We start from the raw sequence: 122,707 nt of genomic DNA on the forward strand, positions 1-122,707 counted from the left end.
GTTTTTGGGACTCCAACTCTAGTGTCCCGAAATGTCCCACATGCTCCAAACCCCAGATCATAAAGGTGGTGAAAAAGTGCTGGGCTTGTATAAAAGTTATCACAATAAATGTGATATCCTGTTCCCAGGTAGTTTTTGTTTATAAGTGCCATCACAGCATCAAATGACAGCCCCTTCCCAGTTACCAGAGTTGACCTCCCTGTATAAATGTTAAAATCCACTGTGTAGCCTGTGTTGTCAGATAGCACAAAAAGTTTTATCCCCCACTTTGTTGGCTTGCTTTTTATGTATTGCTTCAGGAAAACTCTGGCTTTAGTGGAAACCATGCGCTCATCCACAGAGAGGTTTTGCTGTGGGTGGTATACAGCTTTGCAGGATACACGTAAACTGTCATACAGGGGACGTAGTCTGTGCAGGCAGTCATAATCTGTAGTTCCTTTTTTTCTGTCATTGAGAGTGTCTTCCGCAGGGTCACTCATATGAATATTCCAAGTGATGGTGAGGAACCGGTCTCTGGTCATGACCTCAGAGGGATATTGCACATGAAAAATCGAATTCACGCGCCAAAAATCTCTCATTTTAGGCAGCTTTAGAACCCCCAGGTAGAGTGTTATGCCAATGTAATGGTACAGTTCAGCCTCTGTGAGATCAGTCCATGTGATTTTTTTGCCTGCAGCAATATTTTTAGCTGCATTTTTGTTTGTGTTGACACACAGTGTTCTTATAGCAGCATGGTCAAAGTATATCTTGAATAGTTCAGATGGCGATGGAAGGTCCACACATTCTGAAAATGGCAGCTGCACACCTGGCTTTCTTTTTGGACAGAAATTCGGTAGAGAATGAGGCAAGCTGTCAGGGTCCTTTTCACTCATCCAGGCAGCTGCATCACCGGGAAGTGACCTGGAGCGCTTGCCTCTTTTTGCCGGAGGACAAGTCATCCGACTCCTTCCCCTCCCTCTGCTTCCCTCCGGAGTAGGGGCTGCTTCAGTTGAGCAGGAGACTTCAGTTCCCTCCTCTTCAACATTATCAACACTATACACAAAAGAAATTATACCATCTGTTCAATTTGTAAAGCACGAGAGTTATATAACGGTGCGTAATTTGGGCAAAATTGTGTCGTGGTGCGAAATTCCTCTTTTGCACTGCAAACGTAATTTTTCCTACGTTTCTCTTCCATAAAAAACATTATTTTATTTCAAACAATATACATACTTGTCTTGGCAAGGGTCAATCCCTTCAACGAAGTCGGCCTCATCCTCACTGTCGGCAGAATCAGGATCCGACAAATGGCCAGAAGCTCCGTATTCAGGAGGGGCGGTAATCAGATCCAAAGCTTCGCGCAATGTGAAGTATTTGGTGTGTCTGGATTGTTGCTGCATAATAATGTAATGGGTGGATGTGTTTGAGTGTGTAAAAAGTGTGTGTTCTGTGTTTTGTACGTGTATGTTTCTAGAAAAAGCGACAATATACACGAGCGAGAGAAAAAACTAAATTTCCCGGGTGAAATGACGTCACTTCCTGTTGTTGTTGTACAGGTCCACGTGATAGGTCACGGTGACAACGTGACGAGGCATAATCAAAGTAGGAAGTGATGTGTACGGCTGATCAGATCGATAAAGAGTCTGGCTGAGGATTATGTTTTTTTTTTATTTGTTCGCTTTTTACATGATTTCTGCAAACATATTAGAGGAAGGAAACATCTCTCTGGGAAAAGCTGCATGTGCGATATGTAAGTACAAGTTCTCCAGTTTCATATGCAAAAAAAATTATTGTGCTAGCTTACGTGGTTGCAGTTCTACTGGGATTTAAAAATAGTTAGGCAAATCGGAGCGGGACCGCTCTGCTCGGTTCTAAAGGGTTAATGTCTAATTCACACCCATCCTCTCACACAAAATTGCTTAGTTTGGACCTTAGGAACTAAACACAGGAGTGTGCCATTGTTTTGTGGGATTTTGCTTGCTTGGTGGCCCTAGCAGATGATTTCATTTGTAGGCTTTTGGGTTTAATCCCACTCTGTCTGCATCTGACCATGAATATCAGCTGTTTCCTATAGGCTCTCTTCTTATGTGTTGTGTGTTCATACTCAAGTAACTGGTTTAGGTAGTCCTTTGATGATACATACTGAGCAATCAAGCCCAATAATTATTTCCCAGTTTGCTGAAATCAGTACACATTGCCATTATGACTTATGCACATGTAAATATCAACGGCCAGAAAAATTATCATATGACTCATTATTTTGCAATATCCCCCAAGGCAACTGTAGCGCAATTGTACTGTTTATATAGTATTACCAAAACAAAACAAAACAAATTTCAAATTAATGGGGTGCCTTCTTTCCCATCATGTTCTTCTTTGTATTCTTCTCTGGTTTCAGTAAAATTATATAACATTTTGGAATGAAGATGCAAAATAGCAGTCCAAAACTGGAAGCAAGTATAGCAAATATTTCTACAGCAACACTAAACTTCCCTGGGGAGCTGACATATGCTGGGATAAATGTAATCCATACTGCACAGAATATCAGCATGCTGAAAGTAATAAACTTGGCTTCGTTGAAATTATCGGGTAGTTTCCGAGCCAGAAAAGCAAAAATGAAACATAAAATGGCCAAGATTCCTATATATCCAAGCACAGCCCAGTACCCTACAGCTGATCCCAGAGCACACTCTAAGATGATTTTATCTTTGAATTCCTTAAAATTCTTAAATGGAAATGGAGGAGAACTTGTTAACCAAATGATACAAATGACAACTTGTATAAGAGTGAATCCCAAAACACACAGCCTTTGTTGTGTGTGTCCAAACAATTTCATATTGCTATCTGGACGTGTAGCTCTGAAGGCCATTAAAACAAGTATTGTTTTTCCCAAAACACAAGAGATACAGAGGACAAAGGTGATGCCAAATGCTACATGTCGGAGCATACAGGACCAATCAGAGGGCTGACCAATGAAGGTCAGAGAACACAGGAAGCACAGAATTAAGGAGAAGAGCAGCAGGAAGCTCAGTTCAGAGTTGTTTGCCCTGACAATAGGAGTTTTTCTGTGTTTGAAGAAAATTAGCGCCACACCAGCAGTTGTGCATGTTCCAAATACAGATGCTGCAGTGAGCAGTGCTCCCATAATTTCTTCATATGATAGATACACTGCTTCCTTTTTTATACAAGCATCTCTTCTCTCATTTGACCAATATTCAGGGAGACATCTCACACAGGTGACAGAATCTGCCAAAAAATAAAATGAAATTTATATATATATATATATATATATATATATATATATATATATATATATATATATATATATATATATAGCTCGACCTGAATAACAGATAATTGATGGACAGTGCCACAAAGATATCACAACAGTATGACAACTACATGATCATTCAACAGTACTATGATTCAGTCATAATTTAGTTTGGTTAACTATTAAATAAACTCATAAGAATACCATTGAGCACATGACAAATGTTCTTGAAAGCATTATGTCAGGACATTAATGTTGATTAAAATTTCTATCGATATGCAAATTATTAAGGTTATGTCTGGTTGCATATACTTTTAATTTAATTACTTATATTTAATCAAGAAGAAAAACAAAGATTTAACATGGCCAAATGTCAAACCATGACATTTATGTTTTGTGGCAAAGCTAGTAACAAAAATGCAAAAGATTACATTAAATATATCAGTAAACCTGTAATGTTGCTGATCTCTCCTTCTGCACATCTTATACAGTCATAGCAACAAACAGGCCTTCCTTTCTGGAGAACTTTACGTGTTCCTGGAGGACATTTTTCACTGCAAATTGACACAGGCACCTGCATGAACAGAAGCATTATGAGAGAAAAAAATGTATGTATAATATTGCCCTTGCAACCATAAATTGTTAATTTTGATGAATTATGGAACATTAAAGCTCATATAGATTTTGCTGGGATTAAATAATTTTCAGTGCCTCAATAATCAATAAATAAGGGTTATCAAGTTATATAGTGTAGTATTAAGTGGACACAGCCCTGAAAAATAAAGGCATTAGACCATGTGTCCTTGGGGAGTAGAAAGCTGTAGACTCGCTCACGCTTGCCTGGGAAAATGTAGATAAGAGGGGACCATCTCTAGTGGAAAGTTACTGAGACACTGTTGTTTAGACTAGAATGAGAGAGCTTCTTTAATAAACCTGTTAGGGGCACACCACCATTTTGAGATCCACGGCAACGTGTCATGCAGGACGCATCTCCCATCTAGAAGTAATAAAGTGTTAAATGGTCTACTGAGCAGTGTTTTGTCTTCCATTGGATGCCTCTGAGGAATCGAAAGAACTCGGTGAAGTGTTGATATTTACAGTTTAAAAGCCTTGTGCCAAATTATTTTATTAAAATGGAATTAATGATTATTAAAATTAGTTACACTGATATCTTACCTGCTTTGAGTTTCTTGCCCAAATTAAAGACTTGTTTTGCAGATGCAGCTGTTTTTCTGGAGCTAAAGATGCATCATAAAGACCAACTGTTACAAATTCCACAACGCCGTTTTCTCTTGGCTGCCAGTTTATAATTTCATATTTTGCTGCTGGATCTCCATTCTCATCAAAGTAAACCTCATCGCCTTCTTTTGTTTTAAAGTAAATGTTTTTTATGTGCTGTAAAATCTATAAAAAGGCATTAATTTATTTAATTACCCATCAGTAATTTGGCAAAAAGATGAGATGTAACTGGCAAAAGAACAAAAAATATCAATTTAATGTACTTTAAAAATATATATAAAAACATTTTTTTTATTGATTGTTATTGTGTAATGTTAAAACTATACTTTAAGTTATTAAAAAGCTCACCGTGAATGGGTCTAGCGGAACAGCTTTGTTACATGTTTTATTACATTTGAGGATATTGTGAAGGGCATGGGCCACAGTATACACTCCTTTATAGACGTTGTTAAAGATAGGCATGAGAGACATATCAGTGTAGCTGTTTTGTACTCCTGTCAGGTCTTCATCTCCAGTACACTCTCTCTGAATGTTTGCTGATGATGCTGACTGCCTAAATTTACAGTTAAATAATGCCTCCCAGAACTCGGGAAACAGTCCATTATTAGATGAATTGAGTGGCTTCACATCCAGCATGAACTCTCTCAGGCCGCTGACATGTGCTTTTGGAATAGAAAGGCCTATGGCACCATCCAGTATGTGATGTATATCCATTGCAGCTATTTGAGAATCAACTATCCAGCCCTCACTACCTACCCACTGGTATTCAGTCAAATTATGCTGGGATAATACATGTATTAGCACATCCATATCCATGTGTGACATAAAGGCAACAATCACCTTGGAAGTTGAAGTTTTGACAATGTCAATTATCTCTTGTATTTTGTCTGATGGATCTGTCCTGAAAAAAGATACAGAATACTCCAGACAGATGCCCAGCTGCTGTGCAGTTTCTGTGAATGTAGCCATGCCATTATTTCCATAATCATCATTATTTCTAATAGCTCCAACCCAAGTCCATCCAAAATACTTGACCAAATGGGCCAGGGCTCTGCTCTGGTAGTAGTCACTGGGTATTGTTCTGAGGAAGGATGGGTACTTGGTTTTGTCACTGAGACAAGCACATGTCGCAAAGTGGCTGATCTAAAAGAAAAAGTCCCAAGTAGAACATTCACACTTGCATTTTTTGCCACAAATATTTATTATTAGCTATCTCACCCACCATTGGTATATAAAATGGTCCAAGGACAGTAGCTATTGCCATGCAAGGAGAGGAAGATGTCTCTCCAATTATGGCCTGCACTTGTGAAGGTCTGGTACATGCCGTCTTGGATAGTGCAGCAACAACTGTATTATCGGTAGTCAATGCCAATGCAACTTTTACACTTCTTGCAATGGAGCCACATTCATCATAGATTTTGTAACCTAAAGAGACTCCTGGCAGTAGGTCTGTACTATTATTAATCTCTTCAATGGCAAAAAGCATAGCCTGAGCAAACTGGAAGCCTCTGAAATTCAAACTTGATTCAATTTGAAATATGGAATTAAAACCAAATGACGTTTAAACCAGAAACAGTGGAATGACAAAAGCATATACGATTATCTTAATACTCAGTACTTCACATACCTGGTACATTGCAGTGGTAGTGGTTTATGCAAGTAGGTGTCCATTCTGTCTTTCCAACTGCTGTAAAATGAGAAGATCCCCCCTAATACCATATTACCATCCTGAGATAGTTGGGGGTTTTCAGGATCCCCCATTTGCCTGCATACTTGTTCATCAGCCTGAGAGAAAGACACCACCAATAACACTTGTAAAATTGCCCAACCCTGCTGTGGCCAGCTATGCATTGATGTCATGCTGTTGGTGAGAAATAAAACACTGGATTGCATCACATGTGCCTTTAGATACATTTGAATCTTAAACTGGTATTTATGCATTTTGGAGTAACATGAGAAATAATGATACAGTAGTGGTGACTCATTTCTGTCAACCTGTAGGTGGAGCAAAAAGAGAGACATACCCAAATGAAAAAAAAAGCAAACAAAAAAGGGTTTTTTCATTTGTAGCCTGCTTTGCAAACCTCTAATATATATACATAGTTTATCTCACTGAAACATCATGTTGTCTTGGACATTTTGTTTTTAAACATGTATTTAAACATAGAATTGTAACAGTGGAAAACAGTGAAAGCCAAATGAAGGTTAATGTACCGTATTTTCACGACCATAAGACGCACTGTACTAAAAGGCGCAGTCTCAGTTATGTGTGCCATTACTGTATTTAACACACACATAAGGCGCACTGGATTATAGGGCGCATACAAGTACCGTATGCGTATTTACAAATAAAGCGGGAGCAAACCTGAGTTCGGTACCTTACTCACATTTCTATTACCGGTAATCGTCATCATCAACAACACACAAGCATACAAGTGTGCATATTTAAAAATAAAGCAGGAGCAAAACAAAGTTTGGTACTCACATTTTTATCATCAATCAAACCCATCGAAGTCCTCATCCTCTGTGTCTGAATTGAACAGCTGTGCTAAATCTCCATCAAACATGCCAGGTTCACTTTCTTCACTGTCAGAGTCACTTTCCGTGCCGTGCGGCTCCTCGGAAATGATGCCGGCTTTTGCGAAAGCTCGAACAACAGTGCCAGCAGACATGTTAGCCCAAGCATCTATAATCCATTGGCAAATTGTGGCGTAACTCGCCCGGCGCTGCCTTCCACTCTTGGTGAAACTGTGGTCTCCATCGGTCATCAATCGCTCCCAGGCCGCTCGCAGCCTTACTTTGAACGGGCGGTTCACACCGATGCCCAGCGGTTGGAGTTCCTTTGTCAGGCCTCCCGGAATGACAGCAAGCTCACAGTTCATTTGTTTCACTAGTTTTTTCACATCGGCTGTGAGATGGGCACGCATAGAGTCACAGATTAAGAGCGATGGTGATGCGTGGAAAAAACCACCTGGTCTCCTTACATACACCTCCCTCAGCCACTCTTTCATCATTTCCTCATCCATCCAGCCCTTTTCATTTGCCTTAATGATGATTCCTGCTGGAAACTTCTCTTTAGGCAAAGTCTTTCGCTTAAAAATCACCATAGGCGGCAGTTTCTGTCCATTAGCATGGCAGCCAAGCACAACAGTAAAAGAAGACTTTTCATACCCCGTTGTGCGTATCGCTACCGTGCTGGTCCCCTTCTTCTCCACAGTGTGACTCACCGGGATGTCAAAAGTGAGCGGGACCTCGTCCATGTTTGTGATGTGGCTGGGCTGGATGTTTTTGTCGCCGATGTGTTTGCTGCAGTAGGAGCGGAAGATGGCCAGCTTTTTCTTATAATCCGCTGGAAGTTGCTGCGCTACCGTAGTCCTGGTCCGGATGGAAAAATGGCACCGTTTCATAAAACGAAAGCACCAAGACGGACCTCCTTGGAAATGTTCAATGTTCATCTCTTCAGCTAGTGAAACTGCTTTTAGCCGAATGGTGACCGTCGAAACGCTTCTCCCGCTCGTTCTTTGCTCGATGATCCACCGCTCGAGTCTTTCCTCCAACTCGGGCCACCTCGCCTTATGTCCGCAGAAACTCAGCTGCGTTTTCTTGACCTGCCGGAGCTTGTTTTCTAGCTTCCTCCATTTGCGAACCATCGATTCGTTAATCTTAAATTCTCTCGTGGCTGCTCGATTTCCATGTTCCTCCGCATAGCTGATGGCCTTCAGTTTAAACTGTGCTTCATAAGCGTGTCTCTTTGCCATTTTCAGGGTTGTTAAAACAACGATGTTCCACATAACGCACATACCTGTATAAAAGGACAGGTATGTGCGATTGTCCGGTATATACGATCAACGCCCACACTTCACCCTTTAGCGTTCTCATGGTGTTCTCTATTACGTCCTCCTTACAACACACAGGGCGCACTGCGCTATAGGGTGCGCCGTACTTTTTGAAGAAAATCTAAGACTTTTTAGTGCGCCTTATGGTCGTGAAAATACAGTATGAAAAGATACGAATACTGGATTTCAGGAAAGCAAACTGATTTTGTTAGGAATTGATGGTTTATTTCCTGAGTCAATCGATTTAGACCTCCATTAGCATTCCTTTGAATTTATTACAAAGAAGTACAAAACTGTCCTTTCTTTCGTTTCATTTTGTATTTTACAAACTCCTGAAGGCATTCTCACTATTTCTACAATTTTAAATAACTTACATATGTCATTTAACCTCCTAAGTCCCGAACTCTTCCATGGCATGCATTTTTAATTTCTCTTTGATATTTGGGCTGATTGGGACCCGATGAATGTAAAACCAAGATTCACCAGATTTTTTTTTTTTTTTTTACCCGATTTTTGTTTCTAAGAAAAATGAGAGCCACATATGAAGACATTTGTTTTAAATTTTGATAAAACAGAGGCAGTATAATGTCCTCATAAGTGGATATCAGGCCCTTGTGGAGCTAAACTTAGTATTTTGGTCTAGACAACCCAAAATGTGATGTCCACATATGTGGACGCCAGGTCATAGGAGGTTAAAACACGAATATTAAATTGCACTGGGTTATTTTACATTTCAAATTTCCAATGAAAATGATAAAATATATTTGCAAACGTCGAAATGAAAGTAAACGTGGAGTTATTGGAATTTCATTGCACTCATACTGTCTTGGAGTTTTGTATTTTTTTTTTTCATTTCAATTTTCTGTCTGAGTCTTGTTTTTGTTTTTTTGTAGTTTTGGCAATCTTGAGTTTTTAACCTTTTTGGGGATATTTCTCTGTTGGTTTCTTTATGTTTATGTTCTTTGGTCTTTTACTCATAGTTTTTTGGGTTTCATTCATGATTATATTTTGTATGTACTCAGTTGCTTATTTCAACACCTACAATTAAATTGTAGGTGCTCCACACCAACTGTGCCAGATTAAAATATAAATATTAGACAGGAGAAATATATACAATCAATAAATACAACCAAGAGGGATATATACAAAATAAGAGAAATATATACAAGAAAAAGGCACACATTGGAGAACAAAATGGTTGCAAATTGCTCAGAGGTAATGCAAACAAGACACTTAGTCTGAATAGGGTTCGTGTGGGAGTGGCCTGAGCAGAGATGGGCAGTAACGCATTACTTGTGACGCGTTACTGTAATCCAATTACTTTTTTTCAAGTAACGAGTATAGTAAGGGATTGCTATTGCAAAAACGGTAATTAGATTACCGTTACTTTCCCGTAAGCACGCTGCATTACTGCGTTACTAAAACCGTTATTTTTTTGCGAGAATGTCTCATGACAGTGACATAAGCGAGTGCGATGTTTGTGACAACAGCTGTGTGCAGATCAACAATGGATAATATATCAAGTGCGGGAGAGTATGAGTGTACAGCGTTTAAAGCGTGGAAGTACCGACCTTATTTTGAATTTGATTCCATAAAAAGTGACAAAAACATTAGTGTCTGTTGTGTGTGGGAAGAAAACTTCTTTTTACAGCAAAAAAAAAAAAAAACCCTAAACTTCCAAGCAAGCACCGAGTGCGCTACGACGTAATGGGAAATTCACAGAGAAACTCGTGGATTCTTCAACTGATCGCTGCGACACACCTGCACCAGGGCAAACCTCCGTCTACCCCAGTCCTGCTTTACAGGTGAAAATAGAGCAACAGGACCGCTAGTCTTTGATTTTATTTATTTTCTGCTGTGTTTTACTTGCATCTATTTGAAAGAGTGAGTGTAAACACACACACACACACACAAAAAAAAAATGTGCTGGAATGTGCAGAAAATAGGTTTAAATGTTAAACAAATTTCTTCCAGTCAGAGAATGTTACATATAATTTAATTTTTGCTTGATGCATAAAGTTAAAAGATTTACACTAATAAAACAAGTTTTAAAAAGAGACTTTTCCATTTGATTACATTTTGTATGATGGATTATGCAGAAAAAGTAGAATTGGGCTGAAAGATCTATCGCTTTATCACCTATTAAGGTTGCAAATCATGTTTTTAAAAAGTAACTAAGTAATTAATTACTTTTGAAAAGAAGTAATCAGTTAAGTAACAGGATTACTTTTTTGGGGAAGTAAAGTTACTGATTACTTTTTTCAAGTAACTTGACCAACACTGGGCCTGAGTGATGAAAGTTACTCAGACCATGGCTCATGGCTAAAGTCTTGTGTGCATTATCTTTTCCTTCCTTCATCTTGTTAGTTTTCCCCAGGTGTTTCCCCTCTCCCTAATTACCTTGGTGTTTGTATTTAAAGTTTTCTTCAGTTTTTCTCTGTATGTTTTCAGTAATTAGGGTCATGTTAGTCTAAGGAGTTTGGATTGAATGCAGCCAGACTTTTTTAAGTTTCTTTTTTAAGCTTCTTCAGAATGATGAGTGGTGAAACATTTTCAAATGTTTTCAACTTAAGGAAGTTTAGTAGTTTTTTCCAAGCTTTTTAGACCTTTCCTCGTTTTTTTGTTGTTTTATACTGCTGTCTTTTTTACCTGCAAACTGGGTTTTCTGTTTCTATGATAAAGGTTAGTTTTATTATACCCACTCCAGCCTACATTATCCATTATGCACTCCACATGAGAGAATGACATGACCAGTAATGGAACAAGCAGCCTTAAACTCCTTCTAGGTCAGTGATTCCCAAACTTTTTTTGCTGGGCCCCCCTTTGTTTTACAAGAAAAATGTTCGCGCCACCCCCCCCCCCCCCCCCCGCATGCACGCACGCACGCACACATCCTCCAACCACACACACCCATATTTGGCTCCATTGCGGTTTATTTCACACCTCAAACATTTAGTAAACAATTAAGCAAATACAAGTAATCTGCAATAAATTACAGGTAGTAAGAAAATAAACTACTAACTCTTTTACGCTATGTCCACACCTACATGGGTATTTTTGAAAACACAGCTGTTTCGTTAACACGTAAGCGGCGTTTCGAATCACCGAAAACTGAAATTTTTTTTAAACTCCTTTTTTGCGTTTACGTGTGGACGAGGAATACAGAGTTAGTCACGCAACGTCAAAGGTGTGTGCCTTTTTTCACGTCACGCTGTGTGCCACGTTATTGTTTACATGAGATGAATTGCAGAATGGCAGATAGACAAGATACTGTTAATCTGACTATCTGCAGGTTTTACACACTTACATACACACGCAGTTAATGTCCCTCCATTTACAAAGGCGTCACGGTGTGATTATTTTACGTGTAGTTGTTTTTTTTTTCCTGTGTAATAATATTCAACATTGCTATCAATACATTTTTCAAAAAATGCCTCTCTGCAAAATGGGTTTAAAAACATAAACAGCTGTGGGATACTGTTTGTCCGTGATTTGAACCGAGGGAACAAATCGTGGCAGGATCAGCCTGATATTATTTGTATCCCGCTGTAACTTTACTGTATAAAGTATAGTATAGTATGTATATCTCCAAAATGTCAGGATTGATTGAAGCCACAGCAGAAAAGCCTACCTCGCATAAGTAGGATGTGGCAAAAGGAAGAAGTATTGCCAAGGCTCTCTTTGTCCACTCCAATCCAAAATGCAACCAGGGTCTTTGAATTAAACTGCAGCCTCTTAGTTGAATCAGAGGTAAGATCAATGAACTGTTCCTCCTCGGATGTGTGTCAGCAGGGGGTGTTGCACTGAAGGGGTCACGGATCCAGTCATATTCTTTGGAATCTTGCACCAGGAAATATCTCTGGAAATGTTTCTGAAGGGCAGACATGTGTTCTTTCATGCATGGGATCACTGTATTCTGCAGCTTGTTGTCTTCAATGAATGATTTCAAATTCTCAAATGAGTCCACATTTCCATCTTTCACTCGCTGCTTCCACATTTCAAGTTTTCTGACAAATGATGTGACTTTATCTGTCAGATGTGGGAGGTGAGTGTTTGTGCCCTGCATCTGCAAATTTAGTTCATTGAGTTTCAGGAACATGTCACTGAGGTATGCCAGTTTCACGAGAAAGTTGTTACAGTTAAATTTGTTGGTAAGATCACTGCCCTCTTCCTTCAAAAAGATGCGGATCTCATCTCGCAGTTCAAAGACCCTGGATAGCACCTTCCCACGTGACAGCCATCAGGACTCGCTGTGATACAAAACGGCTGTGTGGTCGGAGCCCATTTCTTCACACAGTGCCGAAAAAATCCGGGCTTTCACAGGTCGTGTTTTGATGTAGTTGACTGTGGTGATGACATCAGTCATTACGTTACTCAGCTCAGGACTGAGCTGTTTAGACGCCAGTGCTTCGCGGTGTATCATACAGTGCGTCCACTGCACATTGGGGGAGACGCGCTTGATCAGCGCTTGCAGTGCAAATCCCCACACAGTCCTCCCATTTCAGCTCGACCTCTTTTAAGTAAGAGTCTATGATTTTAAACAGTTCTTTTGCAGTGGCTCTGGTAGGAACTTGTTTGCAGAAAAGTAATTCCTCCCTCATCCATCAATGAATCTGACATACGTTATCAGTAAGCAGTCTTTGTTACTATCAGTGGCTTCATCCATCTGCAGAGAAAAGCGGCTGTCACGCACCTTATCATTAAGTTGCTCCTCTATGTCCTTTGACATATCATAAATGCGCCTGCCGATGGTATTATTGGACAGAGGAATATCCCATAGTTTGCTGGCTGCTGCGTCATCAATCATAGTTGAAACCATATCCATAGCACAGGGAAGTATTAATTCCTCTGCAATTGTGTGCGGCTTTTTACACCGAGCCATTCGGTAGGCAACTTTATAGGAGCTGAGGAGAGCATTTGCCGAAACAGATGCAGCTTTGGTAAAGTGACATTGTTGACCACGACGACCAGTTTTTGTCTGAAAAAGTCTACTGATTTGTCTTTGTGCTCTGGATGTTTTGTCTCCAAGTGGCGTCTTAGCTTGCTAGGCTTCAAACTGTCACAAGCTAGCACTTTAAGACAGACAACACACTGCGGCCTCTCCTCATTACCCACCGTTGCGCAACTGAAGCCAAGCGCAAGATATGATTTGGAAGGAAGTGGGTCTGTATGCATATTTGGTGATGCTTCATCTTCTGTTTCTCGTTTGTGTGCGAGCCCCGTTAAAAACCTGTCCATTATGCTAGCTAGCAGAGTTCTTTGCAAAAATCAGTGTTTACACTGCAAGTGTATGAGATTTTAACTTATGAACCAACAATCTTTGTCTAATGTCCACTGAGCAAACCACATAGTCCTTATGAACATTTTATAACTTCCAATTTTGAACTTTAAAAGGTAAACACAAATTTGTATTGTAGAAATATGGAAAAATATCTGGCTTCCCTGAATGTGAAACCTCTGCCGATCCAGCTTCATGATAATCTTTTGCAAGACTTCAAAAGTCCATTTGAGCTCCGGTGGGTAGCTTAGGTTCAGACAGTATATCAGTCCAAATAACAGAGCACAAGCAATTGCAATGCTCCTCAAACCAGTGAGAATCTCCACACCTTCAATCAGGACACCGATGTTCTCTGGGTCATCTCCCTCATGCTGTAGGACATACACTCCCATCACAGTTTGTTCTATGGCTTCAGCGTTGGCCTCAATGTTCGGTGATGTGAAATATAATAATACATTTGTTTGGGTCTAGATATGCAAAAAAGAAAAAAAAGAAAAGAAAAGGAATTCAGCAATCAGCGTGGATATGCTGATATATTTACCAAATTCTAAAGTCTATGTCTCTGGTTTCACACCTCAGAAATTTGGCATTAAACAAAACAAGGAAAAATTACAATATGTTTTAGTTGTACAGGGTGTCACATTTTGCTGTTTCATATATCAAAATTACCACTGCATTAAGTTACATAACACAGAACACCTTGTGAATATAACTCACTGTATATTCCTTCACAAGTTTCTCACGGTCTCGTAGTCACAGAAGGACTTCGGGATGGATGCTCGTCTTTTATGTATTGTGTCATCCTAGGGAAAAAGGGAATCCATAATGACAATATTTAGCTTTCAGGCAGCAGTTTGAAAAAGGAATACTTGGTTTGGAAGGACCAAAAGGCAAGTGCTCATCTATCTCAACCAAATCAGACACAAAATGAGGCAACCAAACACGCTTGTTTTTTCATTTTGATCAAGATTAACCATATGACTTTATCAATTACTAATATAAGACTGACGCTTATATAATTTGTATAACAATATGAAAACAACTTGGGACTTTTGCCTACCATATGTATAGCTACTTTTGCTCATAAAATTGTCATGTTATGGGCATAAAAAGTTCGTAAACACAGGTTTAACCATTTTAGCACACACCTTGGAGATGGTCCCCATGATGCGTCTCATTTTTCTTCCAGCCCTCCACCTTTGCTTCTAAAGATCTCCATCATGCATGGAGTGTACAAGTCTAGCTCAGAAAAGAATGTAGATAGCAGAGGTACTGTCGATATGCGCAGGAATTCCTTGTCAATCTGAAAAACAGATTAATAATAACAACAACAACAATACTACTACTACTACTACTACTACTAATAATAATAATAATAATAATATGTCAAACATATGAAACTTACCATGTATTGTTGAGGAGGTATAAGAATCTCAGAACACGGGAATGTGGCTTTATTTTTCGACGTATTTCTGGGGAGAGAAATTATTTAATTAAAATAAAATTATTACTCTTGATGAATTTGTGTTAATATCTACATACTGTGAAATGTGAAGACTGTTAGTCAGCCTTAATGCAGAGAGCAGAGAAACTATGACCCGAACAATGATCCACCTAAATCATTCTGAATTCAAAAACTAAGTGAAGATATTACAAAAAACAGAAAATACACATGCAATTATTGTGACAGATTTTCTCTTTCTCCTTGTTATTAATTCCGCAAAACACTGGTTTAGTTGAATTCAACCCTTCATCTATCCAGTTAATGCGGTTGTTCCCTTACTAAACTCCACTGACAAAAACAGCAATTTTAAGTACAGCATCATAAAAATCACCAAAACTATTTCAGTCAGTCTTACCACTGCTACCAACAATCACCAACTCCGGTTAAGGAGAAAGTAACCCTTCATTCAAGGATTTATATGCGAAGACATTACTCTACGCGGCTTTCCCGCCGACATGACACTCTTCAAAGTTAGCTAACTTCAGAGAAAAAACAGTCCTAACCATGCAGATAACCATGAAACACACCTCATTCAAAGTCAACAGACACAAAAACCGAACTTACCAAAATAGCCTCGTCAGTTTTTGCTCTGTTGCAACAATTAGCCACTCCGGTTAAGTTGGAAAGAAAATTCAAATTCACGACTTACATGTGAAAAGTGTTTGGCTCCACACACTCCCTGATATATAAAGCTCCTCTAAGTTACCACTTAGAGGTAAAACATTTAACAAATAGTATTTATCTCTCACACTCCTAACCTAAATAAATATATAAAGAGATATGTGAATAACTTACCTTACTGTCAAGTATACCAAAGGAGTAACTCCACATGCGCTCGTCAACTCTCAACGGACTCTTCCGCATCCGGTGGGCGTAGAGCATGCGCAATGCATGACGCTATCTGAGTCGTTGGTTTGATGGACCTCATTCTCATTGGATTGCCATGAATGAATTTAACTCATCAGAATTTTCTTTGACTCATATTCAACAAAAAAGAATGAATCATTTAATACCCATAAAAATGATTTCTTCGTGTAATGTAAACATATTACTGCTTTGCTAATCAAACACATGCCCTAGTTGATTTTTTTGAGTGTGGTTTAAATCTTATCTCTCAGACAGATCGTTCTCCGTTGCTATAGGGGAACACACCTTGACCTCTGCCCCAATTTACAGTGGTGTGCCTCAAGGGTCTGTGCTCGGTCCAGTTTTTTTTCTCCTTGTACATGCTGCCGTTGGGATTAATAAAATATATATATATATATATATATATATATAACATCTCCTTCCACTGTTATGCCATTGATATCCAAATTTATTCGCCTTTAATTAATTCTGATGTCTCTGCTTCTTTGCAACTTCTGTTCAGCTGTCTTCATGAGGTACGTCCTCTTAGGTCCTCTTGCTAGCCATCTCTTGCTCACTGTAAGAAACCTCAGAGTGTTCCTGATTAGCTCTTTTAATCTAGAGAACCAGGTCTCCACAGTGGTAAAAAGCAGCTTTTACCAGTTGCGCCAGATATCTCAAGCAAAACCGTTCCTTCCTTTAAAGGACCTTGAAAAGCTTATCCACGCATTTATCACGTCCAGACTGGACTACTGTAACTCCCTCTGCTTGGGCCTCCAACACTCTTCTCTTTACCAATTAGTTCAAAATGTAGCTGCATGTCTCTTAACAGGTACTAGAACCTATGATCACATCTCTCCAGTTTTAGCCAACTTACATTGGCTCCCTTTTAAAATTCTAAACAATTTAGCGCCCAGCTAACTATCCAAACTCCTGTATTTGTACAATCCCAATAGAACACTAAGATCTTCCAATCAGATGCTCCTAAGGCAACTGAGGTCTTGTCTGAAGTCCAGAGGTGACCGGGCCTTTGCTACCGTAGCACCTAGACTCTGGAATAACCTCCCTGCTCATATTCGTACCTCCAAGTCTATCCAGTTTTTTAAATTGCATCTCAAAACTTATCTCTTTACTTTGGCTTTTGATTCAAACTAGCAGACTATTATCTGGCTTGTTGTGTTGTCACCTATATTGTTTTTTGCCCTGTTCTTTCTTAACTGTTTTGTTTTAATTGTCTCATTCTATTGCTCTGTCTGACTGTGAAGCACTTTGGTTTTTAATATGTGCTACTATAGAAATAAATTTTGATTGATTGATTGATTGATTGACCTGAATAGAATTAGTAGGTCGTTAGCAAGAGTATAGGACTTTACTCCCTGCGAAAGTGGCCACCCATAACTCTACCCAATTAAATTTAAGTAAATGTAAGTGTTTGTAAAAATGTACTTTTATTGAACCATGTTCATTCACTCATGAGCTGCTGTAAAATGAATCAAATGGTTGAATTGCCACCTCAGCATGCAGTCAAGTTCTATAGAGTCTTGCTAATGACCTACTAATTGTTTTCAGGTGTGTTGCAACAGGGACTCATGGAAAATTCTCAGGACAGCGGCCCTCAAGCACCGGAGTTCGAGACGCCTGGTCTACACTGTGCACTAAAGCATTAAAAAAAATGTCACTCAACACACAACACTGCGTGCCATGGGTAGTACTTCAGTTAGCCAAACCTAAAATAATACTTGATAATAATTTAAGCCTAAGACAAGCTATTTTCATGTATTTTCATTTTCAATGTAATCTTAACTTCTGCACTCTGATGGCTACAAATGATTAGCTTAATTAGGTTGATTAGATTAAACCAAATCAAAAACTGTAGACCTCACTTTTAGAATCAGTGATCTATGACATTATTGATTTCATTTGTTTTACTTCAGGAGACACCACTTCAAGGCATGCTTTGACACTAAGCAATGCTAAATACATTTAAAAAAAAAAAATCAAAATTAAAGCATTTACTGTCAAATGTGAAGAAATGATTAGTTGAGTGACTGACAGGGGATTTCTAAGAAACGCCCCACAGTTCTTCAGCTAAGACACCTGAGTTAGAAAACACAAACACTCCAGTCGTCTTTACTCGCGAGGGCAGTCACAGAGCGCTCGTCCTTGCAGGAGGGCACTCGCGCTCTGTCACTGTCTGCGTTCTTTATTTATACAAGCTGGTCACATGTGTGTACAAAGATAACAAAGTTATTCCAAGAACTTAGAGCTGAGGTTCCCCTTTTCTAAGTCTGTATGTTCTTAGAAAAGAGGAAGCTGTTAGTTGCTAAATAAGTTTATCACACAAGAGTTCATGTGAAAAGTCACGTAGACATGTGGATTGCTTAGTGATCAATAAAAAAAACATGTACAATTTTCTTCTGACAGTGACTTTATTTAATTACAGTTATTTAAGCTATTTATTGTTATTCACTGTTATGCAAAGTCCTGCCATGCAAGTGTAATGCAAATATACTTTTTATATAGCATGCCAAAAAAACATTTTTTATATTTCTCAAAATAAATGTGGTGACTTCTTCCCCATCATGTTCTTCTTGGTATTCTTTTCTGGTTTCAGTAAGATGATATAACATTTGGGTATAAAGATGCAAATTAGCAGTCCAAAACTAGATGAAAGTATAGCAAATATTTCTACAGCAACACTGAATTTCCCAGGGGAGCTGACATATGCTGGGATAAATGTAATCCATACTGCACAGAATATCAGCATGCTGAAAGTGATCAATTTGGCTTCATTAAAATTATCAGGCAGTTTCCGAGCTAGAAATGCAAAAATGAAACACAAAATGGCCAGTATTCCAATGTATCCTATCACAGCCCAATACCCTACAGCTGAGCCAAGGGCACACTCTAAGATGATTTTATCTTTGAATTCCTTAAAATTCTGAGATGGGAAAGGAGGTGAAGTTGTTAACCAAATGATGCATATGATAACTTGTATCAGAGTGAAACCCAGAACACAGAGTCTTTGCTGTACATGTCCAAACCACTTTTTAACATTACTACCTGGACCTGTAGCTCTGAAGGCCATTAACACAACCATTGTTTTTCCCAGAAGACAAGAGATACAGAGGACAAAGGTGATGCCAAATGCTGTGTGTCGCAGCATACAAGACCAGTCAGATGGCTTACCAATGAAGGTCAGAGAACACAGGAAGCACAGAATTAACGAGAAGAGCAGCAGGAAACTCAGCTCAGAATTGTTTGCTCTGACAATGGAAGTTTTCCTATATTTGAAGAAAATGAGTATCACACTAGCAGTCATGCATGTCCCAAATAAAGATGCTGCAGTGAGCAGTGCTCCCATAATTTCTTCATATGACAAAAACACTGCTTCCTTCTTTATACAGGCATCTCGTCTTTCATTTGACCAAAACTCAGGGAGACATCTCACACAGGTGGCAGAATCTGAAAATTTTATATTGAAGCAGATTTTACAGTTGTTGAGTAAAGTTATTTCTGTAACTGCTCCAAGGAAGAAATGTGTATACAAAGATTTCTGAAGACATGCACATGCTTTCTCTCTTACAAGCAGTATTTACTGTGAAAAAGGTTTGACATTCAAGCTGATGGTAAAAGGCATACTGCACTTATCACAACAGCAAAATTTTGGCATGAAGAAACCAGTCCCGAACTGGCCTTTCTGCAGGCCATAACTTTCAATATTTTTAAAGAATTTGGCACATAATTAAAATAAAAACTTGACAAAGAACCCATATGGAAAATATATATATAAATCTTATAAAGTTTGTATCTGTCTTGTGTGAAACTTGTATGAAAAGCATATAAGAGTGAAAACAGATATATGATCCCTTGAAAAATTATATAATGAAACTTGTATGTTTTGGATACTTACTAAAACAATGTATGAAAGTAATGAGAAAGTGGCCACTTTCATGAGTAAATCATGTAAGCCTTATATGATTTACTCATGAAAGTGGCCACTTTCATGAGTAATCACATATAAGTTTTTACTATTTCTTTTCCATATGGGAAGACCCACTCTGATGAGCAGCTAGAATCCTGTATCAGACAAGAATGGGACAATATTCTTCTTTCAGACATTTACACAGAAAAATGGGCAAACAAACAACGACAACAGCAAAAACAAAAAACAAAAAAAACAAACTGGAAATAATAATCAAAATATTGCTTTATGAGATTTGCAAATCAATGCATTCTGCTTTTCTGTATATTTTAGGCCGGGGTGGCCAGGGTACGGCTCTTTGCCTGGTTTCATGCACTCCGATCGGCTCTAAAGGGTTAAAAGAGAGAAACCATAGATGTGAAAGAAACCATGATGGCTGCATTTGAAAAATCGAATCTGCCCATAACGAAACTAACTGCAATAACCACGGATGGAGCACCAGCCATGATGGGATCTGTGAACGTGCTCATGGGGTTGTGCAAGCTGACCAAACATTTCCTGAGTTTTGGAAGCAACTCGTGTCTAAATCATTGAATTTAGATAACGTCATGAAGCCTTTGATGGAAATCGCCAACTACATCCGCACACATGCGCTTAACCACAGGCAATTCAACAATGTCATCGCTGAGCTGGACCAAGGGCTTCCAGGTGACCTGCCACTCCACTGCACTGTGAGGTAGCTGTCAAAAGGCCAGGTACTGTGGAGACTCTCTCACTTCTTTGAGCTTTTGGAATCCGTGAAACTGTTTATGGAAGAGAAGGACAAGGACTATCCCGAGCTCTCGGACATCAAGTGGATTATGGATCTGGCATTTTTGGTCGACAAGCTGTGTCACTTGGACAGACTGAACCTGACCCTGCAGGGTAAGTTAAAAAATGCTGCCTGACCTGGTGGAAAGTGTGTTTGTGTTTGTCAACAAACTGAAGCTGTTAAAGGCACATATTCAACAGGTAGATTTATCGCATTTTCCCACTCTGCTAAAAGCCAGCGGTTAAGTCGCCAGCACTGCCCTGAGTAAGGAAAGAGACAGATATGCAATGCTGGTTGAAAACTTGCACAAAAGCTTTGTGACCCTGTTCCATGATCTACAATTGAAAAGGCCACAGATTGCATTCCTTGTCGATCCATTTAATGCAGAGACAGACTGTTTGAAAGTCCCGCTAGTCACAGATGAAGCTGTGGCTGAGTTGGAGATGATCGATCTTTGTAAGGAGGACCAATTGAAACCTGCTTTAAGGGAAGGGACCATTGAGTTCTGGAAAGGTGTGCCAATGGAAAAATACCGCAATGTCAAACGGGCTGCGCTTAAGATACTGTCAATGTTTGGGTCATCATACATCTGCAAGTCTGTGTTTTCTACCCTAAAACATGTGAAGTCAAAGCATCGATCTGTTCTGACTGACACTCATTGCTTCGAGTGGTAACAACGGAATACAAGCCAGATTTGAAGAGGATTGTTCAAGGCAAGGAATGCCAGAAGTCCCACAAAACAACATGCATTGTAAAAGAAAAATGCTATTGTAGATTATTATATTTTTGTTTGTGGACTTAGAGTTTGTATGTGAGAGACAGTGCACACAATATTCATTGTTGAAAATGACTGGCCTGTGGTTTTAGTACTGTAGGAGTCCATTCCTGTCATTATCATGTTGGTGTGTGACATTTACAATAAATCTGGCTGAGCAGAGGTGTGTGAGTGTGTGTGTGAGAGAGAGGGAGGAATCTCTCATCTCCTCCACACATCACTCACTCACTTGGACACTAGAAGGGGGAATTATGTTAAAATGCTCTTCATAGACTACAGCTCTGCATTTAACACCATAATTCCCTCCACACTCACCACCAAGCTGGAGCATCTGGGACTCAGCTCATCTATGTGTCTGTGGATCTCCAACTTCCTAACTGGCAGACCACAGGCAGTAAGGATGGGCGGACATGTCTCAGCCTCCACCACTCTCAGCACTGGAGCCCCCCAGGGGTGTGTTCTGAGCCCCCTGCTGTACTCTTTGTACACATATGACTGTGTGGCCACTACCAGCTCCACCACCATCATCAAGTTTGCTGACGACACCGTCGTGGTGGGCCTGATCTCTGATAACAACGAGACGGCCTACCTGAAGGAGATTAGGAATCTGGAGAACTGGTGCCAGAGGAACAACCTCCTTCTAAACGTCAGTAAGACAAAGGAGCTGATAGTGGACTTCAGCACTAAGCAGGAGAGGAACTACCAGACCCCCGTCATCAACGAGTGCCCAGTGGAGAGAGTGGACAGCTTCAAATACCTCGGAGTTCACATCACGCAGGACCTGTCATGGTCCTGTCACATCAACACCGTGGTGAAAAAGGCCCGTCAGCGTCTCTACCACCTCAGACGCTTGAGAGACTTCCAACTGCCCTCCAAGGTGCTCAGGAACTTTTACTCCTGCACCATAGAGAGCATCCTGACGGGAAACATCTTAACCTGGTTCGGGAACAGCACCATGCAGGACAGACGAGCTCTACAGAGGGTTGTGCGGTCAGCTGAGCGCACCATCCGCTCCGAGCTCCCTGACCTGCACTCAATCTACAGCAGGCGGTGCAGGACCAAGGCCAGGAAGATCGTGAAGGACCTCAGCCATCCCAACAACAGACTGTTCTCTCTGTTGAGGTCAGGAAAGCGATTCCGCTCCCTGAAGACCAACACAGAGAGACTGAGGAGGAGCTTCTTCCCGCAGGCGATACGGTCTCTCAATCACACCACCACACAGTACTGACCCACACATACAGTTCTTACACACACACTGGACATTCTGGACATTGTTTTCACTTCATTACTTAAATCACGCTGCTGTTATTGTGTATATGCTGCTGTTATTGTGTACATATTTATTTATATTTCTTCATACATTCTTATATAGTTCTATATTGTGTATTTTGTTGTACAGTTATTTTATTTTCAACTTTAATTTATATATTTTATCTTATTCTCCCAGTTAAATTTACCCTTCATTCTAATTTGTGTTGTACAGTTATTTCATTTTTAACCTTAATTTATATTTTATTCCTTCCTAGTTAAATTTACCCTTTTTAGTTTTTCATATTTATTTCCTATCTTATTCATAGCCTTTTCCTTTTTTGTTTTCTTTAGGTCACGAGCAATTGTCCAAGCATTTCACTACATATCGTACTGTGTATGACTGTGTACGTGACAAATAAAATTTGAATTTGAATTTGAATTTGAATTTGAGGAAGGGATGGGTGATGTTCATGTGTGCCCATGTGTATGATGTGGCTCTTTGCGGTAACACAATAAAAAAAAGAGTGGCTCTTGGTCTCTGACTGGTTGGCCACCCCTGCTTTAGACAATGTTTTGGATTTATAAATTTTGTAGGAAACAATTCATCAAAATTATTAAATAATTCTTCAGAGGAATTAGTCCATATTTTTGGATGGCATGTGAAATTTTTGCTATGTGTGAAACTTAAAAAAAAAAGAGATCTAACCTGTAACGTTGCTGATTTCTCCCTCTGCACATTGTATACAGTCATAGCAGCAAACAGGCCTTCCTTTCTGGAGAACCTTGCGTGTTCCTGGCGGACATTTCTCGCTGCAAACTGACACAGGGACCTGCATGAATAATTACATAAAACTTTATATAAAATATGAAAAACACTGCATGGTGTCATCTTTCCAACATGTAGCAATAAGCAAAAAAACATAGCGTGAAACTATATAAAAATATGTATGAAATATGTACAGGTATAATATAATTTTTAAATATTTTATAGCTTACCAGCTTTGAGTTTCTTGCCCAAATTAAAGACTTGTTTTGGAAATTTAGCTGTTTTTCTGGAGCTAATGATATATCATAAAGACCAACTGTCACAAACTCCACAACGCCGTTTTCTTTTGGCTGCCAGTTTATAATTTCATACTTTGCTGCTGGATCTCCATTCTCATCAAAGTAAACCTCATCCCCTTCCTTAGTTGTGAAGTGACTCTTTCGTATGTGTTGTAAAATCTAAGAAATATGTCATAACTCAGTATATTGCATGACTGAGATCTTGCACACCCATTGACTTACGAATATAAGACATTAGCTTTTTTCTTAAAAACGTTTTTCTTTCTAATTGAACTTAATGTGTTAACAATAGTATTAGTTGGTTTTAAGCTCACCGTGAATGGATCTAGCTGCACATTGTTGCTACATGCTTTATTACAGCTGACAATGTTGTGAAGGGCATGGGCCACAGCATACACTCCTTTATAGACATTGTTAAAGATAGGCATGAGAGACATATCAGTGAAGCTGTTTTGAACTCCGTTCAGATCTTCATCTCCAGTACACTCTCTCTGAATGTTTGCTGATGATGTTGACTGCCTAAACTTACAGTTAAATAATGCCTCCCAGAACTCAGTAAATAGTTCATTGTTAGATGAATTGAGTGACTTCACATCCAGTATGAACTCTCTCAGGCCAGTGACATGCGCTTTGGGAATGGAAAGGCCTATGGCACCATTCAGTATGTGATGTATGTCCATTTTTGCTGTTTGCGAATCAAATATCCAAGACTCACTACCTATCCACTGATACCCAGACAAGTTATGGTATGAAAACTCATGTATCAGAACATCCATCTCCTTGTGTGACAGAAAGGCAATGATCACCTTGGAGGTTGAAGCCTTTATAGTGCGAATTATTTCTCTTATTTTGTCAGATGGATCTGTTCTAAAAAAAGATACAGAATACTCCAGACAGATGCCCAGGCGCTGTGCAGTTTCTGTAAATGTGGCCATGCCATTATTTCCATAATCATTATTAGTTCTGATAGCTCCAACCCAAGTCCATCCAAAATGCTTGACCAAATGGGCCAGGGCTCTGCTCTGGTAGTAGTCACTGGGTATTGTTCTGAGGAAGGATGGGTACTTGGTTTTGTCACTGAGACAAGCACATGTGGCAAAGTGGCTGATCTAGAATTAAACATAAAGAACTTATATTTGAAAAAGACACAGAATGAGAGAAGATTAAGATGTTAAAAATAAGACAAACACTTAATTAAATTTGCTCAGAGGAGTTGGGAAAATGATTTAGTTACATTATTTCATTTTATAAAATATCAGTTCTACTCACTACTGGTACATGAAATGGTCCAATAACAGTGGCTATTGCTATGGTTGGAGAGGAAGAGGTCTCTCCCATTATGGCCTGTACGTGCGCAGGTCTGGTACATGATGCCTTGGAGGGTACAGACACAATTTCATTACCATTAGCCAAAGCCAGTGTAAGTCCTACACTTCGGGCAACATTGCCACAAGTATTAAAGATTTTATAGCCCAGAGTGACTCCCGGCAGTAGGTCTGTACTGTTATTAATCTCCTCAATGGCAAAAAGCATAGCTTGGGCAAACTGCAAATCTCTGAAATTTAAACTTAATTGAGACAATTATTAATAATTCATAAAATAGAGAGAAAAAGTATTTCAAACAAAACCATTTAATGTCAATGATTTATATAACTGAAACCAAACATACATAATACAAAATATTTATCAAGTTTTATTTGTATCAAATGACTTCTAGGAGATTCCTTTAATCTAAATGCATTTCGTTGATGAGACTTACCTGGTGCATTGAAGTGGCAGTGGTTTGTGCGTGTAGGTATCCTTTCTGTCTTTCCAGCTGGTGTGAAACGAAAACATACCCCCCAATATAATATCCCCATCCTTACATAGCAGTGGGTTCCCAGGATCTCCTCTCTGCCTGCACACTGGCTCCTCAGCATGAGAGACAGATGCCACTAACAGCAGTTGCAGCAGTGCCCATCCCTGCTCAGGCCATACCTGCGTTGATGTCATTTTTCAGCTAAACCAATTAGTGGCACTAAAAATGAAATTTACAGTGGTATTTATACCTTTTGGTGAAACATAAGAAATGATAGAAGAGTGGCAGTTCATTCTCAGTAGACCTACAAGGTTGGGCAAAAGGAGGGACATGCCCTAATTTTCAATTTAATGTAGGTTAAAGTGTGTAAAATAAATAGATAAATAAGATAAGATAAGAACTTTATTTATCCCGAGGGAAATTATTTTGTCATACACATGCTGAATGCAGCAAGAGAGACAGAGGAACAGTAATAAGATATACAATATGTACAATAGAATACAAGTAAATACATATACAATACAATAAATACATACATACACTTTAGCCATGCCCATTTAAATATGAAGTCACAGTGTAAAATAGAACTCCCTACAAATACATATGCTTTGCAAATTATTTTTCCCATGGGAAATTTGCAGTGATTTCTTCTTCTATGGCAATAAAGGTCATATATTTACCATAAATTCCAGACTACAGAGTGCACCTGATTAAAAGCCACATGCTCTCATTTTAGAAAGGAAATCTAATTTGTACTTATCGGTAACACACAAGTTATGTTGCTTATGTTTTTTTACTGAACAGTGAATGAACAACATTCCAATATCTTCTAACGACCGGTAAAAATATATACCGTATACATATGACAGCCTACCAGGAAAAGTAATTAATCGCCTTCTTCATCTTCCTCCTGAGCACTAAAACCATCAAAGTCCTCTTCTTCAGTGTCCAAATTGAACAGCCTTAGGCTCTCGCCACACACTTCAGTCTCTTTGTTGTCGCTCTCACTTGAGCACAGGTGGTCCTCTTCATCACGCAGCAGTCCAGCCTTTTGAAATCTGTTGGTGATGGTGGATGTTTTGACACAGCTCCACACATTTAGGATCCATTGGCAGACTTTAGTTAAAGATGCTCTTTGCATGCGGCCTGTTTTGGTAAATGATTTCTCGCCGCTTGTCATCCAAGCCTCCCACTCAAGGCGCAGTGCCACTTTAAATGCCTGGTTCACGCTGATGTCCAGTGGCTTCAAATACTTAGTGCTGCCCCAAGGAATCACAGCTGGAATTGAGTTTGTACTCTTGTTAGCAGTTTTTGCTGAATCTGTTATATGGGCCGTCATGCTGTCCATAACAGCAATGCTTTTTTTCTGTGAAAAAATCCCCCAGCCGCGAAAAAATCACCATCGGTGGAAGCTTTAGCCTGGATGCTGTGTAGCTCAGAACACAAGTAAAATGTGTTCTCTCATGGTCACTTGTTTTCTGTGTGATGGACAAGTCACCTTTTTTATTAACAATCTGAGTGAGAGGCAGGTCAAACATCAAATGTATTTCATCCACATTTATAATATCGTCTGGCTCGATGGAATTCTCCACTATCTTTGTTTGAGTGACTGTGCAGAAGTTAGCAAGTTTTTTCTCGTAGTCGGGAGGGAGCTGCTGACACAAAATTGTGCCCTGATGAGCAGGCCTTTTCGTCTCACAAATCGAAATCACCGCAATGGTCCACTTCTAAAATCTTCAATTTTCATTTCGGTAGCGATTGCTTTAGCCTTCAGTCTGATCTGCACGGTGGAAACACCGCAGCCGCCTTCTCTCTGAGTGTTAATCCAGTTTTCAAGAAAGTTTTCAAGTTCGGGCCATCTGTTATGATTACCTCTGAAAGCTTTTGTCGTCTTTTTGCATTGACTCAGTTTTTCACACTGGCATCTCCACTGTCTCATCATCGATTCATTTATGCCAAGATTACATGCAGCGGGTTGTTTTCCTTCTTCAACCGCCAGATTGATTGCCTTTAACTTTAATGCATACATAATGTTAAAATTTGGGCTGCATCATATGCTTTTCTTCGAGTGTTTTCCATGTTGATGAGGATGATTTACAATAATTTAATTGTGAAAGTATGCTAATGTATCACACAATTTCATTGGACCTCTGTGAACTACTTATCAACTTTATTGGTCTACTGTTATGAGGCAAAATGTTTTTGGTAGCATTGAAAAAAAAAAAATGCATTAGCTGCACCTTAGTATAGGCCGCAGTGTTCAAAGTCTGGGGAAAAAAGTAACGGCTTATAGTCTGGAATTTACGGTACTTTCTTAGTAATTCAATATCTTATTAAATACGTGGATGCACTGAAAATTTTATTTATATTTTTTTGTAGAGTATTGTGGGCTACTCTTAGAGCTTTACACAATATATCACAGTCACCATTCATGTTGAGATTCACATCTGTGCATCACTGATGTGAATGACAGTTGGTGAATCTACCGGTGCTCTGAACGGATAATTGGAGGTGAGCTTCCCTCCCTCCAAGACATCTACAGGAAGCGGTGCCTGAGGAAAGCAGGAAGGATCATCAAGGACTCCAGTCACCCCAGCCATAAACTGTTCAGACTACTTCCATCAGGAAGGAGGTTCTGCAGCATCTGGTCCCGTACCAGCAGACTGAGAGACAGCTTTTTCCACCAGGCCATCAGACTGCTGAACACTTCATAGACACCTCACCTTCATTACTGGAACTTCAACATTATGCCACTTGTTTTGCACATGTCCAACTACCAACCTCTGTATATTTTATATATTTTATTTTATTGTTTACTCTTACTACTTATTTAATTTGTAAAATATGTAACACACACACACACATACACACACACACACACGTAGAAAAACATATTTAGTATACACATCCAGTAATGCATACACTCTTATATTGTACATATATTTATTACTGTCAGATTTAGCCATTCTTATATTTTGCTTGTTTTATGTTATTGTATTTTTGCACACCTCTGTTGCTTGTGAAGCTCGCACACAAGAATTTCACTCGCATGTCCTGTACCAGTGTGCCTGCACATGTGATGTGACAATAAAAGTGATTTGATTTGATTTGGGTAGACTGATGGTATTCTTTCTCATTTAACATCAGCAGCAATGTACCGGTGGCTGTACCAGTAACACAGCATAGAAGAAGGTAACAGTAAATAGTCTTTACAGCTTTGAAGCAGCAATGGCGCCTGTGTTTGGCTTTGCCGCCGCTGCTACAGCTCGTTGGAGGTGACAGTGTAGTTTTTCACTGTCGTCGCTTGTCGTTTGCAATATACTTTTTGCTCTTTTGTATTCTGACTTTGCTTCTGCTGCTTTAATTTATGATTGGGATACACTGTTAAACTTCAAAGACTCAATGGAGATCTACTGTGACAGCTGGGACAGCTACAGAAAAACTTTTCCTCCTCCTCTGGTGTGTTCCTCACCTGAGTGCGTGCTACTGTGCACAACCCGCGGCATTTCCACCCTCAAGAGATGAAAAAGGGGAACGAGGGCCGGCGTCCAGGTGAAACGGAGAAGGTACCGGAGGCTAGCTGCTTGGCTGTGGGGTGCCTGCAACCAGTTCCTCTCCTGTCGTTTGCTGGGGATGTTACGCCGCCGCCTGGGACCCGAGCCCCATGGCTCGAAAGCAGTTTGCTCACTCTGTGTCCATCATCCATTTTCCGTTTTGCTGGTGACAGCTACGTCTGCTCATCGATCAAGGTTTGTCCCAACTCTGGAGTCGCCGCCCTGCCCGGCAGGTACCGCAGGTTTGCACATACGGTGGCCCCTAGAGACAAAGCACGTACAAACTCCAAAACACACGCAAACTCCAAAACACTTGCAAACTCCAAAACACATGCAAACTCCAAAACACATGCAAACTCCAAAACACAACGGAAGTGCTCCAGGACGCTAGGGGCAGTGTTGAGCTTTTGTTACCTAGTAACTACACAAGCCAGGAAATACCAATGACCGGATTTGGGCTGTATCCCAATTCAGGGTCTGCAGCCTTAAAGGCCGCATTTTAAGGCCAATTACGTCACAGCGACACGACAAAGGCTGTCCCAATTCAAAGGCTGCTCGAAATGCGGCCCTCAAATGCGTCCTTAATTTCCCTGAATTTTAAGGATGGGTCGGTGTAGCCTTCATGGCCCAACATATCCCAGATTTCATAGTGCGGCGGTGGTGTGGATAATTTTGTCGGAAAAAAAACGGCGGAAGCGGAGCCTCCGAAGAGTAAACTTTCTGAAGTAAGTACTGAATATGATGTCACTTATTTATGCGCAAATGTTTTTATAATGAAGAACATTAAAACATTACTGTTGGCCACATGTCGGGAAAGTTATGTGACATTAGCGATGTTTGTACTAACTTGGTTTTAAAGCCTTTACTTCAAAATATATGCCGTTCAATAGTTGACTTTAATCTTACAGAGAATGTGATGATTTTATGGATAATTAAAGTCAGTCATATATCCACAAACACAACAAGCTGAAAGTCAGTGATGCTGCTCGGTTTGCAGTCCTGAAAATCACGGCACAAGCAGGATTCACTGCACTGTTAATGTTGGCTATGTTATATTACTGCCTCTGTTCGGTGGTGTCGAGCCAAACGGACTTTAACGTGTGTTTGAACAAGCTGACGGTTCACTCGTTAAGCTGAAAGAAAGATGCTTTAATCACAGCAGTCACACATGTGTCCACTGTACCATCTGGGAACTCTTCTTGTTTCGTAATAACACAATCCTCCTTCTTTTGTGCTGTTTTGTAGCAGTGTATACACCTGAGACTGTCACCTGTCTGTCTGTCCTGCACTCTCTCTCTTTTTCTTTCTCTCTGATTGTGTAATAAAAGTATGAACATGTGTTTATAAGTTACACTTGTGTTTGAACCCTGCAGCTTATCACAGATTTGATTTCCATGTGTGACAACTGCAAGTGTCCAGAGTGAGGACAGAGTGAGGACAGACTGAGGGACTCACTGCTGCACATCATCTGTGAGGCTTTGCACCCCTGATGATCCACCAGGACAAACTCAGCAGTGTGTGAGGAAGAGGAGGAGGAAGAGCCAGCAGCAGCTGACAGATGGAGAGAATAGACAGACTGTTCCCTGTTTGTGAAGGACTGCTAGGAAAGTTTAACATAACTAATTGTCTGTCCTGAATCAGTCTTATTAGGTAATGTTCAAATAATTGTATCATTCCAGTGTTTTCAGTGTGGGAGAAAGTACTCAGGGCCTTCAAGTTACACACTATGAAAGGCAGTAACAAGTTTAATATTCAGAAACCTAAAGTATATATCAGCAGCAGAATGGAGCTAAAAAAAATGTTTGTTTCAGTTCTATGAAGCTTTGAGTATTTTGGATTAGTAGCACTGCTGTGTTTGTTGCATCATATTGCTGTAATTGTTTATATGCTTTATATATTCTGAGGTAAGTTGATCTATAGTGTTACATCATATTCTATAAGGATGTTATGTGTTTGTATACTTTCTGCCCCGTTTGACCCATTTAGCAGAAGTCAGCCTGTTTAAGGCTCTGATATTTATTCTGTATGACTTAAAGCAGTTATGACATGGTCTGATTTTCTCACCCAATAAAGGAATATTCAATATATCAGTCTACTCTTCATTTTATCAAAAACAGTTATCACAGCTTGTACATTTTCTTTTTATAAATATATGTAAGCAATGAGCCAAATTTAGTAATGCCAACATACTGAAGGAACAACATTTGTCTCTTATATATGATAGACCTATATATGCACTGTCAAAGATACTTGTCTTTGAGTGAAGATTTAAGGTGATAAGACATATAAATAACTGCAACTTGAATCTGTACTGAGGCTCAGTATTTGACACAGAGTTCATGTTCACTGCTGTAATAGCTAATAATGATTAATATAATAACTATAATATTGGCCATATTATATTTACATTACCAAAGTGATATGACTTTAGTCTCATGAACAACATTAGCTAATTGTTATTTACTAACTAATCTTAAATGACTGTTCAGTACAGAAATGAAGCCCAAAATTCATGTTTTACTGTCCTGTGGTCTCAGCCTCAGATACTTATCAAATCACACAAAGCTCTTGTAGAAACAAACAAACAAATGAACAAAATATGTTCTCCTTCATTTCTGTCAAACAAAGTTGTATGACACGTTTCCAGCGGTTAGTATCATGGTTGCTAGGCAACTTGGGAAGCGCGACGGAGACTAGACCGTCCCGTCCCATACAGACAAACTTGCAGTTTATTTTGCAAATCGAGCTCAACACTGCCCCTAGCGTCCTGGAGCACTTCCATTGTGTTTTGGAGTTTGCAAGTGTTTTGGAATTTGCAAGTGTTTTGGGGTTTGCAAGTGTTTTGGAGTTTGCATGTGTTTTGGATTATGCAAGTGTTTTGGAGTTTGCAAGTGTTTTGGAGTTTGCAAGTGTTTTGGATTTTGCAAGTGTTTTGGAGTTTGCAAGTGTTTTGGAGTTTGCATGTGTTTTGGATTATGCAAGTGTTTTGGATTTTGCAAGTGTTTTGGAGTTTGCATGTGTTTTGGAGTTTGCAAGTGTTTTGGAGTTTGCAAGTGTTTTGGAGTTTGTACGTGCTTTGTCTCTAGGGGCCACCGTATGCACAGGTGTTTAATTCAAGTACCGCTGCAGTCAGCTGTAGATTCCGCAGATAAACCGTCATCAATTCGCTTCGCCCTGCTTAACGTTCGCTCTATAACGAACAAATCGTTTATTCTAAATGATCTTTTAATTAAAGAGTCTCTAGATTTTATGTGTCTGACTGAGACGTGGCAGCAAAATAAGGATTATATCCACTTGAATGAAATCTGCCCGTCTGGCTGTTCTGTCATTGGAACTCCGCGTGTCACGGTCCCCGTGTCTCTCTGGTTGGCCCACGCTGGCTACAGGTTTTGTTGTTGTTAGTTTTAGTTTTTTGTCTCTCCTCCTCCTCTCTGCCTGGGTGGAGCTGATTACGGGCTCTCACTCTTGGCCCACGCACCCCTGTGGATGGTGTCCACCTGCGGCTGATCTGGCTGATTTCCCCAGCTGCTATTTAAGGCAGTGGCACAGAGCAGCTCACCGCTGGAACGTCGAACCACCTGAGTTCGTGCTCGCGGCATATTCAAAGAAGAATCGCTTACACGTGTTTTATGTTGTGGAACTAACCTTGACCCTCTGTCTGTAGATTCTGGACCGAATCGCCGGACCTGTCCAAGTGGGGCAGTGTGTGGAGTGTTGGAGCGAGTGCGGCTGAAGAGGAGTGCGTGTGTGCGGAGGAGCGGTGGCGGTGACTGAGTGGAAGAGGAAGCGTGTGTGTGGATTCCCCCCCCCCTTCTCTCCCTGGAGCCCTGGACCCCCTCCCAACTCACTGTACATATATTTTGCACTAAGGTGATCCCTATTGTAAATAAATCCCCTTTTTTGTTTCCTTGAAAGAACTGTCTGCGCGTGGGTCCGTTCAGTAGCCATGACACCGCGTCTTTTAGGACATGGTGGAGGACTTGCTGCTGTTTACCAGGACAGACTCATATGCAAACTGATGACCACGGACTTCTTTTCTTCATTTGAGTCACAGATGATGAAGGTCGGTTCTTTGAAAACCTTTTACTGTATTTTAATCTCAAATTCAAATTCAAATTCAAATTTTATTTGTCACGTACACAGTCATACACAGTACGATATGTAGTGAAATGCTTGGACAACTGCTCGTGACCTAAAGAAAACAAAAAAGGAAAAGGCTATGAATAAGATAGGAAATAAATATGAAAAATTAAAAAGGGTAAATTTAACTAGGAAGGAATAAAATATAAATTAAGGTTAAAAATGAAATAACTGTACAACACAAATTAGAATGAAGGGTAAATTTAACTGGGAGAATAAGATAAAATATATAAATTAAAGTTGAAAATAAAATAACTGTACAACAAAATACACAATATAGAACTATATAAGAATGTATGAAGAAATATAAATAAATATATACACAATAACAGCAGCATATACACAATAACAGCAGCGTGATTTAAGTAATGAAGTGAAAACAATGTCCAGAATGTCCAGTGTGTGTAAGAACTATATGTGTGGGTCAGTACTGTGTGGTGGTGTGATTGAGAGACCGTATCGCCTGCGGGAAGAAGCTCCTAATCTAATCTAATCTATCGACCTCCTGGACTTGCTGGGGTCTTTCTAACTGAATTTAACGACCTTCTGATATCGATCATTAAACTGGAGAAAGTTGTAATATTGGGAGACTTAAACCTTCATATTGATGACGCTTCCTGTAACACTGCTGCTGAGCTCATCACTATCACTGAGTCTTTTAACTTTAAGCAGCATGTTTTTGGCCCCGCACATACAAAGGGCCACACTCTTGATCTTGTTTTCTCCCTGAGTATAAATATACATGATGTATGTGTGGAAGATGTCCATGTGAGTGACCATAGTTGTATATTCTTTAATTTGTCATTTTACGTGGATCCTTCCCCTCCTAAATTGATGATCCAAAGGCGGATTATAAACCAGGATGCTGCTAGAAGGTTTTCTGCCATGTTTGTCCCTCGCATGGCTCAAAATGATATGGATTCACTTATTTTGTCTTTTAACAATCAATGTAAATCTATTTTAGATAAGGTGGCACCTCTGAAACTAAATGTTGTCCATTCTTCAAATTTTTGTCCTTGGATAAATGAAAATATTCAAAATTTTAGGAGATATTGTCACAAATTAGAACGTTTATGGAAGGCTTCCAAGCTTGAGGTCCATAGGGTACATCTCAAGGAATCAATTTTCTCACTTAACGACATGATAAAAAATGCCAGAACTGAATATTTTGCTAATCTAATAGCTTCAAAAAAGAAAAAATCCCAGAGTATTGTTTGATACAATTAAAAACATTGTCTCTCCTGATGTTCCTCATGTACCAGTCTATACTAAATCTGATTGTAATGACTTTTTAAACTATTTTGTTAATAAGGTCGCTGCTGTCAGGTCTAATATTTCTCCATCATCCTCAGTATCACACTGACACGTTGCTTACCTCTGATACCTGGTCCTCTTTTACTCCTGTTACCTTACAGGACATCAGTGCTCTGCTTGATCGAATGAAACTGACTTCAAGCCACCTTGATGTACTTCCTCCATCATTTTTCATTAGTGTGTTTGACTCTATTGGCCCCTGTATTCTGGAAATAATTAATACTTCTCTTTATACTGGCTCAGTTCCCAGCTATTTTAAACAAGCTATTGTTGAACCTATATTAAAGAAACCAAATTTGGACCCATCTCTTCCAAGCAGTTACAGGCCAATATCAAAATTACCATTGGTGTCAAAGATCTTGGAAAAAACAGTTGCAGAAAAACTTAACAACTTTTTGGAGAAGAACAATTTTCTGGACATTTTCCAGTCTGGTTTCCGCAAATTGCACTCTACTGAAACCGTTTTGCTTAAAGTGTCTAGTGACATTCTGATGGCAGCAGACACTGGAGAGTACACCGTTCTGGTTATGTTGGATCTCAGCTCTGCTTTTGATACTGTTGATCACAGCATCATGATAAATAGGCTGAAGGACTTGTTTGGGATTACTGGTGTTGTTTTAAAATGGTTTGTGTCGTATATATCTGAGAGATCCTTTACTGTCTGTATAAATCATGTGCTGTCGGAAACATCAGTTCTGCCTTCTGGGGTACCTCAAGGATCTCTCCCACCCCCCAGGTTCCATTAACCCCCCCTCCAGTTGCCCCCCCTCCTCCCCCTCCGGGTGCAATGCCATTGTCACCTGAGCTCTCCTCTCACCACAACCCTGCTTCATCCCTATCCACACATCTACCCACAACAAAGCCAGCCCCACCCCCCACTCCAGCTCAGCCTCACATCTACTTCACAGCTGATCAGGTGAAAAATCAGCTCAAGAGGACGAAGGCAAGGAAGGCTGCAGGTCCGGATGGAATCTGCTCCAGACTGCTCAGGGACTGTGCAGACCAGCTCTGTCAGGTGGCCCTGTACATCTTCAACCTGAGCCTGAGCCTGGAGAGAGTTCCTGAACTGTGGAAGACTTCCTGTGTGGTTCCGGTGCCAAAAATCGCACACCCCAAGTAGTCCAACCACTTCAGGCCTGTTGCCTTGACTTCTCATCTGATGAAGACCATGGAATGGCTCATCCTGCACCACCTTCGGCCACTGGTGAGCTCATTGATGGACCCCCTGCAGTTCGCCTACCGTTCTGGAATTGGGGTGGATGACGCTGTCATCTACCTGGTACACCGATCCCTCTCTCATCTAGAGCAGGCGGGGAGCACTGTGAGGATCATGTTTTTTGACTTCTCCAGTGCTTTCAACACCATCCAACCTGCACTACTGAGAGGGAAGCTGGAGAGAGCCGGAGTAGGCAAACAGCTGACTGCATGGACCATCGACTACCTTACCAACAGACCACAGTATGTGAGGCTCCATGACTGTGTGTCCGAGGTGGCAATCTGCAGCACAGGAGCACCACAGGGCACGGTTCTCTCACCTTTCCTGTTCAGCCTTTACACTTCAGACTTCTGTTATAATTCGGACGATTGCCATCTACAGAAGTTCTCAGATGATACAGCCATCACTGGATGCGTATCAGACGGGAATGATCAGGAATACAGGGGGGTCATCAGTGACTTTGTTGGCTGGTGTGAGACCAATGTACTCCAAATCAACGCCGGCAAGACAAAGGAGATGATCATAGACTTCAGGAGGAAGTCACCCACTTCCTCCTGAAGTGGGTGACCGGTGAACATCCAAGGGAAAGACATTGAGATAGTGGACTCTTATAAGTACCTGGGTGTTCACCTCAACAATAAACTGGACTGGACTACAATAATCAGCTTGTCCTAGGTCACGGTTTCCTTCCACATAAAGCTTTGCAAAAACTGCATAAAAAGCACTTGCAGCAACAAAAACATAATATTCCAGAAAGACGCTTTGCCGATCCGATCAGCTGTTCATAACACTTCCTACGTTAGAATAGACATCAGCGTGAACTATCGCATATCCGCCATTACCTGCCCGAAACCGGAAGTGACGTCATTTTCACGGAAATGTAGTTTTTTTTTTTACCATCAGGGCCTCATGAGCCTATACTGGTGTTTTTAAAAGTTATGTTTGACTTTATGACTTTCTGTGTCGTTTCTGGGATGCTTGGAACTAAAATTGCACTGCTGGAAATAGTTTATTTTGATGCATATGCTCCTTTTTTGAACAAAAAAGCAGCATATGCTTTTTTGTATATTTTTTATGCACCAAAAAAAATATAGTGCAAATTTGCACTATAATATTTATTTTCGTTTTTCCTGCAGTATATAAAAATTGCTGTTTTTCAAAAATAAAACTATGAAGACACTCAAAATAAATTTCCTGTGGTGGGAAACTATTTTGTACAACTTTTTTGTATTTACAGTTTTGAGGGATAAGCCTCTTAAATTTCTCTAACTAGAAATATATGTTAAAAAAAAACAAAAACGATTTTCAATTTTTTTGTAGTTTATTGCACTTTCTTGCAATTTTTGTAATTTCTATGAACTTAATGCATACATATTATTAAAATTTGGGCTATAATGGTTGTATTGCAACTTGAAATGCTCCCAAAAATGGCACTACAGCATGTAAAAATATAATATAAGCTCTGGCTGACTTGGTTCTATGGTAGGTCTTAAAGGGTTAAGGACATTCTATGACACTGTGGTAGCATCTGCCCTTTTCTATGCAGTGGCCTGCTGGGGGAGTGGAAGCACGGACAGGGACAGGAGCAGGATTGACAAACTGGTGTGGAGGTCTGGCTCCGTGCTGGGATGTCCCCTGGAGTCTGTGGAGGTGGTTGGCGAGAGGGGGATGTTAGTAAAGCTGACATCCATCAGGAACAACCCACATCACCCACTGCATGAGTATGTGAGTGGGCTGAGCAGCTCTTTTAGTCAGAGACTGAAACACCCTCGCTGCAGGAAGGAGTGCTTTCGCAGATCTTTCTTGTTTGAATAAGTAATTAAAATGCATCAAAAAAGGAGATGTAGTTTCTATAAAGACAGTATCAATTGGAGTGTATCCTGCTGACAGCTTCTTTCTATTCTGACAGGATGGTGACCAACTAATTATGTACAAATGATCAAATTAAAATCCCATTTTACCGCATTCATTTTTCAGAGTGAATTTGGTGCCTTCTTCCCCATCATGTATTTCTTTGTATTCTTCTCTGGTTTCATTAAGATTATATAACATTTGGGTATGAAGATGCAAAATAGCAGTCCAAAACTGGAAGCAAGTATAGCAAAAATTTCTACAGCAACACTGAACTTCCCAGGGGAGCTGACATATGCTGGGACAAATGTAATCCATACTGCACAGAATATCAGCATGCTGAAAGTGATAAATTTGGCTTCGTTGAAATTATCGGGTAGCTTTCGAGCTAAAAATGCAAAAATAAAACATAAAATAGCCAGAAGTCCTATATAACCAAGCACAGCCCAAAAGCCCACAACTGAGCCAAGGGCACACTCCAATGTGATCTTGTCTTTGATTTCCTTAAAATTCTTAAATGGAAAAGGAGGAGAAGTTGTTAACCAGATGATACATATGTTAATTTGTATAAGAGTAAATGCTGTAACACAGAGTCTCTGCTGTGTCTGCCCAAACCATTTTTTAACATTACTACCTGGACGTGTAGCTCTGAAGGCCATTAAAACAACCATAGTTTTTCCCAGAAGACAAGAGATACAGAGGACAAAGGTGATGCCAAATGCTACATGTCGGAGCATACAGGACCAATCAGAGGGCTGACCAATGAAGGTCAGAGAACACAGGAAACACAGAATTAAGGAGAAGAGCAGCAGGAAGCTCAGTTCAGAGTTGTTTGCCCTGACAATAGGAGTTTTCCTGTACCTGAAGAAAATTAGTATCACACCAATTGTCATGTGGGCCCCAAATACAGATGCTGCAGTGAGCAGTGCTCCCATAATGTCTTCATATGATAGAAACACTGCTTCCTTCTTTATACAGGCATCTCTTTTTTCATTTGACCAAAACTCAGGTAGACATCTCACACAGGTGACTGAATCTGGAAATTAATATTAAAGCAGACGTTACTTTTACCCAGTACAGTTGTGTATGCCTCTGCCATGATATATTCTACTGGTGCTTTAGAATTAGAAGTTGAAAAACAACATTATTATTGAATGACTGCTACACTGTTTTGTGATTAAGTGACGATTGACACAGCATTCATCAGAGATTATGAATGTGGTATACTTTCCCGTAGAATTTTAAAGGAATATGCATATAATTTAAAAAAAAAATCATGAGAGTACACAGACAGAAAGATACATAATTCTCCTGTTAGAAAATCAAACATGTCCCTTTTATCCTAACAATATCTATATCTATATATCTATATCTATTTATATCTATTTATATATATATATGTATATATATATATATATATATATATATATATATACATATCCATGTACAGCCACCTCCTGTACATGGATGACATCAAGCTGTATGCCAAGAGTGAATGAGACATCGATTCACTGATCCACACTACCAGGCTATACAGCAATGACATTGGAATGTCGTTCGGACTGGAGAAGTGTAGTCGGATGGTAACAAAGAGAGGGAAGGTAATCAGAACTGAGGGGATTGAACTACCAGAAGGCAACATTGCAGACATAGAGGACAGTTACAAGTACCTGGGGATCTCGCAGGCGAATGGGAACCATGAAGAGGCCGCTAGAAAAGCTGCAACCACCAAGTACCTGCAGAGGGTCAGGCAAGTCCTGAGGAGTCAGCTGAATGGTAAGAACAAGATCCGGGCCATCAACACCTACGCCCTGCCCGTGATCAGGTACCCTGCTGGGGTAATAGGCTGGCCAAAGAAGGAGATAGAAGCCACTGACATAAAGACAAGAAAGCTCCTTACCATGCATGGAGGGTTTCACCCCAAGTCCAGCACCCTGAGGCTGTACGCTAAGCGGAAGGAAGGGGGCCGGGGACTGGTGAGTGTCAGCACCACAGTCCAGGATGAGACAACAAACATCCAAGAATACATTGGGAAGATGGCCCCAACTGACCGAGTGCTCAGTGAATACCTCAGGCAGCAGAAACCCAAGAAAGAGGAGGGAGACGAGGAACCATCATGGAAGGACAGGCCCCTGCACGGTATGTATGCTGGCAGACAGAGGAAGTGGCTGACATCCAGAAATCCCACCAGTGCCTCGAAAAAGCTGAAAGACAGTACAGAGGCACTAATCATGACAGCAGAGGAACAAGCTCTGAGCACAGGATCCATAGAAGCTGGGGTCTGTCACACCAGACAAGACCCCAGGAGCAAGCTGGGTAAAGATGCCCCTGAGACAATCCAGCACATAACTGCAGGATGCATGTTGCTAGCTGGCAGGGCATACATGGAACGCAATAACCAAGTGGCTGGCATAATATACAGAATCATCTGTGCCGAGTATGGTCTGCAAGTCCCAAGGTCAAATTGGGAGAAACCCCCTCGAGAATGATCGAGTTAAGATCCTGTGTGGCTTTTTGGTAGGACTTGACAAAGAAGTGCAGGAGACAGATGCTGTCCAGTGTAGCAAGTGATTTATTCACCATTTTGTGACCAACCAATATTTACAAAAATAAATAAAAAACTCAACTCCAAAATTAACTCAGTTCAAATAAACATAACTAAACTTAAATCAACGGAAATTAAGGTCAAACTGCACACAGCTACACTGCCCTGGTCCTTCCTTCCTGAACACCTGCTTTCATCTGCTTAAATAGTCCATTCACCCCTGGACTATTCCATTAGGGTAGGTATGGCAAACATTTCTATACTCAAACCTGTACTACTACTCTTCCTAGCAATAAAACTCTAAGGTATAGTCAATACATCCATCTATCCATTCGCTTCCGCTTATCCTTTTCAGGGTCGCGGGGGGCGCTGGAGCCTATCCCAGCTGTCATAGGGCGAGAGGCGGGGTACACTCTGGACAGGTCGCCAGTCTGTCGCAGGGCCAACACACAGGGACAGACAACCATTCGCACTCACATTCACACCTAGTGGCAATTTGGATTATCCTATTAACCTATCCCCACAAGTTGCATGTCTTTGGATGGTGGGAGGAAGCCGGAGTACCACGGGGAGAACATGCAAACTCCACACAGAATGACCCCGGCTTGATGGTAGAATTGACCTTCTTGCTGTGCAGCATAGTCAATACATATTAAAACAAATCCATTTCTCTACTAACACTCTAAAAATCAGCTTTATTTACAAAGAGTCTCCTCCTTCTTCACCTGGTCTCTTCCTGTGACCTCAGATTAACCAGGAAACTAAGCTACATTTCCTCCTTTTGTTCCTGGAACACAGGTAGGTAAGGTGGGTTCAAACAAAACCAATTAACAGTTGAAATAAATAACATGTTAACTTAACAAACTTGTCAGAATTGAGTTAAACCAAGATGTTACATAATCTGTAAAAAGTGCAAAACATAAACAAACCCAGGATAGTAGATGTTTGCCTATTGCAGACTACATATGAGATATGGCTAAATCAAAACAAGAATGTTAACTAAAAATATGGACAAATGGTGTTCTCACCCACTTTGTCACAGGCTTTCAGATACAGATGGACAAAATGGAGATGGCTAACCAACCGGACATAGTGGTGGTATAGCGGTTCCCAATGACAGCAACATCAGAAATAAGGAACACAAGAAGCTTGAGAAATACCAAGGGCTCAGAAAAGAGCTCAAGAAGACGTGAAGGGTGAAGGTAACAGTGGTCCCAGTGGTAATCGGAGTGCTAGGTGCAATGACTCCCAAGCTAGGTGAGTGGCTCCAGCAGATACCAGGAACAACATCCGAGATCTCTGTCCAGAAGAGCGCAGTCCTAGGAACAGCAAAGATACTGCACAGGACCCACAAGTTCCCAAACCTCTGGCAAAGGACCCGAACTTGAAGGATAGACCACCCGCAGGGGCAAGAGGGAGTTTGTTGAAATATATATGTATACTTTTCTAAGGTAGCACGTTTTATTATAGCTCAGTACTTAAATAGTAATTGTAGGGTAACAAGGCAGAAACAATGTAGTAATGCAGTTGTTATTAGTTAAGTTATTACCATGCTATTACCAAAGTAATAACCACTTAATAACCAAGTAATATTATGGTAGCAACATTTGTAACAGGAAAATAATATTATGCTGACATTTATGTTAATGCATAATAAGCGCCCAAAAACTAAGTGTAATACTGTAGAAATACAGCTCGGTAAAAGAGTGGTAATATTAGGGTAAAAATGCAGTTTTCAAGTAATAACTACTGAATTACCACTGGTGGTTTCTGTGTAATAAGCAGGAAACAGAACTGCAAAATGCAAATCTGCCTCTCTATTTAATAACATATTAATCAACTATTAAAGCAGACGTAAGAACGTTGTGATTACCTGGAAACACCTGTGGTAGTTTTTCTGTTATAAGCATAAATAGAAACAGCCTACAAAGAGCTGGCTGCCAGTAGGTGGCAGACTGCTGTCTACTGGGAGTCTGTCATTTGTATTTTAGCCCTGGATAAAAACAAAGAAGAAGTAGTGCATCTTTTTGGCTTGCTTCTTGGAGCGATGCTTGCACAAAACAATGGATTATAACAGTATATTGGACAAACGGGAGAAAATAGATGGCATCTTATTTTTGTGTACTGGACAATTTAAAAATTAGTTCCACTTCCTTTCCTATCTGAAATATTTTTACGATACTATGCATTGTCATCCATATATAAACTATGCTGTGAAAGAGGGTCCTTTACACTTCTATGCACACCTAATGTATTCATATGTATTATTCTTTTAAGCTTAATTATTAGTATTTTACCTAAGTGTTTTCACTTCATTACAGACTTCCTGGTTCTTGTTTCATTCAGTTATAATGATCATGGAATTCAATTCCTGCTTATTAAGCAGAAAATGCCAAAGGTGTTTCCTGGTGGTCATCACTACTTTTTAAGTTTGGTTATTAATTTGTTATTAAACAAAAATGGGCAGTTTTACATTTTGCAGCGCTGCTTCCTGCTTATTACACAGACTCTTTGACAAGTGATTGAGTGGTAATAACTTAGAAATTACCACATTATTACATATTTGTTTCTGCTTTGTTTCCCTAGTCCAATAACATTAATGTTAGTTTAATATTTCTTAACTATAACCACTGTTGCTACCATGATATTACTTTGATGTTGAAAGCTTATCACTTTATAAACAAGCTGTAATAGAATGTGCAGGCATACAGACTAACCTGAGGCAGTGAGTTAAATATTTTCAAATATTTTAATCAGGCATTCTAGATGGAGATTATCTCTGCATAAAAGCATTAATCAAAATGATTAAATAGTTCTCATATGGCCTTCCTACATATATAACATTGCTTTGCAACACACCAAAGTTAAATGAAATATTACCACACCTGTAACGTTGCTGATCTCTCCTTCTGCACATCTTATACAGTCATAGCAGCAAACAGGCCTTCCTTTCTGGAGAACCTTACGTGTTCCTGGGGGACATTTCTCACTGCAAACTGACACAGGCACCTGCATGATCAAGAACGTTTAACTGTCTATAGACTTTGAGAAAAAAAATGTCTCTGTGATGTTCTTTGTTAAAAAACAAATAAATAAAACTCTTAATGTTGAAGCATTAAAACCAAAATGAACAAAGTATGTACATATGTATAAAATTAAAAAATAGAACAAAAACATGAAAACAATGAAATTGTACGATAGCTTACCTGCTTTGAGTTTCTTGCCCAAATTAAAGACTTGTTTTGCAGATTTAGCTGTTTTTCTGGAGCTAAAGATGGATTATAAAGACCAACTGTTACAAACTCCACAACGCCGTTTTCTCTTGACTGCCAGTTTATAATGTCATACTTTGCTGCTGGATCTCCATTCTCATCAAAGTGAACCTCATCTCCTTCCTTTGTTGTGAAATGGATCTTTCGTATGTGTTGCAGAACCTAAGAAATATGTTATGACTCAATTTATTGCGTGACAAAGATTTTGCACACCTATTGACTGAAAAATATACAGAAGAACTGCAAAATGAAGTTCTTGTAAATATTTTTAACTAAAAGATCTTTTTAATAATGTATCTTAATGTGAAAATTGTAATGTAAATTAGTAAAAAGCTCACCGTGAATGGGTCTAGCTGCACATTTTTGTTACATGTTTTATTACAGCTGAGGATATTGTGAAGTGCATGGGCCACTGCATACACTCCTTTGTAGACATTGTTAAAGAGAGGCATGAGAGACATGTCAATGAAGCTATTTTGAACTCCAGTCACATCTTCATGCCCAGTACACTCTTTCTGAATGTCTGCTGATGACGCTGACTGCCTAAACCTACAGTTAAATAATGTCTCCCAGAACTCAATAAACAGTTCATTGTTTGATGAATTCAGTGGCTTCTCATTCAGTATGAACTCTCTCAGGCCAGTGACATGTACTTTAGGAATGGAAAGACCTATTGCACCATCCAGTATGTGATGTGTGTCCATTTCTGCAGTTCGTGAATCAAATATCCAAGTCTCACTGCCTATCCACTGATACCCAGACAAGTTATGGTATGAAAACTCAGGTAGCAGCACATGAAAATCTGCACGAGTAAGGAATGTAACAATCACCTTGGAGGTTGAAGCCTTTATAATGTCAATTATCCTTTGTATCTTGGCAGATGGATCTGTCCTAAAAAAAGATACAGAATACTCCAGACAGATGCCCAGCTGCTGTGCAGTTTCAGTGAATGTGGCCATGCCTTTATTTCCATAATCATCATTGGATCTGATAGCTCCAACCCAAGTCCATCCAAAATACTTGACCAAATGGGCCAGGGCTCTGCTCTGGTAGTAGTCACTGGGTATTGTTCTGAGGAAGGATGGGTACTTGGTTTTGTCACTGAGACAAGCACATGTAGCAAAGTAGCTGATCTAGAATAAAAAAATGAAAAACTTATAAATGAAAAAGACACATGATGAAAAAAATGAAGCTGTTAAAAATAAAATATTTGAATTTTTTTTTTTTAACAGCTGTGATGCATATGCATAGATACAAAAATAGCAATTCTACTCAGTACTGGTACATAAAATGTACCAGGCAAAGCTTTGATCTAAGAAAATAAAATATTTTTAAAAGTATTCAAAGATTTAAAAAAAAAAAATAGATATGTAAAATACCCACCACTGGTATAAAAAAGGGTCCGATGACAGTAGCTACTGCTATGCTTTTAGAAGAAGAGGTCGCTCCTATAATGGCCTGCACATGTGCAGGTCTGGTACACGGTATCTTTGACGGTACAGACACAATTTCATTACCATTAGCTAAAGCCAGTGTAGCTCCAATGCTTCTGGTATCAGGTCCACAAATGTCATAGATTTTATAGCCCACAGAGATTCCTGGCAGTAGGTCTGCACTATTATTAATTTCCTCAATGGCAAAAAGCATAGCCTGGGCAAACTGCAAATCTCTGAAATTTAAACTTAATTGAGACAAACAATTATGAATAATTTGCATTGCATTGTGTTCCTTAAAACAGACACAAATATTTATGGATAAATGTTTAAATAGAAACAAAAGCATTTCTCATGAAAACATTTAAGATAAGATACGATACGATAAGATAACATTTATTAGTCCCACACATGGGAAATTTGTATTGTAGTAGCAGAAAGTGGACAGTGAAAAGTTACATAGAAAAATTAGAAAAAACACTAATGAATGGAATTTAAACGACTGAAAACATCAAAATAAATTTTATTCTTCTTTTGATTCCCAACAGATTCCGTAAATGTAAATGGATTTGTATCTTGTCATTTACCTGGTACATTGTAGTGGCAGAGGTTTGATCATGTAGGTATCTTTTCTGTCTTTCCAGCCTGTGTGGAAAGAAAACACCCCACCCAATATAATTTCTCCATTCTTTAGATAGCAGCAGGTTCTCAGGATCTCCTCTACGCCTGCACACTGGCTCCTCAGCATAAGAGGCAGATGCCACTAACAGCAGTTGCAGAAGTGCCCATCCCTTTTCTGGCCATCTTTGTGTTGATGTCATTTCTTGAGCTAAACCCTTAGTAGCATTAAAGTACTGTAATGACGATGAAATACTTAGACTGGTATTTATACCTTTTGGTGCAGCATAAATAAAAATTGAATAGAGACAGTTCATTCCCAGTAGATGTACAAATTCAGCAAAATGAGGGACACGCCCAACTTTGCCATTTAATGTAGGTTCATATCTGTAAACTAAGGATATACACAGGTTCATTTAAATATGAATTAACAATGCAAATCACAATTCATTACAAATGAATATGTAGAAAATTTTATTTTTTTTTTTCCAAAACAGTACTTTTATGGAGTATATTTTTACAGCACTCTTAGAGTTTTATGAAACAAGTTACAGTCATCCATTCACTTCCACTTTCACATCTGTGATGCATAGCTGTGATATTAAGATCTGTCATCAGTCTGATACTAATTTCATTCTGAAGTTTACATGACATGCTGAAGAAAATTTACACCATTGAACCCTCCTCTCAGAAACTGTCATGGATTTAACAATGTCTTTGAAGTGTGGTTTAAGAAAAAGTGTATAATGATTTTACATCATGTGTAGCGCCATCTTGTATCAGTACAGAACCTGATTGTTTGGTGTTACATCTTTTGCTAGATGCACTGAAATGGGGTAATCCACCTGTGGGCCCTAATGTTTGGGTTTGTAGATCACTTTGCAAATGACAGTTGTGTGGATAAGTACTTGCTTGAGTCAGTTGCATCGGTGGTTCACCAGACCCACAAGTTGAAGCTGACACTGTCCCCTCTGTGTTGTTGAGTCATGATGTGGAAAAACCAAGCGTTGCAATCAGCTGGCAGTGCAATATCCTTTTTCAATGAGTACCAAGCACTTCCAACCAGTTTACACTGGTTTGCAACCAGTGTGGGGGTCAGTACTCAAGAACAATAATGTATTACACATTATGTGTTACATTTAAGTAAAACAGTATGTTACATACTCTTAGCCTAAAGTTATTTGTTATGTTACTCAATACTTTCTGGTAACTTTGTAAAATGACCAGTTATGTTGTTTGGATGAGCTGCATTTTATCACATAAAATATTGCTGATTGCATCCAACGGGCATCTGCTCTGCCAGCTTGTTCTGTATACTGACCCAGCGAAGAGAAATCAAATCTGGCTTTAGCCTGTTGGTCCAGTGAACCACTGGTTCTACTTAGATGACAGATTCCATTCAGCATCAGCAACAATGTACCAGATGTGAGGTGAAGAGCAAACACAGCACAAAGGCAAGAGTACATGATCAGCAGTTTAGAGGTATTTTAGACATTCAACACCAACAGATTTTTTTTTTATTAACTGTAATTTTTGTTTACACTAAAAACTCATGTTCTAAAATACCATATATTATATTTTGTTGTAATTCTATACGAAAGAAGAGCTTGACTGTTATTGCTGTTACCAATATATTAAGAGAATAAAGGTAAACTTTCCTGATTTCATTTGCTCTGTATCTGTGTCTAGCCCATCTTTGAGAATCATGCATGAAACGCATACCATATTTTTCGGACTACGAGGCGCGCTTAAAATCCTTCTCCTAAAAATCAACAGTGCGCCTTATAATCCAGTGCGCATTATGTATGAATTCTGGTTGCGCTTACTGACCTTGCACAGATTTTATGTGGTAGACGGCGCTCAAAGATCTGTCAAAAAATGTTTTAGTACGACTTTGATAAGCTACAAAGGCGCACCGCTTGATGGATTGTCTGAGCATTACGGCTACTATAGTCACGAACATCGCGGAGTAATCCGCGTCCAAACTGCGCTTCAGGTCCCAAAGTCAAACGAACAATGTGGCATCACTGAGAGTTAAAAACTGTCTAAATTCTTTCATCTTTAATCAAATGATCAGTGTTGCTGCTTTACCAGGTGTAACAATTAAGATTAACAGCCAGGCATCCATGAAAACAGAATTTATTAATGTTCTGATATCAAAAGTTTTTAAGGTAGACTGTTTTCTTGGATTTGGTAAATGTTTAAATATGCAATTGTAACTCTCTGGTGCCACCTTAAAACATGTAGTCGGTAATAGGACATGATGTCGTTGGAAAACAGGAAGTAAGTCTGTGAATTAAGGAGAAGGCATGTGCAGCATCGTGGCCTTAGCCAGATAAATCCAGTGGCATCCACATACATCCTATGCCTTTGGTAGCATTGTGGGTATGTATGGACTTGTTTTATATTTTATGTGCATGTATAGACCACTTTCTTTTAAGTAAGTTAATTTTTCTGTAAGTTTAATGATAAAACCAATCTTATGCAGTTTACGCTAGCAATCGCTCATGGAGCTAGTTAAAGGGGAACGACAAACGAATTGGAGGCATTCATTATAGCAAGACTTGTTAAAATCATAATTTGATGTTTGTATTTGAGTTAAAAAGGGAAGTAATTCATATGAACGTTGCATGTTGACATATTAAAAAAAACTGGGTTAATATATTTTCATCATTATATATGTACATGGTGAATAAGTACAGTGATTATGCCTTGTACTGTTTGTTACAGTTTCACCTTTCCCTGTGTCAATAAACCTGTGAACCGGGAATCGTGTCATCAGAGTCTTGATGTGGGGAAGGAGTTTAGCTGACTGCCCAACCATAGCAGAGGCAGTACAATTAAACTTACCAGAGTTAGAAGTTAGAAGGAAGTTAGCTCGCTAGTTTCCATCTAAACATGATATATCATGTTTTGAAATTTGTGAAAAAATGTAAACATACAGCGCTGCTATGACTTCCAACATAAATGAAGACAGAAAAATAAACAGCAGTGAAGTTTGTAGGGTTAATGAAGTTGGACTAGCTGGTATATAATGATGTGCTAAGTGATCGCTAGCACTTAGCACATCATTATATACCAGCTAGTCCAACTTCGAGACAGTTATGTTAGCATAACATTAGAACAGTTAAGCTGGATGATGAATGCTAACTTTTTTCCACTTGATAAAAATTAATGTGAGGGCTTCCGAAGGTGAGGGACAAATGCAATCGCATGGCAGGATGCTGTAAACAGACCAAACTTCTGTCAGGAGAACACCTCATATAATCCATCCACAATATGAGGCTAGTCATTAATATACTGTAATAACATGGGAATAGAGCAGCTGCGAGAGAATTCAACATTAATGAATCAATGGTACGGAAGTGGAGGAAGCAAGAAGAATGACTTGAGTAAAGTTTGACCTATCTGACTGTTTTGCTTAATGCCCCTTATAATTTGGTGCACGTTACGTATGAAAACAGACCCGTTCATCGACAGTGTGCCTTATAGTCAGAAAAATTCTGTCATGGTGAATTGGGTTAAAGGACTCAGGTGCGAGACTCCTTGCAGAGTGACAGTGAATTTATTCACAGTGAAAAAATAAGGCAACAGTTCGAGTCTGTAATCCAAAAAGGGCAGTGCAGTGATACGGTGGCTTCTCCCCGTGGTGACAGTGCAGTGACAACCCAAAACAACTCCTTGTGCCCGCTCCTCCTCCGATCCCTGGATCCTGGAGGCAGATGAGAAAAACACACGCACGGTAACGAAAAATTTCTCTCTCCTTCACAAACTAGGTATGCTAATCGCGACTACGCTACCCGGTTTAGCTCAACGTTCCAGCGTTGGTTGTGACTCGACCGCACCGTTAAATAGGTCTGCTTCGGATTAGTAGTAGCCGGCGAAGTGATTAAGCACAGGTGCGACGATTCCAGCTCAGGATACTCCCCCCGGGTCAGCTGCCGTTCCGTGCCACGGCTTCCGGAAGTACACGTTCCAGCATACAAACACACATGCACAGGATGGAGAGGAGAGCACCACAAAGTACACACAAACACAACAAAAATTGGCAAGGCGACCGGTGAGGACCGTCTAGCCGTGACAAATACGGTACATGGAAAACGCAAACCAGCGATTGTCATCTTTCAGACTGTGCTGCACACTAAATTTCAACAATGGATACACATAGAGGCTTCTTGAAAATGAAAACAAACAAGATAGAGAATTATAGATACTCTTACTGATTTTACCTTCATTTGCATATTATTCAAATCAAAACCTTCCCGAGTTTTACAGAACAATATAAAAGCATGTCATGATGAATGTGTGAATGACTCAATAACCTTTAGCTATCACTAACTTGGTATGGTTTCTTGTTTGAATAAGTGATTAAAATGCATCACAAAGGAGAAGTAGTTTCTATAAAGACAGTATCAATTGGAGTGTATCCTGCTGACAGCTTCTTTCTATTCTGACAGGATGGTGACCAACTAATTATGTACAAATGATCAAATTAAAATCCCATTTTACCGCATTCATTTTTCAGAGTGAATTTGGTGCCTTCTTCCCCATCATGTATTTCTTTGTATTCTTCTCAGGTTTCATTAAGATTATATAACATTTGGGTATGAAGATGCAAATTAGCAGTCCAAAACTGGAAGCAAGTATAGCAAAAATTTCTACAGCAACACTGAACTTCCCAGGGGAGCTGACATATGCTGGGACAAATGTAATCCATACTGCACAGAATATCAGCATGCTGAAAGTGATAAACTTGGCCTCATTGAAATTATCGGGTAGCTTTCGAGCTAAAAATGCAAAAATAAAACATAAAATAGCCAGAAGTCCTATATAACCAAGCACAGCCCAAAAGCCCACAACTGAGCCAAGGGCACACTCCAATGTGATCTTGTCTTTGATTTCCTTAAAATTCTTAAATGGAAAAGGAGGAGAAGTTGTTAACCAAATGATACATATGTTAACTTGTATAAGAGTAAATGCTGTAACACAGAGTCTCTGCTGTGTCTGCCCAAACCATTTTTTAACATTACTGCCTGGACGTGTAGCTCTGAAGGCCATTAAAACAACCATAGTTTTTCCCAGAAGACAAGAGATACAGAGGACAAAGGTGATGCCAAATGCTACATGGCGGAACATGCAGGACCAATCAGAGGGCTGACCAATGAAGGTCAGAGAACACAGGAAGCACAGAATTAAGGAGAAGAGCAGCAGGAAGCTCAGTTCAGAGTTGTTTGCCCTGACAATAGGAGTTTTCCTATACTTGAAGAAAATGAGTATCACACCTATTGTCATACATGCCCCAAATACAGATGCTGCAGTCAGCAGTGCCCCCATAATGTCTTCATATGATAGAAACACCACTTCCTTCTTTATACAGGCATCTCTTCTTTCATTTGACCAAAACTCAGGGAGACATCTCACACAGGTGACTGAATCTGGAAATTAATATTGAAGCAGATGTTACATTTACTCAGTACAGTTGTGTATGCCTCTGCCATGATATATTCTACTGGTGCTTTAGAATTAGAAGTTGAAAAACAACATTATTATTGAATGACTGCTACAGTGTTTTGTGATCATCAGAGAATATGAATGTGGTACTCTTTTCCCCAGCATTATAAAGGAGTATGCATATTATGTATGTTATATATTAGTATATATATATATATATATATATATATATATATATATATATATATATATACATACATACATACATACATACATACATACATACATACAGAGAGAGAGAGATATCCAAGAAAGAGGAGGAAGAGGAGGAACCATCGTAGGCCCCTACACGGTATGTATGATGGGGCAAGACATAGGAAATGGCTGACATCCAGAAATCCTACATAGTGCCCTGGAAAAAAGCTGGACTGGAAAGACAGTACAGAGGGCACTAATCATGTCAGCAGATGAAACAAGCTCTGAGCACAAGATCCATAGAGGCTGGGGTCTTATCACACGCAGGCAAGACCCCAGGTGCAAGTTGTAAAGATGTTTCTGAAAACAATCCAGCACATGTGAACAGCATGAATGCAATGTTGCTAGCTGGCAGATGCATACGTGGAACGCAGTACCAGAGTGGGCTGGCAAATAATAGAACAGAAACATCTGTGTCGAGTATGGCCTGCAAGTCCCAAGGTCAAATTGGGAGAAACCCCCTCGAGAATGACCGAGTTAAGATTCTGTGGGGCTTTCACATACAGACGGACAAAATGGAGATGGCTAACCAACCTGACATTGTAGTGGTAGACAAGCAGAAGAAGACAGCTGTAGTTATAGACATAGCGTCCTGATAGCACTACATGTTATACACCCCCCTTGGTTGATGATGTTGTTAATTCTGTTGTCACCTGCTCCTCTATTCTGGACACAGTGGCCCCAGTAAAGTTGAAAAGTCCCAGATCTTCATCTTAACCTTGGTTAAATGACTCTATACAAGCCTTACGACGTGTCTTTCGTCCATCTGAGAGGAATTGTAAAAAAGACAATCTTCAAGTATCCCTTGACACTCTACGTAGGAATCGTTCTATATACCAGGACTCTGTTAAGACAGCTAAAGCATTTTTCCTGTCGGATATTATTATAACTAATAGCCATAACCCCCGAATCCTGTTCAAGATCTTTAACTCTGTGATCGATCCTTGTCCTGGAATGTTGGATTTGGCCTCCCCAGCTCTCTGTGAGCAATTTTTAAATAATTTTACAAGAAATATTGTATTGTTAAGGGCCTCACTTTTACACCCTTCTGTGGTGAATCCTCTTCCTACTTCAAGATGTCTGTCGACTTTTTATCAGTTTGAGCCAATCCCACTCTCCACCCTCAAGAGATTAATTGAACAGCTGAGAAGTTCAAATTCTGTACATGACATTCTCCCCTCCTGCATTATTAAGGTAGGTTTTGATGTAATGGGGCCTTACATTCTATCTTTGATGGACCTATCAGTACTGGTGGGCTGTCTCCCAACTGCTTTTAAACACACAATAGTGCAACCTGTTCTAAAAAAACCCCCCAGCCTTGACCACAATGAGCTTGCAAACTATAGATCGATCTCCAAACTCCCGTTCTTATTTAAAGTATTAGAGAAAATTGTCTTTTTGCAACTACAGGCCTACTTAAACACAAATATTAGTGACAAATTTCAGTCTGGTTTTAAACTACGCTGCAGTACTGAAACAGCTCTGCTGAGGGTCTTCTACAATCTTCTTTTAATTACTGACTCAGGTTGCCCTGCTATTTTAATTTTATTGGACTTGTCTTTAGCTTTTGACATGGTGGACCATAATATTCTTTTAAAGAAGCTAGAATATGCTTTAGGCATTAAGGGTTCTGCCCTTAACTGGTTTAAGGTCTTTTTCTGTGAAGATGGGATGTTATTCATCCACCATGGCTCCTCTTTGTTGTGGTGTGCCCCAGGGGTCTGTGCTGGGCTCTTTGTTGTTTTCTTTGTACCTGCTATCTCTAGACTCTATTTTTGATATAAAATCGCTTACCACTGTTATGCTGACGACATTCAAATTTATTTTCAATTGACTGATGATTTGTCATTTTCACTGGACTGCTTGTTAGATTGCATGAAAGAGGTCAAAGATTGGCTGTCAGCCAATTTTCTTATTTTGAATGAAAGGAAAACTGAGATTGTGGTGTTTGATAGTCATATCCCTCGGGACCAGTTAGCCTTTCTATTTGGGCCCCTTGCCATCTTCCTCTCTGACACTGTAAGCAATCTAGGTGTTTTCCTGGACAGTTCATTTAAGCTCGATAAACAAGTGTCCCCAGTAGTCAAATCTGGCTTTTATCAATTGCGCCAAATCGCTAAGGCCAAACATTTTATACTGTGCAACGATCTTGAAAAACTTATCCACGCTTTTGTGACTTCCAGATTAGACTACTGCAATTCCCTTTACTTTGGTCTTCAATCCGTACACCTTCATAGACTTCAGCTTGTTCAAAATGCTGCGGCTCGTCTCCAACCTGAACCCGAAAATTTGCTTCCATTGCTCCAGTTCTTGCTGACTTACATTGGCTACCCATCAAATATCGTATTGATTTTAAAATCTTGTTGCTTACCTTTAAAATTTAAATAATGTTGCTCCTAGCAATCTTGCCGACCTTCTTAGCTTGTATACTCAAGCATTAAGATCATCTGGTCAACTACTCCTGGTCCAACCTAGGTCCTGCCTAAAGACCAGGGGCGATCGTGCTTTTGTCTCAGCTGCCTCTGGAATAGTCTTCCTGTTACTATTCGTGCCTTGGACTCTATTCAATCTTTCAAAACATGGTTGAAAACGTACCTATTTAATTTTGCATTCCCCACTAGCTAGTGCTCTTATCTAATCTATTTTAACCTTTTACTGCATTATTCCTGATTCTCCTACATAATATTTTATATTTTGAATTGACCCTATCTCTGAACTGAGGCCCGATATCTATTTTATTTAGCCCACACTCCTGGTTTAATTAGTGCTTCCTGTCTGTTAGTATTAGTACTGGTGCTTGTTTTGTACTTTGTTAATGTTTTATATCAATGACTTATTGCATTATTGTGAAGCACTTTGGTCTACCTTTGGTTTTAAATGTGCTATATAAATAAAATTGTATTGTATTGCATTGTAAGGAACATGAGAAACTGGACCAAGGTATCAGAGAAGAGCTCAAGAAGATGTGGAGGGTGAAGGTAACAGTGGTCCCAGTGGTAATCGGAGTGCTAGGTGCAGTGACTCCCAAGCTAAGTGAGTGGCTCCAGCAGATGCCAGGAACAACATCCGAGATCTCTGTCCAGAAGAGCGCAGTCCTAAGAACAGCAAAGATACTGCGCAGGACTCTCAAGCCCCACACGTCCTGTAGAGGACCCAAACTTGAAGCATAGACCACCCACAGGGGAAGGAGGTAGCACGAAGTTGGACTAGCTGGTATATAAGGTAGCACGTTTTATTACAGCTCAGTACTAAAGTGGTAATAGTAGGGTAGTAATTCAGTAGTAATTCAGCAGTTATTACTTGGAAACTGCCCTGTTAACCTACTATTACCACTCTATTACTGAGCTGTATTTCTGCAGTATTACACCTAATTTTTGAGCCCTTATGATTCAATAACATAAATTCCAGCATAATATTACTTTACTGTAATCAATGTTGCTACAATGATAATACTTTGATGTTATGTGGTTATCAATTTATAACCAAGCTGTAATAGAAAGTGCAAGGAGATATACTAATCTGTGGCAATGAGTTAAATATTTTCAAATATTTTAATCAGGCATTCTAGATGGAGGTTATCTCTGCATGAAAACATTAATCAAAATGATTAAATAGTTCTTGTATGGCCTTCCTACATATGTAGCATTGCTTTGCAACACACCAAAGTTAAAATGAAATATAACCACACCTGTAACGTTGCTGATTTCTCCCTCTGCACATCTTATACAGTCATAGCAGCAAACAGGCCTTCCTTTCTGGAGAACCTTACGTGTTCCTGGGGGACATTTCTCACTGCAAACTGACACAGGCACCTGCATGATCAATAAATTTTAAATGTGTATAGACTTTGAGAAAAAAATGTCTCTTTGATGTTCTCAGTCAAAAAAGCCCCTCTTAATCTTGATGCATCAAAACCAAAATAAACAAAGTATGTACATATGTATAAAATGAAAAACAGAACAAAAACATAAAAACAATGAAATTGTACGATAGCTTACCTGCTTTGAGTTTCTTGCCCAAATTAAAGACTTGTTTTGCAGATTTAGCTGTTTTTCTGGAACTAATGATGGATTATAAAGACCAACTGTTACAAACTCCACAACGCCGTTTTCTCTTGACTGCCAGTTTATAATGTCATACTTTGCTGCTGGATCTCCATTCTCATCAAAGTGAACCTCATCTCCTTCCTTTGTTGTGAAATGGATCTTTCGTATGTGTTGCAGAACCTAAGAAACATGTTATGACTCAATTCATTGCATGAAAAAGATTTTGCACACCTACTGACTGAAAAATATACAGAAGAACTGCAAAATGAAGTTCTTGTAAATATTTTTAACTAAAAGATCTTTTTAATAATGATTCTTAATGTGAAAATTGTAATGTAAATTACTAAAAAGCTCACCATGAATGGATCTAGCGGCACATTTCTGTTACATGTTTTATTACAGCTGAGGATATTGTGAAGTGCATGGGCCACTGCATACACTCCTTTGTAGACATTGTTAAAGAGAGGCATGAGAGACATGTCAATGAAGCTATTTTGAACTCCAGTCATATCTTCATGTCCAGTACACTCTCTCTGAATGTCTGATGATGACTTCAACTCCTTAAACTTACAACTAAATAATGTCTCCCAGAACTCAGTAAACAGTTCATTGTTTGATGAATTCAGCGGCTTCTCATTCAGTACGAACTCTCTCAGGCCAGTGACATGTGCTTTAGGAATGGAAAGACCTATTGCACCATCCAGTATGTGATGTGTGTCCATTTCTGCAGTTCGTGAATCAAATATCCAAGTCTCACTGCCTATCCACTGATACCCAGACAAGTTATAATATGAAAACTCTCGTAGCAGCACATGAAAATCTGCACGGGCAAGGAATGTAACAATCACCTTGGAGGTTGAAGCCTTTATAATGTCAATTATCCTTTGTATCTTGGCAGATGGATCTGTTCTAAAGAAAGATACTGAATACTCCAGACAGATGCCCAGCTGCTGTGCAGTTTCAGTGAATGTGGCCATGCCATTATTTCCATAATCACTGTTGGTTCTGATAGCTCCAACCCAAGTCCATCCAAAATACTTGACCAAATGGGCCAGGGCTCTGCTCTGGTAGTAGTCACTGGGTATTGTTCTGAGGAAGGATGGGTACTTGGTTTTGTCACTGAGACAAGCACATGTGGCAAAGTAGCTGATCTAGAATAAAAAATGAAAAAGTTATAAATGAAAAAGACACATGATGAAAAAAAAAATGAAACGGTTAAAAATAAAAGATTCAGTATTACTGTAAAAATACAAAAATAACAATTCCACTCAGTACTGGTACATAAAATGTACCAGGCAAAGCTTTGATCTAAGAAAATAAAATATTTTTAAAAGTATTCAAAGATTTTTAAAAAAGATTAAATATATAAAATACCCACCACTGGTATAAAAAAAGGTCCGATGACAGTAGATACTGCTCTGGTTGTAGAAGAAGAGGTCGCTCCTATAATGGCCTGCACATGTGCAGGTCTGGTACACGGTGTCTTTGACGGTACAGACACAATTTCATTACCATTAGCTAAAGCCAGGGTAACTCCTGCACTTCTGGCATCAGATCCACAATCATCATAGATTTTATAGCCCACAGAGATTCCTGGCAGTAGGTCTGTGCTGTTATTAATTTCCTCAATGGCAAAAAGCATAGCCTGGGCAAACTGCAAATCTCTGAAATTTAAACTTAATTGAGACAAACAATTATGCATAATTTGCATTGCATTGTGTTCCTTAAAACAGACACAAATATTTATGGATAAATGTTTAAATAGAAACAAAAGCATTTCTCATGAAAAGGACTTTAAACAACTGAGAAAATCAAAATACATTTTACTCTTCTTTTGATTCCCAACAGATTCCTTAAATGTAAATGGATTTGTTGTGTGTCATTTACCTGGTACATTGTAGTGCCAGAGGTTTGATCATGTAGGAATCTTTTCTGTCTTTCCAGCTTGCGTGAAAAGAGAACACCCCACCCAGTATAATATCTCCATTCTTAGATAGCAGTGGGTTCTCAGGATCTCCTCTACGCCTGCACACTGGCTCCTCAGCAGAAGAGGCAGATGCCACTAACAGCAGTTGCAGAAGTGCCCATCCCTTTTCTGGCCATCTCTGTGTTGATGTCATTTCTTGAGCTAAACCAGTTAGTGGCATTAGAGTACTGTAATGAAGATGAAATAGTTATTCTGGTATTTATACCTTTTGGTGCAGCATAAGAAATAACTGAATAGAGAGAGTTCATTCCCAGTTTCAGCAAAATGAGGGACATGCCCAACTTTGCCATTTATTCAATTCAATTTCTTTATTGTCCCACAAGGGGAAATTAGTTTAGCAGCAGGAGGATAAAAATAAACAGAACAATACTATAAAATACTAATAACAATAATAATGATAGAAAGTTCAAGGACAATTATTTGCCATTAAGGAGACAAGACGCAGTAGGGATAAAAGAGACCTGGAATCTTTTAGTCCTCCTCGGAGGTACTCTAAAACGGCGGCCGGAAGGCAACAACTCAAACTCACTGTGAAGTGGATGGTTCACACAATTAATAATAGAATGAGCCTTTCTAAGCACATTTCTATTGTAAATGGCCAAAAGTCCATCTTGCCAGCGCCCTGAAATTTTGCTAGCAGTTTTTACCAGAAGTCCCAACCGATTCTTATTCTTCACCGTCAGGTTACCAAACCAGGCAGCAATACAAAAACACATCACAGATTCGATAAAACTTCTATAAAACAAGGACAACATCTCAGATGAGACATTAAAAGATCTCATTTTCCTTAAAAAGAACAGTCTTTGTTGAACTTTTTTAGTAGTGGCATCAGCATGAGATTCAAAACACAGTTTATGGTCAAGTACCACACCTAGATATTTATAACTCTCAATGATCCCAATATTGGCAGTTTTAATGATAGTGGGTGATGAGCTATAAGAGGACTTCCTAAAATCAATAATCATGTCTTTAGTTTTTGACACATTAAGCGAAAGGAAGGACTCATCACACCAATTCACAAAATCATCTACAACCTGTCCATGGCCTGACTCATCCCCCACTAGGAGACTGACGATTACTGTGTCGTCAGCAAACTTCAGGATGTGTCTGTTTGTGAAATTGCTGCAACACTCATCCGTGTACAGAATGAACAGAAGGGGAGAGAGGCAACAACCCTGGGGTGATCCAGTAGAGGAGGAAAGCACATCAGAAAATACATGATTCACCCTCACACATTGTGACCTATTGATCAGAAAATCTGTCACCCAGCCGACCAGACTAGTGTCAAGCTTGAAATGATTGTAAAGCCTGTCAGCGAGTAAGAGGGGTTGAATTGTATTAAATTCAGATGAAAAGTCAGCAAATAATAATCTTGCATGGGTGTGGGGGGCCTCAAGATGCTTATACAAGAGATGCAGGAGTGTTACAACAGCGTCCTCCACACCTCTCCCTGCTCTATAGGCGAACTGGAAGGGGTCAAGATGGTGTTCAACCTGCATTAAAATCTCCTTCTTAATTATCTTCTCAAATGTCTTCATCACTAAAGAAGTCAGAGCCACAGGCCTAAAATCATTCAGTGCCTTAGGAGAACTGCCCTTATCAACAGGAACAATAATAGCATGTTTCCAAATCTTAGGTACTGTCTGTAGCTCTAAAGAAAGTGAGAAGATATAGTGAAAAATCCCACTCAGCTGATCAGCACAAGTTCTCAGTACCTGTCCACAGATGTTGTCAGGTTCAGGACTCTTGCTTTTGGTGTGTCTAAGGAGATTAGCTACCCCCCTTTCATCAATACAAATAGATGGGGGAGTGATAGTCTTTTCCCTCAGTGTGTTGGTCTGCCTAGAACAGTCATAGTTCTCAAAACGAAGGTAAAAACTGTTAAGACTGTCTGCCAGATGTTTGTCAGAGGTAAACCCCTCTAAGGTAATGCTACTTTTACCTTTCGTGTGTAGCCCTGCCATTGTTTTCATACCAAGCCAAGATCTTTTGAGGTTGTTACTGCTGAGTTCTGCCTCAATCTTATTTCTGTACCACATCTTGGCAATCTTTATTGCAGCCCTCACCTCCTTCCTCAATGTTCTCATAGTGGGAATGTCTCCCTCGTTAAAAGCAATTTTCCTTTTAAGAATCAGATCCTTAGTATCTTTAGAGAGCCACGGTTTGTTATTAGGGAAAGTCTTAAATTCTCTGACTGGAACCACAGAGTCTTTGCAAAAAGAGATGTAGCTACACACCACATCAGTGAGTTCATCCAAATCAGAAGTGCTCTCTTGAAACAAGGACCAGTCAGTGCAATCAAAACACCCCTGAAGGGCAACACAACTGTCTTTTGTCCAGACATTAGTCCGGTTCACACAGGCCTTCTCCCTCCTAATCACAAATCTGTAAGCAGGGAGGAGGTGAATAACATTGTGATCCGAAGAATCTAGCGCAGGTCCAGCCACAGACTTATATGCCCCCTTAATTGGTCCATAACACAAATCCAGCATTTTGTTATTCCTTGTAGGACAAGTGACATATTGAAAGAAATTGTTCAGTGATTTCTTAAGATTACAATTGTTAAAATCACCAAGAATAAAATTAGGAGCATCCGGTGAGAGAGTCTGCAGATTGTGTACCACTTTAAAAATGGCATCGGCAGCAACTTTAACGTCAGCCTCAGGATGAATGTAAACAACAGTGACAAAAATTTGAGGGAACTCCCTCGGTAAGTAAAAAGGCCTGACAGATACTGAAAGGAGCTCGATGTCAGGAAGACACAACCGCTCCCGCACAGTAAAATTATTACACCAGCCCTGGTTGATATACAAACAAACCCCTCCTCCGTGAGATTTGCGTGTTACTCCACAGTTCCGATCCAATCAGACAGGGGTCTGACAAGCCGCTGATTCACAGTGAAGTGTCACTGTCCATATCGGTCAGCCATGTCTCGGTGCGCGCCATCAGACAAGCCTCCCTGTATTCCCGTAGATGAAGCACATTTCCTTGTAATTCATCCGTTTTGTTCCTAAGAGGTTGGACATTGGCCAGAATCATAGAAGGCAGAGGAACACGATTCTTCCTCCGAAGTTTTCTTACACGCTGACGCACGCCGCCTTTCTTTCCGCGTTTTCTCAAGCGGCGGGGCTTTCCAAAATGAGTCTTTGACCGGGAAAATAAATCCTCACCAAGAATCACATCTGTCCGAGCATTAGAAGAGTCGTACATAGACAAACAGGACCACCGTAATCCAAGTAGTTCCTCGCGTGTATAAGTGATTGTCAGTGAGAGTGAATGACTCCAGGTGAATATCGCCAACAACAATAAAACTAAGGTGTAGAAGATCTCCATCTCGGCAAAAAGTTAAAACCACGATTAAGAACAGAGTTAAAACAAAGTTAAAAACAAAAAGAAAAAGAGAAAGAGAAAAAGAGAAAGAAAACGCCAATAAACACCTGCTGCAGGTCGCCACAAGAGCAGCGCCCTCACATGCACAGAGCCCTCACATGCACATTTAATGTAGGTTCATATCTGTAAAATAAGGATATACACAGGTTCATTTAAATATGAATTAACAATGTAAATCACAATTCCTTACAAATGAATATGTAGAAAAAATATTTTTCCAATACATACTTTTATAGAGTACGTTTATACAGTACTCTTAGAGTAAGTTACAGTCATCCATTCACTTCCACTTTCACATCTGTGATGCATAGCTGTGATATTAAGATCTGTCATCAGTCTGATAGTAATTTCATTCTGAAGTTTACATGACATGCTAAGGAAAATTTACACCATTGAACCCTACTCTAAGAAACTGTCGTGGATTTAACAATGTCTTTGAAGTGTGGTTTAAGATAAAGTGTATAATGATTTTACATCATGTGTAGCACCATCTTGTATCAGTACAGAACCTGATGTCACTGGGTTGGTTGTTTGGTGTTAAAATCTTTTGCTAGATGCACTGAAATGGGGTAATCCACCTGTGAGCCGTAATGTTTGGGTTTGTAGATCACTTTGCAAATGACAGTTGTGTGGATAAGTACTTGCTTGAGTCAGTTACATCGGTGGTTCACCAGACCCACAAGTTGAAGTTGACACTGTCTGTTCTGTGTTTGCCATTGAGTCATGTGGAAAAACCAAGCGTCACATCAGCTGGCAGTGCAGATGTCCTTAACGTTCAATGAGTAACCTAGGCTAAAGTTATTTGTTACACTACTCGATACTTTCTCATTAGTCTGTAAAATGACCAGTTATGTTGTTTGGATGAGCTGCATTTTATCGCATAAAATATTGCTGATTGCATCCAATGGACATCTGCTCTGCCAGCTTGGTTTGTATACTGACCCAGCATGGAAAAATCAGATCTGGCTTTAGCCTGTTGGTCCAGTGAACCACTGGTTCACCCACGCAAACAGCCTCTCCTCTACAAAGTCCTCATATATAAAGTACTATACAACACTCAGCATTACAGTTAACAAGTGGATTCTCCCATTTCAGTGCAGCAAGCCATCAAGAAAAAAGAAACACCTATTGCTTAAAACATGGAAGGTGAAAGTGGACAGCAGCCTTGTTTTTTTTTAAACATAAAACTCATTTCCGCTGCTAGGAGCAGTATGACTCTTTTTAGAGCAGTGCTCCATGGGGTAAGTTACCCTTAATACATGTAGAGTTTAATGTCCACCTTCAGTAACTAGACTTTGTGTCACTGACAATGGGCCAATCTACCTGGGAGACAGATTCCATTCAGCATCAGCAACAATGTACCAGATGTGAGATGAAGAGCTAACACAGCGCAAAGGCAAGAGTACATGATCAGCAGTTAAGAGGTATTTTAGACATTCAACACCAACACATTTTTTTTATTAACTGTAATTTTTGTTTACACTAACAACTCATGTTCTAAAGTACCATGTATTGTATTTCGTTCTGATCTTACACCAATGAAGAGCTTGACTGTTATTGCTGTTACCAATATATTAAGAGAAAAAAAGTTAATCTTTCCTGATTTCATTTGCTATGTATCTGTGTCTACCTGCTCTTTGAGAATCATGAATAAAACATATCCATGCAAAGCAACTACTGTCATCAAGTTAGACTGTGCTGCAGTCAGCAATGGTTATACATGGAAGCCTGTTGATAATGAGAACGAACAAGATAGAGAATAATAGATACTCTTACTGTTTTTATCAGCATTTTATTGAATGTTATTCAAATCAAAACCTTCCCGAGTTTGACAGAACAAAATAAAAGCATGTCATGATGAATGTGTAAATGACTCAATAACCTTTAGCTATCAGTCACTTGGTATGGTTTTCTTTTTTGTTGTTTTTCTTGTTGCTGTTGTTTAGGTAAGTTGCAAAGTAAGTAATAAAAACACATCACAAAGGAGAAGTAGTTTCTATAAAGACAGTATCAATTGGAGTGTATCCTGCTGACAGCTTCTTTCTATTCTGACAGGATGGTGACCAACTAATTATGTACAAATGATCAAATTAAAATCCCATTTTACCGCATTCATTTTTCAGAGTGAATTTGGTGCCTTCTTCCCCATCATGTATTTCTTTGTATTCTTCTCAGGTTTCATTAAGATTATATAACATTTGGGTATGAAGATGCAAATTAGCAGTCCAAAACTGGAAGCAAGTATAGCAAAAATTTCTACAGCAACACTGAACTTCCCAGGGGAGCTGACATATGCTGGGACAAATGTAATCCATACTGCACAGAATATCAGCATGCTGAAAGTGATAAACTTGGCCTCATTGAAATTATCGGGTAGCTTTCGAGCTAAAAATGCAAAAATAAAACATAAAATAGCCAGAAGTCCTATATAACCAAGCACAGCCCAAAAGCCCACAACTGAGCCAAGGGCACACTCCAATGTGATCTTGTCTTTGATTTCCTTAAAATTCTTAAATGGAAAAGGAGGAGAAGTTGTTAGCCAGATGATACATATGTTAATTTGAATAAGAGTAAATGCTGTAACACAGAGTCTCTGCTGTGTCTGCCCAAACCATTTTTTAACATTACTACCTGGACGTGTAGCTCTGAAGGCCATTAAAACAACCATAGTTTTTCCCAGAAGACAAGAGATACAGAGGACAAAGGTGATGCCAAATGCTACATGTCGGAACATACAGGACCAATCAGAGGGCTGACCAATGAAGGTCAGAGAACACAGAAAACACAGAATTAAGGAGAAGAGCAGCAGGAAGCTCAGTTCAGAGTTGTTTGCCCTGACAATAGGAGTTTTCCTGTACTTGAAGAAAATAAGTATCACACCAATCGTCATGCATGCTCCGATTAAAGATGCTGCAGTAAGCAGTGCCCCCATAATGTCTTCATATGATAGAAACACTGCTTCCTTCTTTATACAGGCATCTCTTTTTTCATTTGACCAAAACTCAGGGAGACATCTCACACAGGTGACTGAATCTGGAAATTAATATTAAAACACACGTTACTTTTACTAGTACAGTTGTTTATGCCTCTGCCATGATATATTCTACTGGTGCTTTAGAATTAGAAGTTGAAAAACAACATTATTATGGATGACTGCTACACTGTTTTGTGATTAAGTGACGATTGACACAGCATTCATTAGAGATTATGAATGTGGTATACTTTCCCCTAGAATTTTAAAGGAATATGCATATAATTAAAAAAAAATCATGAGAGTACACAGACAGAAAGATACATAATTCTCCTGTTAGAAAATCAAACATGTCCCTTTTATCCTAACGATATCTATATCTATCTATCTATCTATCTCTCTCTCTCTCTCTCTCTCTCTCTCTCTCTCTATCTCTATATATATATATATATACATATATATATATATATATATATATATATATACATATATCCCCAAGAAAGAGGAGGAACCATCATGAAGAATAGGCCTCTGCACAGTATGTATGCTGGCAGACAGAGGAAGTGGAACTGGTAGAAATCCCACCAGTTCCTCGAAAAAGCTGAAAGACAGTACAGAGGCACTAATCATGACAGCAGAGGAACAAGCTCTGAGCACAGGATCCATAGAAGCTGGGGTCTGTCACACCAGACAAGACCCCAGGAGCAAGCTGTGTAAAGATGCCCCTGAAACAATCCAGCACATAACAGCATGATGCATGTTGCTAGCTGGCAGGGCATACATGGAACGCAATAACCAAGTGGCTGGCATAATATACAGAATCATCTGTGCCGAGTATGGTCTGCAAGTCCCAAGGTCAAATTGGGAGAAACCCCCTCGAGAATGATCGAGTTAAGATCCTTGTCACGGATTGCCGGGGCAAGCCGTGTGGAATGTAGAAAAGGACCCAAAAGGCAGCAGCTCTGGTGCAGGTGAGTGTTTATTTACAGGGGTGTAAGTACAAACAGCGGTGGCGACAAAACATGAAACCGGAAACCTAAACTGGGTAAACTAATAAGACAAACCAGAATGAGGATGCAGGGAGGTCCGGAGAAATACATACGGGGAGACGCAGGGAGACCGAGGGGAAACAACACAGACGAACCAGCAACTACCATAACAGAAGACACAACTTAAATACACTCAGAGAACAGGGAGATTACACACAGGTGGGGAACACAGGTGACACTGATAAACATAACGAGACAGGGCAGGAGTGAACACAACATGACGCATACTGACGAGAGACTGTCAAAGTAAAACAGGAAGTACACAGAGGTTCAGACAGGAGGAGAGAGAGCACGGGGAGAACACAGACATAACAGGCTGGGGGAAACATGGAATAAACACAAAGAGAGACGAGAGCTCATAAATACACAAAGGGGCACAAAGGGGGTAAGAGTCACAAAGGGAAAACACTTAGGGAACACCACAACAGGACACCTCAGAAAACATGGCCTAAATAAGGAGCGAAAATACAAGGAACCAAGAATACTGGGCCAACATGGCCCAGGACCATGACAATCCTGTGTGGCTTTTTGGTAGGACTTGACAAAGAAGTGCAGGAGACAGATGCTGTCCAGTGTAGCAAGTGATTTATTCACCATTTTGTGACCAACCAATATTTACAAAAATAAATAAAAAACTCAACTCCAAAATTAACTCAGTTCAAATAAACATAACTAAACTTAAATCAACGGAAATTAAGGTCAAACTGCACACAGCTACACTGCCCTGGTCCTTCCTTCCTGAACACCTGCTTTCATCTGCTTAAATAGTCCATTCACCCCTGGACTATTCCATTAGGGTAGGTATGGCAAACATTTCTATACTCAAACCTGTACTACTACTCTTCCTAGCAATAAAACTCTAAGGTATAGTCAATACATCCATCCATCCATTCGCTTCCGCTTATCCTTTTCAGGGTCCTTTTCAGGGTCGCGGGGGGCGCTGGAGCCTATCCCAGCTGTCATAGGGCGAGAGGCGGGGTACACCCTGGACAGGTCGCCAGTCTGTCGCAGGGCCAACACACAGGGACAGACAACCATTCGCACTCACATTCACACCTAGTGGCAATTTGGATTATCCTATTAACCTATCCCCACAAGTTGCATGTCTTTGGATGGTGCGAGTAAGCCGGAGTACCCGGAGGGAACCCACGCAAACACGGGAGAGAACATGCAAACTCCACACAGAATGACCCCGGCTTGATGGTAGAATTGACCTTCTTGCTGTGCGGCATAGTCAATACATATTAAAACAAATCCATTTCTCTACTAACACTCTAAAAATCAGCTTTATTTACAAAGAGTCTCCTTCTTCACCTGGTCTCTTCCTGTGACCTCAGATTAACCAGGAAACTAAGCTACATTTCCTCCTTTTGTTCCTGGAACACAGGTAGGTAAGGTGGGTTCAAACAAAACCAATTAACAGTTGAAATAAATAACATGTTAACTTAACAAACTTGTTAGAATTGATTTAAACCAAGATGTTACACAATCTGTAAAAAGTGCAAAACATAAACAAACCCAGGATAGTAGATGTTTGCCTATTGCAGACTACATATGAGATATGGCTAAATCAAAACAAGAATGTTAACTAAAAATATGGACAAATGGTGTTCTCACCCACTTTGTCACAGGCTTTCAGATACAGATGGACAAAATGGAGATGGCTAACCAACCGGACATAGTGGTGGTAGACAAACAGAAGACAACAGCCGTAGTGATAGATGTAGCAGTTCCCAATGACAGCAACATCAGAAATAAGGAACACAAGAAGCTTGAGAAATACCAAGGGCTCAGAAAAGAGCTCAAGAAGACGTGAAGGGTGAAGGTAACAGTGGTCCCAGTGGTAATCGGAGTGCTAGGTGCAATGACTCCCAAGCTAGGTGAGTGGCTCCAGCAGATACCAGGAACAACATCCGAGATCTCTGTCCAGAAGAGCGCAGTCCTAGGAACAGCAAAGATACTGCACAGGACCCACAAGTTCCCAAACCTCTGGTAAACGACCCGAACTTGAAGGATAGACCACCCGCAGGGGCAAGAGGGAGTTTGTTGAAATATATATGTATACTTTTCTAAGGTAGCACGTTTTATTACAGCTCAGTACTTAAATAGTAATTGTAGGGTAACAAGGCAGAAACAATGTAGTAATGCAGTAATTATTAGTTAAGTTATTACCATGCTATTACCAAAGTAATAACCACTTAATAACCAAGTAATATTATGGTAGCAACATTTGTAACAGGAAAATAATATTATGCTGACATTTATGTTAATGCATAAAAATTAAGTGTAATACTGTAGAAATACAGCTCGGTAAAAGAGTGGTAATATTAGGGTAAAAATGCAGTTTCCAAGTAATAACTACTGAATTACCACCATAGCTGGACTGGCCATCGGGCATACCGGGCATCTGCCCGGTGGGCCGCTGGCGATTTTTTGTTTTTATGGGCCAATGGATTTTTTTTTTTTTTTTTTAGGAAGGATATATATAATGAAAGGTGTTGGATTGGCCAATTGGTCATGATCGACTCTGGGCTGGACCAATTACAGCCGAGGAGGCCGGATGCACCCTCCCCCTTGTTTAGCAATTACGTGATTTTCGCGCATTGCATGCCGGGAACTCGTGGCAAAACAATCCAAGTACCGCATCAAATGCAAGAATTTTCAGCACCGCAAAACGTTCATTCTCCGGTTCCAATACCTTCTTGTTTTTCTTTGCCGCACAAAAAAGGAATGTACAAAACAAAAGGAGAATAATGCCGGTCCGTACAAAGACAGACTCGACGAAAAGACAAAGAAAAGATACGAGGAAAAAATCAAAGGAGTGAAAGGGTCAGACCCTTATGAGCACACAGAGGGACAAAAGACGTTAGCGTGCTGCCCAACTTTCACCACGCTCAGATTTATAATTATACGGTTCTTGGAGTGAGTGCATACACTCATGAAGTTTTTAGTAACTTCAGGTCACTGCAACAAGCCCAGGTACAGTTTACCGACGGATGGGTACAGGACCTTGAAATGCACCGTGTAGAACGAAAGACTATCGTACGAACAAAGGTAAGTTTACCAGTCTCAAAAAATCGTCGTCATAAATACACATTCGTTAACCGTTTATTTTGAGCTCAGCAGTAATTAATTAGTAGTGGAAACAATTTCTGGTAGCATTACAGAAATGTAGCAGTGACAATAATATTGTATGTTGTAATCGCACTGGACAATTAGTGATACAAAACAACTGTTTTATCCTGTGAATAAAAGTATATGTTTTTGTCAATGTACCATGGTAATAACAGAAGCGAAACGCAATATTGTGTCAGGACAATTCACTATTTATGCACAATAAATAAAGGAGCATAGCGGTGACAATTTCTGTTCAGCGCCAGACTTGCTTGTAACCTATATCACCAATTATGTTAAGAAAAATGACGTATTAACTACTACAAAACCCTGACCTTTGTGGGAATGCTTGGAGCAGACTAACATGTGAGCTGGAGTGTTCTGAGACGTTATATTTGGTATATCCAGACCATCCGTCGGCTCTTACTTCGGAAACATGGCTTAAAAATTTTCTCTTCAACGACGTAATCCGATAAAAAAAAAAAAACAATCTCTTTACCCGTCGGCTTCCCGTGGCTGTCATGCGACGGTTGATCTGATATCCTCGTGTTGGTGTTGTTCCCAGATCATCATACTAAATGTTGTTCCAGGATCAACATTGCAAGTGACCAATCAGAATGTTGTGACGTCATACTTTTGCGACTTCGGGAAAAACCGGCGTAAAACAAAAAACTGTACTTAAGCTGCGTGAAACCGCCTCTGTCCGCCGATCAACAGACCCTGACCCTAACCCTAACCGTAACCCTTTAATAAACAGTAAGCAGAATTGATATTGTCCTTGCAACATTGGAATTTCATAAATGCACGAATGGCTTGGCGCGCAAAAGAATAACGTCACAAACAATGTGATTGGTCACTTGCAATGTTGAACCTGGAACAACATTTTCATGATGGTCTGGGAACAACACCAACACGAGGATATCAGATCATCCGTCATGCGACCGGCTATTGCAGTTAATAATACAACAGCTTCTTGCCATTTTTTTGGGTTTCTTTTTATCGCTGTGTAACAGTTCAATTGAAAGCCTGCGTGCGCTAGTACCTCTTGCCACAAGTTCCCAGAATCCTTTGCGGTTTTACCCCTGAATGACGTCACATTTTCAATCTTTATCCTGGTGGGCTGGTCTCTGGTCAAAACGCCCGGGCCGATTTTTTGTCCCAGTCCAGCCTTGATTACCACTGGTGGTTTCTGTGTAATAAGCAGGAAACAGAACTGCAAAATGCAAATCTGCCTCTCTATTTAATAACATATTAATCAACTATTAAAGCAGACGTAAGAACGTTGTGATTACCTGGAAACACCTGTGGTAGTTTTTCTGTTATAAGCATAAATAGAAACAGCCTACAAAGAGCTGGCTGCCAGTAGGTGGCAGACTGCTGTCTACTGGGAGTCTGTCATTTGTATTTTAGCCCTGGATAAAAACAAAGAAGAAGTAGTGCATCTTTTTGGCTTGCTTCTTGGAGCGATGCTTGCACAAAACAATGGATTATAACAGTATATTGGACAAACGGGAGAAAATAGATGGCATCTCTTTTTTGTGTACTGGACATTTTAAAAATTAGTTCCACTTCCTTTCCTACCTGAAATATTTTTACGATACTATGCATTGTCATCCATATATAAACTATGCTGTGAAAGAGGGTCCTTTACACTTCTATGCACACCTAATGTATTCATATGTATTATTCTTTTAAGCTTAATTATTAGTATTTTACCTAAGTGTTTTCACTTCATTACAGACTTCCTGGTTCTTGTTTCATTCAGTTATAATGATCATGGAATTCAATTCCTGCTTATTAAGCAGAAAATGCCAAAGGTGTTTCCTGGTGGTCATCACTACTTTTTAAGTTTGGTTATTAATTTGTTATTAAACAAAAATGGGCAGTTTTACATTTTGCAGCGCTGCTTCCTGCTTATTACACAGACTCTTTGACAAGTGATTGAGTGGTAATAACTTAGAAATTACCACATTATTACATATTTGTTTCTGCTTTGTTTCCCTAGTCCAATAACATTAATGTTAGTTTAATATTTCTTAACTATAACCACTGTTGCTACCATGATATTACTTTGATGTTGAAAGCTTATCACTTTATAAACAAGCTGTAATAGAATGTGCAGGCATACAGACTAACCTGAGGCAGTGAGTTAAATATTTTCAAATATTTTAATCAGGCATTCTAGATGGAGATTATCTCTGCATAAAAGCATTAATCAAAATGATTAAATAGTTCTCATATGGCCTTCCTACATATATAACATTGCTTTGCAACACACCAAAATTAAAATGAAATATCACCACACCTGTAACGTTGCTGATTTCTCCCTCTGCACATCTTATACAGTCATAGCAGCAAACAGGCCTTCCTTTCTGGAGAACCTTACGTGTTCCTGGGGGACATTTCTCACTGCAAACTGACACAGGCACCTGCATGATCAAGAACGTTTAACTGTCTATAGACTTTGAGAAAAAAAATGTCTCTGTGATGTTCTTTGTCAAAAAACAAATAAATAAAACTCTTAATGTTGAAGCATTAAAACCAAAATGAACAAAGTATGTACATATGTATAAAATTAAAAAATAGAACAAAAACATAAAAACAATGAAATTGTACGATAGCTTACCTGCTTTGAGTTTCTTGCCCAAATTAAAGACTTGCTTTGCAGATTTAGCTGTTTTTCTGGAACTAATGATGGATTATAAAGACCAACTGTTACAAACTCCACAACGCCGTTTTTTTTTGACTGCCAGTTTATAATGTCATACTTTGCTGCTGGATCTCCATTCTCATCAAAGTGAACCTCATCTCCTTCCTTTGTTGTGAAATGGATCTTTCGTATGTGTTGCAGAACCTAAGAAATATGTTATGACTCAATTTATTGCGTGACAAAGATTTTGCACACCTATTGACTGAAAAATATACAGAAGAACTGCAAAATGAAGTTCTTGTAAATATTTTTAACTAAAAGATCTTTTTAATAATGTATCTTAATGTGAAAATTGTAATGTAAATTAGTAAAAAGCTCACCATGAATGGATCTAGCGGCACATTTTTGTTACATGTTTTATTACAGCTGAGGATATTGTGAAGTGCATGGGCCACTGCATACACTCCTTTGTAGACATTGTTAAAGAGAGGCATGAGAGACATGTCAATGAAGCTATTTTGAACTCCAGTTACATCTTCATGCCCAGTACACTCTCTCTGAATGTCTGCTGATGACGCTGACTGCCTAAACCTACAGTTAAATAATGTCTCCCAGAACTCAATAAACAGTTCGTTATTAGATGAATTCAGTGGCTTCTCATTCAGTATGAACTCTCTCAGGCCAGTGACATGTACTTTAGGAATGGAAAGACCTATTGCACCATCCAGTATGTGATGTGTGTCCATTTCTGCAGTTCGTGAATCAAATATCCAAGTCTCACTGCCTATCCACTGATACCCAGACAAGTTATAATATGAAAACTCTCGTAGCAGCACATGAAAATCTGCACGAGTAATGAATGCAACAATCACCTTGGAGGTTGAAGCCTTTATAATGTCAATTATCCTTTGTATCTTGGCAGATGGATCTGTTCTAAAGAGAGGTACAGAATACTCCAGACAGATGCCCAGCTGCTGTGCAGTTTCAGTGAATGTGGCCATGCCATTATTTCCATAATCATCATTGGATCTGATAGCTCCAACCCAAGTCCATCCAAAATACTTGACCAAATGGGCCAGGGCTCTGCTCTGGTAGTAGTCACTGGGTATTGTTCTGAGGAAGGATGGGTACTTGGTTTTGTCACTGAGACAAGCACATGTGGCAAAGTGGCTGATCTAGAATAAAAAAATGAAAAACTTATAAATGAAAAAGACACATGATGAAAAAAAATGAAGCTGTTAAAAATAAAATATTTGAATTTTTTTTTTTTTAACAGCTGTGATGCATATGCATAGATACAAAAATAGCAATTCTACTCAGTACTGGTACATAAAATGTACCAGGCAAAGCTTTGATCTAAGAAAATAAAATATTTTTAAAAGTATTCAAAGATTTAAAAAAAAAAATAGATATGTAAAATACCCACCACTGGTATAAAAAAAGGTCCGATGACAGTAGCTACTGCTATGCTTTTAGAAGAAGAGGTCGCTCCTATAATGGCCTGCACATGTGCAGGTCTGGTACACGGTGTCTTTGACGGTACAGACACAATTTCATTACCATTAGCTAAAGCCAGTGTAGCTCCAATGCTTCTGGTATCAGGTCCACAATCATCATAGATTTTATAGCCCACAGAGATTCCTGGCAGTAGGTCTGTGCTGTTATTAATTTCCTCAATGGCAAAAAGCATAGCCTGGGCAAACTGCAAATCTCTGAAATTTAAACTTAATTGAGACAAACAATTGTGAATAATTTGCATTGCATTGTGTTCCATAAAACAGACACAAATATTTATGGATAAATGTTTAAATAGAAACAAAAGCATTTCTCATGAAAAGGACTTTAAACAACTGAGAAAATCAAAATACATTTTACTCTTCTTTTGATTCCCAACAGATTCCTTAAATGTAAATGGATTTTTTGTGTGTCATTTACCTGGTACATTGTAGTGGCAGAGGTTTGTTCATGTAGGAATCTTTTCTGTCTTTCCAGCTTGCGTGAAAAGAGAAGATAGCACCCAGTATAATATCTCCATTCTTAGATAGCAGTGGGTTCTCAGGATCTCCTCTATGCCTGCACACTGGCTCCTCAGCAGAAGAGGCAGATGCCACTAACAGCAGTTGCAGAAGTGCCCATCCCTTTTCTGGCCATCTCTGTGTTGATGTCATTTCTTGAGCTAAACCAGTTAGTGGCATTAGAGTACTGTAATGAAGATGAAATAGTTATTCTGGTATTTATACCTTTTGGTGCAGCATAAGAAATAACTGAATAGAGAGAGTTCATTCCCAGTTTCAGCAAAATGAGGGACACGCCCAACTTTGCCATTTAATGTAGCTTCATATCTATAAAATAAGGATATACACAGGTTCATTTAAATATGAATTAAAAATTTAAATCACAATTCATTACAAATGAATATGTAGAAAAAACATTTTTCCAATACATACTTTTATAGAGTACGTTTATACAGTACTCTTAGAGTAAGTTACAGTCATCCATTCACTTCCACTTTCACATCTGTGATGCATAGCTGTGATATTAAGATCTGTCATCAGTCTGATAGTAATTTCATTCTGAAGTTTACATGACATGCTGAAGAAAATTTACACCATTGAACCCTACTCTAAGAAACTGTCGTGGATTTAACAATGTCTTTGAAGTGTGGTTTAAGATAAAGTGTATAATGATTTTACATCATGTGTAGCACCATCTTGTATCAGTACAGAACCTGATGTCACTGGGTTGGTTGTTTGGTGTTAAAATTTTTTGCTAGATGCACTGAAATGGGGTAATCCACCTGTGAGCCGTAATGTTTGGGTTTGTAGATCACTTTGCAAATGACAGTTGTGTGGATAAGTACTTGCTTGAGTCAGTTACATCGGTGGTTCACCAGACCCACAAGTTGAAGTTGACACTGTCTGTTCTGTGTTTGCCATTGAGTCATGTGGAAAAACCAAGCGTCACATCAGCTGGCAGTGCAGATGTCCTTAACGTTCAATGAGTAACCTAGGCTAAAGTTATTTGTTACACTACTCGATACTTTCTCATTAGTCTGTAAAATGACCAGTTATGTTGTTTGGATGAGCTGCATTTTATCGCATAAAATATTGCTGATTGCATCCAATGGACATCTGCTCTGCCAGCTTGGTTTGTATACTGACCCAGCATGGAAAAATCAGATCTGGCTTTAGCCTGTTGGTCCAGTGAACCACTGGTTCACCCATGCAAACAGCCTCTCCTCTACAAAGTCCTCATATATAAAGTACTATACAACACTCAGCATTACAGTTAACAAGTGGATTCTCCCATTTCAGTGCAGCAAGCCATCAAGAAAAAAGAAACACCTATTGCTTAAAACATGGAAGGTGAACGTGGACAGCAGCCTTGTTTTTTTTTAAAGATAAAACTCATTTCCGCTGCTAGGAGCAGTATGACTCTTTTTAGAGCAGTGCTCCATGGGGTAAGTTACCCTTAATACATGTAGAGTTTAATGTCCACCTTCAGTAGCTAGACTTTGTGTCACTGACAATGGGCCAATCTACCTGGGAGACAGATTCCATTCAGCATCAGCAACAATGTACCAGATGTGAGATGAAGAGCTAACACAGCGCAAAGGCAAGAGTACATGATCAGCAGTTAAGAGGTATTTTAGACATTCAACACCAACACATTTTTTTTATTAACTGTAATTTTTGTTTACACTAACAACTCATGTTCTAAAGTACCATGTATTGTATTTCGTTCTGATCTTACACCAATGAAGAGCTTGACTGTTATTGCTGTTACCAATATATTAAGAGAAAAAAAGTTAATCTTTCCTGATTTCATTTGCTATGTATCTGTGTCTACCTGCTCTTTGAGAATCATGAATAAAACACATCCATGCAAAGCAAGTACTGTCATCAAGTTAGACTGTGCTGCAGTCAGCAATGGTTATACATGGAAGCCTGTTGATAATGAGAACGAACAAGATAGAGAATAATAGATACTCTTACTGTTTTTATCAGCATTTTATTGAATGTTATTCAAATCAAAACCTTCCCGAGTTTGACAGGACAAAATAAAAGCATGTCATGATGAATGTGTAAATGACTCAATAACCTTTAGCTATCAGTCACTTGGTATGGTTTTTTTTTTGTTGTTTTTGTTGTTGCTGTTGTTTAGGTAAGTTGCAAAGTAAGTAATAAAAACACATCACAAAGGAGAAGTAGTTTCTATAAAGACAGTATCAATTGGAGTGTATCCTGCTGACAGCTTCTTTCTATTCTGACAGGATGGTGACCAACTAATTATGTACAAATGATCAAATTAAAATCCCATTTTACCGCATTCATTTTTCAGAGTGAATTTGGTGCCTTCTTCCCCATCATGTATTTCTTTGTATTCTTCTCTGGTTTCGTTAGGATTATATAACATTTGGGTATGAAGATGCAAATTAGCAGTCCAAAACTGGAAGCAAGTATAGCAAATATTTCTACAGCAACACTGAACTTCCCAGGAGAGCTGACATATGCTGGGACAAATGTAATCCATACTGCACAGAATATCAGCATGCTGAAAGTGATAAACTTGGCTTCGTTGAAATTATCGGGTAGTTTTCGAGCTAAAAATGCAAAAATAAAACATAAAATAGCCAGAAGTCCTATATAACCAAGCACAGCCCAAAAGCCTATAGCTGAGCCTAGAGCACACTCCAATGTGATCTTGTCTTTAATTTCCTTAAAATTCTTAAATGGAAAAGGAGGAGAAGTTGTTAGCCAGATGATACATATGTTAATTTGAATAAGAGTAAATGCTGTAACACAGAGTCTCTGCTGTGTCTGCCCAAACCATTTTTTAACATTACTACCTGGACGTGTAGCTCTGAAGGCCATTAAAACAACCATAGTTTTTCCCAGAAGACAAGAGATACAGAGGACAAAGGTGATGCCAAATGCTACATGGCGGAACATGCAGGACCAATCAGAGGGCTGACCAATGAAGGTCAGAGAACACAGAAAACACAAAATTAAGGAGAAGAGCAGCAGGAAGCTCAGTTCAGAGTTGTTTGCCCTGACAATAGGAGTTTTCCTGTACTTGAAGAAAATAAGTATCACACCAATCGTCATGCATGCTCCGAATAAAGATGCTGCAATGAGCAGTGCCCCCATAATGTCTTCATATGATAGAAACACTGCTTCCTTCTTTATACAGGCATCTCTTCTGTCATTTGACCAAAACTCAGGTAGACATCTCAAACAGGTGACAGAATCTGGAAATGAATATTGAAGTAAATGTTACTCTTACTGAGTATAATTGTTTATGCCTGCATTTGCATCTACAACAGCATCCATGTAATATTCTACTGGTATTGTACAGTCAGAAGATGATAACCAACAAATATACTCAGTGACTGCTACACTGTTTTGTGGTTAGGTGAGGATGGATAAATGAGACATTTAAAGTGTTCAATAGCTCTTGTGATTATGGCATATTTTTTGTTTACATTTTAAAGCAAAGTGCATAATGTTATAATTTCTTTCCAAGGAGCACAGAAGTAGAAATGTTCATATACAAATTCATAAAGCTCTGCATACACCTCTGTTTTTTGGATATAAAAATTGGCAATGAAAAACCTCAAATACTATTTTGGGACCTCATTTCTGTTATTGAGAGGAGAAAAAAATGAACTCAATAATTTTTTCCATCAACAACAAACACCATCTACGATTGAGAGGCCTAAACAAGAATTATTATGTCACAGTAAGAAAGTGGACTACTGTATGTATAAATATGATTTTGTAAGCCGCCAAAATAAATACAGAAAATAAAGTGAACTTATGCAATTTAGCACAGACTACTTTTTGATTTCTTCTCGTAGTTCATCTTTCTGAACTACTCCACTTATACAATCCCAACAGAGCACTTAGATCGTCCAATCACATGCTCAACCTAGGTCTCAACTTAAGTCAAGAAGTGATCGGGCCTTTGCAACCGTGGCACCTAGACTCTGGAATAACCTCCCTGTTCATATTTGTACTGCCGAGTCTATCCAGTCTTTTAAATCTCATCTTAAAACCCATCTTTTTACTTTGGCTTTTGATTCTAAGTAGTTGGCTGTTCTAGCTTGTTGTGTTGTTACCTATTGTTTGTTGTCCTGTTTTATTGTTTTGTCTTAATTTTCTCATGCTTTTACCGACTGTGAAGCACTATGGTCAACATTGTTGTTTTTAATATGTGCTATATAAATAAATTTTAATTTGATTTGATTTGATGTGAGAAATTTTTATCTCATTTATTTTTCAATTCTAATTCATGACTGAGACCTGGATGAGCACCAGAAAATGGATGGATGATTTCCACTTCACCATATACCATATTCATATTGATAGCTAAAGAGGTTTTTACTGTATAACCATGTCCACACTGTACACTGAACTCAAGATTACTCTAAACAGAAGACTGTGTTTTTATTATGAATGTCGATTATGTGTAATATTTATAATTTTCACTTTGTTGTTGTTACTCCTTTATATGTTGTTTTATTATTTTGGTTGTATTGGATTATTATAAGGCATCAGTCCTTATTTTGACAGTGCAGCATCATTTATAAAATGACAAGTATTTCTTGTTATTTTATATTGGTTACTGGTATGAAGTGTGTTAAAATACCAGAAATGGTCTGAAAACCACGCAAACATTTCTTATTGTGTTCATATAGAGCTACAAACTGGAACAATGTTCTTGATCATGTCTTTATCTTTCTACAAATGAAAATAAACATAATAAAAATTCAACATGAAATATATGGTAAAGATGGGATTTAATTTACATTTCTATATGTGGCTTTACTGTTCATAGTTTAAGAAGGCAATCTGGATGCTGATGTTATCTGCAGTAATTATAAACAAATTATTTAATTTTAAAAACATAGTTAAAAATGATTCAGAAATTCTCCAATGAGCTTCTAACATGTGTTGGAAGTATTTATAACTGACAATAACTTGCCAATGAAATGCAAAAAGCCTTAAAAAAATATCACCACACCTGTAACGTTGCTGATTTCTCCCTCTGCACATCTTATACAGTCATAGCAGCAAACAGGCCTTCCTTTCTGGAGAACCTTACGTGTTCCTGGGGGACATTGCTCACTGCAAACTGACAAAGGCACCTGGATGAATTTTAAGTAATTTATTAAAATTTAAGCATTAAAATAATGGCAATAATAATGCAAAATAATTTAAATACAAACTGATATGTTAAAAGTAAAATAGAAGGGAAAATGTATCGCAGCGTACCTGCTTTGAGTTTCTTGCCCAAATTAAAGCTTTGCTTTGCAGATGTAGCTGTTTTTCTACAGCTAATGATGTATCATACAGACCAACTGTTACAAACTCCACAATTCCGTTTTCTCTTGGCTGCCAGTTTATAATGTCATACTTTGCTGCTGGATCTCCATTCTCATTAAAGTAAACCTCATCTCCTTCCTTTGTTGTGAAGTGACTCTTTCGTATGTGTTGTAGAATCTAAGACATATGACATAGCTAAATTAGTTTTGACAGATATGCTGAAAACGGACTGGCTGAAGAATATGAAAGAAACCATTTCTCTAAATTAAAACTATTTTCTTGCCAATGTGACTTAATATGAAAAATATAATTTAAGCTATTAAAAAGCTCACCATGAATTGATCTAGCTGCACATTTTTGTTACATGTTTTGTTACAACTCAGGGTATTGTGAAGTGCATGGGCCACTGCATACACTCCTTTGTAGACATTGTTAAAGATAGGCATGAGAGACATATCAATGAAGCTGTTTTGAACTCCAGTCATGTCTTCATGTCCAGTACACTCTCTCTGAATGTCTGATGATGACTTCAAGTCCTTGAACTTACAACTAAATAGCGTCTCCCAGAACTCGGTAAACAGTTGGTTATTAGACGAATTCAGTGGCTTCTCAGTCAGTATGAAATTTCTTAGGCCACTGACATGTGCTATGGGAATGGAAAGACCTATGGCACCATCCAGTATGTGATGTATGTCCATTTCTGCAGTTTGTGAATCAAATATCCAAGACTCAGTGCCTACCCACTGATACCCAGACAAGTTATGGTACAAGAACTCATGTAGAAGCACATTCAAATCTGGACGGGAAAGGAAAGTAACAATCACCTTGGAGGTTGAAGCCTTTATAATTTCAATTATCCTTTGTATTTTGGCATATGGATCTGTTCTAAAGAAAGATACTGAATACTCCAAACAGATGCCCAGCTGCTGTGCAGTTTCAGTGAATGTGGCCATGCCATTATTTCCATAATCACTGTTGGTTCTGATAGCTCCAACCCAAGTCCATCCAAAATACTTGACCAAATGGGCCAGGGCTCTGCTCTGGTAGTAGTCACTGGGTATTGTTCTGAGGAAGGATGGGTACTTGGTTTTGTCACTGAGACAAGCACATGTGGCCAAATGGCTGATCTAAGAGAGTACAACATTAAAAAAAAAAAATAAATAAATATATATATATATATATAAAGAAATGACAAAAAAATCTATCTATCTGTCTTTAGATATAAAGAAAGAAGTCTACACACCACTGGTAGAAAAAAAGGTCCGGTGACAGTAGCTAACGCTATTGTTGTAGAAGAAGAGGTTGCTCCTATTATGGCCTGTACATGTGCAGATGTGGTACATGGTGTCTTTGACGGTACAGACACATTACTATTAGCCAAAGCTAGTGTAACTCCTACACTTCTTGCAACATTGTCACAAGTATCATAGATTTCATAACCCAGAGAGATTCCTGGCAGTAGGTCTGTACTTTTATTAATCTCCTCAATGGCAAAAAGCATAGCCTGGGCAAACTGCAAATCTCTGAAATTTAAACTTAATTGAGACGATAATAGACACTTATGAATAATTTGCTTTGCATCATGTTCTTTAAAACAGAGACTAATAATTATGTATAAATCATTAAACAGCAACATAAGCATTTCAAACAACAATATTTGATGCAAACAATTTATAAAACTGAGAACATTAAAATATTTATCAAGTCTTATTAGCATCTACATATTTCAAGCAGATTCTTTTAAACTAAATTAATTTCTGCGGTGTCATTTACCTGGCGCATTGTAGTGGCAGAGGTTTATTCATGTAGGTATCCTTTCTCTCTTTCCAGCTTGTGTGAAAAGAGAACATCCCCCCCAGTATAATATCCCCATTCTTAGATAGCAGTGGGTTCTCAGGATCTCCTCTCTGTCTGCACACTGGCTCCTCAGCATGAGAGACAGATGCCACCAACAACAGTTGTAGAAATGCCCATCCCTGCTCTGGCCATTTCTGTGTTGATGTCATTTCTTGAGCTAAGCCACTTAGTGGCATTAAAAGTATCTTGATGAAAATGAAAGTGTACTGGTATTTATACCTTTCAGTGCAACATTAGAAATAATATAATAGTAACAGTGTATTCTCTATAGACCTACAGGGTTGGGCACAAGGAGGGACCTGCCCTAATTTGCATTTTAATGTAGTTTAATATATGTAAAATAATAGTATACGCACATATCCCCATTTAAATATGTAACAGTGCAAAACTTCTTAAAAATAAATATGCACAAAAAATTTTTTGCACATGGGAAATGTGCATTGAGCTCTTCTTATATGGCAATGAAGGTCATATATTTACTCTCTTATCAAGTCAATATCTTAATTAACAAGTGGATGCACAGAAATATTATTTACTGTATTTCATACAATACTTTTGGGCTACTCTTAGAGCTTTACACAACAAGTCACAGTCACCTATTCATCTCCATATTCACAGTGAAGATGTAATATTTTGAGTCTAAATTCATTTGCTCACTCTCACATACGTACATTCTTCTTTCACATTCATATATTACTGTATACATGTTTATGAGGGCATATTTCAATTCATTTCAATTCAGTTTTATTTATATAGCCCCAAATCACAACAACAGTTTCTTCAAACCACTTGATATTGTAAGATGAAAAACCTATAATAATACAGAGTAACCCCAACAATCACATGCAATCACTTTAGTGAAAGTGGTAAGGAAAATTTTCTTTTTAACAAGAAGAAATCAATGACAGAGCCAGGTTCAGAGAGGTGCGGCCATATGCCATGACCAAGTGGGGGTTAGGGGAGGGAGACAGGACAAAAGCCATGCCGTGGAAGAGAGCCACAGATTAATAATAACTTGTAATTAAATGTAGATTGATGTATAAGCACATGGTGAGTGAAAAGGGCTGAGAGAAGGAGAAACGCTTAGTGTATCATGAGATGCCAAGTCTATTGCAACATAAGGGTGGAAAAAGAGAAACATATACAAACTAGTGGACATGTCCACATGGCCTTCTCAGCTTTCCAGCTGACTCCTCTCCTCTCTCCCATCATGGGGCATCACTGAAAAAGGAAGACACTAATTAGGAGGATAAGGAACAGCTGCCCTGTCAGCCTCACTGGCATTGCCCCTCGAGCCTGCTGCTTCATCCCTCCCCTGCACCTACCCCAAAGACACATCCCCACCACCACCCTCACCACCTGGCCGAGACTGGGGAGCCATCTGGCCAAACCTACTTACCCTCCTGTGGGTGTGGGAGAGGAAGTCGGCCACTGCCATCTGAGGACCAGGCCTATGGATCACCTTGAATTTAAAGGTCTAAAAAGCCAGATCCCTCCAGGTGATCTGGGCGTTGGCATCCTTCATGCGCTGGAAGCACTGCAGCGGAGCAGGGTCTGAGCAGAGGGTGAATGAGTGTTCCGGGAGGTTGCGATGGAAATTTTTTTTACCTTAGTGTACTGATCACGTGTTCTGACGATAGTATACATATGTATTAGTGATATTAGTTATATATGAAGGATAACTTGTTTCCCACTCGCTGGTTGAACAAGAAGGGTCCTTGCAACTGGAAGAGGGAAGTAACACAAGCACTTTGTCTCCCGGTGAAAACTGCCTGAGTCTAGCCCCTCTGTTGTACAGGTGCTGCTGGGACTTGAGCAGTGTCTCTCATGATAACCTCCCCAAAGTGTACAGCTTTGGTCTCAGGTCCAGAACCTACTGAATCTGATTTTTTGCTGGGCTTGGACCTTCCTCTCAGTTTTCTTTAAGCAGGTCCAACACCCCTGCGGCTTTCTGCAGGGGGCACCTCATGCACTGCAAACAACAGAGGGTCTAACCAGCGATCACAATTGTGTTCATCCTTATGAATGAAATTCCGAATCATGGACTTTAAGGTCCATAATCCACGTGGATGCCCCGGCCAATAACATCTGGCCATTATTCTTTCCAGAGTTTTGTCATAGACAACAACAACTGTGTGTGTGTTCCTCTGTGCGAGTATCACAAATTACTCAATAAAGCCTATCATTTAACAATATGAAGTGCAAGTAGGTCCATGCGGCTTCAGGGTGCACCAAGTAACCATTAATTTCTATCACTTAGTTAAAGTCTGAGTGTAGGGGTCATCATGAGACTGCTTCAGTGGAAAATTCCGTGGGGCAAATCGTTGGAGCCAGCAGGACCTTCTAGTGAGGTCTACTCAGTCAGTACACGCTACTAAAGGTTAATATCGCATCTCCACACACTGCCTCAACAGGTTATTACACCCCAGCCAATTCATTTCCAGAATTAGGGGATGCAACAGGCACGAGCTAAGTGCAACCTTTATCCCATGCGTTTTTCCCTTGTATTTTAATAGCAGCAGCACAGTGGGGTATTTGTGAATATCCCCATGAACAACTTAATCTTCACCCACTCTGCTTCCAACAATGTCCTGGGGTGAACCGTGAACTAGGGTATGCTTGCAGCCCATGTCCACAAAAGCCTGCTGTATACCCCCTTGACACCTTACCAGAGAGCAGCCAAAGCGGAACACCCAACTGACCTCCATCAGCTAACAATCCTGTAGTGGGTGTCCCGACCGACCACACTTTCAGCACTCCCACCCCTAGTGGCTTGGGTGCAGTGCCTGTTGTTGCCAGGGCCCAGGGTGGCAGATCGGGAACGAGTGGGTTTGTGGAATGTAGTGGTGGCTAGCCCTAACCCACTCCGATGAGGCAGGGCCTGCTGACCGGCTGGCTGCGGCCCTCCTCTGCTTGTCTCCATGCAGCCAGATGATCCTCAGCTAGGGTGACCACAGTTTCCAAACTCGCTGGCTGGTTGCAGCAGTCTCTATGGGCAGCCTCTGTCTGACAGTGGGTGGGAAGTCTGAGACTAATTGTAGTTGGTTAGGCAGGAAGTCTTCTCAAGGTTGTACAGTTTGGTGGTGAGGATGTCTGGGATTGTGGTGTTGAACGCTGAGCTGTAGTCCACAAAGAGCATCTTCATGTAGCTAATGTTGTTCTACAGAATGATCAGCGTTCTGTGAAGGGTGATGGCATCCTCCATGGACAAACTAAGTAAATGGTAAATGGTAAATGGTCTGTATTTGTATAGCACTTTACTTGGGCCTAAGGACCCCAAAGCACTTTACACTATACACAATCATCCACCCATTCACACTAGGGCTGGGTATCGTCACTGATTTCTAGAATCGATTCAATTCCGATTCACAAGGTCCCGAATCGATTTGATCCACGATTCGATTTAATTCGATTCGATTCGATTCGATTTAAATCTGGGAAATTTTGACAGTCAGAAATATAATTCAGATCAGAACATTTACATATTTTTGTATCTATAAAAAGGAAGCTGACACTCGCAAGACTTTATCCAAGGTGTGAGCATCACAGCAGATGCCTTTGTGTCAAAGTAGCTGAAGATAAAACACAGAAAAACATGAAGGTGATTTTCCTGGCCTGGGATTTTATAAAAATATTCTGCAGTACATCAAAAACGAAAGAAAACCATTAATTAATGAACATTACCTCTGACGTTACAGCGGTTTTATTAGACACACGGCTAAGCATTTTGCATTTTGAATAATATTAAAAAGTTTCAATTTGTTCAGTAATGAACAGCAGAAATGAGGTTTTCTTTTCGGAAGAATGTAAAAGGGAAAAAAACAGCGGCCGACAGCGCTGTAAGCAACAGTAGACTTGTGTGTAACAAGCAAGCGAATAATGAAGAAAGGGAAACTGTTCGAGAGAGAGAGAGAGAGAGGGGGGGGGAGGGAGAGAGAGAGAGCTGCGCATCGCAATGGAAGCAAAACAGTAAAAAAGTGAATTCATGACGATGTTTATGTGAAGCGTTTGGATCTTCTTTTGCTGCTGGTTCGGTCAATATTGTTTGGAGAGCGATCAAACTAACAGCTTTAGAATCAGCGCATAAAGGGCGTGAACACAAAGCGCGGACCCGGATCAGCGAGCTGTCGGCTTTCAGCCCCGACTGTGAGAAAGGCGACATTTAACTGATTCTGATCCGCGGGTCGCGCTGTGTGTTTAAGTCTATGTGCAGAATCCCTGTACCTGCTCTCATTTACTGTTTGGTGGTTCTTGAAATTTTGTGAGATGTCACCAGAGATTCTGGCATTTCGGACAAAATAAATTTATATTAAAAAATCGATTCAGGATTTTAATGAATCGATTTTACGTTATCCAAGCCAGAATCAATTTTAATCGATGAATCGATTATAAAAACCCACCCCTAATTCACACACACATTCACACACTGGTGATAGCAAGCTACAGTGTAGCCACAGCCGCCCTGGGGCGCACTGACAGAGGCGAAGTAAAGGTTTCCAGGTTCTGCAGTTCAAATATGGACGAGTCTCTCAGATCAAGACAGTCCTTTAGCTGAAGGAAAGCATCATGTGGCCATGTTTTATTTACATATATGCTTGGAGGAGTTTGTTTCCCTTTGGGGGATGTAAATGGTAAATGGCCTGCATTTGTATAGCGCTTTTCTAGTCCTTAAGGACTCCAAAGCGCTTTACACTACATTCAGTCATTCACCCATTCACACACACATTCACACACTGGCGATAGCAAGATACATTGTAGCCACAGCTGCCCTGGGGCGCACTGACAGAGGCGAGGCTGCCGGACACAGGCGCCACCGGGCCCTCTGACCACCACCAGTAGGCAAACATGGGGTTAGTATCTTGCCCAAGGATATTTGGCATGCAGCCAGTTAAGTAGCAGTTAAGAAGGTGGAATGGGTAGGGGTGAGCTGCCATTTCTTTTGATCACTCATTTTTCTTCTGTTTTGTGTAGGTCAAGGAGGTCAGACTCAGCCTTTGGTTTTGGCTTTTGTTTTCTGTAAGGTTAGGTGTGTGGGAATACAAGTTTAGTTTAGTTTATTATTTTGGCCTTGGCTCACCCTAAGTTGTTGACTCTCCCGTTTTGTTGTTTCCTTTTCATTATGTTGTAAATAAATGACATTGCAATGAACAGATATTTATTTCTTGTGGCTGCTTGGGTATTCGGTGGGGTGGGGATGGGGGGTGCTTCATTCATGTTATGACCCCGCCCCTAGACGGGTCATAACAAGGCACTAATATGGAAGTTAATAAGGAGTTTGGATATATTTCAGACAATTCACACTGATAATAAATAGTATGAATTGTCATACACAGTTTATCTTTTGTTTACAGTAATTTGTGTTTACAATGGTTAAGTAAGGAGATTTCAATGGTAAATTGTCATCATGTAAAGTATCATATACCATTTTTTTCTACTCCAATACCAAGCAAAGGTTTGGCTGGTATTGCAAAAAGAAAGGGTTAACTTTCCTCATTTCATTTGCCATGTATCTCATGAGTGTAGCGGCTTTCTAGAAATCATGCAGAAGTGCTTGAGGCAAAGCAACTAATCAAGTTACATTGCACTTAATACTACAATTCATACATAGCAGCCTCTTGAAAAATAAGGAAGAATTGACCAGGTTACATATGCTTTCTGAATTTATCTGCAGTACCATGTCAATTAAATTTAAATGTTGAAAATTCTAGCGTTTAACATAATCAAGAAACTATAAGAAGTGAATGCAAGCTAAAGGTTATTGAACCATACATATAATTACTATTGTGTGTCTTTATTTTATTAAGTAAGTAAACAAAATCTCATTTTACTACATTCAGTTTTCAGAGTGACTGTGGTGCCTTCTTCCCCATGATACGTTTTTTTGTATTCTTCTCTGGCTTCATTAAGATTATATAACATTTGGGTATGAAGATGCAAATTAACAGTCCAAAACTTGATGCAAGTATAGCAAATATTTCTACAGCAACACTGAACTTTCCAGGAGAGCTGACATATGCTGGGATAAATGTAATCCATACTGCACAGAATATCAACATGCTGAAAGTGATAAACTTGGCCTCATTGAAATTATCGGGTAGTTTTCGAGCTAAAAATGCAAAAATAAAACATAAAATAGCCAGAAGTCCTATATAACCAAGCACAGCCCAAAAGCCTACAGCTGAGCCTAGAGCACATTCCAGAGTGATCTTGTCTTTGATCTCCTTAAAATTCTTAAATGGAAAAGGAGGAGAAGTTGTTAACCAGGTGATACAAATGATAACTTGCATAAGAGTGAATGCTGTAACACAGAGTCTCTGCTGTGTCTGCCCAAACCATTTCTGAACATTACTACCTGGACGTGTAGCTCTGAAGGCCATTAAAACAACCATAGTTTTTCCCAGAAGACAAGAGATACAGAGGACAAAGGTGATGCCAAATGCTACATGTCGGAGCATACAGGACCAATCAGAGGGCTGACCAATGAAGGTCAGAGAACACAGGAAGCACAGAATTAAGGAGAAGAGCAGCAGGAAGCTCAGTTCAGAGTTGTTTGCCCTGACAATAGGAGTTTTCCTGTACTTGAAGAAAATTTGTATCACACCAATCGTCATGCATGCTCCGAATAAAGATGCTGCAATGAGCAGTGCTCCCATAATTTCTTCATATGACAGAAACACTGCTTCCTTCTTTATACAAGCATCTCTTCTTTCATTTGACCAAAACTCAGGTAGACATTTCACACAGGTGATAGAATCTGGAAATTAATATTGAAGCAGATGTTACACTAACTCAGTACAATTGTCATATGCCTGCATTTGCATCTACAACATCCGTGCATCATACTGATGCTGTACAAGTAGAAGATGAAAAACAACACCTTCATTGAGTGAATAACTAGTATCCTGATTTGTGATCAAGTGAAGATTGACAGATGTGACATCGAGAGAGTCCATCAGCATTTGTGATTGTGGAATACTTTACATTTAAAAGGAATGTGCATACAATTCTAAATGTTTTCCAAAGTGCACAGAGACAAAAAGGTACATGCAAAATTTGAAAGAGACCACATATATGTCCTGTAACGAGATGAAACGACTCCTTTGGCCTTCCTAAATACTTAATTTTGCTAATCACCACACCTGTAATGTTGTTGATCTCTCCCTCTGCACATCTTATACAGTCATAGCAGCAAACAGGCCTTCCTTTCTGGAGAACCTTACGTGTTCCTGGGGGACATTTCTCACTGCAAACTGACACAGGAACCTGCATGATCAAGAACATTTAACCATATGGACTTTGACAAAAAAGATCTCCCAATGATCTTCTGTATCAAACAGTTTATTCATTTTGAAGCATTAAAACCAAACAATGTGAAACTAATTAGGTATAAATTGAACAAAGGAACAAAGACATAAAAACAAAATTGTATGGTAGCTTACCTGCTTTGTTTTTCTTGCCCAAATTAAAGACTTGCTTTGCAGATTTAGCTGTTTTTCTGGAACTAATGATGTATCATAAAGACCAACTGTTACAAACTCCACAATGCCGTTTTCTTTTTGCTGCCAGTTTATAATATCATACTTTGCTGCTGGATCTCCATTCTCATTAAAGTAAACCTCATCTCCTTCCTTAGTTGTGAAATAGATCTTTCGTATGTGTTGCAGAACCTAAGAAATATGTTATGACTCAGTTCATTGCATGACAATTTTTGCACACCTACTGATTGAAAAATACCCAAGAATCAATTTTGAATTAAAAATCTTCTTAATAATTCAACTTAATGTGAAAACTGTAATTTAAGCTTGTAAAAAGCTCACCATGAATGGATCTAGCTGCAGATTTTTATTACATGTATTATTACAGCTCAAGATATTGTGAAATGCATGGGCCACTGCATACACTGCTTTATAGATGTTGTTAAAGATAGGCATGAGAGACATATCAATGAAGCTATTTTGAACTCCAGTCATGTCTTCATGTCCGGTACACTCTCTCTGAATGTCTGCTGATGACTCCTTAAACTTACAACTAAATAATGTCTCCCAGAACTCGGTAAACAGTTCATTATTAGACGAATTCAGTGGCTTCTCAGCCAGTATGAACTCTCTCAGGCCACTGACATGTGCTTTGGGAATAGAAAGGCCTATGGCACCATCCAGTATGTGATGTATGTCCAGTGCTGCAGTTTGTGAATCAAATATCCAAGACTCACTGCCTACCCACTGGTACCCAGACAAGTTATGGTATGAAAACTCATGTAGAAGCACATTCAAATCTGCACGGGCAAGGAATGCAACAATCACCCTGGAGGTTGAAGCCTTTATAATGTCAAGTATCCTTTGTATTTTGGCATAGGGATCTGTCCTAAAAAAAGATACAGAATACTCCAGACAGATGCCCAGCTGCTGTGCAGTTTCTGTAAATGTGGCCATGCCATTATTTCCATAATCATTATTAGTTCTAATAGCTCCAACCCAAGTCCATCCAAAATGCTTGACCAAATGGGCCAGGGCTCTGCTCTGGTAGTAGTCACTGGGTATTGTTCTGAGGAAGGATGGGTACTTGGTTTTGTCACTGAGACAAGCACATGTGGCAAAGTGGCTGATCTAGAATGAAAAATGAAAAATGTATATATGTAAAAGACAAAGAATGAGAAAAGCTGTAGCTGTTAGAAATAAAACATTCAAACATACTGTAAAAATATGAAAATAACAGTTCTGCTCAGTACTGTTACATAAAATGTGACAGGTAAAGCAACAGATCTAATAGAGTAAAATATGGTTTAATAAGTATTCAAAAATAGAAAAAAAAAAGATTATAATACCAACCACTGGTACAAAAAAAGGTCCAATAACAGTAGCTACTGCTATGGTTGTAGAAGAAGATGTTGCTCCTATTATGGCCTGCACATATGCAGGTCTAGTGCACGTTGTCTTGGAGGGTGCAAACACAATTTCACTACCATTAGCCAAAGCCAATGTAACTCCAATGCTTCTGGCAACAGATCCGCAATCATCATAGATTTTATAACCCAGAGAGATTCCTGGCAGTATGTTTGTACTGTTATTAATCTCCTCAATGGCAAAAAGCATAGCCTGGGCAAACTGCAAATCTCTGAAATTTAAACTTAATTGACACAATTTTTAAAAATTTGCATTGCATCATGTTCCTTAAAACAGACACAAATAATCATGAATAAATCTTGAAATTTAAAACAAATCATTTCAAATTAAAACATTTAATGAAAGGAATTTAAATAACTAAGAAAATCAAAATACCCTTTACTCCTCATTTGTATCTTTAATGATTCCCAAAATATTCCTTAAATGCAAATTGATTTGCATTGTGTCATTTACCTGATACATTGTAGTGGCAGAGGTTGGTTCATGTAGGTATCCTTTCTGTCTTTCCAGCTTGTGTGAAAAGAGAACATCCCCCCCAGTATAATATCCCCATTCTTAGATAGCAGTGGGTTCTCAGGATCTCCTCTCTGTCTGCACACTGGCTCCTCAGCATGAGAGACAGATGCCACCATTAACAGTTGCAAAAATGCCCATCCCTGCTCTGGCCATCTCTGTGTTGATGTCATTTCTTGAGCTAAACCACTTAGCGGCATTAAAAGTACCTTGATGAAAATGAAAGAGTTATACTGGTATTTATACCTTTCAGTGCAACATAAGAAATAATACTATAGTGACAGTTTATTCTCCGTAGACCTACATGGTTAGTCAAAAGTAGAGACATGCCCAAATTTGCAATTTAATGTAGTTTCATGTATGTAAAATAATGCTATACACACATATGCCCATTTAAATTTAAAGTAACAATTCAAATAGAACTCCTTACAAATACATATCCACTAAAAATAATTTTTCTAATGTGAAATGTGCAATGATCTCTTCTTATATGGCAATAAAGGTCATATATTTACTTTCTTGGTAAGTCAATATGTTATTAAACAAGTGGATGCATTGGAAACATTATTTACTTTATTTTATAAAGTACTTTTGGGCTACTCTTAGAGATTTACACAACAAGTCACAGTCACCTACTCATGTCTATATTCGCATTGAAGAAGTAATATTTGAAACTATCATCAATCTAATACCAGTCTGATATAATCATTTAAGTAGTCAGACTGCACATTACTGAAAGTCAGTCAAATACACTGGGCAAACTAATTTTAGGAGGAGTATTCCAAGTCCAAATTCATTCTTTCACTTTTACATACATAGCTTCTTCTTTCACATACGTGCACTACTGTTCAAACGTTTTAGAAATCAAAGAAATCAAATATTCCTCAGAATGTTATTCCCATATCTGTTGGAGAAGTTCCCATAAATGTGGGGCACTTGTAGGTTGGTTTGTTTTCACTCTTCTGTCCAGTTCATCCCAAACCAGCTCGACTGGGTTTAAGTCTGGAGACTGTGCTTGGCACTCGATGTTTTCAAGCTTACCATCTTTTTCTTTTTTCCTGAGGTAGTTCTGGCATAGATTGGACTTATGTTTTGGGTTATTATCTTGCTATAGGATGAACGCCTGAGCAACTTCTACAGCAACACTCAGAGGGTGTTGCATGGTGCTGCAGAATGCTGTGGTCGGCGTTCACTGCAAAATCTAATTAGTTCACAGAACTAAAAAAATAAACAACTATGCAAACTCGTTGCCTCAAAAAATTGAGTAAAGTTTTACTTAAGATGATTAAGCTAGGGCAACTTACCCATTTTGAGTATACTGTACAGCCTCATTAGTTCCCAGAACTCAAAAAACTATGCAAACTTGTTGCCTCAAAAAAATTGAGTAATATTTACTTAAGATGACTAAGTTAAGGCAACTTATTTACTTTGAGTACAGAGTAAAAACCTATTTAGTTTCCAGGACTCAAAAAAAAAATGCAAACTTGTTACCTCAAAAAAACCCAAGTAAAGCTTACTTAAGATGATTGTTAGGACAACTTATTCATTGTAAGTATGCAATATTAAGAATAACTTGATATTTCTGACTTTACAATACTAATTGTTTACCTACTGACAAACATTTCAAGTTCAACTAAATGAAAAAACAATTTGTAGTAACCTGAATATGATTAAAAATAATTAACAACACCTTTTGTAATGATGTTAAAAATCAGCCCAACTTTTATTTTTAAACGCAACAAAGTATAACAGCCAACATACTGGACACTGTTCTCTTGAACAACAAACAATTATATTGCCATCACTGTTATAATCTTACAATGAAACAAAGTCTCAGATGTAATTATTCTGAAACTAAGTTTGGCCTTCCTCAAGTTTGTTTTGTACTTACATTACTTATATAATCAAAATAAAATATATTTGTTGTTCTGTCACAAGTGCAGTCTCTAATTTAAACAACACATTTGTTTTTCATTCCAACACATGAGCTGGAATGTTGTAATATTTTAAGGATGGCTTGTTTCCAGTCCAGGCATTACTGCCTGAATTACTATCATGGGTCGAGGTGATCCAAATGTAAGTGCAGAAGAAAGTCTTTAACTTCCCTTAAGTACAGTGGCAGTGGATGTGGGTTGGAGATGCAATGAGCTTGAACCTGCAGGCGACCATCTTCACTTACCACACCATCTGTGACGGAGGACTCATCTCTCCTGTTGTCCTGCAAGCAAACAATCATATTTTTTGGAACACGAACTTAATTGCTTTCTTAAAACATTTTTTTCTGGATTTGGTATAGAACAGACTCCAATTTAGACAATCTCAGGCTCCCTCCCCACCAGAGAGGTGACATTCAATGTCCCACTTGTCAGTCTGGATAGCCTTGACCACCACCCAACATACAATAATGTCATGAAAGCATATTTTTAAAAACGGCTATGCAAACATGGCCAATAATTTTCATTCTAATGCTCTGCAAAATGACTTGGGCACAAAACAAATTTTGCTGTTAGAAAACTTGCAGACTTCACTATATACAGTGTAGACCCTTATTAAATTCAGTTCTTTGCATTCTTTTGGTGGCGAAGAAAGACTCAAGCTCAAAATGGTCTAACTCAAATAATGATCTTTAATTTTACATTTTCCGGAAAAGGGAGACCGAGCTCATAGAGACACCAGCTCAAGTCTGACTGCGGTAGCAGCCAGCATGGTTATACAGGGAGTGCAGAATTATTAGGCAAATGAGTATTTTGTCCACATCATCCTCTTCATGCATTTTGTCTTACTCCAAGCTGTATAGGCTCGAAAGCCTACTACCAATTAAGCATATTAGGTGATGTGCATCTCTGTAATGAGAAGGGGTGTGGTCTAATGACATCAACACCCTATATCAGGTGTCCATAATTATTAGGCAACTTCCTTTCCTTTGGCAAAATGGGTCAAAAGAAGGACTTGACAGGCTCAGAAAAGTCAAAAATAGTGAGATATCTTGCAGAGGGATGCAGCAGTCTCAAAATTGCAAAGCTTCTGAAGCGTGATCATCGAACAATCAAGCGTTTCATTCAAAATAGTCAACAGGGTCGCAAGAAGCGTGTGGAAAAACCAAGGCGCAAAATAACTGCCCATGAACTGAGAAAAGTCAAGCGTGCAGCTGCCAAGATGCCACTTGCCACCAGTTTGGCCATATTTCAGAGCTGCAACATCACTGGAGTGCCCAAAAGCACAAGGTGTGCAATACTCAGAGACATGGCCAAGGTAAGAAAGGCTGAAAGACGACCACCACTGAACAAGACACACAAGCTGAAACGTCAAGACTGGGCCAAGAAATATCTCAAGACTGGTTTTTCTAAGGTTTATGGACTGATGAAATGAGAGTGAGTCTTGATGGGCCAGATGGATGGGCCCGTGGCTGGATTGGTAAAGGGCAGAGAGCTCCAGTCTGACTCAGACGCCAGCAAGGTGGAGGTGGAGTACTGGTTTGGGCTGGTATCATCAAAGATGAGCTTGTGGGGCCTTTTCGGGTTGAGGATGGAGTCAAGCTCAACTCCCAGTCCTACTGCCAGTTTCTGGAAGACACCTTCTTCAAGCAGTGGTACAGGAAGAAGTCTGCATCCTTCAAGAAAAACATGATTTTCATGCAGGACAATGCTCCATCACACGCGTCCAAGTACTCCACAGCGTGGCTGGCAAGAAAGGGTATAAAAGAAGAAAAACTAATGACATGGCCACCTTGTTCACCTGATCTGAACCCCATTGAGAACCTGTGGTCCATCATCAAATGTGAGATTTACAAGGAGGGAAAACAGTACACCTCTCTGAACAGTGTCTGGGAGGCTGTGGTTCACCATCAACATGCTGCTGCACGCAATGTTGATGGTGAACAGATCAAAACACTGACAGAATCCATGGATGGCAGGCTTTTGAGTGTCCTTGCAAAGAAAGGTGGCTATATTGGGCGCTGATTTGTTTTTGTTTTGTTTTTGAATGTCAGAAATGTATATTTGTGAATGTGGAGATGTTATATTGGTTTCACTGGTAAAAATAAATAATTGAAATGGGTATATATTTGTTTTTTGTTAAGTTGCCTAATAATTATGCACAGTAATAGTCACCTGCACACACAGATATCCCCCTAAAATAGCTAAAACTAAAAACAAACTAAAAACTACTTCCAAAAACATTCAGCTTTGATATAAAGGAGTTTTTTGGGTTCATTGAGAACATGGTTGTTGTTCAATAATAAAATTATTTCTCAAAAATACAACTTGCCTAATAATTCTGCACTCCCTGTATGTTTAGCTGAGTCACATTTGCAGTAAATGATTTGACCAACTCCCATAGCGTGGCATTTTCAGCAGCAAGTGTTTCCACCTGCTCCTGGCTGAACTCCAGGGATTCTCCCAGAAATTTAAATTCCCAGTGTAAAATCTCCACCAGGGACAGCCTCGCATTAAAACTGAACAATCGCTTGTCGATTGACTCCAGGATGTCTGCAATGTCATTGCTGGCAGGCAATGTTGTGCCAGGCGACATGTTTTTGATGACGGCGTCTCAATTTTGGCCGAGGTAGATGCAATCTGGGCCTTCTTCATCACTATGTCCTGGAAGCACCGATCAATGAAATCTTCGAGAGCATCTAAACTCTCCAGGGTGGCCTCCAGGGTGTTGGAGATGATAATACAGATGTGGTTAGCTATATGACAATTGATTGGTATATTGATTAGTATATTTAGTATACTTGAAGTCTAAAGAAACATTTGTTAAATTCTACGCTACCATTCACTTTTTTTGAGTCACTTACCTCTTGTTCCTCTTTGCTACCAAAAAAACAAACAAACATGTGTATCTAATAGAAGAAAGTATGTGAGAATGGAAAAAAAAAAGAATTCTGGTACCGGTAAAATTATATTTTTTCTTGTTCAGCAACAGCAGCAATGATATGTCTAAATGAGGCACTAACATAGAAAAATAGAATAAAAACTGAAGTAACACTAAATGTTTAGAAGTTTAGATATATTTCAGACATTAACACCAATACATTTTATTTTTATTTTGTTTACAGTAATTTGAGTTTACAATGGTTTAGTAAGGAGATGTCAATGGTAAGTTGTCAAAATGTAAACTACCATATACCACTTTTTTCTGATCCAATACCAAATAAAAGTTTGGCTGGTATTGCTTTTTCCAGTTAATAAAAAAAGTCAAGAGAGGGTTAATTTTCCTCATTTCATTTGCCATGTATCTCATGAGTGTAGCTGCTCTCTAGGAATCATGCAGAAACAATATAAGTGAACAAAGCAAAACATACTAATCAAGTTGCATTGCACTTAATAGTAGAATTCAACTATGGCTCTAAATGGCAGCCAAAGAAGGAAGAATTGAGCAGGTTACATATGTTTTCTGAATTTATCTGCAGAACCAAGTCAAGTAAATATAAATAAAAGGACTTCTAACTTTTGAGATAATCAAGAAACCATACCAAGTGACTCAAGGCTAAAGGTTATTGAGCCATACATATAATTATTACTGTGTGTCTTTTTTTTTTTTTTGGTAAGTAAGTAAAATCCCATTTTCCTACATACAGTTTTCAAAGTGACTATGGTGCCTTCTTCCCCATGATATGTTTTTTTGTATTCTTTTCTGGTTTCAGTAAGATTATATAACATTTGGGTATGAAGATGCAAATTAGCAGTCCAAAACTTGATGCAAGTATAGCAAATATTTCTACAGCAACACTGAACTTTCCAGGGGAGCTGACATATGCTGGGACAAATGTAATCCATACTGCACAGAATATCAGCATGCTGAAAGTGATAAACTTGGCCTCATTGAAATTATCGGGTAGTTTTCGAGCTAAAAATGCAAAAATAAAACATAAAATAGCCAGAAGTCCTATATAACCAAGCACAGCCCAAAAGCCTATAGCTGAGCCTAGAGCACATTCCAGAGTGATCTTGTCTTTGATCTCCTTAAAATTCTTAAATGGAAAAGGAGGAGAAGTTGTTAACCAGGTGATACAAATGACAACTTGTATAAGAGTGAATGCTGTAACACAGAGTCTCTGCTGTGTCTGCCCAAACCATTTCTGAACACTACTACCTGGACGTGTAGCTCTGAAGGCCATTAAAACAACCATTGTTTTTCCCAGAAGACAAGAGATACAGAGGACAAAGGTGATGCCAAATGCTACATGGCGGAACATGCAGGACCAATCAGAGGGCTGACCGATGAAGGTCAGAGAACACAGGAAGCACAGAATTAAGGAGAAGAGCAGCAGGAAGCTCAGTTCAGAGTTGTTTGCCCTGACAATAGGAGTTTTCCTGTATTTGAAGTAAATGAGTATCACACCGATTGTCATGTATGCCCCAAATACAGATGCTGCAGTGAGCAGTGCTCCCATAATTTCTTCATATGACAGAAACACTGCTTCCTTCTTGATACAGGAAGCTCTTCTTTCATTTGACCAAAACTCAGGTAGACATCTCAAACAGGTGACAGAATCTGGAAATGAATATTGAAGCAGATGTTACAAGTAGTTACACTCAGTACAATTCCATATGCCTGTGTTTGCATCTACAACATCCATGCAATATCCTACTGATGCTTTACAACATGTTTATTGAGCGAATAACACTTGCATTCTGTTTTGTGATCAAGTGAGGATTGACAGATGTGACATCTAGAGTGTCCATCAATATTTGTGATTGTGGCATACTTTCCTTTACATTTTAGAGTAATTTGCATACAATTCTAAATATTTTCCAGAGTGCACAGAATCAGAAAGGAGTGAGTGAAGTTGCCCCACCCGCCCACCCACCTTCTTCAAATCCAACAAAAGTGGTGCCAAATGTATAAGGTATGCGTGTGCTGGTTTGTGCAAAGATTGAAATTAAATATCACCACACCTGTAATGTTGCTGATCTCTCCTTCTGCACATCTTATACAATCATAGCAGCAAACAGGCCTTCCTTTCTGGAGAACCTTGTGTGTTCCTGGCGGACATTTTTCATTGCAAACTGACACAGGCACCTGTATGATCATTTAATTGTATAAGGAATTAGACAAAAAAGAAATTGTCTATGATCTTCTGTCAAACAATTTACTCATTTTGAAGCATCAAAACCAAAATACTGTGAAAAAAATTAAGTGTATATTTCTAAAATTAAAAAAAAAAAGAAATGAAAACATAAAACATAAAAAAGGAATTTTACCTGCTTTGAGTTTCTTGCCCAAATTAAAGACTGGTTTTGCAGATTTAGCTGTTTTTCTTGAACTAATGATGGATTATAAAGACCAACTGTGACAAACTCTACAATACCATTTTCTCTTGGCTGCCAGTTTATAATTTCATACTTTGCTGCTGGATCTCCATTCTCATTAAAGTAAACCTCATCTCCTTCCTTTGTTGTGAAGTGACTCTTTCGTATCTGTTGTAAAATCTAAGGAATATGACATAGCTTAATTCATTATATGATAAAGATTTTGCACACCTCTTGCTTAAAAAATTTTAAGAATCATTTTTTATTAAAAGTCTTCGTAATAATTTAACTTAATGTGAAAACTGTATTTCAAGCTACTAAAAAGCTCACCATGAATGGATCTAGCTGCACAGTTTTGTTACATGTTTTATTACAACTGAGGATATTGTGAAGTGCATGGGCCACTGCATACACTCCTTTGTAGACATTGTTAAAGATAGGCATGAGAGACATGTCAATGAAGCTATTTTGAACTCCAGTCACATCTTCTTGTCCAGTACACTCTCTTTGAGTGTCTGCTGATGACATTGACTGCCTAAATTTACAGTTAAATAATGCCTCCCAGAACTCAGTAAACAGCCCATTATTTGAAGAATTCAGTGGCTTCTCATCCAGTATGAACTCTCTCAGTCCAGTGACATGTGCTTTTGGAATAGAAAGGCCTATGGAACCATCTAGTATGTGATGTATGTCCATTTCTGCTGTTTGTGAATCAAATATCCAAGACTCACTGCCTATCCACTGATACCCAGACAAGTTATGGTACAAGAACTCATGTAGAAGCACATTCAAATCTGCACGGGAAAGGAATGCAACAATCACCCTGGAGGTTGAAGCCTTTATAATGCCAATTATCTTTTGTATTTTGTCAGATGGATCTGTTCTAAAAAAAGATACAGAATACTCCAGACAGATGCCCAGCTGCTGTGCAGTTTCTGTGAATGTGGCCATGCCATTATTTCCATAATCATTATTAGATCTGATAGCTCCAACCCAAGTCCATCCAAAATACTTGACCAAATGGGCCAGGGCTCTGCTCTGGTAGTAGTCACTGGGTATTGTTCTGAGGAAGGATGGGTACTTGGTTTTGTCACTAAGACAAGCACATGTGGCAAAGTGGCTGATCTAGAATTAAAAATGAAAAACATATACATGTGAAAGTCAGAGAATGAGAAAAGATAAAGCTGTTAAAAATAAAACATTCAAATTTACTGCAAAACTCGATTGTAAAAATATGAAAATACTAGTACTCGTACAAATAAACAAAAACAGCTAATCTAAGAGAATAAAACATTTTTAAAAAATATCAAGAGATGAAAATTATATATAAAATATAAAATTATATATAAAATACCAACCACGGGTACAAAAAAAGGTCCAATGACAGCAGCAACTGCAATGGCTGTAGGAGAAGAGGTCGCTCCTATTATGGCCTGCACATATGCAGGTCTGGTACATGATGTCTTGGAGGGTATGGACACAATTTCATTACCATTAGCCAAAGCTAGTGTAACTCCTGCGCTTCTGGCAACAGATCCACAATTATCATATATTTTATAACCCAGAGAGATTCCTGGCAGTAGGTCTGTACTGTTATTAACCTCCTCAATTGCAAAAACCATAGCCTGGGCAAACTGCAAATCTCTGAAATTTAAACTTAATTGACACAATTATTTGCATTGCATCATATTCCTTAAAACAGACACAAATAGTCATGGGTAAATCTTGATATACAAAGCAAAAGCATTTAAAATTAAAGCATTTAATGAAAGGAAATTAAGTAACTAAAACAAATGAAAATACCTTTTTGTCTGTAATGATTCCCAAAAGATTCTTTAAATGTAAATTGATTTGTAGTGTGTCATTTACCTGATACATTGTAGTGGCAGAGGTTGGTTCATGTAGGAATCCTTTCTGTCTTTCCAGCTTGTGTGAAAAGAGAACATCCCCCCCAGTATAATATCCCCATTCTTAGATAGCAGTGGGTTCTCAGGATCTCCTCTCTGTCTGCACACTGGCTCCTCAGCATGAGAGACAGATGCCACCAACAACAGTTGCAGAAATGCCCATCCCTGCTCTGGCCATCTCTGTGTTGATGTCATTTCTTGAGCTAAACCATTTAGTGGAATGAGAGTACTGCAATGAAGATGAAATACTTAAGCTAGTATTTATACCTTTTGGTGCAGCATAAGAAGTTATCGAATAGTGGCAGTATATTCCCAGTAGATGTACAGGTCCGGCAAAAGGCGAATCATGCCCAAATTTGCATTTAAATGTAGGTTATTATATATGTAAAACAAGGATATACACATTACACATGAAGCAAAATATGAAGCAACAGTGCAAAAAACAATGCATTCGAAATAAATATAAACTAAACAATATTTTTCAGATATCATATTTCTATACAGAAGTCTTAGAGCTCTATTCCACAAGTTACAATAATCTATTCCACATTCACATCTGTGATTCATTGATGTGTTAAGATCTGTCATCACTCTGATATTAAATTAAAGTTGACATGAAATGCTAATGGAAATTTACAGCATGGACCCCTAATTTAAAAGTTGTCATAGATTTACCACTGTCTTGGAAGTGTGGTTTAACCCTTTAAAGCCGGTCGGAGCGGGCACGCTCCATTTTGCGTAACTATTTTTAAATCCCGGTAGCACTGTGCCGTTTCTGGGATGCTTAGGATTCATATTGCACTGCTGTAAATAGTTTATTTTGATGCATATGCTGTTATTTTGCAAATTTGCATTATAATATTTTCGTTTTCCCTGCAGTATATGAAAATTGGTGTATTTCAAAAATAAGACACTTAAAATAAATTTCCTGTGGTGGGAAACTAGTTTGTGCAACTTTTTTTGTAGTTTTGAGGGATAAGCCTCTTAAATTTCTCTAACTAGAAATATATGTTAAAAAAACCAAAAGGATTTTCAATTTTTTTGTAGTTTATTGCACTTTTTTGCAATTTATGTAAGTACTATGCACTTAATGCATGCATATTATTAAAATTTAGGCTATAATGGTTTTATTGATGTATATCAACTTGAAATGCTCCCAAAAATGGCTCTACAGCATGTAAAAATATAACATAAGCTCTGGTGGACTTGGTTCTATGGTAGGTCTTAAAGGGTTAAGATCCATTCCAATTTACTTGGAAGACAGACTCCATTCAGCATCAGCAGCAATGCACCAAATGCTAGACGAAAAGCTAACACACCACAAATGCAACTGTACATGATCAGCATTTTAGAAGTATTTTAGACATTTGACACCAACAGATATCTTTGTTTTTACTGTAATTTTTTTCACGAAAAACTTATCTTTTAAAGTACAATATATTATATTTTGTTTTGATCCTATTCCAAGGAAGAGCTTGTTATTGCTATTACCAATATATTAAGAGAATTTTTTTTAACTTTATTTCCTTGATAAAATGGACCAGCGTTCTGTTCTGGTACTAGTCTTGGCTTTTTGGTACTTATGTTTTTTTCACGGAGACAAGCGCATGTGGCAAAGTGGCTGATCTAACAGAGTAAAACATTTTTTTAAATAAAAACAAATTATATCTATATATCCTCTCGCGAGAGGCCTGGGAGGTTGTAGGTCCTGCGCAGTATCTTTCCTGTTCCTACGACTGTGCTCTTCTGGACAGAGATCTCAGATATTGTTCCTGGTATCTGCTGGAGCCACTCGTCTAACCTGCGGGTCACTGCACTGAGTGTTACCATGGTGACCACTGTTACCTTTCCGATTTCCGAACTGTTGTTGGTGGCATCTGTCTCTCATGCTGAGGAGCCGGTGTGTAGGCAGAGAGGAGATCCTAAAAACCCACTGCTATCTAACAAAGAGGATATTGTATTGGGGATATTGTATTGGGCATGACTGTCAAGAGGGCCTGTGCCTGCAGAACCAGATATGGAGAAGGTTGAGTTAGTTTCACACAAGTTTTATTTAAGATCATGAACAACAAGAAAAAGTGCATGGTGTGGTGAAGTGAAGGGGTAAAGGCTCCAAAGGTAAACAATTGGGGGAGACTCGTGGCATGGTGGTCTAGCGCTGGTAATTTGTGGACATAGGAGATGGGAATTAGCAGGGACACAAAATGTATCCAGGAGGAAATGAAGGTTAGTGGGATATGCATGGTTTATTTGGCAGGCAGAGTTTTGAAGCTTGCAGAGGGAGGTTAAGGTCCCAGAGTCTAGCTGAGTGTGGTGTGTGATGAAATATGCTACCACATCTTTTTTTGCTGCCAGAGATTAATAATAATTTATAATTAGTGCTGTCAAAAGATTAAAAAAATAGATGCGTTAAATGCGTTAAAAAAATGTATTGCCTTGACCGTGATGGCAGATTAACTTGCGTTAACACGTTAATTTTGACAACACTACTTGTAATTAAATGTAGAGTGGTCTAAACACATGGTGAGTGAAAAGGGGTGAGATAAGGAGAAACACTTAGTGTATCATAAGATGCCAAGTCTATTATACCATAAGGGTGTATTCAGAGTCCCCTGATCCAGTCCTAACTATAAGCTGTGTCAAAAAAGAAATCCTTGAGCCTTATCTGAAAAGTAGAGAGGGTGTCTGTCCCCAGATCCAAGCTAGGAGCTTTTTCCACAGAAGAGTTTTCAAGGAGAGAGTGTTTTAGATGATGCTAGAGATGAACAAGCATCCGGTTCCATTAGCTTCTGCAATCCAGGGGTCAGAGAAACTTTTTAACAAAAAACATTTTCACATATAAAACATGTACTACTTGAAAGACAAAAAAGATTCATAAACAACAGAACAACAAAATTAAAAACAGTGCCTTAAAGTTCCTCCCATACTACTTTTAATTGGAGATAAATTATCTGAATTTCAGGAGTGGAACCACTCCCCCAAACACGCCCCTTCTGTTTCTTATCTATATATGACCCTCAGTTCTACAAGCTGTTCGTTCTCTTTTTCATGCGAACAAGGTTCGTTTTTGTCGGTTCTCGTTTTCGTGTGAATACCATTTAAGAAGGTCTTTAACACAGCTTATCTTAAAAGAGTAACATAATTTTATCTGATATCCTTCAGGCGATCCAAGAAACCCAAACACTCTGAATGTCACGGCAGTGGTTCAGAGAGACCGAATGCCCTCTGCCATCCTGGGAAACTTTTTAGCAATTTTTTGTTAGCTTGATCTATTCAGTCATCTTCTCTCCAGTAAATTCAGTTATGAAGTAAGTCCGGCCACTGGCCACCTCCACGAAATTCAGGAAGATCACTCACCAGCAAAGCTCGCAGCTCCACTCATGTTACTCTGAAACTGGCCCACAGGCCGGGTGACTTAGCCGAAAGCCGACAGACATCAGCACCGGACTCAGAAGCCATGCCATTCCTACGCTTCTGTAAGGTCTTCCGAATATGCTGCCGTTAAGGATTCAGACTGGGTTGTAGCCCGGTTTTAACTGCTTCTGTTCACCAGTATTCTAACTTTTGTAGGTTTTTAACCTCGCACTAAATATCAGTCCAAAGTCTTCTTCTGTGCAGAAGCAAAATTGCAGCTCCAAAAGCAAAAGCTACTCCGTACCTTGTAGCTCCACCCACCCATCAGCACCAGGTAGCAGGGGCAAGCTCAGTACTATGCACCTGCACCCCACAACCATTTAATGCACAGCTGGAAAATAGTCGCTAGTTCCATGCTCTGCTGATCCTCCATGCCGTTTATCTCTGCTAAGCATAGGATGTCAGCTTTGATTATTTTCCATCCCTGTTTACGCAAAGTGCAGAAGCAAACTTTGGCATTGTGATACCAGGTTCTTTCTCTATCTGTCATTCGCAAAATGCAGCAAACTTCCTGCCACCGAGTTGCCAGTTTCTCTGCATTTCTTTTTGCAAAAAGCAGCTGTTAACCCTTCTGGCACTGGGATGCCAGGATCTTTCTCTAGCCCTCATTCACAAACACAGCATCAAGCTTTTCTACCACCGATTTGGCAGTTTCTCTGCATTTATCATTGAAAAATGACAGGCAGTTCGTCTTGTAATCGGAAGGTTGCCGGTTTGAGCCCCGGCTCTGACAGTCTCGGTCGTCGTGTCCTTGGGCAAGACACTTCACCTGTTGCCTATTGGTGGTGGTCAGAGGGCCTGGTGGCGCCAGTGTCCAGCAGCCTCGCCTCTGTCAGTGCGCCATTTTACTAAAAGCGCTGTCAAACCTAAAATGAGGATGTGGGCCCAGCTAGTGAAATATCCTAGGAACCACAAGTAGCCTTCGGTTTAAGACTGAAATTCTCAGTTGGGGTGATACAGCAGTATGAGTTATCTAAGATAAGATGGGGCATGATTATTCAAGCCCTTGTAAATGAGGAGAAGGGTTTTAAATTTTATTGTAGAATAGAATAGAGAATAGCCCTTTATTGTCATTGTACATTTACAGTGAAATTATGTGTGTTCCATGCCAAATATGCAAGAATAAAATATAAATTGCAAGACAGCAGAAATAAATAACAAACAGGAGATATACAATCAAGCAGCAGCTTCTGGTCTAGGTTATTCTTCCTCCGGACTCCGAGGAAGTGCAACCACTGTTGGGTCATCATTACAAGGGCGTTTATGTTGTGGGTCTAGGTGAGATCAGCAGAGATGTGGTTGCCCAGAAACCTGAAGATGGAGACAGATTTCACCCGTTCTCCAATAAGTATAAGAGAGGAGTGGACTGTCTGTGCCTCCTGAACTCCATTATGAGTTCTTTTGTTTTAAGGGCATCTGGCTTCAAATTATTTTCTAAACACCAGCAGGACCGATTTTCTACCTCCGACCTGTACGCTGTCTCATCTCTCTGAGAGATGAACCCAACCACTGTGGGCATACTTGACAATGACCCTGGCTGCGTGGGTTGGTGTACAGTCAAATGTGTACAGGGCATAAAGTAGGGGACTGTGAATACAGCAATATGGAGATCTGGTGCTGAGTGACAGTGGGCGAGGAGTCAGACTGATTGAGGCTGGCTGATTAGTAGGGGTGCAACGATATTCGTATCGATATTGAACCGTTCGATACAGTGCTTTCGGTTCGGTACGCATATGTATCGAACAATACAACATTTGTAATTTATTTTATCAACTTTCCTTCTGACGATGCTGTCTGTGTTGAGCGCTCAGTGAATCTGCGTTCGACTACTCTGCCTAGGCTGCACTGTCGAGCGCAGATCCACTGAGCGCTCAACACAGACAGCATAGTCAGAAGGAAGAGAGCAGGGCAAGCTAGCAAGACAGAAGTTAAGCTCTCCTTGCAACATGGACCTCCCCCACCCTCATTCAGATCTGGCGTTTGGAATTATTTTGGTTTTCATGTGACGTATGACCCTGATTGTAAGCGAGTCATGGACTAAAGTAAAACAGTATGTTGGATGTGCCATGCAATGCTCAATTACATGGGTGGGAACTAGTGTGTTAGCGCAGTTAGCTCGTTAACGTGTTGGCCGTCTAGCCCCATGCACGGGGCGATCGGCCGTAGCTCGTTAACGGAGATTTGCCGTGTTGTGGCGTTAAGGTCATTTCAACGAGATTAACCTGAAAGCACTAGTGGGAACACAACGAATATGACTGCACATTTACGCCGACATCATCCTAGTGCAAAGACAAGCATGCTACTAACTTTAGCCGAGTCATTTAGACAGCTGTTAGCACATGATTCTCCTTATGCTGCTGAGAATATAGCCCAGAAGAAGCGGATAGTATAGCTTTTATTTTGGAAAGAGACATTTCTCTGTAATAAACTCTCTTTTCCAAAGATGAGTGATTCCTCAATCAGATACAGGGCTTGCAATATCGCTAGCCCGACGTCCTGGGGCTAGCGATTTTTTCAGTCGGGCTACCAAAATCTATCTCTTCCCTGCCCGTCGGGCTATTGTAGGAAGGAAAAATATATGTCAATGCTTTTGCATTCTTTCAGAAATGTAGCTGGGTAATTATGTCATTGGCATCGGTGAGCCACTGTCAATATGTGACATATTGAAATCGCGTTTGAATTTGCGCTTGTTTTTTTGCTTTCACTTTGCAATCGTGCAAACTGTGTATAGAGAGCGACAGCACTGATCTGTGAGTGATGATCATTTGTGCACCAATTCCTCTGACATCGTCTTATCAATCGTTAGCTTACTACACAAACATGACAAGTGAAATCTCCCGCAGCAAGCTTAAACATGTGAGAGGTTGATCGCGCACAGAATTGCTGAGCTTATGTGAGTGCGTGTGTAAAAGCAGCAGGATATATATTTCAGTTCTGCTGAGCCAAATAAGACAGGTCAGGGTGAAGAAGTGACAGCCAAAGAAAAGCTTACCACAAAACGGAGAAGTTATGACAAATCAGACTATAAGGCAAAAAGAAAGTGCAGCTTTATGGTTTCATGGACAAAATAATTTCTGTGGCTGCAATATGACGAGCTAAATAACCAGGGCTGCACATAAGTGCGCATTCGCTGTCAAAATAAAAAACACGCACAAGGGTTAGGGTTAAATTTAAAAACTGTACTTTTGAGTTAAAATATATATTTATAATTTTAATAAATGACAAATTGAAAAGGCATGAACATTTTTTTTGTATCGAAAAAATATCGAACCGTGACACCAAAGTATCGAACCGAACCGAACCGTGAATTTTGTGTATCGTTGCACCCCTACTGATTAGAAAGTCTTCTGAAGGTGGTACAGTCTGGTGGTAAGGATGTCTGGGATTGTGGTGTGGAATGCAGAGCTGTAGTCCACGAAGAGCATCTTCATATAGCTCTTCCTGTTCTCCAAAAGCCCAGTGCTCTGTGAAGGGTGATGGCATTGTTACGGCCGAGAGGGCCAGGCTGTGGGCGTGGACTCAAATGCAGACACAGAGGGAGGCAAAATGGGCATGAACACAGTGCTTTATTTACAGTGCCTAGTGAACTTACAAAGCAGGAAACTCTGAATGCTATGAACTATGAATGCTATGAACTGTGGAAGCTATGAACTGAGAACTGTGAGGCCAAACTGTGAACATGAAACTCTGAGTGCTATGACTAGGTGCTAGATTTCACGGATGGATTCGGGGAATGGAAAAAATGGCCAGCGGCTTGGATGGAGGTACGCAGTCAGCGTTGCAGGTTTAAAGTGTCATGCGAGGAGGGGGTGTCCAGGGGGTTCCGGGTGAGGAGTGTCCAGAGAGGATCCAGAATATGCTTGGAGTGAGGGGCTTGGCAGGGAGGCAGGCAGGTGTAGTCCGATGATGGAAAGGAAGCAACCAGATGACAGAACCAGCGTCCAGGCGGAGATGTGAGTAGTCTAGGTTGGGAAGCGCGACTGCCAGGTGGGTCCTATGACAAAGAAAACACAGTGAGGAGAAAAGCAGTAGTTAAGGGTTCTCACAAGGGCTTGGCGGCCTAGCACTAACATGAGTTAGCAGAAGATCTGGCAGAGGTCTGTTGTGAATGCTGGTCTTATATGCTGGTGACTTGATTGGAACCAGGTGTGGAAGCTGATTGGAGTCTCTGCCTGAAGGTGGAGCCCAGCGGAGTGGAAAAACCCCGTACTCACCCGGACCATGACAGGCATCTTCCATTGACAGACTTAGTGAAGGTCTCCATGTCCTGCTGTTCAATGATGGACCAGTCAGTCAGATCAAAACAGTCCTGTAGCTGGAGGACAGCATCATCTGGCCATGTCTTAATGACCTGGGTGCTTAGAGAACTATGTTCTCTTTGGGGGATGTAGGCAGGGATGAGGAGCAGCGAGAGGTGGTCAGATTGTCTCAGGTTGAGAGAGGGGTGTTGCTCTGTAGGCATGCTTCATGTTAGTACACAAATGGTCCAGTGTTGTATCCCCCCTGGTAGGACAATTGCCACATGATTTTGGAGAGTACAGATTTAAAACATACCTTATTAAAGTCCCCAGAAACAATATGGGCATCCCCCAGATTCTCTCTATGCTGTCTTATACAGTACATACAGTGTACAGGGTGGGCCATTTATATGGATACACCGTAATAAAATGGGAATGGTTGGTGAGATTAAAGTCCTGTTTGTGGCACATTAGTATATGTGAGGGGGCAAACTCCTCAAGATGGGTGGTGACCATGGTGGCCATTTAGAAGTCGGCCATCTTGGATACAACTTGTTTTTTCAATAGGAAGACGGCCATGTGACACATCAAACTTATTGGTAATGTCACAAGAAAAACAATGGTGTGCTTGGTTTCAATGTAACTTTATCCTTTCATGAGTTATTTGCAAGTCACAGCCATTGACATGTCGAAGAGGTTAACACTTGAGGAGTGGATCGAAATTGTGTTGATATCTGGTGAACGCAGTTACCGGGTCATTGCAGCAGATTTCAATGCAAGACACCCTACAAGACCACCCATCTCCCATGCTACAGATAGCAAACTGCTTGCTAAGTTTCGTGTAACTGGTTCAGTGTTGGATTTGCCAAAATATGGACGCAAGAAAACTGTCACTAATGAAGAAACATCAGTGTCTGTCCTAGCTTCATTCAGCAAGAGCCCACAGCGTAGCACTCGCCGCATGTCACTGGAGCGTGGCATTAGTCAAACATCCCTTCGGCGGATATTAGCTACTCACAAATGGCACCCTTACAAACTCCAGCTACTGCAGCATCTCAACGAGGATGATCCAGATCAGCGCACAGAATTTGCAGAATGGGCAAAACAAAAATTGGAACCGGACCCTCAGTTCACACAGAAGATTTTGTTCAGTGATGAGGCAAACTTTTATGTGAATGGTGAAGTTAACAAACAAAACCACTGCTATTGGTCTGACACTAACCCACATTGGATGGATCCCTCCAAGACTGTTGGAACAACAAAAGTGATGGTTTGGTGTGGTATATGGGGTACAACGATAGTGGATCCATTCTTCATCAATGGAAACCTCAAGGCCACTGGATATTTGAAATTGCTACATGATGATGTGTTTCCCTCTTTGTGCACTGAAGCTGGCACATTCCCTGAGTTTTTCCAGCAAGATGGTGCACCACCACATTATGGGTGCCAGGTCCGAGCATTCCTAGATGAACAGTTTCCTGGAAAGTGGATTGGTCCCGTATTCAGCAAGTGAAAATAAAATAAACAATAAAAGGTGAATCAAATGGACCATTACGGCAAGGCTGGGATGGTCAATTTGGTAAAGTAAATCCGTTGGGCATCTTTCTTTGCCTTTAGACAATAATTCTGATGGCAAAAGAGCCAAACGGGACAGGCAAAAAAAAAAAAAAAAAGAAAAAAAGAAAAAAAAGAAAGTGGATTGGTCATCGTGGGCCAGTTGAATGGCGCTCAAGATCTCCCGATCTGACCCCCTTAGACTTTTATCTTTGGGGTCATCTGAAGGCAATTGTCTATGGCGTGAAGATACGATATGTGCAGCACCTGAAACTACAGATACTGGATGCCTGTGCTGGCATTTCTCCTACGGTGTTGCTATCAGTCTGTGAAGAGTGGGAGAAGAGGGTTGCATTGACAAACCAACACAATGGACAGCACATTGAACACATTTTATAAGTGGTCAGAAACTTGTAAATAACTCATGAAAGAATAAAGTTATGTTGAAACCAAGCACACCATTGTTTTTCTTGTGACATTGCCAATAAGTTTGATGTGTCACATGGCCCACCCTGTACATTGTGGGCTATGTCCCTGAAAGACTTTTGGCCACAGTCTTTTGACAAGATGGGTAAGCAGCGACCGAATAGAGAAAGGAAAGACACTCCGTCTGAACCGGGCGAAGCCCCTCAAGATGGTGCCCGCTGTAACACACTCGTGGTGGAACTCCAGTCAGCACATAAAAGGTTGGATGAAGCAGCAGCTAGGGTGCCAGCTGGGGACGGCGTTGCTATTGCTCACGAGCCCCGGATCACCGAGCTTGAAAATCAAGTCAGCGCTCTCATGGAAAGATTGGATGCAGCAGAAAACTACAGCACACGACTGAACGTCCGGCTTGTTGGCCTACCGGAGGACAATGAATCTGCTCAGCAGGTGGACTTTTTTGAGACTTGGCTACACGCGTTCCACCAAGGCTGGGCGCATAAAGTTGGAGAGGGCTAACCAGACCCTAACAACCGTCCCCGCACTCTGCTCATTTGTTTTCACTCTTTCAGAGATAAGCAGAGAGTCATGGAAGCGGTGCACTGACTCAGATGGGGGGCTCAAGCTTAATGGCTCAACGGTGTCATTCTACAATGACTTCTCCACGGCGGTGCTGAAGAAGTGAAAGGCCTATGATGCAGTGAAGCTGCTTTTGCGGGAGCGGGGGATACAGTACGCCATGTTCTTTCCGGCGACAAAACAAGTTGTATCCAAGATGGCCGACTTCTAAATGGCCACCATGGTCACCACCCATCTTGAGGAGTTTGCCCCCTCACATATACTAATGTGCCACAAACAGGACTTTAATATCACCAACCATTCCCATTTTATTACAGTGTATCCATATAAATGGCCCACCCTGTACATCCATGTTAAAATGTATACATATGAGAATGAAAATGTGCAAATATAAAAATTAACATAAAATTATGTAAGAGTAAAAATACGTGTATCTAACAGAAGAAAGAAATTCTGGCTTGCATAAAATTACATTTTTTCTTGTTCAGCAAGAGCAGCAATGATGTGTCTAAATGAGGCATTAACATAGAAAAACAAAGAAGTTAACAGTAAATCAATAAATTGTATTTATTTTTTTGTTTACAGTAATTTGTGTTTAAAACGGTTAAATAATGTGATGAGAACAGCTAGTTATCATCATGTAAGGTACCATATAGCATTTGTTTTCTGATCCAATACCAAGAAAAAGCTTGGCTTTTATTGTTTTATCCCATATATAATAAAAGGAAGAAAGGGTTAACTTTCCTTATTTCATTTGACACGTATCTCATGAATGTAGCTGCTCTCTATGAATCATGCAGAAACAGCATTTCTGAAAGCAAAACATACTAATCAAGTTACATTGCAATTAATACTAGAATTCAACTATGGGTCTACATGGCAGCCTCTTAAAAAAGAAGGGAAAATTGAGCAGATGACATATGCTTTCTGAATTTATCTGCAGTCCCATGTCATTCAAATTTAAATTAAAAAATCCAGACTTTACCATAACGAAATAAATAAAGAAAAACCATAATAAATATATATACATCAATAACTTTTAGCCTTCAGTCACTTGGTAAATCGCATTTTACTGCATTCGATATTCAAAGTGAATTTGGTACCTTCTTCCCCATCATATTTCTTTTCGTATTATTCTCTGGTTTCAGTAATATGATATAACATTTAGGTATGAAGATGCAAAATAGCAGTCCAAAACTGGAAGCAAGTATAGCAAATATTTCTACAGCAACACTGAACTTTCCAGGAGAGCTGATATATGCTGGGATAAATGTAATCCACACTGCACAGAATATCAGCATGCTGAACGTGATAAACTTGGCCTCATTGAAATTATCGGGTAGTTTTCGAGCTAAAAATGCAAAAATAAAACATAAAATAGCCAAAACTCCTATATAACCAAGCACAGCCCAAAAGCCTACAGCTGAGCCGAGGGCACACTCCAGAGTGATCTTGTCTTTAATTTCCTTAAAATTCTTAAATGGAAAAGGAGGAGAAGTTGTTAACCAGGTGATACAAATGATAACTTGTATAAGAGTGAATGCTGTAACACAGAGTCTCTGCTGTGTCTGCCCAAACCATTTTTTAACATTACTACCTGGACCTGTAGCTCTGAAGGCCATTAAAACAACCATTGTTTTTCCCAGAAGACAAGAGATACAGATGACAAAGGTGATGCCAAATGCTACATGGCGGAACATGCAGGACCAATCAGAGGGCTGACCAATGAAGGTCAGAGAACACAGGAAGCACAGAATTAAGGAGAAGAGCAGCAGGAAGCTCAGCTCAGAATTGTTTGCCCTGACAATAGGAGTTTTCCTATATTTGAAGAAAATAAGTATCACACCAATCGCCATGCATGCCCCAAATAAAGCTACTGCAGTGAGCAGTGCTCCCATAATTTCTTCATATGACAGAAACACTGCTTCCTTCTTTATACAAGCATCTCTTCCTTTATTTGACCAAAACTCAGGTAGACATCTCACACAGGTGGTAGAATCTGGAAATTAATATTTAGTACAATTATCATATGCCTGCATTTGCATCAAAAACATCCATGTAATATTCTACTGCTGATTTACAGTTACAAGATGAAAAACAACATGTTTATTGAGCAACCCCGCCCCCCCCAAAAAAAACCCCCCAAAAAACCCCAAAAAACAATGCTTCACGGTTTTGTGGTTAAGTGAGTTTGCACAGTGTAGCTATCTAGTGCATTCACTTGCTGTTTTTGATTGTTGCATACATTTCCTTTGCACTTTAAATGAATGAACATGCAATTCTAAATATTTTCCAGAGTGCATAAACAATTTTACGAAGACCACATGTAAGTCCTGTTATAACATAAAAACTCTCTCTCTATTTGTCTATATTTACATATGCAGACATATGTAAAATTTATTTAAATTTTAATTAATTTTTTTTTTGCAGAAATCCAATGCTATCAATTATCAAAAATAATGTCCAAATTAATTTTATCTCCTTACTCACGATTCTGTGATAAGCAGTTAATTATTTTCACATAGTTCAACAAGGAAATCTAAATGATATTATGCCTCCACAAAAACAGAGATCAAACTTATTATATGGTTACTGTGTGGCCTTCCTACGCACTTAACTTTGCTTTGCAACGCACCAAAGTTAAAATGAAATATCATTGCACCTGTAATGTTGCTGATCTCTCCCTCTGCACATGCTATACAGTCATAGCAGCAAAGAGGCCGTCCTTTCTGGAGAACCTTGCGTGTTCCTGGGCGACATTTCTCACTGCAAACTGACACAGGCACCTGCATGATCAACAATATTTAACCGTATATGGACTTTGACAAAGAAAAATGTCCATATGATGTTCTCTGTAGAACAATGTATTTTGAACCATCAAAATATTGTGAAACATAATTAATTGCATATTTTGAACAAAGAAACAACAACATAAAAAGGAATTGTACGATAGCTTACCCGCTTTGAGTTTCTTGCCCAAATTAAAGACTTGTTTTGCAGTTTTAGCTGTTTCTCTGTAGTTAATGATACATCATAGAGGCCAACTGTGACAAACTCCACAGTACCATTTTCTCTTGGCTGCCAGTTTATAATGTCATACTTTGCTGCTGGATCTCCATTCTCATTAAAGTGAACCTCATCTCCTTCCTTTGTTGTGAAATGGATCTTCTGTATGTGTTGCAGAACCTAAGAAGTATGTCATAACTCAATTCATTGCATGACAAAGATTGTACATACCGACTGGTTAAAATATATATATAAGAATTCATTTTTTTAGATAACATTTTTCTTAATAACTTAATGTGAAAACTGTATTTCAAGCTACTAAAAAGCTCACCATGAATGGATCTAGCTGCACAGTTTTGTTACATGTTTTATTACAACTGAGGATATTGTGAAGTGCATGGGCCACTGCATACACTCCTTTGTAGACATTGTTAAAGATAGGCATGAGAGACATGTCAATGAAGCTATTTTGAACTCCAGTCATATCTTCATGTCCAGTACACTCTCTCTGAATGTCTGCTGATGACTTCAACTCCTTGAACTTACAACTAAATAGTGTCTCCCAGACCTCAGTGAACAGTTCATTATTTGATGATTTCAGTGGCTTCTCATCCAGTATGAACTCTCTCAGGCCAGTGATATGTGCTTTAGGAATGGAAAGACCAATGGAACCATTCAGTATGTGATGTATGTCCATTTCTGCTGTCTGTGAATCAAATATCCAAGACTCACTGCCTATCCACTGATACCCAGACAAGTTATGGTATGAAAACTCAGGTAGCAGGACATTCAAATCTGCACGGGAAAGGAATGCAACAATCACCTTGGAGGTTGAAGCCTTTATAATTTCAAGTATCCTTTGTATTTTGGCATATGGATCTGTTCTAAAAAAAGATACAGAATACTCCAGACAGACGCCCAGCTGCTGTGCAGTTTCTGTGAATGTGGCCATGCCATTATTTCCATAATCATTATTGGATCTGATAGCTCCAACCCAAGTCCATCTAAAGTACTTGACCAAATGGGCCAGGGCTCTGCTCTGGTAGTAGTCACTGGGTATTGTTCTGAGGAAGGATGGGTACTTGGTTTTGTCACTGAGACAAGCACATGTGGCAAAGTGGCTGATCTGGAATTAAAAATAAAAACTTATAAATGAAAAAGACACAGAATGAAAAAAAGATGAAAGTGTTAAAAATAAAACATTTAAATTTAATGGAAAAAATATAGTAAAAATATTAAAATTACAGTTCTACTCAATACTTATACTGAGTACATAAAATGTACCAGGCAAAGTGACTGACCTAAAAAAAATTTTTTTAAAAAAAAAAAAAAGTATTCAAAGATGATAAAATAGGTTCTATATATAAAATACCAACCACGGGTACAAAAAAAGGTCCAATAACAGTAGCTACTGCTATGGTTGGAGAAGAAGAGGTCTCTCCTATTATGGCCTGCACATATGCAGGTTTTGTACATGAGTTCTTGGATGGTACAGACACAATTTCATTACCATTAGCCAAAGCTAGTGTAACTCCTACACTTCTGGCAACAGATCCACAAGTATCATAGATTTTATAGCCCACAGAGATTCCTGGCAGTAGGTCTGTACTGTTATTAATCTCCTCAATGGCAAAAAGCATAGCCTGGGCAAACTGCAAATCTCTGAAATTTAAACTTAATTGAGACAATTATTAATAATTTGAATTGCATTGTGTTCCTTAAAACAGACACAAATAATCTGGATAAATCTCAAAATACAAAACAAAAACATTTCAAATTAAAACATTTAATGAAAGGAATTTAAATAACTAAAACAAATGAAAATACCTTTTTGTCTGTCATGATTCCCAAAAGATTCTTTAAATGTAAATTGATTTGTAATGTGTCATTTACCTGGTACATTGTAGTGGCAGAGGTTTATTCATGTAGGAATCCTTTCTGTCTTTCCAGCTTGTGTGAAAAGAGAACATCCCCCCCAGTATAATATGCCCATTCTTAGATAGCAGTGGGTTCTCAGGATCTCCTCTCTGTCTGCACACTGGCTCCTCAGCATGAGAGACAGATGCCACCAACAACAGTTGTAGAAATGCCCATCCCTGCTCTGGCCATCTCTGTGTTGGTGTCATTTCTTGAGCTAAACCACTTAGTAGCATTAAAAGTACTATAATGAAGATGAAATACTTAAGCTGGTATTTATACCTTTTGGTGCAGCATAAGACATAATCGAAGAGTGGCAGTATATTCACAGTAGATGTACAGGTCTGGCAAAAGGAGAATCATGCCCAAATTTGCATTTAAATGTAAGTTTACATATGTAAAACAAGGACATACACATCACACAGGGCTTAAATAAGAAGTAACAGTGCAAAAAACAATTTATTAGAAATAAATATGCATTAAAATGTATTAAAATGTTAAACATGCAGTATCCTTTTCCAAAGTGGTAATGAAGGTCATAAAATTACTTTCTTAGAAAGCACCTGCTTAATAAGGAAAGAAGTGGATGCACTGGAAACTTTACTTTTTTTATACATTACTCTTATACACTCTTAGAGCTTTATACAACAAGTTACAGTAATCCATTAACTTCCACTTTCACATCTGTGATGCATAGATGTGACATTAAGATCTGTCAACAGTCTGATACTAAATTAAAGATGACATGAAATGCTAAGGGAAATTTACAGCAGGGAGGATTTGACATTTGAAGTGTAGTTTATGAAATAAGTGTTTTAAGTTTTTACAACAGGTGTAGCGCCATCTTGTGCCCGTACAGAACCTGATGTCACTAGGTTGGTTGTGTTTTAATTGTTAAATAGATTCCCACTGAAATAAGGTAATCCACCTGTGGGCCATAATGCTTGGGATTGTAGATCACTTTGCAAATGACAGTTAGGTGGATAAGTGTGTGTTTAAGTCAGCTGCATCGGTGGTTCACCAGACCCACAAGCTGAAGTTGACACTGTCCCCTCTGTGTTTGACTTTTCCTTGTCAGGCCGTGTGGAAAGACCAAGCAGCACAATCAGCTGGCAGTGCAGATGTGCGATGAGTACCCAAGCACATCAAATCAATTTACAACCAGTTTGCAATCAGTGCTGCGGTCATTACTCAAGAACAGTAATGTATTATACATTACGTGTTACTTTTGAGTAGCACAGTATGTTACTTACTCCTATGATAAAGCCATTTGTTACCCTACCTGATACTTTCTGCTTACTCTGTAAAATGACCAGTTATCCTGTTTTTTGATGAGCAGCATTTTATTCGCATAAAATATTGTTGGTCGCATCTTACAGACATCTGCTCTGCCAGCTTGGTCTGTATACTGATCTAGTGAGGAAAAATCTAATCTGACTTTAGCCTGTTGGTCCGGTGAACCACTGGTGCACCCACGCAAACAGGCTCTCCTCCACAAAGTCTTCATTTATAATTGACTCTTCAAAACTATGCATTACAGCTAACAAGTGGATTTCATTTCAGTTCAGTTAGCCAACAATAAATAAATAATTAAAATCACCCGTTGCTTATTAGACAGAAGTTGAAAATGAACTGCATATCCTCGTGTTTTTGTTCTTAAAATTAAATCTATTGCTGCTACCAGGGGCAGTATGACAGCTTTTTAGAGTTTAATGTCCACCTTAATTAGCTAGAATCTGTCTCCCAATCTACTTGTGAGACAGATTCTGTTGCCAGCAGAAAGGCAACTGTAAATGATTAGCAGTTTAGAGGTATTTTAGACATTTTACACCAGCAGACTTTTTTGTATATTTACTGTTTTTGTATTTACTCTAATATCTCATCGTATAGAGTACCATATTTTATACAGTGGAACCCTGACTTACGAAATTAATTCGTTCCTGAGGGTCTTTCGTAAGTCGAAAATTTTCATAAGTCGAAGCACCCATCGCGCCTTTTGAGTGAACGATAGGCTATAGGCTAATTGCTAACTGCAGGCATTCTGGGCATTCTGGGCTCAGCCAATCAGAGCCAGCGGATTTCGTTACGCGGGCACTTTGCCGTAACACGTGCAGAAATATTGCCGTTAAGTGCCTTCGTAACTTGAATTTTTCGTTAAATGGGGTATTCGTAAGTCGGGGTTCCACTGTACAAGTAATCTGCAATAAATTACAGGTAGTAATAAAATAAACTACTAACTCTTTTACGCTGTGTCCACACCTACATGGGTATTTTTGAAAACGCAGCTATTTCTATGCATTTGGGACTGTATTTTGTTCTGATCTTATATCAAGGAAGAGCTTAACTGTTATTGCTATTATCATTATATTAAGAGAAAAAAGTTAAACTTTTCTGATTTCATTAGCCATGTATCTATGCGTAGCTGCTCTTTGAGAATCATGCATAAAACGCATACATGGACAAAGCAAAGCAACTACTGTAATCAAGACTGTGCTGCACACTAAAATTCAACAGTGGTTGGAGGCCTCTTGATATGGAGAATGAACAGGTTACAGAATAATACATACTCTTACTAATTTTATCTGCAGTGGCATGTCATTCAAATAACAAACTTCCAGAGTTTGACAGAACAAAATAAAAGCACGTCATGATGAATGTGTGAATGACTCAATAACCTTTAGCTATCAGTCACTTGGTATGTTTGTTTTTTTTGTTTGAGTAAATTACAAAGTAAGTAATGAAAATGCATCAGAAAGAAGAAGCAGTTTCTACAAAGCCAGTATCAATGGACTATATCCTGCTGGCAGCTTATTTATATTCTGAAAGAATGATGACCCAATTATGTAAAAATAATAATAACATTAACATTCTATTTTACTGCATTCAGTTTTGAAAGTGACTATGGTGCCTTCTTCCCCATAATATGTTTTTTTGTATTATTTTCTGGTTTCAGTAAGATGATATAACATTTGGGTATGAAGATGCAAATTAGCAGTCCAAAACTGGAAGCAAGTATAGCAAATATTTCTACAGCAACACTGAACTTTCCAGGAGAGCTGACATATGCTGGGATAAATGTAATCCACACTGCACAGAATATCAGCATGCTGAAAGTGATAAACTTGGCCTCATTGAAATTATCGGGTAGTTTTCGAGCTAAAAATGCAAAAATAAAACATAAAATAGCCAGAAGTCCTATATAACCAAGCACAGCCCAAAAGCCTACAGCTGAGCCGAGGGCACACTCTAAGGTGATTTTATCTTTGATTTCCTTAAAATTCTTAAACGGAAAAGGAGGAGAAGTTGTTAACCAGATGATACAAATATTAACTTGTATAAGAGTGAATGCTGTAACACAGAGTCTCTGCTGTGTCTGCCCAAACCATTTTTTAACATTACTACCTGGACGCGTAGCTCTGAAGGCCATTAAAACAACTATTGTTTTTCCCAGAAGACAAGAGATACAGAGGACAAAGGTGATGCCAAATGCTACATGTCGGAGCATACAGGACCAATCAGAGGGCTGACCAATGAAGGTCAGAGAACACAGAAAACACAGAATTAAGGAGAAGAGCAGCAGGAAGCTCAGTTCAGAGTTGTTTGCCCTGACAATAGGAGTTTTCCTATACTTAAAGAAAATGAGTATCACAATAATTGTCATGCATGCCCCAAATAAAGATGCTGCAGTAAGCAGAGCTCCCATAATTTCTTCATATGACAGAAACACTGCTTCCTTCTTTATACAGGCATCTCTTCTTTCATTTGACCAAAACTCAGGTAGACATCTCACACAGGTGATAGAATCTGGAAATTAATATTGAAGCAGATGTTACACTTAATGAATACAATTTTTTATGCCTCTGCTATGATATATTCTACTGGTGTTGAATTAGAAGTGCATAAACAACATTATTATTGAATGGCTGCCACACTGTTTTGTGATCAAATGACGATTTAAAGATATAACTTCTAGAGCATTCATCAGAGTTTATGAATGTGGTATACTTGTCCTTTGCATTTTAGAAGCAATGTGCAAATAATTCTAAATATTTAATAGCAAGCACAAAGGCAGAAAGATACACAATTTTACATAGGCCAAATATACGTCCTGTTACAACAGTGGTTCCCAAAGTTTTTTTTTGCTAGGCACCCCTTTGTTTTACAAGAAAATTTTGCCCCCCCCCCCACCTAAACCCCACCTAAACCCCATCCCCCAGCACAAATAGATCCTCTAACCACACACACCCATATTTTTTGTTTTCAAACTCAATTGCAGTTTATTTCACACCTCAAACATTTAGTAAACAAACAAATGCATTAAACTGCAATAAATTATAGGTAGCAATAAAATGAACTATTAACTCTTTTACGCTACGTCCACACATACACGGATATTTTTGAAAACGCAGGTTTTTTATGCATTTATGCATGGAGCTTTTGTCCACAGGTAAACGGCGTTTCGGATCACCGCAAACTGAGATTTTTAAAAACTCCTGTCAGGTTGGAGATTTTCAAAAACTCAGTTTTCACGCAACATCAAAGGTATTTGCCTTTTTTGACATCACGCTGTGCGCCACGTTATTGTTTACATGAGATGAATTTCTACAATGGCGAATAGAGACAAAATACTGTTAATCTTACTATCTGCAGTTGTTACACGCTTACATATACACACACAGTTACTGTCCCTCCATTTAGAAAGGCAGAGGCGTCAGAATGTAATTATTTTACGTGTAGTTGTTTTTCTTCCTGTGTAATAATATTCAACATAGCTATCAATACATTTTTCAAAAAATGCCTCTATGCAAAATGGTTTTAAAAACGTCAACAACTGTGGGATACTGTTTGTCCTTGATTTGGACAGCCCAGCGCATGCTCCCGACGCATGGGAAACAAATTCTGTCAGGGAGACCTACCTTCGCACTTGTGCAGGTGAAGCCAAAGGTAAGATATGCTTCATCATATTTTCTAGTCTTTGGGTTGGGAAGTTGGTTTGGAAGCATATTTGGCGATGCTTCATCTTCTGCTTTGCGTTTCCGTGGGAGCCCTGTCAAAAACCTGTCCATTATGCTAGCAGTGTCCAAGCGTTCTTTTTTTAAAAAATTCATACCGCAATGACACTGCGGTATTTCTTAGGCATGTCCCCCACTTTGGGAACCTCTGTGTTACAAGATCAAACATGTCTCTCTCTTTCTAATAATACATAGTTTTCTATGGTAGCACTTTTTATTACAGCTCGGTCATTTGTAAGTCATTACCACTCAATTACTGGTGGTAGTTTCTGTGTAATAAGCAGAAACAGAACTACAAAATGCAAAACTGCCTTTCTGTTTAATAACATATTAGAGAGTCTTTAGAATCTTTTTCTTCAATTGATCTTTCTTAGTTAACTTCAGTAATTAATTCCTCCAAACCATCAACATGTCTTCCTGACTGCATTCATACAAGACTGCACAAAGAAGTCCTGCTATTAATTAATGTGTCAATCTTAAATATGATCAACCTATCTCTAATAATTTGCTATGTACCACGGGCCTTCAAGCTGCCAGTAGTTAAACCTTTGCTCAAAAAGCCATGACTTGACCCAGCAGTCTTAGCTAATTATAGGCCAATCTCCAACCTCCCTTTCTTTTCAAAAATTCTTGAAAGAGTAGTTGTCAAACAGCTAATTGATCATCTGCAGAGGAATGGCTTATTTTAAGAGTTTCAGTCAGGTTTCAAAGCTCATCACAGTAAAGAAACAGCTTTAGTGAAGGTTACAAATTCTCTTCTTATAGCCTCTGACAGTGGACTCATCTCTCTGCTTGTCCTGCTAGACCTCAGTGCAGCATTAGACATTGTTGAACATAATATTCTATTACAATGATCAGAGTGTGCTGTAGATATTACAGGTACTGCACTGCAGTGGTTTGTATCATATTTGTCTAATAGACTCCAATTTGTTCAAGTAAATGGAGAGTCCTTTTCACACAGTAAGGTCAATTATGGAGTTCCACAGGGTTCAATGCTAGGACCAATTCTGTTTAACTGCAGGAATGTCTTAAAGACATAAAGGCCCTGAAAATCAAGGAAATATTGTTTCTAACTATTATTATTCTTACTCTGGATGGGCTTACCTTGGCCTCCAGTAATACTGTGAGGAAAACTGGAGTCATTTTTGACCAGGATATGTCCTTCAATGCACATATTAAACAAATATGTAGGACTGCTTTTTTCCATTTGTGCAATATCTCTATAATTAGAAATATCCTGTCTCAGAGTCACACTGAAAAAACTAGTTCATGCATTTATTACCTCTAGGCCAGACTACTGTAATTGATTATTATCAGAATGTCCTAAAAACTCCCTGAATAGCATTCAGTTAATTCAAAATGCTGCAGCAAGAGTACTAACAGAGACTAGAAAGAGAGAGCATATTTCTCCCATATTGGCTTCCCTTTATTGGCTCTCTGTTAAAGAATTGAATTTAAATACTGTTCCTTATATACAAATTCTTGAATAATCAGGCCCCATCTTATCTTAACAATCTTATAGTACCATACCAACCCATTAGAACACTTTGCACTCACACTGCAGGCTTACTTGTTTTTCCTAGAGTAATTAAAAATAGCCTCTCCGTGAATCGCTACCTTATCGTGGTGGAGGGGTTTGTGTGTCCCAGGGATCCCAGGGGCTATGTTGTCTGGGGGCTTTTGCCCCCTGGTAGGGTCTCCCATGGCAAATTGGTCCTGGGTGAGGGACCAGAAAAAGAGCGATTCAGAAGACCCTTATGAAGAGAACATCGAGGGAACAGTTTACCCTGCCCGGGATAGGGTTACCGGGGCCCTGCCCTGGAGCCAGGCCCGGGGAGGGTGCCCGAGGGCGAGCGTCTGGTGGCCGGGCCTTAGTCCATGGGGCCTGGCCGGGCACAGCCCGAAGAGGAGACATGGGCCCATCCTCCCGCAGGCCCACCACCCGCAGGAGGCACCATAGGGGTCGGGTGCATTGTGTGCCGGGTGGCGGCCAGGAGCGGAGGCCCTGGTGGACTGATCCCCGGCTGCCAAGACTGGCAATAGGGACATGGAATGTCACCTCTCTGGTGGGGAAGGAGCCTGAGTTAGTGCGTGAGGTTGAGAGGTACCGCTAGATATAGCCGGGCTCGCCTCTACACATGGCTTGAGCTCTGGAACCAGTCTCCTGGAGAGGGGCTGGACTCTGTCTCAGTCTGGGGTTGCCCCTGGTGAGAGGCGGCGGGCTGGGGTGGGTATTCTAATATCCCCTTGGCTTGCTGCCGGTATGTTGGGGTTTTTCCCGGTGGATGAGAGGGTTTGTTCCCTGCGCCTTAGGGTCGGGGAACGGGTCCTGACCGCTTATGCGCCGAGTGGCAGTTCAGAGTACCCAGCATTCTTAGAGTCCCTGGGGGGGGGGGTGCTGTTGTCTTGCTGGGAGACTTCAATGCTCACGTGAGTAACGACAGCGAGACCTGGAGGGGCGTGATTGGGAGGAACGGCCTCCCTGATCTGAACCCGAGCGATGTTTTGTTATTGGATTTCTGTGCAAATCACAGTTTGGCCATAACGAACACCTGGTTCGAACATAAGAGTGTCCATAAGTGCACGTGGCACCAGGACGCTCTAGGCCGTAGGTTGATGATCGATTTTGTAATCGTATCACCACACCTGTGACCATATGTTCTGGACACTCGGGTAAAGAGAGGGGCTGAGCTGTCAACTGATCACCACCTGGTGGTGAGTTGGATCAGGTGGCGGGGGAGGACGCTGGACAGACCTGGTAGCACCTAAACGCGTAGTGAGGGTGTGCTGGGAATGTCTAGCAGAGGCCCCAGTCCGCGAGATCTTCAACGCACACCTCCGGCAGAGCTTCAACAGCATTCCGACTGGGGACATTGAGTCCGAATGGACCATGTTCAGCGTCCCCATTGCCGAAGCTGCTGCATTGAGCTGCGGCCGCAAGGTGGTTGGTGCCTGCCGTGGTGTAATCCCCGAACCAAATGGTGGACACCAGAGGTGAAGGGAGCCACCAGGCTGAAGAAGGAGTCCTATCGGGCTTGGTTAGCCTGTGGGACTCCGGAGGCAGCCGACAGGTATCGACAGGCCAAGCGGAATGTGGCTCGGGCAGTGGCTGAAGCAAAAACTCGGGTGTGGGAGGAGTTCGGAGAGGCCATGGAAAAAGACTTTCGGACTGCCTCGAAGAGATTCTGGCAAACCGTCAGGCGTTTCGGGAGGGGAAAGCGGTGCTCTACCTACACTGTGTATAGTGCTGGCGGAGCGCTGCTGACGTCGACTGAGAAAATTGTCAGGCGGTGGAAGGAATACTTTGAGGACCTCCTTAATCCCACTGACACGTCTTCTGAGGAGGAAGCAGAGTCTGGGGATGAGGGGAATGACTCGCCAATTTCCGGGGGCGAGGTCACTGAGGCAGTTAAACAACTCCTTGGTGGCAGAGCCCCTGATGCTGATGAGGTCCGCCCCGAGTTCCTGAAGGCTCTGGACGTTGTAGGGCTGTCCCGGTTGACATGCCTCTACAATGTTGCGTGGAGGTCAGGGGCAGTACCCCTGGACTGGCAGACCAGGGTGGTGGTCCACATCTTTAAGAAGGGAGACCGGAGGGTGTGTTCCAACTACAGGGGGATCACACTCCTCAGCCTCCCTGGGAAAGTCTATGCCAGGGTGCTGGAAAGGAGAGTTCGTCCGCTAGTCGAACCTCGGATACAGGAGGAACAATGCGGTTTTCGTCCTGGTCGCGGAACACTGGACCAGCTCTTTATCCTCTCAAGGATACTTGAGGGTGCATGGGAGTTTGCCCAACCAGTCCACGTGTGTTTTGTGTATTTGGAGAAGGCATTCGACCGTGTCCCTCGGGGTGTCCTGTGGAAGGTGTTGCGGGAGTATGGGGTGTCTGGCACATTGCTACGGGCCATTCGATCCCTATACAACCGTTGCAAGAGCTTGGATCGCATTGCCGGCAATAAGTCGGACTCGTTCCCGGTGGGTGATGGGCTCCGCCAGAGCTGCCCTTTGTCACCGGTTCTGTTCATAATTTTTATGGACAGGATTTCTAGGCGCAGCCAAGTGGCGGAGGGCTTTCACTTTGGTGGCCTCAGAATCTCATCTCTGCTTTTTGCGGATGATGTGGTTCTGTTGGCTTCATTGGGTGGGGGCCTCCAGCTCGCACTGGAACGGTTAGCAGCCGAGTGTGAAGCAGCAATAATGAGGATCAGCACCTCCAAATCTGAGGCCATGGTTCTCAGCCGGAAAAGGGTGGAGTGCCCACTCCGGGTCGGGGATGAGTTCCTGCCCCAAGTGGAGGAGTTCAAGTATCTCGGGGTCTTGTTCGCGAGTGATGGGAGAAGGGAGCCGGAGATCGACAGACGGATTG

General features: G+C 39.6%; 9 protein-coding genes, 1 long non-coding RNA gene and 1 pseudogene across 10 annotated transcripts; all 11 read right to left on the reverse strand.

The window, feature by feature from the left end:
- Positions 1-4,536: 4,536 nt before the first annotated feature.
- On the reverse strand, positions 4,537-13,132 carry LOC120719950 (vomeronasal type-2 receptor 1-like). Its single transcript, XM_040009511.1, has 3 exons — positions 12,948-13,132; positions 6,214-6,274; positions 4,537-5,632 (listed from the first exon to the last, which is right to left on the reverse strand). Exons 1-3 carry the CDS (start codon positions 13,130-13,132, stop codon positions 4,817-4,819), a joined length of 1,062 nt encoding a protein of 353 aa, XP_039865445.1. The 3' UTR covers positions 4,537-4,816.
- A 1,114-nt stretch (positions 13,133-14,246) lies between these two features.
- Positions 14,247-15,201, reverse strand: LOC120720009. Its single transcript, XR_005692771.1, has 3 exons — positions 15,009-15,201; positions 14,752-14,906; positions 14,247-14,406 (listed from the first exon to the last, which is right to left on the reverse strand). It is a non-coding gene; the product is annotated as an uncharacterized LOC120720009 (long non-coding RNA).
- A 2,049-nt stretch (positions 15,202-17,250) lies between these two features.
- On the reverse strand, positions 17,251-25,313 carry LOC120720008 (annotated as a pseudogene).
- Positions 25,314-37,601: 12,288 nt separating this feature from the next.
- Positions 37,602-45,537, reverse strand: LOC120720077 (extracellular calcium-sensing receptor-like). The gene is made up of 6 exons (XM_040009720.1): positions 45,491-45,537; positions 44,854-45,151; positions 43,809-44,603; positions 43,405-43,632; positions 43,084-43,207; positions 37,602-38,689 (listed from the first exon to the last, which is right to left on the reverse strand). Exons 1-6 carry the CDS (start codon positions 45,520-45,522, stop codon positions 37,776-37,778), a joined length of 2,391 nt encoding a protein of 796 aa, XP_039865654.1. The 5' UTR covers positions 45,523-45,537; the 3' UTR covers positions 37,602-37,775.
- A 4,362-nt stretch (positions 45,538-49,899) lies between these two features.
- Positions 49,900-57,169, reverse strand: LOC120719951 (extracellular calcium-sensing receptor-like). The gene is made up of 5 exons (XM_040009512.1): positions 57,161-57,169; positions 55,618-56,424; positions 55,226-55,453; positions 54,916-55,039; positions 49,900-50,956 (listed from the first exon to the last, which is right to left on the reverse strand). Exons 1-5 carry the CDS (start codon positions 57,167-57,169, stop codon positions 50,043-50,045), a joined length of 2,082 nt encoding a protein of 693 aa, XP_039865446.1. The 3' UTR covers positions 49,900-50,042.
- A 5,425-nt stretch (positions 57,170-62,594) lies between these two features.
- On the reverse strand, positions 62,595-72,642 carry LOC120719918 (extracellular calcium-sensing receptor-like). Its single transcript, XM_040009481.1, has 6 exons — positions 72,370-72,642; positions 71,861-72,158; positions 70,815-71,609; positions 70,411-70,638; positions 70,090-70,213; positions 62,595-63,683 (listed from the first exon to the last, which is right to left on the reverse strand). Exons 1-6 carry the CDS (start codon positions 72,627-72,629, stop codon positions 62,770-62,772), a joined length of 2,619 nt encoding a protein of 872 aa, XP_039865415.1. The 5' UTR covers positions 72,630-72,642; the 3' UTR covers positions 62,595-62,769.
- Positions 72,643-77,283: 4,641 nt separating this feature from the next.
- Positions 77,284-79,263, reverse strand: LOC120719865 (extracellular calcium-sensing receptor-like). Its single transcript, XM_040009399.1, has 4 exons — positions 79,006-79,263; positions 78,095-78,889; positions 77,712-77,939; positions 77,284-77,584 (listed from the first exon to the last, which is right to left on the reverse strand). The coding sequence occupies exons 1-4, from the start codon at positions 79,261-79,263 to the stop codon at positions 77,441-77,443; spliced, it is 1,425 nt and encodes a 474-aa protein (XP_039865333.1). The 3' UTR covers positions 77,284-77,440.
- Positions 79,264-85,459: 6,196 nt separating this feature from the next.
- Positions 85,460-93,565, reverse strand: LOC120719952 (extracellular calcium-sensing receptor-like). Its single transcript, XM_040009513.1, has 5 exons — positions 93,366-93,565; positions 88,448-88,613; positions 87,059-87,286; positions 86,759-86,882; positions 85,460-86,373 (listed from the first exon to the last, which is right to left on the reverse strand). Exons 1-5 carry the CDS (start codon positions 93,563-93,565, stop codon positions 85,460-85,462), a joined length of 1,632 nt encoding a protein of 543 aa, XP_039865447.1.
- Positions 93,566-94,526: 961 nt separating this feature from the next.
- Positions 94,527-100,028, reverse strand: LOC120719953 (extracellular calcium-sensing receptor-like). The gene is made up of 5 exons (XM_040009514.1): positions 99,883-100,028; positions 97,650-97,815; positions 96,244-96,471; positions 95,938-96,061; positions 94,527-95,533 (listed from the first exon to the last, which is right to left on the reverse strand). Exons 1-5 carry the CDS (start codon positions 100,026-100,028, stop codon positions 94,629-94,631), a joined length of 1,569 nt encoding a protein of 522 aa, XP_039865448.1. The 3' UTR covers positions 94,527-94,628.
- A 9,463-nt stretch (positions 100,029-109,491) lies between these two features.
- Positions 109,492-113,510, reverse strand: LOC120719856 (extracellular calcium-sensing receptor-like). The gene is made up of 6 exons (XM_040009391.1): positions 113,306-113,510; positions 112,789-113,086; positions 111,744-112,538; positions 111,365-111,592; positions 111,069-111,192; positions 109,492-110,405 (listed from the first exon to the last, which is right to left on the reverse strand). The coding sequence occupies exons 1-6, from the start codon at positions 113,380-113,382 to the stop codon at positions 109,492-109,494; spliced, it is 2,436 nt and encodes an 811-aa protein (XP_039865325.1). The 5' UTR covers positions 113,383-113,510.
- A 2,599-nt stretch (positions 113,511-116,109) lies between these two features.
- On the reverse strand, positions 116,110-117,522 carry LOC120719985 (extracellular calcium-sensing receptor-like). Its single transcript, XM_040009544.1, has one exon. It carries the CDS (start codon positions 117,030-117,032, stop codon positions 116,229-116,231), a length of 804 nt encoding a protein of 267 aa, XP_039865478.1. The 5' UTR covers positions 117,033-117,522; the 3' UTR covers positions 116,110-116,228.
- Between the last annotated feature and the right edge of the window lie 5,185 nt (positions 117,523-122,707).

Source organism: Simochromis diagramma, unplaced genomic scaffold (genome assembly GCF_900408965.1).
Source record: "Simochromis diagramma unplaced genomic scaffold, fSimDia1.1 OVJJ01000344.1, whole genome shotgun sequence".
Classification (NCBI taxonomy): Eukaryota; Metazoa; Chordata; class Actinopteri; order Cichliformes; family Cichlidae; genus Simochromis; species Simochromis diagramma.

Bases quoted from the DNA above. Each gene is read 5' to 3' on its own strand.
- LOC120719950 (XM_040009511.1), bottom strand. From the start codon at position 13,132: ATGATTGATGACGCAGCAGCCAGCAAACTATGGGATATTCCTCTGTCC. The intron at 6,275-12,947 runs GTATGTCAGATT...TCTTTCTCTCAG, and splicing joins AAAGACTGCTTACTGATAAC to GCTGATGAACAAGTATGCAG. The intron at 5,633-6,213 runs GTAATATGGTAT...TTTTTCTTTTAG, and splicing joins CCCCCAACTATCTCAGGATG to ATCAGCCACTTTGCGACATG.
- LOC120720077 (XM_040009720.1), bottom strand. From the start codon at position 45,522: ATGATCAAACCTCTGCCACTACAATGTACCAG. The intron at 43,633-43,808 runs GTGAGCTTTTTA...CATATTTCTTAG, and splicing joins TGCAGCTAGACCCATTCACG to GTTCTGCAACACATACGAAA. The intron at 38,690-43,083 runs GTGTGGTAATAT...ATTAATTTCCAG, and splicing joins AGAGATCAGCAACGTTACAG to ATTCAGTCACCTGTGTGAGA.
- LOC120719951 (XM_040009512.1), bottom strand. The intron at 55,454-55,617 runs GTAATTTACATT...CATGTTTCTTAG, and splicing joins CATTCATGGTGAGCTTTTTA to GTTCTGCAACACATACGAAA. The intron at 55,040-55,225 runs GTAAGCTATCGT...TTGATCATGCAG, and splicing joins GGGCAAGAAACTCAAAGCAG to GTGCCTGTGTCAGTTTGCAG.
- LOC120719918 (XM_040009481.1), bottom strand. From the start codon at position 72,629: ATGCCACTAACTGGTTTAGCTCAAGAAATGACATCAACACAGAGATGG. The intron at 70,214-70,410 runs GTAAGCTATCGT...TTGATCATGCAG, and splicing joins GGGCAAGAAACTCAAAGCAG to GTGCCTGTGTCAGTTTGCAG. The intron at 63,684-70,089 runs GTGTGGTGATAT...ATTAATTTCCAG, and splicing joins AGAAATCAGCAACGTTACAG to ATTCAGTCACCTGTGTGAGA.
- LOC120719865 (XM_040009399.1), bottom strand. From the start codon at position 79,263: ATGCTTTTTGCCATTGAGGAGATTAATAAAAGTACAGACCTACTGCCA. The intron at 78,890-79,005 runs GTGTGTAGACTT...GTACTCTCTTAG, and splicing joins GACCTTTTTTTCTACCAGTG to ATCAGCCATTTGGCCACATG. The intron at 77,585-77,711 runs GTACGCTGCGAT...AAATTCATCCAG, and splicing joins GGGCAAGAAACTCAAAGCAG to GTGCCTTTGTCAGTTTGCAG.
- LOC120719952 (XM_040009513.1), bottom strand. From the start codon at position 93,565: ATGTCGCCTGGCACAACATTGCCTGCCAGCAATGACATTGCAGACATC. The intron at 88,614-93,365 runs GTTGGTCAAATC...ATCTGTTGCCAG, and splicing joins GAAAATGCCACGCTATGGGA to AAGCATTGGAGTTACATTGG. The intron at 86,374-86,758 runs GTGTGGTGATTA...ATTAATTTCCAG, and splicing joins AGAGATCAACAACATTACAG to ATTCTATCACCTGTGTGAAA.
- LOC120719953 (XM_040009514.1), bottom strand. From the start codon at position 100,028: ATGGTAACACTCAGTGCAGTGACCCGCAGGTTAGACGAGTGGCTCCAG. The intron at 96,472-97,649 runs GTTGGTATTTTA...CATATTCCTTAG, and splicing joins GACCTTTTTTTGTACCCGTG to ATTTTACAACAGATACGAAA. The intron at 96,062-96,243 runs GTAAAATTCCTT...ATGATCATACAG, and splicing joins GGGCAAGAAACTCAAAGCAG to GTGCCTGTGTCAGTTTGCAA.
- LOC120719856 (XM_040009391.1), bottom strand. From the start codon at position 113,382: ATGTTCTCTTTTCACACAAGCTGGAAAGACAGAAAGGATTCCTACATG. The intron at 111,193-111,364 runs GTAAGCTATCGT...TTGATCATGCAG, and splicing joins GGGCAAGAAACTCAAAGCGG to GTGCCTGTGTCAGTTTGCAG. The intron at 110,406-111,068 runs GTGCAATGATAT...ATTAATTTCCAG, and splicing joins AGAGATCAGCAACATTACAG to ATTCTACCACCTGTGTGAGA.
- LOC120719985 (XM_040009544.1), bottom strand. From the start codon at position 117,032: ATGGGAGCTCTGCTTACTGCAGCATCTTTATTTGGGGCATGCATGACA.